The 144,179-nt window shown below is 40.8% G+C and overlaps 1 protein-coding gene across 6 annotated transcripts; it reads left to right on the top strand.

Moving 5' to 3' along the window:
- Positions 1-37,865: 37,865 nt before the first annotated feature.
- LOC138815532 (intracellular hyaluronan-binding protein 4-like) lies at positions 37,866-93,857 on the top strand. Of its 6 annotated transcripts, none has more exons than XR_011368348.1 (5): positions 37,866-38,067; positions 49,621-49,783; positions 50,667-50,717; positions 77,813-77,995; positions 93,676-93,857. XR_011368348.1 is itself a non-coding variant. In XM_070004980.1 (4 exons), the coding sequence occupies exons 1-4, from the start codon at positions 38,013-38,015 to the stop codon at positions 77,847-77,849; spliced, it is 306 nt and encodes a 101-aa protein (XP_069861081.1). In that variant the 5' UTR covers positions 37,866-38,012; the 3' UTR covers positions 77,850-78,180. The 6 variants fall into 6 exon arrangements, 3 of the variants coding, with proteins under 3 accessions (XP_069861081.1, XP_069861080.1, XP_069861082.1); XR_011368347.1 differs by lacking the exon at positions 93,676-93,857 and adding an exon at positions 80,010-80,889; XR_011368349.1 differs by lacking the exons at positions 77,813-77,995; positions 93,676-93,857 and adding an exon at positions 47,101-47,194 and having other exon boundaries at positions 50,663-51,203.
- The last annotated feature ends 50,322 nt before the right edge of the window (positions 93,858-144,179 follow it).

Below are 144,179 nucleotides of genomic sequence, written 5' to 3'. Positions count from 1 at the left end.
GAGAGATGGCTGGCAATCTAACAAAAATCATGCAGGCCCCTAATGAGCCATTTTCTGATTTTGTTGCCCATATGCTAGAGACAGCCGAGCGGGTGTTAGGAAATCTGGAAACAGCCATGCCATTTGTACAGCAAATCATTTTTGAACAAAGCACCAAGGAATGTCAGAGGGCAATTACCCCAGTAAGAACTCAAAGCCTAGAAGCTTGGTTAAAAGCCTGCAGAGAAGTAGGTGGCCCCCTGACCAATGCGGGGCTGGCGGCTGCTGTCTTGTCGGCTGCCGGGGCCGCAAAAGATAGTAAAGGAAAAGGGTGTTTCCGGTGTGGTCAGTTGGGACATTTTAGACAATAGTGCCCACAAAATGGTGGTCCTGCGCAAAACATAACCAGGCTGCCAAGGACTCCAGGAGTGTGTCCTCGTTGTAAAAAGGGAAAGCATTGGGTCAACGAGTGCAGGTCAGTTAGAGACATCAATGGACATTTTATCCCCCAAATTACTCCAAACGCTGATTCGGAACCAGAGCCAAAAAACGGGAAGGAGGGCCCTCATCCCCAGGGCCCGAAAATTTACGGGGCATTTCAGACTCTGGCTCCCGGACAGCACCCACAACAACCCCCCAGCCAAAGAGAGCAACCTCAGGCTCCGCAGGGTTGGACCTCTGTGCCACCTCCGGACGGGTATTAACACAGCAGATGGGTGTCCAGATTGTGGAGACAGACATGACAGGACCCCTAGATGAAGGCACTGTAGGAATAGTTTTAGGACGCTCCTCCTCCACAATGAGAGGATTAATAATTTTCCCGGGAGTGATTGACCCTGACTATACGGGGACTATCAAGGTCCTCTGCCATGTCCCCCATGGAGTGGTGTCCATTTCTCCCGGGGATAGAATCGCACAGCTCCTGCTTTTGCCTTCTCTTCATGGCAACTTCCCTGCTAAGGAGATAGAGGAGATAAAGGGCTAGGCTCCACTGGAGTCGACCTTACATGCCTGTTCATAACTTTAGACCAAAGACCCATGCTAACTCTCCAAGTGGAAGGGAGAAGATTTGAGGGACTGGTGGATACAGGGGCAGATCGAAGCATCATCCAAAGAGGGGAGTGGCCAAAGCAATGGCCAACTCAGAAATCCTCCCAGACCTTACAAGGGCTGGGCTATGCCGATGCCCCACAGTTAAGTGCAAAAGAATTGACTTGGAGAACAGACGAAGGCCAAGTTCGAAAAATGCAGCCATTTGTGGTAGACATCCCTGTCAATCTTTGGGGAAGAGATGTGCAGCAACAGCTAAAGCTAACTTTAACCAATGATTATTCTGAGGCCAATCAGAATATGATGAAACAGCAAGGATTTGTGCCAGCCTTGGGGCTTGGTCGGCGTCTCCAAGGACGCAAGGAGACGATAGAGCCACTTCATAAACAGGACAGGAAGGGTTTGGGTTTTTCTTAGGGGCCTCTGAAAACAAAGCTTCCACTGAAGGTGTGGTACCCATACCTTGGTTACCACAAAAGGCGGTGTGGGTTCCTCAGTGGCCCCTCTCTCGAGAAAAATTGGAAGTGGCTCAAACTCTTGTCCAGGAACAGCTGCAGCTGGGGCATGTTGAGCTTTCAGTGTCATCTTGGAATACCCCAATTTTTGTGATTAGAAAGGCCTCCGGAAAATGGAGATTATTACATGACCTTAGAGCAGTAAATGCCCAGATGCAAATTATGGGACCCATCCAAAGGGGACTTCCATGGCTCTCTGCGTTACCTCGAGAGTGGCCTATTTTAGCTTTAGATATTAAGGATTGCTTTTTTTCCATACCTCTTTATGAAAAGGATAGGGAGCGCTTTGCCTTTACTTTGCCCTCTGTTAATCATGAAACCCCAGATGCTCGCTATCAGTGGAAAGTTCTCCCCCAAGGGATGGCTAATAGCCCAACAATTTGTCAATTGTTCGTAGGGGATGCATTAACCCCTGTCAGGAAAAAATTTCCAAAAGTACGGATTGTCCATTATATGGATGATATCTAGTTGGCTGCTCCCTCGGTAGTGACTCTTCATAAAGTGTTTGGGCAGGTAACGGAGACCTTAGCTGATAAAGGACTGATTATTTCCCCTGAAAAGTTTCAACAGACTAGTGTTGTTCAATTTCTGGGAACCATAGTTTCTCCTACTGAGATTAAACCACAAGAACTTTCCATTCGAACTGGTCATCTCAAAACACTTAATGATTTTCAGCAATTGGCAGGAGATATTAATTGGATAAGGGGGTTTCTTAATCTCCCTCGGTCAGAGTTGTTACCTTTATTTGCCATTTTGGAGGGTGACCCTGAAGTCACCTCCTCTAGATCCCTGACACCTTTAGCACTAAATTCCCTACAAAAGGTTGAGGCAGCTTTGTCTAGGGCTCAACTTTCACGGGTTGATTTAAAATTACCTATCGATTTATGTATATTAAAAACAAAAAATTATCCCACGGGGGTTCTTTGGCAAAATGGCCCCTTATGGTGGCTCCACGGCAATTCTGTGGGAGCAAAAACTGTTCAATATTTTCCTGAATTAGTGTCTAAGCAGGCAATTTTGGGTATAAAGTATTGTTTGATGCATTTTGCAAAAATTCCAGATAAATTAATTATTCCATAAACCCGTGAGCAAGTTGAAATTTTAGCAGCCACAGTGGATATGTGGGCAATTCTTGTTTGCTCATTTCCAAATGTAATTGATAACCATTATCCTAAGCATCATCTGCTTGCCATAGTTAACAAAAATTTAGTGTATTTTCCTGTTGTCACTTCAAAGAGCCCTTGGTTGATGCTCTGACCATCTTTACGGATGGATCAAAAGCTGGACAAGGTGCCCTTTTTGTTCAAGGAAACAAACAGCCGGTAGTCTTTAATTTTCAGCCGAATGTCCCACAGGCTGTTGAATGTGTAATTGTGCTTGAAGTTTTTAAAAGATTTGATCAACCTTTTAATTTATTTTCTGATTCATTATATGTTGTAAATGCCGTTGCTTCTCTTGAAGTTGCTGCTTCAATTAAGCAGGCCAGTACAATTTCTAATGTTTTGTTACAGATTCAGTCCCTTATCTTAAACAGAAAACACTCTTTTTATATTGGACATATTCGCGCCCACTCTATGTTGCCGGGCCCGATGGCAAGCTGTAATGATTTGGTGGACCAGGCAACTCGGGCTGTGGCTCTGGTCGCTGCTGATCCTGTAGAATTGGCAAAAGACTTTCATAGATTGTATCATGTACCAACTAATACCCTTAGGAAAAGATATAATTTGTCCAGGCATGTGGCAAGAGATATTGTTAAAGCCTTCATCCTCCCCATGTGGGGGTAAACCCCAGGGGGTTGAGACCAAACGCCCTATGGCAAATGGATGTTACTCATCTGACAGAATTTGGTAAGTTAAAATATTTACATGTGTCTGTGGACACCTTTTCTGGTGTCATTCATGCCACACCTTTGGCAGGAGAAAAGGTGTCTCACGTCAAAATACACTGCTTAGAAGCTTGGGCAGCTTGGGGAAAGCCCCTTAGACTTAAGACGGATAATGGCCCTGCTTATACTTCCCATGGTTTTCGCGCCTTTTGTGCACAAATGCAGGTTGACCACACCACCGGACTGCCCTACAATCCTCAAGGACAAGGTATAGTGGAAAGAGCTAATAGAAGCATAAAAGAGATGCTTCAAAAACAAAAAGGGGGAATTGCTGAGTCAGCGTCCCCCAGGGAAAGACTTTCTCTTGCGCTCTTTTGTAGGGAGCCGAGGCGAGACTCCGCCCACTCCCTTGCAGTTTTGAGGATTACCACTCCAGACGGTGCTTGGCGGGACGCCTGGGCTGTGCGCGTGCGCGAGCCCGGTAGTGTCCCCAGCCAATCCCATGACACCTGGTGACGGTAAAAGGCAGGCGACCAACAATAGAAAAGACCCGTGTTCGAATTCCCTATATAAGCGGCTGTGTTTCGGGTGCACGCTCTCTCGCGCCCAAGCTCTCCTACAACTAAAAGGCTCTCCAATAAAGCGTGATCTGAGAAGACTCCTGGAGTGGTGGTCGTTTTTCCTTGCTGGTCGAGTAGACGGTCACTACAACTGGTGCTGAAACCCGGGAACGAACCTGGGACTGGACCCGCGCGAGAGGCCGAATTGGAGCCAGAACTCAACACGCGGAGAGGAGACGTCGGTAAATATCCCCCGGTATGCTGTTCACTGTAGATTTAGATATTTATTGGTTGCTTGCATTGCTTCTTCCCTTGTGGCTTGTCTTTTTGATGGTGCGCAGTTGCCTCGTGGAGGGAGGGTTTGATTTAATCCAGGAAGGACGCAAAGTACTAACGCAGCATCAGGATAGTCTATCAGAGTCAGTATACAGTAATGGGGAGGAAAAGAGGCCTAAAAGAAAAAGGGAAAAAAGACAGAAGGATCCTAAAGAATTAAAGCGAGAGGGGCTGCAGCCCTCACAAAAGGAGAAGGGTTTCAGAGAGGAGGGGGTCTCAAGGAGACTCCCTTGCCCTTCTTTAAAAGCAAACCGGTTCTCAGCCCTACATGTGGAAGGGCGGGACCAAGAATATAGTAATCTTGTGAGTGACTCAGAGGAAGAAATGTTAGAGGAGGAGGGAGAACAGCTCGATCCAGCTGATAGTGAAGACTTAGAAGAGGCTGCGGCGGAGCACGTGGCAGACAGATATGGAGGGTGGCGCCCCCTAGGGGTGGGAGTACCGCAGCAGCCAGGGAGAGGAAACGGAGCTGCCCCTCACCCGTCAGCCCCCCCGCCGTGCCCGCCGGCAGGGAAGAGTCACTTTATAAAAGGCAGCACCTGGTCGCCATTAGCGGCCGCTTTTCCAGTTTTTGAGAATCCCATTACTGCTGAAAGAAATTTTGAGCCGGTTTCCTACTCCCAGTTAAAAGATTTAGTTGAGGCAGTCAGGACTTATGGAGTGACGGCCAATTATACTACTGCCTTGCTTCAAAGGCTAACTATTAATGCTTCAAAAGAGCAATGTGAATACAGCCAGAAGCTTCGGACAGGCCTGTAAAACAGCAGGTCCCGAACTTACCACTAACTAGCAAAACTGACAGAAAACTCATAGAAAAAGTTAAGAAGCCTTCCTGCTGGTGTGCACTCCTTACAATAGCAGACTTTTGCAAATGGAATTTTACAGTCTATATTTAAAGAATTGTATGTTTGTAACAAATAAAGTATGCGGAAAAGTGAAAAAAAAAAGAATTCTCCTTGGGGCAACAGCTCCCTATTAGGACTACCTTAGCCTGTCATGAGGAATTTCTGGTCAATAGGGACTGTCACCCAACTCTACTGCTAGCCCCTATATCCCATGCCCATCGAGGGCCCAACTACCCACCCTGCCTGCGTGAGCAGGTGACCTGGTTCCTACCTGCCAGAGGAGCCAAAGCCAAAGGAAGTAAGAAGGTCATGGCCACACAAAGGCCACCCATGCGTGTGAGCACATGGGCTGCAGCCAAACCTATCCAAGGAGCTCTCATCTCAAGGTGCATTTCTGAACCCATACAGGTGAGACACCTTACCTTACCACTGTGACTGGGATGGCTTTGGGTAGAAGTTTGCCCACTCTGATGAACTGAACAGGCAACAATAGTCGTGCTGCCATTCCTGTGCCACAAGTTCAACAGCCTTGTCCAGGTTGGTCTCCTGGCTTGACCCATAGAGAGAGTCTTATCCAGATAGGTCCCCTGGCCTGAAACATAGAGACTGCCTTGTCCAGGTGAGTCTCCTGGCTTGACTCACAGAGACGGCCTTGTCCAGGTGGGCTCACCTGGACTGACACATAGACGGCCTTGTCCAGGTGGGTCTCATCGCCTGGTGCATACAGATTGCCTTGTCTAGATGAGTCTCCTGTCCTGATGCATAGAGACAGCCTTGTCCAGGTGGGTCCCCTGGCCCGATGCACAGAGACACTGTTAAATCCCTGACTGTGGATACAGAGTCACATACTGCCAGTAGAAAATCCTTCATACTGTCTTCCCATGTGAGAGAGCTCATGTTGGCAAAGCACTACAACCATGGGAAAGTTTCCAATATCTCTTGGGAATGGATAATCAAGAGAAAGGAGGAATCCAAAGGCAAAATTAAAAAAACAAAATTGAACAGATGGGTCTGAGCTTGTATCAGCTATCATTCCAATTCTAAATCAACTTGAGTATTCCTGGATTTACAAGACACCACCATGGGATTACTGGAAGCTGTGGATAACAGGGTGCAAATTAGATCCATCAGTTGGGGTGGGGTGAGGGAGAGGGAAGACCAGAATTCCCTTGAATTTGTAATGATCTCAGAGGAGGGAAAATCCATGGCCAAAGGTGACAAAGGAGTTTTACTAGCTGGTCTATAACTGCCTTGTCCTGGGCTACCTCAGAACTAAGAGCAGCTGCAGCCTCCAGGTGGCAGGTTTCTCTCTTTTTCCAGCAGGCCTCTCTATACCACAGGGCTCTCCTCTCCACAGGCCTGGCCTCTGCTCTGCTCCAGGAGGCCTGCCTCTTGTGGCATTGTGGTGGTGTTAGTCTCACTCTACACCCCTCCCCAACTCTGCTTCTCACAGATTGTCTCAGATGCAATATAAATATAAAGAACACCTTGTATTCCCTTTGCCTTCTAAAAGCTATTATTTAGTTAGAAGAAGAGGAAGAGATTTCACAGAATATGTGTTCTAATAGCCTAAATGATGGTGCTTGATGAGTCTTGGTTCTAAAGGTACAAAAGAGGAAGCCAAAGTTCTCAAACTGCTGTATGCTTTGACAAGGACTATATATATATATATATATATGTTTGGGGGGGGGTCTGGTCATGGGGCCTGAACTCTGGGTTGGGGCACTGTTCCTCAGCTTTTCAACTCAAGGCTTGCATTCTACCACTTGAGCCACAGTGCCACTTCCAGCTTTTTTCTTTTTGCTTATATGGTGCTGAGGAATCGAACCCAGGGCCTCAGGCATGCAAGGCAAACGCTCTACCACTGAGCCACCTTCCCAGCCCTGACAAGGACTATATATTTGTCTTCTGATCTATATGTATGACTAAGTTATACTTGGTTTACTTCTTTAACATTTTTTACGGAGACAGTCTGTTATGCAATGTGGTTTCAAAGGCACAATAATTTGTACAATCGTTTATTCCTAAGTATGCCTTAAGCAGAGCTAACATGTTACATAGTTCTTCACCTTAATAAATATGTAATATAAATTTAACCAAACTTCTATTTTGTATATTTGCAAAGTACAAAGTAAAAAAATTGAACATTTTTTTGGAATTTGTATTTTGCATACTCAGGATGAGAATTAAGTTTTAAACAAGCCTATAATATTTTATGTGAATAAAATAAAATGGGCTCATTTTACATTCGATCTCCCATGACTGTGGTGCCAATTGCCCATTCCCACGGGGGATATGGAGAATCTGCCTTCCCCCTGTAGGGCAGGATTAACAAATCACTCCAGGACCCTCCTGCTGACCTGACCACAAGGGTCTCTTGGAGCACTGGAGGCAAAGAAGTCTTCCATTTCACACTGAGGCTGCAGTCCAACTAAAAGCTCACATGTAGAAGGCACCTTGACTCCAGCGTTCATTCCAGTTCTCTTCTCTTCCAATTAACTCTGAACCCACTTCAATGTTTCTAGGTCTTCCAAGGTACTGTACCCTGCTTTATTTACTGCAATCTTTTCAAGTTCTTTACACAGGACACATCAGTTAGCATCAATATTCATGAGCAAAAACTCCACTAGGAAGAGACAGTGCTATCTGAGCTGCATGAAATAGGAAGGTGTAGGTAGAAAGGTCTAGGTTTTGTGCCATGCCACCTCCTTCAGAGTCTGCGTGAGAGATCACGCCAGATAAAGCATAATCTTCAAGGAGCATTCATGCAGGAAGGTGGTGTTGGTTCAAGGCTTCCCATACACTTGGCTGCACCTTTATAGCCTCTACTTTTATTCTTACTATATTCTTCTTGGCTGTACATTCATTGCCTTTATTCTCGTTTTGGCTATTTTTCTATTGATCCATGAATAGAGCATGTTGTTTCTTTCCAATCCAATGGAGACGGCTTCTCTGAATAATAAAGACAAAAGATTAAATGTGGGCAATGCCACAATCAATCTATCATTTGATGTGACACTGCCTCCAGGAACTCCTACAATTTCACAAGCAGTTTTGTGGCTCATTCATAGTAAATATAGAAATTTAAAATCTCTAGATATGTTACAACAGGCAGAATTAATGAATTAAACTAAGCCAGAAGGAGTTATCCCAAAAGCACAGAGAGTTCTAAAAAAAGGGACCCCTGATAATTAAAGGAAAAGAAAAATTCCCCAACAGTTATGACTACTTTTAGTCCATCTTACATTATAGGGAATAGATGGTGATTTCCCACAAAATATAAAGTTAGTGACATCACATTTCCTGAGCTGACCCATGAACCATTGCCTTATACAGGAGTTTACAAAGATGAAAATAGATGGATTAATGTAAAAGGAAAAAGGGTGTTTTGGAACTCATTAGATTTTATGCAAAGATTAAGTAGATCTGGACCATTATGGTGTTTATTATCAAAACAACAAGATAGTTTAAAATAATAATTAGAAATTTATGTGAACAAACATTGGGATTAAAATTATAGAAAACGGAGAATGCCTGATTCAACCTGAAAGTGGTTTTTAGGATGGTTTCAAAGGGGCTTGAAAATATATGAAAAAAATAAAAAGAGTACAATATAAGTACAGCCCTATCTTGGGTTTGTTCATTATTAAACATAAAAAGGCTGACTAGATGACGCATTGTTTCGCACCACTTAGCTTAAACAGTTGGTGGGATAGTCATCAATTTTTATGTAATCCATCAATGTTTTTCTTTTCCTAAAAATTGATTACTTGCTTAAATAACAAAAGAATCTATGTCACAATCACACACTGTATGAAAATGTTAATTCTCCTCCATAAAGATACACTCAGATGCAACTCTTTTGAGTCTGTGTCTGTCATTTCGCCTATTCCTTGCCCACCTATCCCCAGATCCCTGTCCCATCGGTCCCAGTGCTCCGGCGGAGCTGGTCCGTTGCAGTTTTGTAAGCTGAAGTCAGAAGTTTCCTATAACTACTGCAGTGTAGCTAGCAGTATTGTCAAGTTTTAATTAAATAAACTGAAATCAAATTGGACCCATGTATAATATCAAGGTGCCACAAGCTCATATTTTAGTTCCTTCAGTAGGATTCAAGACATCTGCTACCAACTTCCACAGCCACTATATTAAATGGACTAAATAAAATCTGTGCATGATCGCTCAAACCTCACCAGGAACAGGCCAGGGAATTTCTCCCAGCCATGTCTCTAGTTTTTACTCCCCTTGCTCTGCTTTCCCACATTAGAGCTGATAGAGAAAGTTAAACAGGGAGAAGAGATGACACTGGGAGACAGCAGGAATTCCAATCAGCTGCAGCCTATACCTACCCAGCCATGAGGATGCTCTTCTTCCCCCTGCACACAAACTCTCAGGAGAATTCTGCCTACCTGAGAAGGGAAAGGAAAAGAACTTGAGGTTAAGGGTAGTGGAGAGAGGACAGAGGAAAGCAATCCAGAGACAAGAAGGGAAAACAGAGAGAAAGAAGACTAGAAATAACAAATAGCTTAATACAGGAAGTGGGGGGAGCTATCTACAATTCTGCAAACACCCCAAGTCCCACTGGCAAGCAGTGTTCATCCTTCCACTATTGCTCCAGAATCCTCCTTTGAGACCAGAATTGAAGGACACTCAGTCAGTCATGTAAGGGCCACAAAAATCACTTGACATATGACAGGTCAGCACACATGTTTTTCACTGGCTGCTCACAGCTGTCTGTTCAGCCCCAGAAAAATATTATAAAAATCCAGATGGCCCTTGGCTGAGAAAAAGGTTCTTGGCCCTTGTGTAGACCATAATAAAAGTGGAGAGGAGTATATGCTATTGATGACAGAGGCCAGTGCACTTTCACACCCTGCATGGTGGACCGTCTACCCAACTCCACTCACCTCACCACACTGGGCACCTCTGTTGCACAGCAGGAGCTGCTGGAACCTGGATGACGCTTCCATCATGGTCACAAGAAATGCTTCCCATGGATGGGAAGCACAAAAGGACCTTGAAAAATGCTGTGTGTTACTGTCTTAATAAAAGATAATCTGGCAAACATCATAAAGTAGCTTTTACAGATCTCCAAGTGTGCATAGTTAAGGGAACATCTGATCGGTGAAATATTACTCTTAAATAAGCATTAGAAAACCCATTGTGAAACCCTGTGGAGGCACACTCTTCTGCACCCCATGCTCCACCATGGCTGGATGCTGGCCTGCATGGAAGGCACTAGATCAGAGCCCTTGGAATGTTTCTCCCTGGAGAAGATCTCAACACCTAGCATCGAGACCCCAGCCAGAGCAGGGGTTCCTCACAAACTGCAGCAGACACACTGCTGGCTTTCTTCTCAGTCAGAAGTACACCCCACTAGATAAAGGGGGATCACAGCTGCAAAAAAGAAAGCAAGGCTTTGCTCTGGCTTAAACCACATGGGCAGCCCTGTACTCTACTGTTATGTTCTGGCCCTCGAGCCAAACAGATTCATCTGTTTTGGAAAAACCCAAGGTGGTTTATTTCCAATAGTGGGGATGAAATCCAGATCCTCCCACATTCCAGATAGTATGCATCCCCAACCCACAGACACAACCCTTTCCACTCACTCCCACATGGTTATCCCACTGGCATAACCATGGTCCTGTTTTGCACCCAGCTGCCTGGTTTTAGGGTAGACAGTCTCCTCAGCTCCACTCTGCACTACTGTGACATAAACTTGAAAGCCCACACAGACTTGAAATGTTACTTCCTGGCCAGCCACAACCCTAAATGCACTCATGACAACATTGATATTCCAATGCTTGCTTACAAAAATGCAAAAAGAAACTGAACTGACTAAATGGATGAAACAAGCAAGACAAAGTACATTTCAAGTCTCAGCATCCAAAACACCAAGCTTCCATTACTTGTAGATGACTTAGTATCAACTCCTACTGGAATATCTACAGAAATGCAGCTAGACTGCAGAAAATACAAATGTCCAAACTACAGAAACACAGCGCAGTGAGTGACTCTCTTGTTTGTTTCTTTTTTTTTTTTTTTTTGGTCGGTCGTGGGGCCTGAACTCTGGGCCTGGGCGCTGTCCCTCAGCTCTTCAGCTCAAGGCGAGCGCTCTACCACTTGAGCTACAGCGCCACTTCCGGTTTTCTGGTGGTTTATTGGAGATAGGAGTCTCACGGTCTTTCCTGCCCGGGCTGGCTTTGAACCGCGATCCTCAGATCTCAGCCTCCTGAGTAGCTAGGATTACAGGCGTGAGCCACCAGCGCCCGGAGTGAGTGACTCTCTTAACTTCAATTTTTAATAAGTCAAAAAATACATAAAATCTGATTTAAATGAAACTAATACTAAAATTAACATTACTAAACTTGTCTAGTCTAAAAGATGACTGGGGCATGATACTCCAAAATTGAACAGCTAGCAAGATGGAAAAAAAACTAAAAGCCAGAGGGAGCAAATGGGAATACAGAGAACTTTACATCTGAATGTCTTCCACAAAGACTTAAACAATTCCTGTCAGTTAAAAAGCAGATGAACAGCAGTGCACTGACAACCAAGGTGGTAGCCTGATCCTCCTCCCTCACTCTGGGAGGGCTATTTGGTACCCAGAACTGAAAAGGAGTTTGCACATGTCAAAAATTTATTGCTAATCTTCCTCAGCCATCTCCACAGTGAGACAGTATTGTGTTGCCACCTCAGAAGTTAAATTCTTCCTCTCCAAGCGATGACTGCCTCTTGCTCTACCTTGATGCCTCTGGTGCCAAGGAGCAAACCCAGATGCAGGTCAGCTGACAGTGTTGGGCACATCTCAAAAGCCTAAGAGGTTCAGGTTCCTCAAGGCCTTTGACAACTCAAGGGATGAGCTCCTCCCCCAAGTATTCTGGCTTAACCCTATCTCTCCCTAAACCAATCCAAGTCACTGCAGTGGTCTTTCTGTTCTTTCTGGGTAACGTCTCTTTTGGAGGTATACTTCACCCTTGATAAAAACACTTTTCAATGAAGCCCGTTTTAAAGCTGTACCTCATGCCTCTACTGACAGCAGTACCAACAACCCAGAAGATTCCCAGCATGGACTCAAGGAACTTTGATTTCCTGTCACTCTAGGTTGGTGTGACCTTTTATAACACTTCAGGTTTATGGAATCACAACCCTTTTGAATTCAAGCTAGACTATTCAGCACAAGTTGCTTTTCACTGCTCTGTATGTTACCCCATAGTGTAGATGTACCATCCACTCATTTCCTGTCGCCTGCAGGCACACATCTGAGTATTCCATGCTTTGGCTGATTCTACAAATAAAGCTCCTATAAACATCTTCAAACAAGTCCTCATGAGGCCACACTGTAGTGTGGACAAATAGTTAGGAGCAAAATAGCTGTTACATTCTACGTGCACAAAAAGCTGTCCATTTCCAGAGTGACTGTCTGTACCATTTTCTATTGCTCAACAGCAATCTGCATGTTGAGCATGGTGTCAGTCTGTGTCAGTTGGCACCTCTCCTCTGGGGCCTGTGACTACACATTACAACCTGGCAGAAGTGAGATGGCTCAATTCCCAGAAGCTGCATGGTAAAGACAGAGAGGAGAGCCTCAGTATCCCCTACATGGGCACACCCCAATAATGTAACATCCATTCACCAAGCCCTACATCTCAATGATCCCACCCCTTCCACTACCACCATGAGTCTTTGAGGGACACTCATCCCAGTTGAGCACCCTGTGATGTTAACACGTGACTTCTCTAATGAATACTGCTGTTATAGCTTTTTGTGTCCTCGTTTAACATTCATATACCACATCTCATATAGAAACTGTTTAAAAAAAGCTTTTGTCCTTTATTGGCAGTGATAGGGCTCAAAATCCAGACCATGTACACTCTAGGCAGGTGCTCCACCACTGAGCCCCATCTTCTGCATTTTCTAATCTGGCCTCAGAAAGTGCTGAGGACTTGAGTTCAATCCTCAATACTAGGAAAAAGAAATTATTATATGGTTTTTGTATACTTCTTCAGGCAGATAAATATGTAGATATAGACACATTGACAACAGGTTCTCTATAGTCTGTCCTTTTGCTAGCTCTCTGAAAGCAAACTAAAGTCCAATGCATCTTATTTTTTCCGAAGTATTATTAATTCATGTTCTGTATGTCCTTCTTGTCAAACATTAGTTTTCAGAGTTCTGGCTTCCCTCCATAGTCTCACTTGCCACGTGGAGTTATATTTGGTGTAGAGGCCACAGTTCAGGCACTTCTCCTTCCACACAAGTTGTGATTTGGATTAACCATCTCTCTCATCAAGACATTTTCATTTTTAAAAAAATCAATGAACATTATATTCTTCAATTACTTCTCAATTTTCCATTCTGTTCTATTCATTTACCTGTCTGTCAATGTCCCAAACTTTCATTGTCCTAAGCACTTTGTAACATTTTTTGAACTTGATCCTTTTCAAAATTATCCTGCCCATTCCAGATCCTATGCACATCTATAGAAACTTTAGAAATTGGTTTGTTCATTTCTATTCCAAAAAGCCATCTAGGAAATAGTTTAATAAACTGCCACTCTGGCAGCTCTGAACATCCACTACATAAACATAGACTCTTATGATACGATAAGGCAGAGCCGTTCTCTGATCAGCTGCTACAACCCTTGAGATCCCAGTGATGACACTTGCTGTGTTTTGCTAAGCTGGCTGATGGTTGATAGTTCATGAAGACTCAGATTGGGGCTGGTCCCCAGACAGCAAAAGGCGGCATCAAAAGGCTGGGGCTTTTCACCAGGAGAAACAGAGGCCAAGGCAGAGTTGATCATCAGTGGCTCACATCACTGCTCATGCCTACATGATGAAGCCACCATGAAAACCAAAAATCCGGGGTTCCGCCTGACTCTGAATTTAGCTAGCTAGAAATTCCTTGTGGGAAAGAGATGAGGCTGAGGAAGGCTTGTAAGAGGCAATCCCAGTCTTCCTAAGAAAGCTGCATTGGCCAGGAACTGGTGGCTGAAACCTGTAATCCTAACTAGCTACTCAGGAGACTGAGATCTGAGGATCAGGATTCAATGCCAGCCTGGGCCAGTAGTCTGTGAGACTCATGTCTCCAAATAACCACTCAAAACCTGAAGTGGTGTTTTAGTTAAAATGGTAGCTCTTGAGCAAAAGAGCTCAGGGACAGAGTTCAGGCCCCACAACCAACAGTAACAAAGCCAGATCACAAAGGCACCTATTGTGCCTTTGTGATCACAGGACCACCTATTGGTAGTAATACCTCAGAACCCACAATGCTGGGCAGACTACTCCAAATGAGGGAAAGACCTAAAAACACCTAATAAGAGGTGCTGTACTCAAAACGAATGGTGACCCTTGACAACTAAAAAAAAAAAAAAAAAAAAAAAATAAGTAGAATGAAAGAGAGCCAGGTGCCAGTGGCCCACGCCTGTAATCCTAACTACTCAGGAGACTAGATGTAAGAATCATGGCTCAAAGCCAGCCCAGGAAAGAAAGTCTGTGAGACTCCTATATACAATTTCCCACCACAAAAGCTAAAAGGCTCAAGTGATAGAGTGCTAACCTTGAGCAACAAATCTAAGGGAGATTGCCCAGGCCCAGAGTTCAAGACATAGTACTGGCACACATAAGCATGCACGCGCGCGCGCGCGTGCGCGCACACACACACACACACACACACACACACACACACACACACACACACACACACACACACACAAAGACACACAAACACATCACAAGGCCACATTCCCAGGCCCCTCATGAAGTTTCTCTGAGGTAGCTTTAGGAGTGGGTACCTGAACTAGCAGTCACTCATACCTGTGCGTGACTTGCAAACCTGCTAATGTGTAAGCTTTCTTGCAGGGACACAAGCCAGAGCAGAGGGACCAACTTTTCCCTGCTTCTACTCCTTCCACCCAGTCCCAGAACCATGTTCAATCTCATTAGTACAGGTTTCTCCTTGCAAGAAGGTTCTATTAGGTGTCCTCAAACTGCCAACCTTCCACCTCCAAGGAAAGGAAGAAGAAAAATCTGCTCTTTCTCCAAACTCCAAGGGATTTGTTTGTTTGGGGAGTACCTAGGACTCAATACTGTATCACCCCAGCTGGCAGGGAAGAGATGGGCTCAAGCAGTCCTCCTGACTCAGTGTCCCAAGTAGCTGGTAAATTCAGGTACGCTACCTAAAAGTGGAAATCTTTTTCATTTCCCTTCTTGGTGCTGTGAAAGAAGCACATAATTTGAACTCAGGGCCTCACACATGCTATGCACATGTCCTGGCTTCCCTCAAGCTCAAAGTGATTCTGGTGAGACTAAAATTAGTAGATCTGCCTCCACCATGAGAAGAGTATAACATGGGAGTGGAGCCCAATTCTACTGAGTTCAAAGCTGACCTATAACAAGTATGACATGGTGGGGTTACACAAGGAGATGAGCACACAGCACGGAAGCTTCCAAGATACTAGCTCCCCACAGTGAGCCGGAATGCTTCAGTACAACAGGTGAAGCACAGGAGAATCTTCCCTACATAGAATCCTCTCCCCAAGGAGCTTCCAGAGACAAGGACCACCTCAGATTTACTCCTTCTGCCTCCCTGAAAGACCAGTCAACCAGGAGAAACTTCCTTAGTACAGGGTGTAATCCTGCCAGGTCATCACAGCAGAATCAATACTGTGCTCTCGTGTTCATCCTGCCACTGAAGCAGGTAAGCCATCCAAGGAGGGGGTGTCTCATCTCATCTGAGGGAACCTGATTAAGTGGGAGAGGTCTCATCGCCCGGGGAGGGTCTTGACACCTGGGAGTCTCCATTTGAGGATGAAACCTTTGTCTTGTTTTTGATGCCAGTACCAAAAGATTTGATAGTTCATTGGAGACAGGGCTTCCCTGACTTTTCTGTCCTGATTGGCTTTAAAACACAATCATAAAAACATAAAAACATATCTCAGTCTCCTGGGATTACAGGGAGGTGTTACCAGAACATAAAAGACACCCTTTTCTTAATGAAGACAAGAAGTGCAGTACAAAATCCAGCTCCTCTTTCCTGCTCAGTCCTGGAGGACACACAGGCAATTCCACTCAGAGCCTAGAACAGGACTGAGGGGAGAACATAAGACTTGATGCTACACATGGCCACCTAAGGACCAGCTATGCTTATAACAGGGTTCTTGGGCATAGAAATAGTTGCAAAGGACTCAAGAAGAAAGTGGAAATTCCAGCTAGTTTTGGAAGCCTATGTTACTTTGGCCAGAGCGGCAGCTCGAACTGCCTGCTGCACATTGCCATGTGGCAGACACTGGGCACACTAGCATGCCATTTATTCAACATGGCTGGTCCAGATGGGCACAAAGGGTCTGTGCTCTTCCTAACAGGAAACAAGACTCAGAGGTTTCTCACCAGACCAGAGTGGCCCCAGGAGCAGAAGGAACACCTGTGGGTAGTTGACTTTCACAGAGAAGAAGAGGAAGCCCCCAGCAACAGCCTGCTGGGACAGCATCCACGAGCCTGTTCCACAGGTGGAGTTCAAAGGGAATGCTGGCCCAGCCTGTATCCTTTGAGCTCTCAAGGCAAAAAGAAAATCAAGAGGTATAGCTATGAGACAGAGAACTGAAGGAAGCTCTGCCATGGGGCAGAGGCAGATATCTGAGCCAGTGGTGAACACCATAAATAAAGACTGCACATCTCTATAAGAATCTCAATTTCCCAGAACAGCAGGAAAGAGAGCCAGGAATCTGGGGATTCTATAACCGTGAACACAGACAAACTCATTGGGCCTGGGCCCTGCTCAAGGGCTCATCTGGAATGGTGAGTCCTCCACCTCGCTGAGACCAGGGTAGTCATGATGGGAGGTGACCTGTCTGCAGAGCACAACAGAAGGGAAAGCAGAACTTAAGCTGGAGAACATAAACTGTGTCCCCCAAAAGGATGCAAATGCAGGCAGAAAGGATGGGTAATGAGAACAGCCCTGTGCTGTATCACAATACCAGCACTTAGGGGCAAGCCACCCAACAGTTCCAGCCTACATCCCACTGTACATCCCTCTACCTACCTGCTGTCAATCAGCAACAGTCTGCTACAGGGGCCAACGTGGGTCAAGAATCTTCACTGTGATAAGATTCTTTCATCCTAAATCATAGTTCTATCCACAGTGATTATCATTGCTAAAAGGAACGACTGTCTCCCAGAGTGGTAGCTTCCTCAGCAAACACAGTCCTGAGCAGCACAGGCCAGACACTGCTCACCACTGTGGGAGTTTTCAACAAAGTTGCTAAGACTTGAAAAAATTTCATACCTCAGCTCTACTTCCCTCCCGCTGTCAGAAGAAACCTGGGCAGTGTGGAACAAAAGCCCCTGCCTCATTCAGAGAGAGAAAAATCCTCTAGATGAGGTGCTGAGGCTCTCTGCCAGGGCAGAACTACGGTGGATGCTGGTTGCCAAAAGGCAGAGGTGAGGGCAGCAGCCCACCCACCTGAGGGGAGAGGAGACAAGGGCTGAGGCCCACCCACCTGAGGCCCAACCTCAGGGTCTATTCCAGTGTCTCCCTTATCCACAGCTTCACCAGCAGCTTCTGAAAAGACAACAACTATAGACCCCTCACCACAGGCCAAACAAATACCATGTAAAACTGATGGTGACAATGACCAAGCCAAATATCTTGACTTTTGAAGTGGTTCTGTTCCTGCCAAAGCAGCACAGCCACACCAAGCTCCTCGACACAGGCAAACATTCTACTGGAGTGGGTTCAGCTTCCCATACACCCTGTGCTGCCACAGTATCTCAGTCTTCATGTTTCTCATGACAACTGCATCCTGCTCCTTCTAACAGGCATGGCTTCTGCTTCAGGTCCCGTGCAAGGCATGGAAAAAAGGACAGGGACAGTGAGCTCTAGGAGACAGGAAAACCACCTCTACAAATGGAGAAGTCAATAGGCTGAGATCTGAGCATTGCAACTTGCATAAAGTCAAGGGAAGGTATGGCTCAAGTAATAGAGCACTAGCCTTGAGCAACAAAGTTAAGCAAGAGCAAGAGGCCTTTAGTTGAAGAATCAGTATTAGTCTGTGCACATGCACACAAGACACACACACACACACACACACACACACACACACACACACACACACACACACACTCACTGACTTGCAGACACAATCACTTTATATTGGGCCTGCAATGGGCACATCATACAGACCTAAGAGCCACAACCCACCATTGAGCTTGGAGAAGCTGGGGAGGAGGGGACAGAACTGTAATCTCTGCTCTCATTCCATGATCTACAGGGACCGGACAGAGTCTATGTCAGCCACAGAGAAGGAAGGGAGCAAAGGGCAGGTCCTGGATTCCAGGAGAACAAGAGTGGTTGCTGGTCAGCCAAACCCAGTATTGCTGCTCTCTCCCTGAAAGTCTTCATGAAAATTGCCCATTGAAGGTATCCTAGAGTCAGTACTGTTAGAAATGGCTCTGGATATTGGGCTGTCCTGTAGGAATAAGAACATCAACTCCAAAGGAACTCAGCAAGACAAAATTTACTCCTGCAGAAGGGTGTGCCATCAACCAAAAATTTGGCCAGTAAGCACACACAGCAGGCACTGCTCACTCTTATTCCCTAAGCCAAGAGACCTTGCCCATGTGCTCACACTGGCTGAGTTCAGATACAGAATATGCAAAAGGATGTGAATTAACAGGATTTCACAAACATTCAAGGAGCTTTGAATAGGATTCTTCAAGTGCAGCAGGCAAAAATATAACCAAAATGTAATCAATAAAGGCCAAGCCACCTGGACAACAAGGAAATTTTCCAGAAAAACTATTCTCACAAGATTGACAGAAAATAATAAACGTACATTTGATAGAAAAGAAGCTTTTATCACACTAGGAAACATGTTCAAGTCTGACTCAGAGTAAGACGTTATGTCATATCCAAGATGCTCCAGACCCAGACCAATGAAGGTTAATAAGAGCACCCATAGGACTGCAGCCCCATGGAGGATGAATCAGACTTGAAGGTAGTCAAGGTAACAGAGCTGCAAAAGAAGTTACATCCAGTCATTCTCCATTCCCCTCCCACCAAACCACCTCTTGCTTTTTTTAAAAAAAGATAAGCTCTGGGCTTGGAAGTTGGCTCAGTGGTAAAATGCTTGCCTTGCATGCATGAGGCCCTGGGTTCGATTCCTCAGCAACACATAAGCAGAAAAAAGCCAGAAGTGGTGCTATGACTCAAGTGATAGAGTGCTAGCCTTGAGCTGAAGAGCTGAGTGACAGTGCCCAGGCCCAGAGTTCAGGCCGATGACTGACAAAAAAGAAAAAAAGACAAGCTCTTATTACAAAGTCCAGACTGCATCTTACAGACCCTGCTCGGTCCCAAATGTGAAGATTACAGGTATGCATCACCATACTTAGCTGGACCACAGTTTTTTGGTAATACTAAGATTTTTTAAAACTCAGCCTATTAAGCTTGCTAGGCTTTCACTGCATCAATTGAACAATACACCTAACCCAGGGCCACAATTTTTGAAAGGACTCTGGGGTTCGTTCAGTGTCACCCAGGTACATACACTCCTGGGAAGGCAAACTCACAGAATTTGGACTCTATCACACTTGCTCACTTAACTCAGGACCTCCTAGAGACATTACCAGAAGACTTAGGAGAGCCACTGGGCTACTGTAGCAATTCCCCATAAGAAAGGACACTGGGCACTCTTTAGAGGCACTTCTGTTTGCCACAGAGGAGCAGTAGCCTTTGCCTGTCACTGACACATGGTGGGTAGAAGCTAGGGGTGTTGCTGCACACCCCAGAGTTCACAAGCCAATTCACAGAAGCCCCAGACCAATATAATGGTGGGAGTTGAGGCCTCTGAGGGCCAGCAGCCAACATCTCCTCTATCCCACCACCTATGCATGATCTTTGTTTCTTTAGTCCTCCTACATCCAACACATCTCAGCCTCCCTCACTGTTATCCAGGGGATCTTAAGTTTACCCTTAACCTTCATCAGCCTTCAGCTGCCACTCCATGGCAAGTTTAAGCCTCTGACAGAGTAAGGTAGACGCTACCCCACAGTGATGACAGATGTGTCAGGAGCCCAGGCACACCTGCTCCATCTTTCTAGAGCACCAACTATATCCCAAAGAAATTGCACTTTCTTTCTCTTTACACACACCGAAGAATGATAGAGTATATGCGTCCATTTCCAACTCAAAGGGTCTAAAATGAGAAAGAAGGACAAGGAAGAAGGAAGTACAAGGCAAAAGGAAGAAGGCAAGACACCCATTCACACTTGGAGCTCAGCTTCCCCAGACCAGCTCTGTCCTCTGGTTCTTGCTGCCACTCAGGGAGCTCCATGGGAAAAGAAAGAATAACATCCGGGAATGGCACAGCCAAAGCCAGGCATCCAACAGGACACAGCCAAAGCCAGGAATCCAACAGGACACAGCCAAAGCCAGGCACCGACCTATGGACATGACAGCCCCTCTCTGGTACTGCACTAGGTCTCTGGTGCCAACCTGCAGAATGCTTGGCAATGAGCAGCGAGGAACACCACAGTCCAATTCAGGTTCCAGGATCCTCTGGCTCTACCAGCTAGGCCACTAATCCCCAGATATTTGCATCAACTTAAGACTTTTTTAAGATAAAGGCTACCAATTAGTTCAGTGACAAGTCATCACACAACTATCAACTATCACTCATAGAAATGTTTTAACACCAAAAAAATATAGAGGACCTCTCATCAGAAGACAGTGCTTGTTGTGAAGGGTAGTATAAAATACAGAGCTCTAAGGAACATTAACTCCATCACTAAGCAGGCAGTGCAAATAAACCTCCTCTGTTCCTCATCTGCTTTAGGACACCACTGCAGAATGGCTCCATACATGAAGGGGAAGGTGATAAGAATAGGAGCTGAAGGCAAAGCCAGGGAGAGGTCTGGTACAGCAGTCAGTGCAGTGGTACCCAGGACACACAGTACCCCTTCAGTCCCAATGACCTAGTCTCAACTGGGATTGAGCCCACCCACCCCACCCCCATCCCTAGAAACAGGACTCCTCCAGGAGACCTGCCCACTTTGTAAGCATTCCCAAGAACGTGAAGTTAAACAGAACTCAAATCAGGGCCAACCTGTAGTTGGAATCACTGCACAGTACACAAATGGCCCCCACAGGCTCATGTGGTGAAATGCCCGCTTCTTGGCCCAGTTTTCTCACTGTGCTTACAACATAGCTTCCTCGTGAAAGAGGAAGAACATGCTAGTGGGGTGTTTATAAATAATGTAATTGCAAAGAGAGGGAGTGATTGGCCAGCTTCCTAGAGGTTAACTTTTCTGCTGAAGTTTTGGGCATAGAAATCCCTGCACATGTCGCAGCATCGCTGATACCACCTCATGTCTTGACACAGGTTCTTTTCTCAGATCACTCGGCAGTAAACAGGCCATTGATCTCCTAGGCACTTGAAAGTCAGAGCAGCAAGTCTAGGTGATGTTATGTTATTTACATTGATCTTCTCGTTGCAGGGCTGAAGGTGGCATGGCCTATATGCTGCAGGTTTTTCTGAAGAGAAACATTCAGTTCAATGTCTTCTTGTGATCTTATGCATGCACTGGATAACACGAGACTGCATTCCTTTGCCACAGGTAATTGAGCACTTAGACCAGTTACCCATCTGCCACACATAGCATTTTGAATAATCCTCACAATCTTCAGCCTCCCTCGGTCTGGTGGAGAGGGCACATTTCTTTCTTGGGTTTGTACATCTCACTGTCCGATGATGAACACCTTTGCCACACTTGACTGAGCACTCAGACCAGACTCCTGCCTCCCACACAGTCATGCAGTCCTGGCCCTCACAGTGCTGGGCGGAGACTGGCTTTGGTCCCACACAGTCCCTCTCCTGGGCTCTAATGAGAGTTCCATTGCTTAGTTGTTGTGTACAGGCCACTTGCCTGTTCTGCATCCCTTTACCACAAGTTCGTGAACATGTGGTCCATTCTGTCATCATCTATCTATACACAGATCAGCTGTTGAGTAAATCTTTCCTTCCGTCCTTCCTTCCTTCCTTCCTTCCTTCCTTCCTTCCTTCCTTCCTTCCTTCCTTCCTTCTTTCTTTCTTTCTTTCTTTCTTTCTTTCTTTCTTTCTTTCTTTCTTTCTTTCTTTCTTTCTTTCTTTTTTTCTTTCTTTCTTTCTTTCTGTACTTGAGTTTGAATTCAGAGCTCAGGTGCAATCTATTAGTTTTTCACTCAAGGCTCTACCACTTGAGCCACAGCTTCACTTCCAGCTTTTTGCTGGTTATTTAGAGATACATGTCTCAAAGATGTTCCTGCCCAGGCTGGCTTTGAACCATGATCCTTAGATCTCAGCCTCCAGAGTAGCAAGGGTTATAAGCATTAGCCATTGGCACCTGGCACTAAATGATTTTTTTGGTTTTTTTTTGTGTGTGACATAATTAGTGGAAGCTTTAATCAATTTAAAAATAACCACAAACAATGCAATCACTGGATATTGCTCTATTTCTGAAGAAAAAATCGGGTTATAGTAGAAATAATTCTCAATATTTCAGCAAAGGCTGTTCCACACATTTCACTCCACAGAAAAGACAAACCCCATTTATTGTTCAGAACAAAGTGAATGTGCTTAGATACCCAGGATAATGGAGTTAGTTTTGAAGGAGGAAATCATTCTGAGAAGAGCTTCATGATTCTTATGTCTCTCCTTGCTTGGTTGAAAGTCTAATGTTGGTGAATATCCACAAAGTGAATCTCCAGACTGCTTTTTTGTTTTGTTTTGTTTTTATATTATTAAATTTTTTGGGCATCAGCAAATACAGAGTAATACAATTAACATATGTATACATAACACTGAACCTCCACTCAAATGAAGAAATGTTGTTCTCTGAATATAATCTTTGGTCATTCTTCTTTTTTTATTAATTTTAATTTTTATTTTTTGTGAACATATTGTACATAGGGGTTACAATTACATGGGCAAAATAATGAGTACATTTCTTATCAAGCATTGCAGCCTCCTCCTTTGTTTACCCTTCACATCCCTTCCCAGCCTCCCCCCGCCCCCCCCACCCAATCCTAACCCTCCTCCCCCCCCCGCACCAAAGTTGTAAAGTTTCTTTTTGACATGACAACTTGTACTTCTCATAGTTGCATCGGGTCTACCTGTATCCTTAACCAACTTGTTTTTCCCCATATCCTCCACAAATTATACCGACATCAAATATAGTGGAAGCAGGTGTTGTACTGTGGGGGAGGGACATACAAAGCTACAAAGAAATAATCTTATAAATGATTTAGAAACAAATGCATGAAAGAAAAAAAACATTTAAATACTTATCTAAGGGTTCATTTTCCCAACATCACATTATCTGACCTTTCCTGCTTGACTCATACATATACTAGATATTGCAAATAAGGGAAACCATGGGACCTTTGTTTCTTTGGGCTTGGCTTACTTCACTTAATATAATTTTTTCCAAGCCTTTCCATTTCCTTCAAATGGGGAAATGTCATTCTTTCTGATGGAGGCATAGAATTCCATTGTGTATATATACCACATTTTCTTGATCCATTCATCTACTGAGGGGCATCTGGGTTGGTTCCATATCTTAGCTATGGTAATTTAATCAAATTAATTTATTTTTGCTTGCCAAACATCTAATGTGATTTTTGTTTATACAAACATTTGATTTATAATATAGGGCTCTGTAAATAATTTTATGTAAGTGAATGAGCTAGGTCCAGGAAACAAATAAGAAAAGAGTTGTAAAGAGATTATTAGACTTAAATTTTTTTGTTATACTATTTATGTTAGGGTTGTTTCTAAGGTGCTATTCTTTCTTCAATACTTTTGAATTATATGCACATATACAGCACAATAGCACATATATTAGCACAATAGTTTAGTTACATATGGAAAAAAATGATGCTTTCTTTCTTTCTTTTTTTTTTGTGGTGTCCTGCTACAGAATTAACCTATTTTCTCTCATACGCAGGAGATATACAAACATAACAAACCTCAAGTTGTTGAATAGGATTTTAGAGAACGTATTATGAATTTGGTTCACATTTTGTCAAATTCTACTGGTGCTATAATAATATTTTAACAAAGACTTTGGTCATGTTCATTAACATCCACTTGTGTTATAAGGTATCTCAGATGCAAATCCAGATAAGCCACATTTTGAAAGCTCAAATCAGGAATCTTTATTTAAAGGCCCGTGTCTACATGGTAGACTCCTGTCTCATAGACCAGCAGCCTAGACTAGAGCTTACACCAAACTTTTAAAGACCAAAACCTCATGCTTGGGTCGTGACAAAACCCCAACATAAAACAAAAGGCACCAAGAGAGGCAGGATTTCCCAGGGGCTTAATCACAGTATATCTGCATATCCTATCTGTGTTTAACAACAAGGTGAATCTGCAATTCAAAGGGTGGCTTGACTTACCTCTAGGCCTCCTAAGCTGGGCTGACAGCACATCACCTGGTCAGGCTCCATTATGGCTGTGAAAACAGGTGAGGACTGACTTAGACCTAGTCTTTCCCTTATTTGACTTGAACTCAAGTTCTGTAACAATGAAACACTGTAAGGATTTACACTGAATCATGTATGCACTGTTCATAGAGTGTAGAGAAACTGTTATAGAAATAGGAACATCATACAAATATATGTATTGTAACATGTCATTAGACTTTAATGTTTAAAATATTTTGAACAAAGAAAAGATAGATTCATCCACTTTTGTATATCCTTTTAGCAGAAAAATCATGAGAAAATATATTAAATGTTTTTAGCCTTTTTCCTAAGAAGAAAAATGAAGAAAACACATATAACACTGTGGTAGTTTCACTGTTTTGTCATCTTTTTAAAAATACAAACTTTTGCCGGGCACCGATGTCTCACACCTGTAATACTAGCTACTCAGGAAGCTGAGATCTGAGGATCAGGGTTCAAAGCCAGCTCAATCCGGGCAGAGAAGTTTGTGAGACTCTTACCTCCAATTAATTATAGAAAAAGCCAGAAGTAGTGCTGTGGCTCAAGTGCTAGCTGTGAGCAAAAGGAGCTCAGGGACAGTGCCAAGGCCCAATGTTCAAGCCCCAAAACTGGCAAAAGAAAAAAAAGTAAAAATAAAAATGTTTACAGTTCTGTGAAATTTTCAAAAATCAAGTTAAAATTTTTCTTATGGGAAAGTATCATATATGATACACAGAATTTATTAGTTTTTTTCAATAAATTATTTGAAACATCTGTTGAGGAGGCAGTTCTTCACATAGCTCTCAATGTCCATGTTTTGCCACAAAAGGCAATGACTGCTTTAGTCCGGAACTAACTTCTAAAATATTTTTGTATTGTGAACCACTATAGAAGACACTGTCTCTCCTTGGATAAAGAACACCTATACTATTTTGTATTATAAAGTGTTCAGGTTTCCTAAAGTTGATGTTCCGTTCTCACCATACAACTTACTGCATGAGCAGTGATCACTCAGCTGTCTTCATGTTACCCTGCTGCGTGAATTGGGTCTCAGAGAACCAGGACAAGAAGATGGGGGTTCTTGGGCCACTGCTATTACTGTGACTAATAAAGTCCTTTGTTTCTAAAAAAAAGAAGAGGAAGACACACTGATGCTCCTCCTCCCAGGCTCTCCAAGAATGTCATCAGCATCCACTAGTCCACGAGTGGGAGTAAAATGGTGAACACTCAACCAGAAGGAGAGCACTCACTAGGAGAACATATACACCAGGAGGAGAGCACATACTCACCAGGAAAAGAGCACTCATGAGGAAAAGAGCACTCATCAGGGTGAGGAAGCCTTTATAACAATTGTTTACATCATTCCCTGGCCTCCTACAATCACCCAAAATATGTCAGTATACCAGGATGAGATCTGGAGGACAGATAGCTGCCTCAATGACATAGTATGGGAACAAGCCCTACTTAGGCCCAAGTTTCTCCCTAAACATTACCCTTACCAGCCTATCCCTCTGGGCTGCTTACCTGAGCTATTCAGGACTTGCCAGGCCTCTCTATGCCCATGTATCTACCCAGACATCTCACAGGGCATACACAGTTCACCTGCCTGCTCTGCTGCTACTGCATCTGTAGAGAACCTGGAACAGAAGTGGAAAAGTTGTTCCAATGTCTAAGAAATGAAGTTCCAAGTCCTCGTGCTGGAAAAGATGGTAGTGTTTCCCCCCTAAGTCTTCCATGGCTAACATCATTCTGGAAGGCAAAGAAAGGTCAGAGCCAACCTTCCACACCCCATCAACTGTTGCAGACATCAGAGTTTTGGATAACCTCTTCCCCTAAACCCCCTTTGAGCCCACAGGTACAATCTTCACAGTTATTTGAGCCAAAACTGTCTGTTTCCAAAGAGAAATTAGGAAAACAAGCGTGCCACCAAGTCGAAGCACAGAATGGGGCACAGAAGAGGTGGTCAGCAACCCGGTGGCACAACCCCTACAGGAATACCCACTAAATGTATGGCCTCTGGGAGTCAGAATCAATGCCTGCAAAGGCAGGACAAGGGCAGTGGTTAAATGTGAACAACAGCCAGTCCACCACTCCTTCTGATTTAAAACTACACATCCATGATCAACAAGCCTCACAAAAACTAAACCTCAGGTGTAGATTAAGGAAATTCTAGAACACAGGGAAGACTTCAAGACTCAACAATATGAACACCGAAATGTTCCAAATCCAATATAGACAATTAGAACAATGATCAAAGCAAAGGAATCGCTGCTGCTGACACACTGAACGGTATTAACACTTAAGTGATATTACATCCTAAAAATTGCCACAACAAGGAAAAATTGACACAAGTAATCTTTGCAAGAAAAGTGATTTTTGTTATTGCTACTGAAGTCAAAGCAAAACTTGTATGCCTAATTTATAGCTCTGTGTTAACAGAAGTGGAAAAAGCCAATCTGGAACATAATTCAAGCTCAAAGCAGGCTAACTAGAGGTAGAAGTAGAGAAGAAAGAGCAGAGGTAAGGTCAGATGTATAAGATCTTGTAGCCATTGTAGGATCTGGTTATTCGTTCCTGCTATCTCTGATAAATTAATGAAAACAATCAGAAGGCAAAAGAAGCTAGGCTAATCAGCAAGCTTAGAGTAAAATACAAAGAATCGTATCCTAAAATCTTCTCTCACCAGGATACTTCAAAAGATTTTAAAAATTAGACTCCTTTGAGTATGACAGTTCATTTCTGTAATCTCAGCTCCCTGGGAGACATAGGTAGAAGGAAGGGGGAAGTGAGAACCTATAAGAAAAATAATGGAAAAAGGGCCAAGGTGGGAAGTGTGGTGCTAAGGTTGAAATGCCTATATACCAAAGGCAATGCCCTGGGTTCAAACCCCAGTACTGCCAAAAAATTAAAATAAATGAGCCAGGCACCCCATAATCCAAGCACTTGGGAAAAAGAGGCATGAGGAAAGCTACACCAAAGTCCAGCCTAAGGCACAGAGCAAGACCTGTTCTCAAGATAGTTAAGAGAAGAATGATTGTTTACCTCTGAATTCCACATTTAACAAGAGCTTTAGCATCAGTTCCCCATACACAGCACAAAGAAAAAATGGGGTGGGCAGAGAGGATAGACACATGAGCACATGTATGTGGTCAGAGGCAACTGAACTCTGTCATCCCTCCCCCCTTCTAATCCTAAATCCATTCAGTTGTCAAGACCGGATGAAAACCACATTTAAAGTCCTCCTATCCTACACATCACTGACACCTGCCTGGGCTAACTTACCAGAACAAAACACTGTGCATGTTCAACTTCCAGGAATCTGATCCCTCTAGTCTTGCAACAAGGTGCCAGGCCAGGCTGCACATCCACTTCATCAATTCAGAGACCTTGTGGCTTCTCCTGCCCACTGCCAACTGCCCAAGGCATTTCCTCAGCAGCACACTGGGAGTTAGGCACACTGCCCCTATAATGTGGCAAAGAAATGAGCACAGTGTGGTGGTTTCCTCAGGAGGAATGTAAGTTCAAGGATGGCCTGGGCTTGATTGAGACACTGTCTCATTTCTCACAAAATAAAACAAAATGTCTTTCATAGAAAACATCTACACATGGCCAGGAAGCCTGCCAGCCACAGCCTGGCCACACCAGTACCTTCATGAGTCTACATACTTGAGAGAAGCTCCCAGTGGGCTACCCTGAGCCCCAAGGTAACCCTTTCAATGTGGAGTGCACAGCTCAGAGCATGCTGAGCCTCTAATAGGAGGAATGCAAATGGCAGGGTGTCTGGGCAGACCAGGTCTAGGGGCTGAGGGCTGGACATGTTCTTGGCAAGAGGCCAAGAGCCAGCTGGCTGAGACTGGGAAAACTCCAGGGCAAGGGGTCAAAGGTCTTCCAGCTCTGGTGTTAGGGAGGTCATGGGCTAAGGGCCAGACAGCATCTCAAGACAACCTGGGCAGAGGATCTGGGGTCCAGATAGGGTGTTGGGCCACCCAGGGAAAGTGGCCCAAGGCTGGCCAGTGGGATCTGCAGGTACCATGAGATGAGTGACCAGGGCCAACAGGGGTCCCCTGGCAGCTGGGATGAGGGGCTGAGGGCCAGAATGAGGTTTCAGGCAGCCGGATTGAGGAGACAGGATTTCCGAGAAGTCCAGGAGGTCCTCAGTGCCAACCATTCTCAGGAACGGCCATTGTAGGCCCAACAGTCAGCCTCTTACCTTTCTTCCCAGAATCAATACTCCACTGCATGTATGTATTGTGTTCTCCACGTAGTCCACTATGTGTGAATACTCCACTGCAATCACACGTCATGTTCTGTGGGTATAGTCCACTGTTTGTAAATACTCCACTGCATGCACAAATCATGTTCCCTGTGTATAGTCCATTGTATGTAAATACTCCACTATATGTATATGTAATGTTCTCCGTGTACAGTCCACTGTGTGTCAATACTCCCCTGGGTGTACATGCTGTGTTCTCTGTGTGCAGTTCACTGTGTGTCAGTATTCCCCTGTGTGCCCACACTGTGTCCTCCATGTACAGCCCACTGTGTGTCAGTACTCCACTGCATGGACACACCATGCTCTCCGTGTACAGTGCACTGTGTGTAAATACTCCACTGCATGCACAGGCCGTGTTCTACATGTACACCCCATGGTGTATCAATACCCCTCTGTGTGTACACACCCTGTTCTCTGTGTATAGTCCACAGTTTGTAATTCCACTGTGTGAACAGGTCATGTCTCCATGTACAGTCCACTGTGTATAAGTTCTCCGCTGTGGGCACATGCTGTGTTCTCCATGTACAGTCCACTGTGTGTCAATATTCCACTTGTGCACACTCTGTGCTCTCTGTGTGCAGCCCACTGTGTGTCAATACTCCATTGTGTGCACATGCCATGTCTCTGTGTACAGCCCACTGTTTGTCAATACTCCACTGTGTGCATATACCATGTTCTCCGAGTCTCATTATGTGTAAATAATCCACTGTGTGTGCATGTCATGTTCTCTGTATAGCCCACTATGTGTCAATACTCCAGTGTGGGCACATATTCTGTGTACAGCCCATGGCGTTTAAATACTCCACTGTTCATACATGTGATGTTCTCTGTGCACAGTCACCTGCCAAGGGGTCCTTAGGGTGCTTCTGGCTTCTTTGACTATGGTGAGCAATGTAGTATGCACATAGGTGTGTGTCACTGCCTTCTGCTGTTGTCATGCACTTGGGAGCTAGAGGTGCATACCATCTCCCTGCACCGCCATTTGGAAAACAAGCCTCTGCTCTGTAAACCTCCAGGAAACTCTAAGCACATCACCTCTTAGAATCTAGCACAATCAGTCCTCTCTGATTTTGTCACTTTAATGAATTTAATGTTAATTTGGATCCACATTTCCCTAATCACTGGTGTTGGGCATGTTCTCCCTGTACCTCTCATAATATCCACAGGGTCTTTTTTGACCTGTTGGATGAATTTTGCCTAATTTTTACCATGTTTCTTATTGCTACCTTCAAATAGTTTTACAGAAGAGTTTTGATTTATGTGCATAGCGCTTCTTCAACAATCATTCTCCCTCCATCAGTTTCTGTTCCTGCACCTATCCCAAACCCAAACTCACCTATCTCATTCAGTTTCCAAGTTCCATTTTCACATACATCTATTGAGACTGATATGTACATTCTCCCACCATTCTTCTTTATATTCATTTCCACTCCCATTAGCATCCACCTGCTCTAGTCAAGACACATTTCAGTTTCTTGATAGTCATTTTTGTTAAACTATTAGCTTTTTGATGGGGTTATGGTATGGAATCTCACTACAGCTTGTACCATACTCTAGTCAATTTGGTATGACATATATATATATATATATATATATATATATATATATATATATATAGATAGATAGATAGATAGATAGATAGATAGATAGATAGATAGATAGATAGATAGATAGATAGATAGATAGATACATATATATCTACATATATATGTTTATGTTTTAGATATATGTCATGCCAGCTTATACCATAGTAAGTTTGGTAAGACCTGTATGTATTTATATATATTTGTTTTAGGTGTAAGACCCACATGTGTTCCAGGCACTAGTGGCTTATGGCCATAATTCTAGTCACTTGGGAGGCTGAGGTCTGATTGTAGTTCAAAGCCAGTCAGGCAAGAAAGTCTGTGATATTATTATCTCCAATTAACCAGCCAAAACCTAAGAATGGAGTTGTAGCTCAAGTGGTAGAGGGCTAGCATTGAGTGAAAAAAATTAGGGACAGCACCCTGAATTCAAGGTCCTGTATTGGCAACAAAAAAGAAGTTTAAAAAGATTTGCATATGAGAGAAGACATGAGCTCCTTATCTTTCTGAGCCTGGTTGCTGCACATCAGATCCATCCATTGCCCAGCCAAAAACAAAAATTCTTCTGTATGTGTGTGTGTGTGAGTATGTGTGTGTGTGTGTGTGTGTGTGTGTGTGTGTGTGTGTGTATGCATGTACGTAATGGTCCTGGGGTTTGAACTCAGGGCTTGGGTACTATCCCTGAGCTTTTATACTCAAGGTTATCATTCTACCACTTGACTCATCTCTGCTTCTGGCTTTTTGGCGGTTAATTGAAGAGAAGAGTCTCACTGACTTTCCTGCTCAGGCTACCTTTGAACCACAAGCAGCATCAGATCTCAGCCTTCTGAGTAGCTAAGATTACAGATGTGAGCACCAGAATCCAGAAGAAGTATTTATGATTTTACTGTTTTTTTTTACAGGAGTCTAAAGTTCCCTGAGCCTTATAAAAGACTTTATATTTAGACTCTTGACCATTGTTGGAACTGTTAAGACTTTGGAGAGTCTTGGAGAATTTGCCTTGTGAGAGGAACATGAGCCTGCAGGGCCCAGGGTCAGAATGTTATACCTTAATATGAAATGTCCCCCACCAGCTCATATTTTCAAGGCATACTGCTCAACTAGTGCTGCTGTTTTGTGAGACCATGGAATCTTTGGGAGGGAGGACTGCCTGGAGGAAGTAGGTTACAGGGGAAGTTGGGCAGCGCGGAGGCTTTGAGGTTATACAGGGTCTCCAGTTTCCTCTCCTTTCTCTGCATCGTGGCCTTCGTGATGTGGGCTGCTCTACTCTATCCCACCCTCAACCATGATGAACTAACATCTCTAATACCATGGATATAACTACACAAAAATGACCAACGCAAATATCTCAGCCGTACATGATGATTGGGCTCCCAAAAGATGGTTCTGAGAGATCCAAATGCTGACTTTGTATTTTTTTGCTCTAGCTAAAAGCTTCTCAAGTTTTACAGAGCACTGGAATTTCCTAGGGATGTTATAAAGTATAAATTCATATTTGGCAGCTCTTAAGGTAGGCCTGAAATTCTGCCGGTCAACAAATCATCCTTGGAGGAGAAAGGTATTAGCTTACTTCTGAACACAAATTTGAAATAGATGTAGAATGGCAGCTATATTTCAGCATCTTAGACAATCCAGCATTAGCAGTGACCTGGTATAGTTTTCAGATAGCAAAACAGTATTTTGGAGGATCTAAGTATCTTGTCTGTACCCACTAGCTCCTTTATATAATTTGGATTAATGATAGAATTATGGATCTATACAGAAGTCTGCTTTTAAGGTGTTTCTGAAAAACAGTACCTCCAGCTAACAATATTGTTTGTTCCTTGCTTACATAGGCCTTCCTCCTCCTCCTCCTGCTCTTGCCCCTCCTTCTCCTCCTCCTCCTCCTCCTTCATTTCTATTTTTATTTTTGGTTGGTTGTGAGGCTTTAGCTTTTTTGTTCAAGGCAGTGTTCTACCACTTGAGCCATACTTCTTTTTCTGGTTAATTGGAGATAAGAGTTTCATGGACTTGTCTGCACAAGCAATCCTCAGATCTCAGCCTCCTAAGTAGCTAGGATTACAGGCTTGAGCACTGGTTCCCATTATTATTGTAAATAGGTCTTTAAGAAGAGCTTGCCCTACTAAAACCCCAACTTTTAGCTCAGTGCTTATCACTAAAACACCAGGTCAGGAGAGAAGACTCAGTACACTCTCCCTGGACTGACAAACCTAGCTCTTCTTCTTAGAACACTCATGCCATAGAACATGGGGAAATGAAGGCATCCATGTCATTAAGGAGATACATGGATTCCACGAGCAGGTCAGAAGTATGACTGGCACTTAGTAGGCACTGTATAAGATTCAGCTGCAATTACCAGCAAAAATAAACAGTATCACATCCACTTGATCCTGTGATGTATCTTGTTTGTCATATATTAATTTGTTGAATTTTTATGCTTTTTTTCTTTTTGCCTGTCCTGGGGCTTCAACTCAGGATCTGGGTGCTGTCCCTGAGATTTTGTGCTCAAGACTAGTGCTCTACCACTTGAGCCACAACTCCACTTTGGGCTTTTGGTGGTTAATCGAAGATAAGAATCTCATGGCCATTCCTACCTGGGCTAGCTTTGAACCTTAAACTTCAGATCTCAGCCTCCTGAGTAACTAGGATACAGGAATACGTCACAGGCACCTAGCCTTTTATATAATTTTAACACATTAAAAATATTTGCCTTGAGCAAAGACACACAAACAAGAAATTCATTCATCCAGAGAATAAATAATTACAGAAAGAAAGGTGACTTTCAAGGCGCTTGAAGCTGCTCTTCGTTGGCTTCACCAAAATGTAATTGCAAGGAGTAACTATTGAGAGTTGAACTCTCAATTGAATTAAATTCTAAGTCTATCTGAAGATTTTGGCACCAAGGCTTTCATGTAAGGCTTGGGCACTGCCTCTAAGCTTTTCAGCTTAAGATTTGAGCCATGGCTCCTCTTGGGGCCTTTTTTGTGGTTGATTGGAAATGAAAGTCTCATAGACTTTCTGCCATGGGCTGGCTTTGAACTACAATCCTTAGATCTCAGCCTCCTGATTAGCTACGACTATAGGCATGATCCACTGGTACTTGGCAATTTTATATTATATTTAATGAAACTTTTGAAACTCAAAGCATTTTACATTTTGTGTACAGTTTACCTTAACTGTGTATCCATTGGTTGTAATAACCACTGGGATATATATAATATTATATATATATTTTCTACTTCATGGGGATGTGTGTATTTATTTATAATTACTACAGATCATTTTCACATCTTGAGTTATTTGATGTTTGCAAAATTGATCACATCAAACACAGTGTTGTAAGTAACTCATGCTAATGCAGTCTGATTGTATTTCATGAATGTATTTAAGATTGCAATCTCCCAGCAGAAAAATGATCAGTAAAATAGGTGAGACCTATTATTATAAGGTCTACAGTAAATTCAGAAACCAGTGACCAGATAATATCAGCAAGAGACAACTTATCTCCATTTCAGCCATCTTAAAGCAGTTCTTAGTTCTGAAGCAAATAGGATTGGTTTACTTACAGTTATTATGGTCCTTTGTGATTTGGACATTAAGATTCAATGCTCATAGGACAAGCCCTAAGAACTTGTATGCTAACCTTGCTGGAAGGAAAATAGGAATAACTGGGGGACGTTGTCTGATTCCAGAAGTCCAATAATAAAACAATAACTCCTTCTCTCAAGTGGATGGTTTTATGGTAGTATAGTGACAGCTTAAAGGTACCAGAGACAACATTGGCTTGCTACCGTTCTTCACAAAGTATGGTCTCTTGTACAGGTATTAATGTTGTTGCATAAAGAATCTTCAGGATGGGATGTAGCTCAGTGGCAAAGTGATTGTCTAGCAAGCACAGTGTCCTGGGTTCAATTCCCACAACCAAAAAAGAACAGACCAAAAAAATAATCTTCTGGTAGTTCACACCTGTGTTCACACCTGTGGTCCTAGCTACTTAGGAGGCTGAGATCGGAGATCAAGGTTAGAAGCCAGCCTCTGTAGAAAATCGTGAGACTATTATATCTAATTAACCAGGAAAAAGCCAAAAGTAGAGCTGTGGTTCAAGTGGTAGAATGTCAAACTTCACAAAAAAAAGCAAAGCAAGAATGAGAGGACCTGAATTCAAGACCCAGTATCAGCACAATTCAAAAAAGAAAACTTCAGAATTTGGGTGCTGGTGGCTCACACCTCTAATCTTAGCTACTCATGAGGCTGACGTCTGAGGATTGAGATTTGACGCTGGATGGGCAGAAAAGTCCCCATGAGATTTTTATCTCCAATTAGACACTCAAAAACTGGGAATAGAGTTGTGTCTCAAGTGGTAGAACACTAATCTTGAGCACAAAGAGGTCCAGCGACAGTGCTCGGGCTCTATGATCAAGCCCCAAAACAGAAACAAAAACAAATCTTAAGAAAATTTAAGATGACTCTATCTGCTATTAAGTCTGACTGAAAATTATGTGATCGATGATGAATGACACTAATAACATTTAATAACAAGACTTCTCATGATGAGTTATTATGTGATGGCACTGTGCTGATCACTGTATATGAATGATCTCATTCCAACTTCAAAGTAGCCCTTGGAGGTAGGGACTGTGATGTCTCCATTTTATGGATGAGAAAACAAGGCCAAGAAATACGTGTCCAAAATCACAGAGTTAATGGGTGGCAGGACAGAGTTCAAATCTTGATCTGGGTACAAAGTACATTTTCTCCTTAAGTTGTGGTTAAAAATTATTATTTTCACAATGTGAAATGTGTAAATCAGTGACATTTAGCAATTCACAATTTTGTGTTACTGTTGCATTATTTCTGGAGTATTTTTATTACCTTACAGAAGACCTATTAAGGAGTAATTCTCCAACATTACATTGCTCCTAATTCCTGTTAGCACCAATCTACTCTGTCTCTATGGATTTGCCTGTTCTACACATATTTTATATCAGTGGAATCATACAATAAATGGCCTTTTACCTCTGGCTTCTTTTAGTTAATACAGTGTTTGGGAGGTTAACTATGTCACTGCATTTATCAAAACCTTTTGTCCAACCAGAAGGCAGTGGCTCACTTCTGTAATACTAATCATAAGGCTGAGATATGAGATTCTTTTTTTTTTTTTGGTGCGGTCATGGGGCCTGAACTCTGGGCCTGGGCACTGTCCCTCAGCTCTTCAGCTCAAGGCTAGTGCTCTACCACTTAAGCCACAGTGCCACTTCCTGCTTTTGTCTTTTTGCTTATGTGGTGCTGACGAATTGAACCCAGGGCCTCATGCATGCAAGGCAAGTGCTCTACCACTGAGCCACCTTCCCAACCCCAGTCTATGAGATTCTTATCTCCGATTAACCACCAGAAAGCTAGGAGTGCCAGTATGGCTCAAACTGGTAGAGCACTAACCATGAGAGAAAAAAGCTCAGGGCAGCAAGCAGGCCCTGCATTCAAGCCCCATGACCACAAAAAAGTAAAAAATGAAACACGCCTTCTGTCCATATTATCTTTTTCCCACTTTATTTTATTGGTGAACTTATTTAATGACAAGTAGGGAGGTAGGGAGGTTCCCAAGTGGGTTAAGTTGGAAGTACCAAAAAATTCAGGATCTAGGCTTTCTCCATATGTGTAGTTGCAATGAAGGGTTAGTTGGAGAGAAGAGTTTTTTCCAGACTTGTCTGCCCAGGATGGTTTTGAACCACGATCCTGACATATTAGTCTTCTCAGTAGTTAGGATGCTAGGCATACCACCCGTACCCAGCTTCAATTTCTTTTTACGTATAAGAAAAGCTTGCCCTGAATTTTCCCCCTCCAATCTGCTCTGCCAGATATTCAAGGCAACCTATTCCTCAGCAGTTGCTGGCAAAGAAATGGAATTACAATGAATGATGTAAGATTAATGAAGGTTGAGGCTGGAAGGGGCCCTGTTTCCCCTGTGGTCCACAGTTACCTGATACCTGAACAAAATCCAAAATGTAAGAGAAAGTGATGTCTGTAAGATGGGGCAGCCACTAGTATGTGGGAAAGATTTCCTGAAAGAAACCCATCTGTTCTGAGCTCCAGGCCTTAACTGAATGTCTGAAATGACAAACAAAACTATCCAATCACCAACCTCAACTTGCCCAAGATGAAACTCATGGTCCCTTCCCAGTGTTGTATTTAGTTGTGACAAGCATTCCCATTTCAGATGCCCATGCCAGCAAAAGAATCGTCACATCAGCTTTATCATCCATACCAAACACAGTCCCAAGTCCTGCTGATCTAGTCACTCTTACTTATATCCACTGCTACCATCCTAAGTCCAAGTGACCTCATCAGTTCTTCCCTGGATAATCCACTGTAGTTTCTTCACAGCACAGTTAGAATGGTCCTTTCAAATATAAATTGGTTGTGTTTAAGGCACTGCTCCTGGAAGAAAGACTAAAATTAGGTCTTTGTCTAATCCTTCTAGTCCCAGTCACACTGCTTTCCTTTGAGCTTAATAAGGTTTGCACTCCATCCCACCTCAAGACGTCTTCATCTGCCCCTTATCACTTTTCCCTTTCACCTTAACCTTCATTTCCAAAGGAAAGCTTTCCCACGCATCCTCATGGTAAGACCCTTGCACTAGGAATCACATCTTGATGGTCAGATTCTTGTACTAGAAGTCATGTCCTCATGCTCAGACCCTTGCACTAGGAGTCACATCGTCATGGCTAGACACTAGCACTTGGAGTCACATCCTCATGGTCACATTCGTGCATTAGGAGTCACATTCTCATGGTCAGACCCTTTCACTAGAAGTCACATCCTCATGGTCAGACACTTGCACTGGGAATAACATCCTCATGGTCAAATCCTTGCACTGGGAGTCACGACCTCATGATTAGATCCTTGCACTTGTGCTGGGAGTCATGTCCTCATGGCTATTTCCTTGCACTAGGAATCACATCTTCAAGGTAGAACCTTGGACTGGAAGTTAGAAAGGATTCCTTCTTTTTTCTCAGTATGCAGACTAAGGTCTAAGGTCCATAACAAGAAGCAGCTGGTGCTTCTTCAACAACACACTAAATGCTAAGTACATGGCTGTTGAATGGCTATGTTAATGTGTAACCTTAACAGAAGTGTGGCAGACATGGAAAGTACCCCAATTCCATGCGGTTAAAGGATAGCCAAGACTGACCCCCTGGTTGGCAGTGCAAGTCACTTGCGTCCATCTGTTGTGGTTTCACCTCTGGCCCCATCTCTCCGGAATGGGCCGGGGGTGGGGTGCAGAGGTCAAGTGAAGTAACAGCCACCGGCCTGTGATTGGGCTCTCTGGCTCGCCGGTTGGGAAAGGGGAATGTCTCTGGGTGCTGATTGGCTGTCTCACTGCGGTTGGGTAGGCAGCGGTAGCAGCAGTGGCAGGGGCAGGTGCTTGGAGGGACTGGACAGAGCCCAGCAGAGAGGGAGGAGGCAGGCGGAATGGGTCCTTGCCACAGGATGTGCTGAGTGTTGCTTGTGTGGGCTGCCAGCCTAGACCTGCAGTGACCAAAGCTGGATAAGGGTGTTCTGGTGCCCTGTGACAACCACCAGCGATTCTATGCAGGAGAGCTTTTGCTGGGTCGTGGCCAACCGCTTCTACCAGCTGCTGGAAGGTGAGTAGGACCAGTTCCACATCCTGTGCGATGCCAATCGCTCTCGCCAGCAGCAGCAGCTGCATAGCCGCAAGCAAGACAAGACCGCCATGGTGGCTGCAGCTCCGGTGGAGCTACACAGGAACTTAGGTTCCCAGGCCGGACGCTGGCGGCAGCCACAGGGAGTCTCAGAAGGAGCTCAAGAGCCTCCCGGTGCCCGGTGAGCCTTGGCAGGACAGCCCAGGCCCTCAGCCACCAGGTACATGGGTAGGAGAGGAGAGGAAGGGCACCGGGTGCAGGACAACCAGGCCAGCTGCCTAGATCCTCGGCATGAGACCAAGGCACTGTGTGCAGCGAGGATGAGCGCCCTGGAGGCATTTCATGTGCCAAGAGTGCTCTTGGCCAGGAAGGTGGGAGCCTATGAAACGGGGAGCCTGGCTGGCGCCCCAGGTGGTCCTGGGGTGCCACCGAGCCAGCAAGCAAGTCTGGAGCGGGCTGGTGCTACCAGCATGAAGGGAAGGGGGTGGCCGGTGGGGGGCCACAGAGGACAGGGGGTGGGGTTGCCTTTCTCTAACTGGCGCTGGCCTGGCTGCACTTGCATTCCTGAATCACCCCTGACTGCTCTAAGACAGGCGTTCCTAACCCTGGCACCTCCAAGCTTCTAGATGTCTCCTGCCTCATCAGACCATGGCCTGGTGCAGGAAGAGGAAGGGCACCTCAGAAAACACTTCCACCTGACCCGCCCTGGCCTGAGGCATCTGCACCTGCCTCCCACTTCTTCCCTGAGTGCTGAGTGAGGCGAGTGGTTTTCATGAGGTGAGGTGTGTGGTTGTCACTCTTCTGATTGTTGAGGTTAGCTGTGTGGTTGTCACTGTTCTAGGTGTTGAGGTTAGATGTGCAATTGTAACTGTTCTGAGTATTGAGGTTAGGTATGTGGTTGTCACTTTTCTGAGAAATGAAGTTAGGTGTGTAGTTGTCACTGTTCTGAGTACTGAGGTTAAATGTGTAGTTGTCACTATTCTGAGTGTTGAGGTTAGGTGTGTAGTTGTTACTGTTCTGACTGAGATTAGGTGGGTAGTTATCTCTGGTCTGAGTCGAGGTTAGGTGTGCGGTTGTCACTGTTCTGAGTACTGAGGTTATGTGGTAGTTGTCACTGTTCAGAAAACTGAGGTTAGGTGTGTATTTGTCACTGTTCTGAGTATTGAGTTTAGGTATGTAGTTGTCACTATTCTGATGACTGAAGTTAGATGTACAGTTGTTGCTTTTGTGTGTATTTAAGTTAGGTGTGTGGTTGTCACAGTTCTGAGTGCTGAGGTTAGGTATATAGCTGTCACTGTTCTGAGTAGTGAGGTTAGGTGTGCAGTTGTCATTGTTCTGACTGTTCTGATATTGATGTTAGGTGTGCAGTTGTCACTGTTCTGAGTTTTGAAGTTAGGTGTGTGGATGTCACTTTTCTGAGTGTTTGAGATATGCAGTTGTCACTGATCTGAGTACTGAGGTTAGGTGTGCTATTGTCATTGTTCTGAGTATTGATGTTAGGTGTGTGGTTGTCACTGTTCAGAGTACTGGGGTTAGGAGTGTAGTTGTCACTGCTCTGAGTGTTGAGGTTAGATGTGTAGTTGTCACCATTCTGAGTGTTGAGTTTAGGTGTTCTGTTGTCACTGTTCTGAGTATTCAAGTTAGGTGTGCAGTTGTCACTAGTCTGAGTATTGAGATTAGATGTGCATTTGTTACTGTTTTGACTGTTCTGAGTATTGATGTTAGGTGTGCAGGTGTCACTGTTCTGAGTACTGAGGTTATGTGTTTGGTTGTCACTGTTTTTAGTGTTGAAATGAGGTGTGTAATTGCCACTGTTTTGAGTAGTGAGTTCATGTGTATATTTGTCACTTCTGAGTATTGAGGTTTGGTGTGCTGTTGTCAGTGTTCTGAGTATTGAAGTTAGTAGTGTGGTTGTCACGATTCTGAGTATTGAGTATAGCTATGTAGTTTTCACTGTTCTGAGTATTGAGGTTGGGTGTGTATTTTTCACTGTTCTGAGTACTGGGGTTAGCTGTGAAATTATCACTTTTCTGAGTATTGAGATTAGGTGTGTAGCTGTGTCTGTTCTGAGTTGAGATTAGGTGTACAATTGTCACTGTTCTGAGTGTTGAGGTTAGGTGTGTAGTTGTCACTGTTCTGAGTGTTGGGGTTAGGTGTGCTGTCATCACTGTTCTGAGTATTGAGGTTAGGTGTGTGGTTGTCACTTTTCTGAGTAGTGAGATTAGGTGTGCATTTGTCACTGTTGACTGTTCTAATTATTGATGTTAGCTGTACAGTTGTCACTGTTCTGATTACTGAGATTAGATTTGTAGTTGTCACTTTTCTGAATGTTGAATTTAGGTGTGCAGTTGTCAATGTTGTGAGTACTGAGCTTATGTGTGTAGTTTTCACTGTTCTGAGTATTGAGGTTTGGTCTTCTGTATTCAGTTTTCTGAGTATTGTAGTTTTGAGTGTGGTTGTCACTGTTCTGAGTATTGAGATTAGGTGTGCAGTTGTCACTGTTCTGAGTACTGCAGTTAGGTGTGTAGTTGTCAATGTTCTGAGTAGTGATCTTAGGTGTGTAGTTGTTATCGTTAGCAGAGCTTGTTTGCCTATTCCTGGCTTGGTCAAGACTCATCCACTGCTTTCTAGGCAGCAGAAGCTCACGCCTGTTCTCCTAGGTCTTCAGGATGCTAAAACGGAATCAAGGTTCAAAGACAGCCTGGCAGGAAAGTTCAGGAGACACTTACCTCCTGTTAACCATGGTGGGGCTGCAGTTCATTGGTGGAGTGACAACCCTGAGCCAGAAATCTTGAGGGACAGTGCTCAGGCCTGAGCATGGACATGCGTGCACACTCACATATACATGTGTGCACATACACACACAAAGTGTGAGTTCATGCCCTGTCAGAAAATTTTAAGTGCTAGCACCTTGACTTGTGCAAATCGCGACTCTACCTTTATCTGTGTGGAGAAGATTTGTTGCTTGAGAATCAGAAGTCTGTAAAATAAAGTCTGTAAAATAAAGATGCTGAAAACCAAATGCTATTCGGTATGTCAGTAAGTGTATGACCTTACTTAATCAAATGAGATAATGCACTTTTACCTTACTTTTTTTCTCAAATTAGAGAAATATAAAATTAAATGAGGCAAGGATTCTCCATTTATTTACTGATCTACGTAGTTTTTGCTGTAATAGTTTGAACTGATGGCCTCACTAATTTTTAGATATAGCTGTCTCCCTATGCTTCCTACAAAGCTGAGATTAGAAGTGCATGCCATCATGACTTCATGTCTAGCTTCATTTTTTTAAACAAATGAAAATGTTGTGTCCTTTAGAAGAGTGTGACACTGCAGCTAGTATTGCTAATAAGCTGACTTTTCACAGTTTTCAATTTTAAAATAAATTTTTGTCATTTTTTTCTTATAGTATTGAGGATCAAACTTGGGGCCTCAAGCAAGCCAGGCCAAAGGACATTATCAATGAACTATAGTCCTACCCTGTGGTGGAAATTTTAAACATGTATGACATTGAATGAACACCCTTTATTTTTCCTGACATCAGCACTGTGAATTTATATACACAAATTTAATTACATAAATGCACAGTGCTTTTTCTTTTTTCAAAACTTAAGTGATATAATCTGGGATGCAGTCCACTTCCTGCCTGACAGTGCACTACCAACTTTTCTGTCCATTTAGAGTCTAGGCAATCTGGCTTTTGAGACATATATTTACAAATCTTGAGGTAATTTTATAGGTAGAATAACATTGTAGTTTTTTTCAAGGTGCATAATAGAAGAAAGCACCTCATTAATTTCCATTTATGTAGTTACTGTACTAAATTTATCTGTAATGAGTGTTAAAGTTCTACACAAATTTCTGTAAGCCCTGTTATGAAGGTCTGTGATTTTCTCTACTTAAATATTTTATTTATTTATTTTATTGTGAAAAAACCATACAGAGGGGTTACAATTACATGGGCAAGATAATGAGTATATTTCTTATGAAGCCTTGTTGCCTCCTCCATTGTTTCCCATTCCCGTCCTTTCCCCTTTCCACCCCACCCCCACCCCTGCCAAAGTTGTAAAGTACATTTTTCAACATAATGTATTGTAAATCTCATTGTTGCAATGGGTCCACCTGTATCCCTATTTAAACGATGTGTTTTTTTCCTTCCCCTTTAAAATTATACATGTTATGCCAAGGTCACAGGACCCCCACCAAGAAGAACTCTACAGTTGTTTTATTTAAACAGGCTGTAGCTTGGGCCTCATCTTACACTCTGACACAGTGGCGCTCAGGAGGAGAGCACTGAGCTAAGGATGTGCAGGTCTTATAAAGGTACACACCCAGGTGGTTTATCACCACCTATTGCTCTGCTACAAACAAGCAACAAGTGGTCACTGCCTCCAAATTTTAACCCTTCATTTCCCCCCCATTGACTTATAGTCCTGAGACACAATCTTGTAGCTCTGGGCCAAAACTAAATTCCAATACCTCTCGAACTTGAACGGGTATAGTCCCTCTCTGACCTTAGCCATAATATTAAACAATAATATCAATAACAATCAGTTTATTTTTCTTTTCTTGAGGTGTATGCGGAGTGGTTGGGTAGGATGCTTGCAGACTTCTCATGTTTCCCCACGGTCATCCAGGGCAAAGGGTTCAGCTGGTCTGGCATGGGAGCAGTGGATCCAAGCAGCAAGGGCAGGAGGAGTAGTCAGTAGCACCATGTAAGGTCCCTTCCACCGTGGTTCCAGAGATCTCAAGTTGTGCCTTCGAACAAACACCCAGTCCCCTGGTTTAAACAAATGGGGGGTAGGAATAGAAGCAGAATCATAATGCTCTAAGCTGGGGCCACATACTCTTATGCAACAGCTGTAAATAGTCAAGCTTACACAGAAATTCAGTATCATCCAAATCAGCAAGCAATTCAGTCTGAAGACTAGGGATAATGGGTGGAGGGGGTCCATGCATTATTTCAAAAGGAGTAAAGCCAAACTGATAGGGTGAAGTTCTTATTCTAAACAGGGGCAAAAGGAAGGAGTGATACCCAATCTGCGCCAGTCTCCAAGGCCAATTTATTTAAGGTCTCCTTTCTGATTCATTCTTTCTACCTGCACTGAACTCTGGGGTCTATAAGCACAGTGCACATTCTAATCCATCCCAGGTGCTGTGGCTATTCCCTGACTTACTTTTGAGATGAAGGCCCATCCATTATCTGTCCCAACAGTGGATGGGAAGACATACCTGGGTAGGATTTCTTCCAGGATCTTCTTAGCCATGATTTTCACAGTCTCATGTTTGTTGGGTAGGCTTCAACCCATCCTGAAAAAGTGTCTACAAAAACTAGCAAATATTTATATCCAAATTTTCCAGTTTTAATTTCTGTGAAGTCTACTTCCCAATACACACCTGGCCTATCTCCACGGAGGCAAGCTCCTTTTGTAACCAGTTGATTGGGGGCATTGGTGAGCTGACAGGCTTCACAATTTTTTTTAAATTTAATTTTATTTTATTTGTTAACATACTGTACAGAGGAGTTACAATTACATGGGCAGGATAATGCATACATTTCTTACCAAACATTGCAGCCTCCTCCTTTGTTTACCCTTCACATCCCTTCCCAGCCTCCCCCCTCCCCCCCATCCCAATCCTATTCCTTCCCCCCCACACACCGACGTTGTAAAGCTCGTTTTGGACATGACAACTTGTACTTCTCATTGTTGCAACAGGTCCACCTGTATCCTTAAACAACTGGTTTTTCCCCATCTTCTCCACAAGTTATACTGACATCAAATATAGTGAAAGCAGGGGTTATACTGTGGGGGAGGGACATACAAAGCAACAAAGAGATAATCTTATAAATGCGTAAGAAACACATGCATGGAAGAAAAAAAACATTAAAATACACATCTAAGGGTTCATTTTCCTGACATCACATTATCTGACCTTTTCCGCTTGACTCATATATATACTAGATATTACAAATAAGGGAAACCATGGGACCTATGTTTCTTGGGCCTGGCTTACTTCACTTAATATAATTTTTGCCAAGTTTTTCCATTTTCTAACAAATGGGGCAATGTCATTCTTTCTGATGGAGGCATAGAATTCCATTGTGTATATATACCACATTTTCTTGATCCAATCATCTACTGAGGGGCATCAGGGTAGGTTCCATATCTTAGCTATGGTAAATAATGCTGCAATAAACATAGTTGTGCTGGTAGCTTTAGTGTGGTCTTGTTTGTATACATTTGGGTAAATGCCCAAAAGTGGGATTGCTGGGTCATAGGGGAGTTCTATGTGAAGTCTTTTGAGGAACCTCCATACTGCTTTCCAAAGTGGTTGAACAAGTTTACATTCCCACCAACAATGAAGTAAAGTTCCTTTCTGTCCACATCCCCTCCAGCATCTGTTGTTGTTAGAGTTCTTGATTTTTGCCGTTCTAACTGGAGTGAGGTCATATCTCCATGTTGTTTTGATTTGCATTTCTTTTATGGCTAGGGATGTTGAACATTTCTTCATGTGTCTATTGGCCATCCTTCTTTCTTCTTCAGAGAAGTTTCTCTTTAAATCTTTTGCCCACTTATTTATTGGGCAGTTGTTTCTTTGAGGATTTGTTGTTGGGGGGTTTAATTTTTTGAGTTCCAAGTATATTTTAGATATGAGACCCTTGTCAGTTGTATGGCTAGTAAAGATCTTCTCCCAATCCGTGGGTTTTCTATTGATCTTGCTAGCTATGAGGCTTCACAATTTTTAACAATGTCCTTGATGAGTTGATTTTTACTTTGGAGTGTTAGAGCATGTCCTGCAGTCTTCGTGTTCCCATGTGAGGGACGCAATGGATTCTCTTTAGAATCCCCTTCCCCAATCTTTTTAGCAAGATAACTTTCCCCTCACCAGTTTTCCTTCTCTGTCCAGAGGTTTATAGGCCATGGGAATTTTCTTTATCCACTGCAAGTCTTCTTGGGGATACTGAGGCTCAGGAGGCAAAGCTCGTGGCCCTGGGTCTACTAGAGTCAGCTCTGGGCTGGAGGGCCAACTCCTCAGCTGCCTGATTGGCCAAGTTATTTCCTTTGGTTATAGAATCAGTTCCGTTTTGATAGCCAGGGCAGTGCATAATGGCAATATTTGCTGGTTCCCATCTAGCCGAGGCTTAAAATTTCTTGTTTGTTTTTAATATATTTTCCCTCAGCTGTCAGCAGCCCCCTCTCTTGGGAAATGGCTCCATGGCCATGCACGTTGGCAAAAGCATACCGACTGTCTGTGTAAATGTTTAGTCTCTTCCATTTTCCCATTTGTAGGGCTTTTGTTAGTGCCACTAGCTCTGCTCTTTGTGCAGACATTCCCTGGGGGAGTGCTTCTGCCCACACTATCTCAGTGTCCGTGATGATTGCTGCGCCTGCGTATCTTGTTCCATCTCAAATGAAACTGCTGCCCTCTGTGAACCATGTATGCTCAGCATGTGATAGTGGCGATTCCAACAAGTCTGGCCTCTTTTCCTTTACCCAGTCTCTCTTTTCACGCTCAATTTCATGTTTTCTGTCCTTCCTTTCCTGTTTTTGCCACGGCTACTAGATCCCTAATAGACCTCTCACCGAGAGTCAGATTCTACAGCTGTTTTATTTAAACAGGCTGCAGCTTGGGCCTCGTCTTCAACTCCGACACAGCGGAGCCCAGGAGGAGAGCCCTGAGCTAAGGATTTTCAGGTCTTATAAAGGCACACAACAGTGCAGTTTAGCCCCATTTGTTGCTTTGCTACAAACAAGCAACAAGTGGTCACTGCCTCAAAACTTTAACCTTTCAATACCAACATCAAATACAGTGAAAGCAGGGATTATACCATAGGGGAGGGACATAAAAAGCAACAAAAAATCATCTTACAAATATGTTCGAAACAACCGCAGGAGAGAAAAAAAAAACATTTCTTCATGTATCTATTGACTATCCTTTCCTCTTCAGAGAAGTTTCTCTTTAAGTCGTTAGCCCACTTATTTATTGGGCAGTTGTTTCTTTGAAGATTTGGTTTTGGGGGATTTAATTTTTTAAGTTCTAGGTATATTCTAGATATGAGTCCCTTGTCTGTATAACCCATGCTTTCACTGTATTTGATGTTGGTATAATTTGTGGAGGGGAAGGGAAAAAACAAATCGTTTAACTAAGGATACAGGTAGACTCATTGCAATAATGAGATGTATTAATCGTTATGTCAAAAAACGAACTTTACAACTTTGGTGAGGGGTGGGGGGAGTGTCGGGTGGGGAGAGGGGGGAGTATGGAAAGGGATGGGAAGTGGAAACAAAGAGGAGGCTACAATGCTTGATAAGAAATGTACTCGTTATCTTGCCCATGTTATTGTAATTCCTCTGTACGGTATTCTCATAATAAAAAAGAAAAGAAGAAACATTTGAATCCTTATCTTGGGGTTCCAATCCAGATGCCCCTCAATAGATGAATGGATCAAGAAAATGTGGTATGTATACACAATGGAAGTCTATGCCTCCATCAGAAACAATGACATTGCCCCATTAGTTAGGAAATAGAAATGCTTGGCAAAACTCATATTAAGTGAAGTAAGCCAGGCCCAAAGAAACATAGATCCTATGGTTTCCTTTATTTGCAACAACTAGTATATGTCTGAGACAAACAGAAACTGTCAGATAAGTTGATGTTAGGCAAAATGAAACATTTTAAATTTAGTCTGAAGATTGAGTGAATGCTTAGCATAGAGAAATGTCAAGCATTTGGGAATACACTTTTTGACATACACCAGAAACATTAATCCTCCAGAATGTGGGAATTAGATGCTTGCCCCGTGGAATTGGAAGTTTTACTGTACTAAACTATCCAAAGCTGTACAGAAACCTATGAGAGGCCCTTTGCTCAGTATATTCTCTAACCATCAGAGACTGTTTCAGCTCGCTTTCCTCAGCTTTCTTCAGAGCCTAGAAACCCTTTGAGCCAAAATGCAACTATTTTATGGGAACTCTTGCTGGAAATTTTACTGTATTCTTTTCCTTTTCTAAGCTTGTGTTTAGATCAGTGATCCAATGCTAATGCAAGCCTTTTATTGGAAAAGGCTGGTGAAATGCAAGCTGCTGTTCTAGTGTGGAAAAGCAAGGTGGGTTCAATTGCAGTTTTGACCTCTTACAACTGATTTGGGGGGAAAATGTCTGTCACTATTAGCTTTGGTCTTTGGAGATTTAGAGGGAGAATATAGTATTTGCAGGATATTGGTAAATATCCTAGTAAGTAGCCAATTCTATTTAACACTTCAATTTACATACAGAAATGATGGAAATGACTTTACTATAAAGCAAGTTTAATTGATATAGTTAAAAATGAGATAGCAGAAAGAAGGTAGAATAATCAATGAAGTAATTCTGTAGTTGAATGGAGATACTATAATGGTAAAACACAAATGTTTATGGGTTGCAAATAGAAAATCTACAGCAAATCTTTTAATTTTTCACTTTGCTAACTTTATTTATGTAGGTGCTAATTCTAGGAATTGAACTTAAGGCCTGGGCTCTGTCCCTTAGCTTTTTCTTTTGCTTATGGTTAGTGCTCTACCACTTGAAGCCACAGCTCCACTTCTGGCTTTCTTAGAGATCACATAACTTTTGTGCCTAAGTTGGCTTCCAACTCTGCTCCTCAAATTCCATTCTTACATGTAGCTAGGACTACAGGAATAAGCCACCAGTACTCACCTTCAACTTGTTTTTTTTGTTGTTTTGTTTTGTTTTGTTTTGTTGTTGTGGAGCTTGAGCTCTGTATCTGGATTTTGTCCCTCAGATCTTCTGTTCAAGCCTAGCACTCTACCGCTTTGAACCACAGTGCTAATTTCAGTTTTTCTGGTGCTCAATTGGAGATAAGAGCCTCATGGATTTTCTGCCAGGCTGGCTTTGAACCATGATCCTCAGCTTTTGACCTTCTGAGTAGCTTGGGTTTCAGGTGTGACCCACCAGTGCCTGGCTCAACTTATTAACAACTTAGTGACATTTTCCCCCTGATTTCAACTACCCCTTCTATTTTGGTTGATCTGATTTGTTTCTACAGTAGAAGTATAATCCTCTATGAAAATATCATAAAGTGATGTAAGTTAGATTTAAATAGTTATTGATATTATAGGATATTAGAGCCATAGAGTGAACTTAAATCCCTTGTGCAATATTTGACACTCAAAAACATTTTATATTCAAGGTAATTACATAATTTTATATTCGTGATGTACAAACAGGATTTTTATTTTAAGACTTGATAGTACTTACTTATTTGTGTTAGAGTATAAAGTTTAGTTAGGAAATAATAATGAGAAAACTGAAAAAAAATCCCTGTATTTTTAAAGTTTGTAATTTTTGCCAGTCCTGGGGCTTGAACTCAGGATCTGGGCACTGTCTCTGAACTGCTTTTGCTCAAGAGTAGTGTTCTACCACTGAGCCACAGTGCCACTTCTGCCTTGTTCTGTTTATGTGGTACAGGGCATCTTGCATGGTAGGCAACCACTAAGCCACATTCCCAGCTCTATGCCTGTATTTTTATTGTGGATACATGAGAGGAATTTAATGAGATGTACATCCATTATTTGAATAAATTTTAATATTTTTCTATATGTACTATCAGCGTGGTGTAATTACTCCTAAGGAAAATCAAAGAAGTATAGCAAAAGCTATAAATAATATTTGAGGACCCTTCTAAATCTAAGGGGAAAAAGACAATTTTGGAAGACAGTTTAAGAAATGACAAAGTTCAAAAGTTATTTACTAACTTATTAGATGGCTTAAAATACAGGATTTGATTGCATATTCTAAAGCAGCAGAAGAGAAAAGACAAAAGAGGGTTAGCACTTTGTCCTTGTTTCACCTGGATGCTGGATTCTCAAATGGACAAAAAAAAGATACCTTCTTGAGTGAGTTGAAAACTGAGTTGAGGCCCACACTAGAGACATATAGCAAATATATAAATCCCATTCAAGGGAAGGAAAATCTTTTTAAAATACAATGTTAAGTACAATCTAATATTGTACTTTAAACTACAATCAAAGGTACTGGTATGTACTACTTTCCTGGATGAGGTTTAGAACTATGGTTTCATAAAGCTGCTTTTGAAATGTGAAATGTAGTTAGTTTATTAAATTGTGTTAATAGAGGTCATCTATAATTAACCAGGTGTGGTGCATGCCTATGATTTTAACCCTCAGGAGTCTTGATACAGAATGATTGTGAGTTCCAGGCTAATCTCAAACATATGTAATGACCTTATTTCAAAACACAGCAACAACAAAAAGAAAGAAAAAGATACCTATAATTATATGGTTTATTGTATACTCTCTAAAACATAAGTGAAGTCATAATAGTAATAAGGTTTTATTAAAATGAATAAATTCTAGAAAATAACATCAGCAACTTTTTCCCCTGAAATTCCCATTTATCCAGTGGTATTCCAACTGGTTTTTGGAAAAATGAAATCTTAAGGAACCTATAGAATTGTACCTAGTGTTTCATGGATGTTGTGTTTTAGCCCTCTGCTTTGGTTTTCTGCTGGCAGGCCAGAAATGGACTCCTAGAAAAGGGGAGCAACAATGCTGGAATGACAGCTGGAGAAAAGAGGTGATACTTAATAGAGCTGAGCAGAGATCCTACAGGGAATATGGACCATTTGAGGCCAAGAGGCAGGCCGACTTTACAGCTGAGAAGTTTTCAGCTGAAATGTATGTACAGTCCTCAACTGGGTTGGTTGGGGAACCAGAGGACTTTTCAGAACAGCCATAACCCTTTGTGACCTTTCCATATTACAGATCTTAGGAACATTTTGATAGTTTAGGCAACAAGTCATTATTATTTTAGATGACACCTGAAAGATCTTCATGTATTTCAGAGATGACCTTATATCAAGATTCAGGGCCAGTTGTATAATTAAAACTAAATGTGGAGCTGGGTTCTGTTGGCTCATGCCTGTAATTCTAGCTACTCAGGAGGCTGAGATATGAGGATCGTGGTTCAAAGGCAACCCCAAGCACGAAAATCCTTGAGACTCTTATCTCTAATTAACCACCAGAAAACAGGAAGTGGTGCTATGGTTTAAATGGTAGAGTGCTAGCCTTGAGATGAAGAGCTGAAAGATATCACCCAGGCCCAGAGTTCAAACCCCATGAACAACAAAAATAAATAAATAATAAATTAACCATGGGCTTGGAATGTACTTTATCAGTAGAGCATTGGGAGAGCTCTTTAGAATATACAAGGCCCTAGTATCAATGTCTAATTCCACTGCAAAGGAAAAAAATATTTTCCATAATATGAGAAGCACACAGTGCAGTGTTTCACACGAGTTAACATAGCTGTTTTGCGAGACACCACCTTAACTTATAAAAAGCTGAGTGTCCTGGTACATGCCTTTCACCTATGTGGGAAGCATAAATATGCGGTCCAGGCTGGCCTAATCAAAAGCAAGTATACAAAAGTAACAAAATAGCTGGACTCTAGTGGCTCACATCTGTAGTACTAGCTACTCAGAAGGCTAAGATCTGAGGATCACAGTTTGAAGTCAGCCCAGGCAGTAAAATCCATAATATTTTCTCTCCAATTAGCCAGATTAGAACTGAGGCCTAATACAGCAGCAGCTGTAAACAACAACAAAAAAAGGTAAGTAAAAGCTCAAGGTCCTGAGTGTAAGGACCAATACTGACACCAGAAAAAAATAAACAAGTAAATAATCAAAAGGAACTGGAGGCATGGTTCAAGTAGAGTGCCTTTGTAGCAAGCATACAGTCCTTAACTCAAGCCCCAGCACAGCAAAACAAAACAAAACCAAAACAGGTGAGTATATTGGATTCTTTAAAATTTTACTTTGAAGTTTTACACTAAGGAGCTAATTTTAGAGTAGGGATATAATTAGGGTTTTGATTTAGCATTATGAATTCTGTCTCTTAAATAGATTGAAACAGATTCTTAATTCTATGATCAGCTAAGTAGGCTATCATGAGACATGTGAAGAAAAGTCTAATATGATACATGATACCAAACTCTGGAAAGTTCTCTGGTGTGAAGTAATGCATAGGACTGGTGCATTCTACCATGTCTCCTGAGTCAGAGCAAAGCCTTCTACAAACGTAGTTATTATTTTGCTTATGCCTCGTGTTAGTAAGATAGTTCTGTATTTAGGGAGTCAAGTTTCTCAAAGTGTTTTGACTTCCTGCCATCCAAATTCATTTAGGACCCTGTCTGAAACAAAGTCTTAGTCAAAGAACATGGCTTTATAAGGCTGGAGTAAGGAACCATTTTCCACCAAGCGCTATTTGGATATTTATAACCTGTCATGTACTAAATGATTTTTCAGGCCTTATAGGGCCCATGGGTCAAGTGTACCTCATCCCTGCTAGAGTCAATTAGAAATAAGTAAATAAAGGACCTGTAGCAGAGAGCAGCACATCTGAAGTGGTGTGCATATGGTGACTAACTAGAAGGGACACATAAAACAGCAATGCACAACCTGGTGGATCTCTCACAAGGTTAGAGAAAGTTCTGGAAAAGCTCACTTTATTTTTTATTTTTGGTGATTATTTCAAATTTTCTCTGTAATGGCCACTTTTATATGTAAAGCTTCTTGGAGCAGAACTAAATTTTTGAAAGTTTTATGTATTTTTTCTCTACTCAGACTTTTATTCTATGGAAAAAATGAAATTTTTGTTCAAATGCAGAAACCGTCGTTGCCATCATTTTTAAAAAGTATGGAACTTTAAAAAGTATAATTGAACATGTCAGTTTTTCTTTTTTTAATAAGTATGGTAGGCTTAAAAAGATAGATTTTTGTGACATGAAAATCTGTCTGTGAAGTGAAATAACATATGTAATGGTAGGGGCACAGGGATATGAGACAATGAAGTGACTTTTCTTTATTTCTTTTAAAGTAATTTGATTTATAAAAACATGGCAAGAATTACATAAAGTATTCTCTTATACCCTTCATTTGGATTCCCTGAATATCAACTTCTTAACATATTTGCTTTACCATTCTCTCCTTTTCTACAGTTTTCTCTTTGTCATTTAGAAATAAGATTTGTGAGTGTTCCTTTATCCCTAAATACTTTATGTATTTGCCAAAAACCATGAGAGAATTATTAAAGTAATTAATATTGATATAGCACTATTATCTGATTCTTTAAATTATTTAATTTGCATTCAAATTTCACGAAGTGTTCTATCTTCTTTAATCTGGAATAAAGTGTAGACCAGTTATTTTTGTAGCATACGTATTTCTCACATGACCCATTGAGAGGACACAACTTCTGATACTCCTACCAAATGTAAATGGCAGTGTTCTCTGGTTTTCTGGTGGTTAATTGGAGATAAGGGTCTCACGAACTTTCCTGCATAGGTTGTCTTTGAACCACAATTCTCAGATCTCAGCCTCCTGAGTAGCTCGATTACATGTGTGAGCCACTGACACCCAGCTCAGGTTTCATGATCCATATGTTAATCTTCTGCATTTTGTGTTGGAGTTTGTCAAGAATTAAACTTCTTGAGTACAAGATTATTTAATTTTCATCAAGTTTTAAAATACAGAAGACCTGGTGTGCTGCTTCACACCTGTTGTTCTAGTAATTATGAGGCTGAAGCAGGATAATTGCAAGTTTGTATCCTGGGTTAGATTAGGAAGACTACGATTCAAAAAATGCAAACTCAAAACAACAACAACAACAACAACAACAACAACAACAACAACAACAACAAAGGAAATGGGAAAAAAGTATATGGAATATATACTGTTTTCAAGGATTACAATATACACAGGGATGATTTTAGGCTTGGTTTCTATCATTAATATATTTGAGAAGACTTTGGTGTTTTGTTGTTATCTGATCTAGATTTCTATAAATGTAGGACTGATTTTCACTGATGTTGTTTCCCATGTATGTGTTTGCTGTTCAAGTATTGTGTAGACTTTTTTTTAAAGATTTGTGTTACAAACAACCGAGAATAGCCAAAGCAATTATAGGCAAAAGAAACAATGAAGGACAAATCACGATACCAGATTTCAAGCTCTTCTACAGAGCCATAATAACAAAGACAGCTTAGTATTGGCACAAAAACAGACCCGAAGAGCAATGGAACAGACTAGAAGATCCAGAAGTAAAATCACATACCTATATTCATCTGACACTTGACAAAGGAGCCAAAGACATACAGTGGAAGAACTAGTGGTGCTGGGAAAACAAGGTGGCCACATGCACAAAACTAAAAGAGGACCCCAACCTGTCTCCATGCACTAGCATCAACTCAAAATGAATTGAAGACCTTCCCATCAAACCTGAACCTGTGAAACTATTGCAGGACAGAGTAGGAGAGACAGTTGAACTTACAGGCACAGGCAGGAACTTCCTGAACAAAGTCCCCGGGTCACAACAAATTGGAGACTCGAAGAATGGGACTATCTTAAAACAAAATTTCAGCATCGATGAAGAAATAGAAACCAAACTAGAAAGATAACCAAGTAAATGGGAAAAAATATTCACCAGCAATAGATCAGAGAAAGGCCTAATATCCATTATATACAGGGAACGCAAGAAACTAAATCCTCCCGAATACAACCAAATATTAAATGGGAAAGCAGCTAAAGAGAAACTTCTCAGAAGAAGAGATACAAATGGCAAAGAAACACATGAAATGTTCATCATCCCTGGCCATAAAGGAAATGCAAATAAAAACACTGAGATACCACCTTACACCAGTCAGAATGGAACACATCCTAATGTCAGCCAATGACAAATGCTGGAGGGTATATGGAGAAAGAGGAACCCTTGCATTGCTAGTGGGAATGTACACTAACACAACCACTTTGGAAAGCAGTCTGAAGGGTCCTCAGAAAGCTAAATATAGACCTCCCATATGACCCAGCCATACCACTCCTAGGCATCTACCCTGAGCAACAGGAACCAGGATACAAGGACACATGCACCTCCATGTTTATTGCAGCACTGTTCACAATAGCTAAGATATGGAAACAACCCAGATGCCTCATTACAGATGAATGTATCAAAAATTTGTAGTACATACATACAGTGAAATATGCAGGCATTAGAAAGGATAAAATAATGGTATTCACCAGAAATTGATAGAATTAGAATAAATCATTTCAAGCAAGGTAAGCCAAGATCAGAGAGACAATTGGCACATGGCTTCCTGATATGTGAATGTTAAATCCAAAATGCAAAGAGATATGACAAAATAAACAGGATTCAAGAAACAAAGGACCTCTACTTAATTTGTCATATCATTCCTAAATGACTCCATGTTCTCGACCTTATATATGGTAGATAGATAGATAGATAGATAGATAGATAGATAGATAGATAGATAGATAGATAGATAGATAGATAGATAGATACCATATATATGTACCATATATATGTACCATATATATTTACCATATATATGTGCACATCTGAGGGGAGCTAGGAGCAGGACACAGAATCAGAGGAAAATAGGACACTATATAACAGAGGGGCACATCAGCTACATTGGACATTGAATGAAAATGAACTAAGGAATTCAAGGGCAGCAATGGAAGGGAGAGAATTAGAGGGAAAGAGGGAGCAGCTTACACTAAACAAAAGGAAAGAAAGGTACATATCAACCGATTTGGAAGAAATAGTTGTATTGTCAAAACTTATAGAATTCACAAACTTTATAGACCATGATAATGACAATTTGCCTTGTAAAGGTTAAAATGTGTATATGACTTTAAGTATTACTATCCCACAATACTGTGAAATTTGTGAATTTTATGTAATCGCTGAATCTCAATAAAAATTATTTTAAAAATTATTAGCCTTTGGACTATATTCTAACAATTCATAATGTGCTATGATTTTTTTCTGTATTTCTATGTCTAGTATAATTTACGTAAGGAATTTTGATAGGTTTCCCTTATTTGCAATATCTAGTATAGGTATGAGTCAAGCAGAAAAGGTCAGATAATGTGATGTTAGGAAAATGAACCCTTAAATATGTATTTTAATGTTTTCGTTTCTTTCATGCATGTGTTTCTAACGCATTTATAAGATTATTTCTTTGTTGCTTTGTATGTCCCTCCCCCACAGTGTAACCCCCGCTTTCACTATATTTGATGTCAGTATAACATGTGGAGGAGATGGGGACAAACAAGTCGTTTAAGGATTCAGATGGACCTGTTGCAACAATGAGAAGTACAAAATGTCATGTCAAAACCAGCTTTACAATGTCGGTGTGGGGGGGGGAGGGGGGTATATTTGGGTGGGGGGAGGGGGGTAAAATTGGGTGGGGGGAGGGGGGAGGCGGGGAAGGGAAGTGAAGGGTAAACAAAGGAGGAGGCTGCAATGCTTGGTAAGAAATGTATGCATTATCCTGCCCATGTAATTGTAGCCCCTCTGTACAGTATGTTCTCAAATAAAATAAAATACAATTAAAAAAAAATAATTTCTCTTTTCTCAAAATTACATTAAATGCTAATAAAGAAAATTGGAAAAGAATAGAATTTTAAATCAGAAAAAAATGTTCTATTTTAAAATTGGTTTGGGTTTTGTTAGAAGGTAGAAAAGCCAATGTAGAGAATTTATTTAGCATAATGTTTTATATGAAAAATGTAAGATTAATCTTCATTTCTGCATTTGTTTTCAAAAAAAGAAAATTGTAAATTCGATCTTTTTTTTTATTGTGGTAAGAATGGCTTTTCTTAGCCATGAGAGAATGGTAGGATAATTTACTGGTGCACGTATTGAAGCTATTAATAATCCGGATTACTTGATTTCAGGATCCGTTTTTGTTTTGGTCAGTCATGGGGCTTGAACTCAGGGTTTGGGAACTTTCTGCGAACTTCTTTGCTCAAGGCTAGTGCTCTACCATTTTAAGCCACAGCTCTACTTTCAGTTTTCTGGTGGTTCATTGGAGATAAAATGTCTCTTAAACTTTCCTGCCTGGGCTGGCTTTGAACTTTGATCCTCAGATCTCTGTCTCCTTAATAGCTAGGATTATAGGCGTGAGCCACCGGCGCCCAGCCAGGATCTCTTTTAAATAAGTAATTTGTTTTTAGGGAAAATGTTTTGGAAAGCCTATACAAATTTAAAAAAGTTAATAAACAAGGTGTTAAAATGATTAAAAAGATGTATTCATTTAGAACTACATCTTGGAGTCTAGTAGAAAAAAAGTAGGTCCTCAGAAAGCACAAGGATGGGCAGAAGGGAAAGCGGGCAGGTGATTACACCACCAGATCCTGGTAGTGTACCACACCATACAGGAGCCTGGATGAGGCAGAACACGGGCAGAGGCTTGGGCTCTCTTATCATATTGCATTGTCATCTTTGACTAGACCAGTGGACAGGTTTGATTGAGACAGGCCGCTGAAAGGATGTGGAAGCCCAAAAGGGGGCATGAGAAGCAGAGGGAGAGGCGGTCCCAGGAATAGAGGTTTTGATGCATTTGACCACACACGGAAACAAGATTTTGAAACATACAGTGGGAATGATAAAACGTAAGTCATTTTATATGTGCTATTTTCTACATAAATTTCAATAATATATGAATCTGTTCATTATGTATGAATATTTAGCCAAATTCATATCAGTATGCTATTATGCTATTACTTTTTGAAAGGCTATCTTGGGACAACTTTTATGATCGCTTTTTCTGATGTAGAAATTGACTAGAGCGTCAGTAGTAGCTTAAAGGAATACTATTCATTTCTCTAGAGCTATTAGAACTGAAGACTGCATAGGTAGATATGGAGCTTGTACCTGGGGATTAGGTAAAGAGACCAGGTAAGGGGTGAATGTGTGTCTTCTGAGAGCCTACGATGTAGTGTAAATCTATGTACCTTTATTTGCTTTTATTGAGAATTGTGATCACTGAATTATGCTTTATAATTATGTATCCTTAAGCAAAGACTGATTTGGGGCTTTGATTTACTGACATAATATTTTTGGTGAAGGACCTAGGTGATAACTTTATATTTTTGGTTGTGGGGCTTGAACTCTGGGCCTTGGTGCTATCCCTCAGCTCTTCAGCTCAAGGCTAGCACTCTAGCCACAGTGCCACTTCCAGTTTTCAGTGATTTACTAGAGATAAGAGTCTTACAGACTTCCTTGCCTGGGCTGCCTTTGAACCATAATCCTCAGATCTCAGCCTCCTGAGAAGCTAGAATTACAGGCCTGAGTCACCGGTGCCCAGCTTCTAGGTGATAACTTTTTAAAACAAGTTTGCTCTGTTGCATTTAGATTTGAAACTGCTTTTAAGGATCTTTTCGTATTTTATATTAGCTAATGATTTGTGACAGATGTCTACATACTTGTTGATGCCCAAACAAGTATATGGCCTGGCATATTTATGTATGTCTTAATAAGCTTTCTTAATTCCCACATATTATATACTTTTTGGAGACCTTTCAGAGTCCTTTTAGCTTCTTGGTATTGCTTCTTACTTTATAGTCATTTGTAGATGTGGGTTGCAGCTCCAAGAGAAGTTTCTCCTGTATCTTCCTCCTGTTAGACATTTCTTTATGGTTTAATGATACTTTCGATCTTTGCCAGTTCTGCTAGAGTAGGTATGTATTTGGTTTTACAGGGGTGTTGACCTTCATGGTGTCTGCTGACCAAGTGGTAGGATTTACTGTAGGGTAAGGGATGATGTAGAGCAAGGAACTGTGCAAGACCAGCTTTCCATAAATTAGAAACTTGATGCATCTGTACTTCTATTCTTCTTCTTTTAAAGAGTCTAAGTTTTTATGCAATCTTGTTTTTATTTGTTGTTAGTATTATTCTGGATACAGACAGTTCCACGGTGACCTGGAGTTCTCTGTGTCCCAGGCTGGTCTCTAAATTGTTAGCTTACTACTGCCACCTCCTAAATGCTAGCATTACAGACATGTGCCACAATGCCAGGCAGAACTATACTTCTTTGAGTATCTGTTCTAAAAGACAAATGTATAAAATAATAATGCCAAATGTAACATTAGTTTTACTACCATTCTCTTCTATAGGACCTGAAGAGAAACTTTTTGAGTGGTTACTCAATCTGGAATTCCATATTCTCAATGATCTTTTTCTTACTTCAATTGTATGTATGTATCTAGATATACATATATACGCATATACACATAATATCTATATGTATGTATGAAGAGGTGGCTGTGTCACTTGTGGGGCTTCCAGGAGTGGTGTTGGCATTCATTTTGGGTTTCTTTGTGACAGGAATTTAGGTGTTGATAGTTAATAAATCAGTCTTAGAGTAAGACATTTTAATGTGTGAAGGATCTGGGGCTTGAACATAGGGCCTGGGTGTTCACCCTGAGCTTTTATGCTGAAAGCTAGCACTCTACCACTTGAGCCTTGTCTTCACTTCTGGATTTTTGGAGATAAGAGTCTCACTGATTTTCCTGCCCAGCCTGGCTTTGGACCACAATCCTCAGATCTCCGCCTCCTAAGTAGCTAAGATTACCAGTATAAGCCACCAGCATCAGGTAAGACTCACTTTTTGTGGTTTTGAGTTTGATTGTTGTTTAATTGTTTCTGTAGTTTTCAGAGCTGAGGTCTGAACTTAAATCCTTGCACTTGCCAGATGAGTTCTCTTACACTGAGCAAGTCCCCAGGCCCTCCTGTTGTTTTTAATCAGCTAATGTGCAGTCAGTGCTGTCATGTGAACTTTGGATCCATGCGGAAGTGAAAGCCAAGAGATGTGCAGTTCATCCCTTGTTCATGCTGAAAACACTGTAATGACAATTTGGAGTTTCCTAGGGCTGCCAGCTATTCAACAAATAAAGGATTGATATCCATCCTATATAAAGGGCTGAAATTAGACAGCAAAAAAAACCCAGAAATAATCTAATTACATAGTTTTCAGAAGAAGAAAAAGATGGCTAATAAAGTCATGAGGAAATGTTCAACAGCCTTAGCTATAATAGAGAACATGCAAATTAAAACTGCAATAAGATTAAATCTACTTCAGTTGGAATGACAGCCACCAAGAAAATGTGGTAAGATGAATTAGAAAAGGAATCTTTATACTCTTTTGGTGGGAATGCAAACTAGTGCAACCACTATGGATATCAGTCTAGAAACAGACCCTTCCAAAGACTCCATTATACCAATATGAGGCGTATGTCAGTAGAATATATCAATATACCTGAAAGATGCCAGCATAACTCATGTTTATTACAGCACTGTGCACAATAGCCAAATGATGGAATCAGACACCTGGAATCTTCTTGAACTGATAAAGAAGAAGTAATATAGATGTACCATGGAATGTTACACAGCCATGAAGGAAAATGAAATCATGTCGCTCTCAGAAAAGTGGATATAACAGAGGACATCATAATAAACCAAGCTAAAAAATAAAAATAAAAAAAAACACAAGATATGTGTTTGTTTCCGATATAGAAGCTAGGCCTAAAGAGCATATATATTCATAGACATGATTGTACCTTTGTGTATATGGGCAGATTTACAAATTGAGTCTACAGGACTGTTTAAGAGGGGAAGGGAAAGGGAAAAAGAGAGTGAATAATTTTGAGATACATTATAATTATATATGAACATAACATGAAAACTGTTGATCAATGGAAAGTTGGGGGGAGAGAGAGAGGCTGAGGCAGAGAACTAGCAAGAAGGTTGGCTAACTAAGGGGAAAGAGAATGAATATGGTTAAGTAGATTTTTGTCAAAGTAAAACTGAAACTTTTTGAAATTGTTTTAAGAAGAGGGAGAAGGATAACATTGTGTGGAAATGTCACAACAAAATCTCCCCTTGTATAACTAATATATAATAATTTTTTAAAGGAAGGGACTTGTTGCTCACATCTATACTCCTAGCTACTCAGGAGGTTGAGATCTGAGAATTAAAAGTTTGAAACCAGTTCAGGCAAATGAAACTGAGATAGATATTCGAATCTCTAGTTAAACAAGAAAAAAAAATAAAAAGCTGGACGTGAAAGTGTACCTCTAGTGATAGAGTGCCAGCCTTGAGAGAAAAAGCTGAGCGAGGGGAGAGAGAGAGAGAGAGAGAGACCCTAAATTCAAGACTCGGAACCCATACAACAAAAGAAAAACAAAACTAAAGTAGAATTTTATCAAAGTTCATGGCAAAAAGAAACTGTGAGGTTAAAAAATTGTTATTAAATTTTTTGTCAGTCATGGGGCCTGTAACCTTAGCCTAGGCACTGTCCCTCAACTCTTCAGCTCATGGGTTGTACTCTACCACTTTAGCCACAACAACACTTCCAACTTTTTCTGCTTATGTGGTGCTGAGGAATTGAACCCAGGGCCTCATGCATGCAAGGCAAGCACTCTACCACTGATCCACCTTCCCAGCAATTGTTATTAATTATTAAAGAGTTGTATAGAAGGGTTACCATTTCATAAGCATGTAATGAATTTTTTCTTTGGGGGCAATTTCACCCCTTCCTTTGTTATCTCCGTTTCCCTCTCCCATCTCTACCTACAAATTGTTTGGTTCCACAGTTCATTTTCCTGTTAGTGTCTACTGAGTACCACTGCTGCATTTTTTCACCATTGGTTCTTCCATTGCTTTGCCTCCTATTACCCACCAAAGACAGCTAAAGGAAAAACAGGCAAAAAGCAAGAAACAAAGACCAAAAAGAAAAAAGAAAAAAACACCATCTTCATCAACAAGAGGAAAAAAAATATTAAAAACTTGTTGCAATTTCCTGAAATTCCTGTTGATAAATATTATTTTATATGTTCACTGGCACAGAGGCATTCATTGCACCTTTGGGTCCCTTCCTTAAGAATACCTCTTTTAATTGTGAGTGTTTTTAAAAATTGAATGTTGTTTCTACATACTTAGAACAAAAAATATTTAAGTTGAGATGTATTTTATTAATGCAATATAATTTATATGTACTTTTAAACCTTAAAAAGCCATCACTGAAAATTTTTTTTCTGAACCAGGTTGTAAAAAATGCTGCATTCCATATGTGACTGTAAATTTTTTACAGCAGTGTTGGGAATTGAACTTGGCTTGTTATAACAAACACTCTGTCACTTAAGCCACAGCATTTTGTTGGTCTTCTACTGTAGTTCCAGGCCCAACATAGTCTTATTTTTAGGAAGTATTTTTAATACTTGTAGTTTAAGAATATTTATGGTTGAGGCTGGGAATGTGGCTTAGTGGTAGAGTGCTCACCTAGCTAGCATGAAGTCCTGTGTTGGATTCCTTAGTACCACATAAACAGAAAAGACCAGAAGTGGTGCTGTGTCTCAAGTGGCAGAGTGCTAGTAAAAGAAGCTCAGAAGCAGTGCTCTGGCCCTGAATTCAAGCTCCAGGACTGACCAAAAAAATAATATTTATGATGTCCTCTCTGTTTCCCTCTCTCTGTCTCTCTTTCTGTCTCTCATGTTGACCATGGTGCTTGAACTCAGGACCTGGATGCTTAAGACCAGTGCTTTACCTCTAGAGCCACCATTCTACTTCCTTTGTGGTGATTAACTGGAGTCTCACAAACCTTCCTGCCTGGACTAGCTTCAAATTGCAGTCCTCTGCTTCCTGAGTACTAGGATTACAGGTGTGAACACCTCAGTTTATGACTCCTTTAAGTAGCTGGAATTTTCTAAGATAAGAATTTTGATTTATTTATAGTCCATTCTCCCTCCCCCTCTCTCTCTCTTGGTTGTAGGGCTTGAACTCAGGACGTAGGCTAGTGCATTAAAGCAAGTGCTTTACCACTTTGAGCCACAGCTCCATTTCCAGTTTTCTCGTGATTAACTGGAGATAAGACTCACACATACTTTCCTGCCTGGATGGCTTTGAACTGTGATTCTCAATCTCAGCCTTATGAGTAGCTAGGAGTATAGGCATGAGCCACTGTTGCCTGGCATATAGCCCATTCTTATTTTATGGAATTTTCTAGTGATAAAATTAATTTTCATATTCTGGAAATTTATATGGATGAAAAATTCATTTTACTGTGGCAACTGTATGTGAACATAACTCCTTGAAAAGCAAACACTTAAGAAATAAGACACTAAATTTGAGCTCAGTGACCCCCACTTGTAATTTCTAGAAACTTGGGAGGATCATGGTTTGAGGTTATCTGGGGGAAAAGACTGAATATCAACAAGCCAGACATGGGGATATACATCTGTAATCTCAGCTATGCAGAAAGCATAAGTAGGAAAATTTTGCTTCAGTGCAATGCTCTTAAGTTTAAAATTTAATAAAACATTTTTTTAGAAAAAGAAGAAATGGGCCATTAAAATTTGCTTTTGCAATCTTATGGTTGTAAAAGCATTAGTGTAAACGCATTCATATGACTGCAGAGGCTTTTGCTGTTTTTCAATGGCGTGGAGTTAATGGCCTTGAAGGAAGAGGACTCAGTGGAGGAGACCCTGTGTGTCCTGGATGAAGAGTCTCCAACTAAGTAGGGTGTTTCACGTATTTTCCTCATTAGGTTGTAATCTTTTCATACATCTTAATGTATTAATAAGGAGCAATCCAGCTCAAGCTATCTAATGAGTAATTTTTTTAGCATAATCATCTTATTTGGGTTCTAAAACTTGCATTCCCATTTTTTTCTGTCTTAACAGTAGATAGCATTGTGTCTTGCATTATGACCATAGTCATTCTCAGTTTCCTTTTAAAAATATTTTTGTTATCTTTAGGTAGTTGTACAAAGCAGTTGATGAATACAATGTGTCTTGATCAATGTTACCTTTTCAGCATTCTCCCCCAATTCTCCAAGCCACCCCTTCCTTTACTTATCTTAATTCTAGGTTATGTATGGAAAGTTTTGCAATTTACCAAAGCTGTTTTTGTGTACTCTGCATCTTGATTTGTGTCACATCTTCACACACACCCTTTTGACACACCCTTTCCCTTATTATGTCTCAATTCCGTGGCTTGGATTCTTGCCTGCATTCTCCAACCTTCCCCCTTCATCAACCCCTTCCTTCTCCTCCCCTCCCCCTTCCCTTCTTACTAGCACCCATTTCCTGGTTCTTATTTTGCTGGGCTTTGACTTAAAATCTACACAATTGCTAATGAGTGGTTTTTTTAGGTACTGGGATTTGAACTGGAGCCTTGAGCTCTTGCTCAGCTTGCTGACAGCTAGTGCTGTACCTCCTGGTTTCTGGTGGTTATTTTGGAGATGGAGTCTAGTAGACTTTTTGCCTGGGCCAGCTTCAAACCGCAATCCTCTGTATCTGTCTTCTGAAGAGCTAACATGAAGCATGACCCACTTGTGTCTACTTCTAATGGGTTTTAATGAAATTAATGGGTTAAATTCAAATATTCTGTTCTTTACCCACCTCTTTCCATCAGTAGCTGTTCAACTCATTTTTTTCTGTTCCTGTTATTATCACCAAGTCCCTCTTTTCTCTCTTTACTTCTTGTTGCTTAGGTGCCTGGTCCGTATCTAGCAGGTTTATACCTTAAGTCCACTTTTCCTTTGGAGTTCGTATGGGATCTCGCTTAGCCAAACCCCAGCAGGATGACTTCTCACAGTTGTCCTACGTGCCTGTACCCACAGGCAGGCACTGTAATCATTTGAAATCTCTGCAAGGCTTGACCCCCAGTATTCTAAAATGAGTCCTCAGTTCCACATAGCAATCTGTTTCAGGGTTTCACTTTTACCACCTTACAGCTTAGTCCTTCTTATCTACTCAGAACTCTGACACTACCCTTTCCCTTTTGCCCCACACCTCCTCTTTCATTCTCCCTGTGCAGCTTTGTGTGATAAACAAGGTGGGAGTCATCAGATGGGAACTTCACAGTTTTTTCCCTGTCAAAGGTACAAACCTGTCTATAGCCACTCATCTCCTAAGTTCCTGCCTTCCTGGTAAAAGCCTATCTTCTCACAGCTCTTAGAGCTTTTGGTCTTCTCTCTCTACTTCATAGAAGCTTCATATGTCAGGTTTTTCCCTTCTGTATTCATCTCATTTCTCCCTGCTCTGGTCTTGGAATCAACAGTTTAAACACAGTCATTCTCATGCTGGTTCTGGGACTTGAACTCAGAGATGCGTGTTGTCACTTGGATTTTTGCTCATGACTGCTAGAGCCATGCCTCCAGTTTTGCTATTTTTGCTGGTTAATTGGAGATAAGAGTCTGAAGGATTTGTGTACCCAGGCTGGTTTCGAACTGTGGTTCTCAGATCTCAGCCTCCTGAGTAGCTAGGCTTACAGGTGTGAGGCACTGGTGCTTGGCACTCAGAAATCTGCTGACCCTTCTCTTGAGCCTCCATTCTCTCATGATTCCCTCTTTCTGAGTTGTGTGCACTCTTTCTTCATTTACATACCCCATCTTCATTCCTCACTTCACTCTTGCCCTCTTTGTGTTCTGGAAGCTGTCACCATGTCTCCTGATGTAATGGATGTTTCAACCTGAGTCTTCTTGGTTCTCAGAATCATTGGACTTTATTGATTTCTTAAACATGTCCTCTAACTGGCTTCTGATATCACAGTACTGGTTTTCCTTCTGTGTCTCAACATCTCCTTTAAAGGCTCATCCTTGCCTTGTAGGTCTTTTAAAATGCCATCTCTTTCAGCTTCTCTTCTTCTAGAGCCCGTTTGTGGGATCTTATGTATCCTGTGCCTTAAACTGTCATGTATATCTCCAGAATTATCTCTGAGTCCTTCCTTCTGTATAATTCTGGCCACCTCCCCTGATCCCATATATTCCTTGTACTCCACATCTCCAGGATTTAGCAAATTACTTTCATTACAAGCCTCTGAGCCTCCTCAGTTGTTTCCACAAAGTAGAAGCCTAGGAATAACCTATGGAACTCCCTTTGTGACTCCCTCTCCAAAATTCAATCCGTCCCTCTGTTCTGTGTGATTTGTACCATACCTCCAACAGCACAGTCATCTGGCTGTCACATGGCTCCCTGCATTTTCACCTTGTGTACCAAAGTGGCATTCAGACTGCTGTTCCCTCTACCTCACTGCATACCTCCCCCCAGTGATTTCCTGCTCTTTTTTAGTTTCTGACCTGACCTACACAGTCCTACATGGTCATTCCCCCATAGGACCCGCAGTTCCACCCGTGCCTTCCCTGGGTTCACCTCATGTCTCCTATTTTTAATCTCAGACATATACCTGTCCTCTCCTACTATCCTCACATCTGACATGCTTTCACAAGTATTGATTTCCTGTTCTCTATACTTCTTCCACTCATCTTCACCTTCAAACCATTAGAACTTTTAAGGAAGCGTGTCTAAAGAGCATAGACTTGGATGCAGAGTGCTGAGTACAAATTGTAGCTCCACCACTCACCAGACTGGAAAATTTATTTAATCTTTCTTCAGTAGTTCTGTTTTCTTCATCTGTAAAATGGTAATAATACAGTACTTATGCTACAGAGTTGTTATAAGGAGTGTGTGTATGTGTAAGGGAGAGAATGTACACATAATGCCTAGCATCTGGTTAGCACTATAGAAATATCACTGTGAATATATATAGATAGATAGATAGATAGATAGATAGATAGATAGATAGATAGATAGATAGATAGATATAGATATAGATATAGAAATAACAATGTTATCACTGTGACTTATAAGAATAAAAAGGCCACAATGATTGGTGATTATCAGAAGAATTAATTTGCTATTCAAAGTTGATGGGAAGCTGCTTTGTTCTCATAACTCCACATTTCTCCCATGATCACTCACCTCCCACCCCTCCCACCTCCGGGTCCTTCCTGGTTTTCAGGAGTACTTCATCCCTGACCCCATCTGAAGTGCAAGACCAAAGCCGGGCACTGATGGCTCACTCTTGTCATCCCAGTTACTTAGGAGGCTCAGATCTGAGGATCACAATTCAAAGCCAGCTCAGGCAGGAAAGTCCATGAAACACTTATCTCCAATTAACCACCAGAAAACCGGAAGTGGCACTGTGGCTCAAGTGGTAGAGAAGTAGCCTTGAGCTGAAGGGCTGAGAGACAGCACCTAGGCCCAGAGTTAAAGCCCTATGACTGACAAAAGAAAAGCAAAGGGAAGTTCACGACTAGGATGATACCTCAGTTAGAAAATCCCAAATGGAATATAAATTCCAAACAGAACAGTTTGGATAATAAATCCCCAATAGGACCAGATGAAGGATCTCCAAGAAGAGTATAACAACTCTTTCCTGATCTCTTCTTCCAGCCCAATCCTTTTATCTATCCAAAGACCTATATTAAGGACTTACTTCTCCCGTCTTGTCCCAAACTTCTTATATACCTAAGGATGGAATATGAAAGATTGACCACCCCCCTACTGTCCCAGGTGCATATGGACACCAAGCAAAACCCAGGTATGTGTGGACTTGATGTGCAGGCAGGGCAGTCTGACCCAAGCCTGGCCTCCAACATTCCACTGTGAGCTGATTGAATGTCCCCATCTCTCAGCCCTAATAGCCTTTTGATAACCTCCTTGATAACCTCTGCCCCCTGACTGAGACTCCACAAAAGTCCACCTCCAACCCCACCTCCTTGTAGCCTCCATTCCTCCAGGAAGTTTGGTTGCCCCTTATTGATTCTCAGTAAGTAGTCCTAGCCTTTCAAGATGGAGAGTCCACCACCATGCCATACCACCAGCCGACAAGGAGTGGGTGAGGCTGTAAGAGCTGTTATAAGTTTATATCAGCTTTTAAGATTTACTACATTCTTTTTTCTTTTCTATTTTAAAGATTTTATTGTGAAAATATCATACAGAGGGGTTACAATTACATGGGAAATGTAATGAGTATATTTCTTATCAAGCATTGTTGCCTCCTCCTTTGTTTCCCCTTCCTATCCCTTCCCATCTTGCCCCTCTGCCCGGCCAAAGTTGTAAAGATAGTTTTCAACATAATGGCTTGTATATATCATTGTTGCAATGGGTCCACCTGTATCCCTATTTAAATGGGTTGTTTTTGCCTTCTCCTACACAATTCATACCAACATCAAATACAATGAAAGCAAGGGTTATTCCCTGTGGGCTGGTGGTATGGCATGGTGGTAGAACTCTTGTCTAGCATGTAAAAGTCCCTGAGTGTTACAAAAAAAAAACAAACATAAGCCTCAATCCATTGTATCTGGCCAGAATATATTGAATTTTGCATGCCACTATAAGAAACAATTTTGTTTTGAGGTTGGAAATTGGTTATATTACCTAAATGATTAGCAGATATCCTTTTATTTATTACACATGATGTTCTCATTTCACTTCTTTTACTTGTATGTTTTGATATAAAATCAGAAATATGAAATATTCAGATGATGTGGGAGAGAAAGGATGTTTTAATTTGGCACTGATTGGAGTGGGAGGAGATTGAAATCAAGTGAATGCATGGCACATGTCAGTTTTCATAATAACCTAAACATCTCCCCAGTTTGTACAGAAATTTGACACTCAAGCATATCATAACTTTGCATAATACATATTTTCATTGACGACTTTCTTTCTGAGAATGACTAAACATGAAAATATAGTACTGACTTCTATCAAGGATCTTTCTGTTTTACTTCTAAATTAAACTTCTGAAAAATTTTAAAGGCTAAAACACATGAAAACCTGAGAAAAACTGAGTTCACAGTCACTGAATTATATACAAGGAAAGAAGAAACAACATTTTTAAGTATCAGACCTAAATAAATAGGATAACACAATAGATTTAAATTGTACAAAGGAAACCATTAAAAACAAAGACATCAGAGTAAGGAAAACAACTATAAAATTAATCTTTAATTCTTATTACTTTTTGTATATTAAATATTGTAAATATTTTTTGAAAAGATGGAGAGTCCAACCTGCTCCTATCTCTTTTTCTATTTTTCTTAACAAAAACTACAAAATATGTTGGAAAAATAGGATTAATATTTAATATGATGAATTAAGCCATGAGTTGTCTAAAGAGATATAAATTTATATGACTGTTGGGAAATTATGTGAACTGGATACCTCTGGGAACACATAATATTCTTTCTGAACCAATGAACATTTATATATAGTTGGGTGATATAAGGGTGAGTAACAGAATGAATTATAACATCATCCTAACCTTCATATTTATGGTGATACTGTAGCATTCATAAAAGACTAACGATTGTGTGATCTATCTGAGAGATGGCAATCTCCATGAGGTCTAGTCAACAAATCTCTGCTGACTATAGCTGTTACTAAGCATCTAGTTGAACTCCTGGTGCTGCCCTATAGAGTAGCCACGTTGGACAACCATGCTGAGAAATCCTTGTTTCTGTACTCCCTTGTCAAGCTTTTGAAAGTTGGGAAAACTATATCAAATGACAGTAACACTGGCTGATCTCAGTCTTGCCTAATACTGATTTAACATTGCTGCTTTCAATAATATATAATGTGCACTTCTCAGTTATATAAATTCTAGATGGATACTGTTTTCTTTTTACTGACAATCACAGTTGCTCTTCTTTTTTGATGTTGCTTCCTTAGAGGAAGTTGAAATGTTCCTTGTCCCATATGTTCAATAATATGTGAGGATAACTGTCACTACTTGTATTTTGTTATAAAAAATAACATTTCCTAAGTATTACTGTGTGCCAACATCTTCTCTTTATAGAACTTCTGTGTATTAATTCACTGAACTCTGGATTGCTCTGAGCAGTTAACTGTTAACTTTCTTACATGGAAGCACAGGGGTTAAACAACTTATTAGTAAGTACTCAGACAAAATTTGAGTCTAACAGTACATCAGACAGAGAATGGTAGGAATCGTTCATTGGCATTCAGATGATCATCCTGTTAGGGACTTCCCTTAGCTGGGCACAGGTTGCTCAGGCCTATAATCCTAGCTCCTCAGGAGGCTGAGATCTGAGGATTGATATTCAAAGACAAGCCCAGGCAGGAAAAGTCCATGAGATGCTTATCTTGAAGTAACCACCAGAACTGAAAGTGGCAATTTGGTTCAAATTGGTAGAGCACTAGTTTGAGCAAAAATACTCAGGGTCAGCTCCCAGCCTCTGAATTCAAGCCCACAATGGACACACACACACACACACACACACACACACACACACACACACACACACACACACACACACAGAGAGAGAGAGAGAGAGAGAGAGAGAGAGAGAGAGAGAGAGAGAGAGAGAGAGAGAGAGAGAGAGAGAGAGAGAGAGAGAGAGAGAGAGAGAGAGAGAGAGAGAGAGAGAGAGAGAGAGAAGAGAGAACTTCTCTTAAAAAGAGAAGATATCGGTTCTGTCATCTTGGGGATTGCCAGAAGGATCACTGATTATTTCCCTAGATAAGATTGATGGAACAACCACCTCATTCCTTCCCTTCATGAAAAGAAAATGTTGGGAATATGTTTCCTTCCTTGTTAGCTTGTACCAGGGTTTGAACTCAAGGATTCAGCTTGCTTGCTTGTCACTCTACCACTTAAGTCGTGCTTCCAACCTAGCTTTTTTTGTTGGTCATGGGGCTTGACCTCTGGGCCTAGGCGCTGTTCCTGAGCTCTTCAAGTCAAGGCCAGTGCTCTACCACTTGAGCCACAGTGCCACTTCCGGTTTTTTACTGGTTATTTGGAGATGAGTCTAACATACGTTCCTCCCTGGGCTGGCTTTGAACCACGATCCTCAGATCTCAGCCTCCTGAGTAAGGAGGATTACAGGTATGTATCACCAGTGCCGGTCCAGCTAATCTTTTCCTGGTTATTTGTGAAATGGAATCTTGTATACTTGTTATTCACAAAAGCTCAATTTCCCTATATAGGACTGTAGTTACGAGCCACCGTGGCCTAGCTGAGTAAGTATTAATACAAGGTATCTATCTTCTATTGCATTTTGTTTCCAAGTGTATTCATATAAACAGTGCAGATTTTGCATATTTATGTGTTAGGTTAAATTTGCTTGCCTCAGTCATATCTGGTTAGTAACTTTTGCTTAGTTCTAGGGCCCACTTTCTTTGGTTCACTGTATTTTTCCTATATTCAGGTAGAAAGGTACCTTACTGAAAATGTGGATTTGTGGACTGGTGTTTTAGGTATTCTCTTAGAATATCACAACTCTTTTTCTAAGCCCCATTACCCTCTTACTCCCTAAATCTCAGTGTAGTACAAAGGTGAAGGCTTTAGAGATACAATGCAGTATCCTTGTGGTACCCTGGAGCCCCTGCAAGGTCACCACACGGACCTCTGATGGGTCTTCGTGGGCTGGTGATGGGGACCTTCCCAGGACACACATTCAGAAGTTCCACTCCCCTTCTTGGGACCGGAAGCAACATGTGCCACATATACTTTCTATTTTCTAATATTTTCCTTCAGTGATATAAACAGAACCAGAACATAGAAATATTATGTTTTATTACAGCAATATATATTAACTATATTATTTCAACCTTTAAAACCATGGTTTACTTTGAACCATGATTTTTTAAATTATATTTCTATATATTTCCGCTAATTTCAGGAGGCTTGGGTCTCCTTTCTCTTTTATTTTCTCCTGTAACTTTTCTTGTTTGGGAACAAATGTCATGGACTGTCCATCCATTCAAAACTAAGCTTATTTCATTAATTTAATAGAAAAGGAATCCAGCTTGCCTGCATCTCAGGGAAGCTTTGCATATAATGTTCATCTGATAATTCACATCAGTGAATTTTCAAAGTCATGTTGATAATTTTTTGTAAACCATTCACTAAAAAGGTCCCAAAAAGCAAGAATAAATAATAATGTTCTGATTTCTAACAAGGTTAAAAAAACAAGTATTTCAAGAAAACACATTCTAGTCTTCCCAGATTCCATGGTGAAGAAGTCCTTAACACTACCCCCTCCTTTCAAACTTGTAGCTTTATTCAGTTTTACTAGCTTTCATTTCGGTACTAGCACCAGTAATCTCCTTGTAGTATTTGACAGTGAAATTCCATTTGTTAATAGCTCAATTCATATTGACAATGGTAGACTCATGAGTTAACTATCATAGAACATAAAATATTGAATAGCATTAATTATATGCAACTATTCCATAAATTAATATAAGTACCACATATATGCATCTTCATCAATTTTTAAAATGCAAAAGTTGCATATCTGTGTCATAAAATAAATCAGATCACTAGTATGAGACTAAACTAAACCTATTTCATCATCCCCAATATTCTTTGTAAAATTTTCTCTTCTCATTAACTTTTACCTTAAGGCCTTCTTTTCCTAGCAACCGATGATATGTTGATGACTCTACATTTTAGTCACCTCCGTATAACTTTTTTCCCTTTCCACCTGCAGTTAGTAGCTCATGTTAAATACCTGAGGAATAATTGGTCCCAATGTGCCTGAAAGATGCCAGGAGTACCAAAGTCGACTGGCTGTGCCCACTCTGCACTTTTTTACTTAGGGAATGGAGTATCAGTGTCAGGGGTGTCAGGGAATCAGGTGGCTGGAGCCATGGTACTATGAATTATGGGTAGTAGAACAGAGTAGCAGAAACTAGGATACCAGGGAAAGAAGAATTGTGACTATAATCATTGAGTTGCAATGACTGGGCGTAGGAAGCACATCTGGAGTTCACTGCTCCTGCGGCACTGAGCCCAGGACAGCCGGGGAGGTTCCAGCTCTAGATCAGGACCAGGCTTTGTGGACAAGACCAGATAGGGCATCTGGGGACCTGAGCGGTGGCCGTCTTGTGTGGGCTGGGAACTTCATTCGTGTAGTCTAGGTTTCTCCATGGAAAAGCGCATTCACTCCTGTGCCTCTCCTGTCTTTAGGATTCCTGCTATTCTCCTGCCTGCTGCCATGTCCAACTACAGGTGTCAACTTCTCCACACTGCTGAAAGGCCATCCCAGACATGCTCACAGGGCTTCCCATGCATGCATGCAGAGCTCTGGGGTGCCATCCTCCAGCCAAACTGTACCCGCTGTTCAGCTTGGCCTAGGGGTCCACGAACTACAATCTTACACAGGAAGCCAGGGGTACACAAGGCCATCCTGCAGTCTCAGGAATCCTTTCCCTCCTGCTCAGGTGTGGGGTGGCTGTGAAGCCAACCACAACATCACATTTGATTATCTAAAAGGAAGAATAAAAAAGCTTCACTGTCCCAGAAACAACTGCCCCTAGGGTTCTTTGTGTACATGAGGGGTGTGTGTGTGTGTGTGTGTGTGTGTGTGTGTGTGTGTGTGTGTGTGTGTCTGTGTCTGTGTGTGTGTGTGTCTCTGTGTGTGTCTGTGTCTGTGTGATGTGAGAGAATCAAACACAGCTGAGGTTTGGGGTAAAACACTTCTTCACTTCAGCATTGAGTTTTGGTATCTAGTGGTTGTCCCCCCCCCCCAATTCTGAGTCACCGTTCTAAAGTTGTCTTTCTTTATAAACTTTTTTTTGGGTCCGGTTGTGGGGCCTGAACTCTGGGCCTGGGCACTGTCCCACAGCTCTTCAGCTCAAGGCTAGCGCTGTACCACTTGAGCCACAGCGCCACTTCCGGCTTTTTTCTTTTTTCTTATGTGGTGCTGAGGAATCGAACCCAGGGCCTCAGGCATGCAAGGCAAGCGCTCTACCACTGAACCACCTTCTCAGCCCCCCTTCTGTATACTTTTATCCTTGGATCTTCTGGATGTTCAGATTCCTATGGTCTGCTTGTGAACTGCACCATTTGCTTGTTGAAGGTGGTGCCTTTTAAAAAATTTATGAAGCCCTTTGATCACTTGAAATGCTGTTTTTACTGTGTAAGTGCATTTTACTTAGCCCAACTCTTGGGGCCTTCCCTGTGACTGGTAATTCTGAGATTAGCTTAGGGCTAATATGAGATACTATCCTTTCAATCTATCTTTCTAGTGAAAGAAGTTGGGCGTCTTTATTGAAATAATTGTCTGGTTGTAAAAAAAACAAAACAAAAACAGTGTTATAAATGTACAATCGCTTGATTTTAGTAAATTGTGCACTGTAGTGATAATTTTTTTTTTACTAAGGTGAATAGTTGGAATGGGAAAAAAAATCACAAATTCTAAAACTTAAAAATTGATCAAATAACAAAAAAAAAAGAAAGTCACTGATTAGGAATGTATTACAAATATAAATGTTTAATAAATAAATGAAATATTTGAAATTCTTATCCACAAAGGAAATATGTATCAAAAAGTCACTGAGATTCCATATTACACATCAGAATACTTATCACAACTCAAACAAATAAAAACAAATGCTGGAGAGGTTGAAATAAATCAGGAATATTCAGTTGTGTGGCATTATAAACTAGTGCAACCCATAAGCAGCTCAGAATGGAAGTTTACACAATGCCAAAAAAGACACATATTTTAATGACCTTTACAACAACTTGGATACATATTGAAGGAATATGATTCAACATGAATATCCATGTTCATGGCAGGAGCATTCATAACAATCAATCTCTGCAGTCCACCTAGGTGTACCAGAAAGAGGGAATAAAGAAAATGTAATATTCATAGCTATAAACATATACTGGGATATAAGAGAAGTGAATGCTTCTACTATTTCATTTCAAAAATATTTTTGGATATACACAATTTTAATTTCACTTGGTTTTATGGCATTGTGTTTTTGCTTTGGTGAGGAACCTCCATAATGATTTTCAGAGCAGTTATAGCAGGTTAAAGATATCCTATAATATGTGGATGGTAGACCAAAATTTAAATATATCAGTAAACACATACAGGACAATCATATATAGTTTATAATTTGAGGCAATGTTAAGAAGGCAACAATTGGGGGAAAAGACAATTTTAGAAGCTTAATAAGAAATTATCTTGAGAAGTTGAATAAAGAGGTACAAAATGAGATTCATCAAAAGCTAGTGAATGATAGAAGATGGAAGAAGGTTAGAAAAACAGATTCATCTGCATGGTCAACTCGACTGAAGTATATGCATATTTGGTGTACATTGATGAAACTCATTCCAAAACTGTGAGCTATTCTTTTGCATCTCTTGCATTTGAGGTAGAATAGGTCCAGGCTCAGCTCATGCCAAGAGGTAGATGCATTGTGACAACAAGTTCAGGTTTGTACTGAAGATCATATATTGAAAAAAATAACTGAAATTAATGGCACCCTTCTAGACTTGCATCTATACAAACAGACAACTTCCTGGTTGCTCACTCTGTAGCTTCAATTCTTTAGTAGCAAGAACAATTCTAGGAGGTCTTTCCTTGCCATACTTTTTGAGGTTTTCACTGAAAATTGAACTTATTAGAATCTCAAACGTTTCCGTTTGGGGGTGGTGGATACTGATGGCTTATAACTACAATCCTACATATGCAAGAGATGGAGATATGAGGATGGGGGTTCTAAGCTAGCCTGAGAAGAAGGTCTATGAGATTTCTCTCTAGTTACCCAACAAAAAATCAGAAGTGGTACTCTGTACCAAAGTTGGAGAGGGCTAGCTTTGAACCAAAGAGCTGAAGGACAGTACTCAGTCCCTGAGTTCATGCGCTGTGACCAACAAAAAGTAAGTTTCATTTTTTGACTCTGGTTTCCTCTTCTAACTTACCATGTGCTTTATCAGGAAGTCTTGCTTAAGGTTCCTATGTCTCACTCAAGTAGATTTTGTCTGTCAACAATAACCAAGTCTACAAAGTCTACCTAGAGTACAATCAGCAAGTTTAAAACAAATATAATATTTTTTAAGTGTGGATGTGCAGACCTTTGACTAATTCTTACTTTAATGAAACTATGTTGGCCTTCCTTCCACTTGAACAATTGTGTGTAAAATAGATGCATCCCTGGATTTAATAGGTTCTTCCCAGAATCCATTTTTTCAAGATTGTTTTTCCATTGATGCATAAAAGTTCCAAGTTGTGGCTACTATTATTTATTGTATTGCTAGTTTTAAGCATGGGAAAATATATCAAAGGTATTTCAAACTTGATTTGTATGAAAAATGTTCATTCATTATCTAAATTCAAAAAACATAAATTACTAAATGCACTGTTTCTTTGGTGAAAAGAAGAGCATGCGGGTCAGAGATAGTCTTCCATGTAGGAGTCTTAGAGGATCTGACTATCTAGTGGTCTGGCTTTTAGTAGTAGGTTGACATGATGGGTCTTTCCAACACTTCTAGTTTGGAAGTAGAGGCCTGGTGAAACAAACACATTTGTCTCTGACTTACTCTCTTTCAGGATGTCCAAGGCTGATATTGATTGTGAACGATAATAATTGTCCTCCTACCATTTCCTTCTAAGTAATTTAACTTATATTTGGGATTTTGCAACTTGTAGCAGCTTATATGTAACAGTCTCCTGTGGAGCGATTTAAGAGCGAACCTTCAGTATCTGTGTTACAGTATAGTGGTGTCATAACAGTTCCTTATATTTTATAATATAAGATAAATAAAAATGGTTTTCTTAGGAAATCTAGCTAAATTATGTATTATTAAACATTATGATAATCGTGTGTCAAAGTTTATAGATCACTTTATTTTCAAAAGAAAATCGAAGTAATCACAATATTGATATTTTTGAAATGTATAAGGCATGTATATTTCCAAAGGCAATATTACCCATATTTCCAGTTTCCTATTTTGTCATGTAGTTTATTAATTTTGTATTTTGTCCAAATTATAGCTTACTATATATTACTTGTGCTATAAGAAATGGAATACAAATTCAATTCTTGTGTTTGTTTTCATTCATTTGTATTTATCATAAAGTTGTTGTGCAAAGAGGTTTCAATTCAATGAGTTTATTAGTATAATGCATCTTGATTAGTGTTACATTGATCTACCCCATCTTTCCCAACACTACCCATCCTCCAAGTTACCTGGTTCCATTTTTACATATGTATCATTAATATTATGATTGTATTTGCTATCCCTTCCTGTTTTCATTAATCTGCCCCATCTTAAACTTCTTCCCCAGCTGAACATGATTTCCTTTCTGCTACTTACTTTCTTGAACTCTTCGTTCTTGGTTAGTTATTCAGAGAACCACCATCACTGTAATATTTCCATAAGCATACCGAATATTGGGCTTTTAAAGTTTATTTTGATTTCAACATGTACATAGGAGTTGACATTCAATTCATGAGTACATGAGTACACTGGATCTTGATCAATGTCACCTCTTTCATAATTTTCCCCAATGCTCTCACTACCAACTTTTCCTCAATTTCTTCATTTTATGGGATATGCATTAAGTTAGATCATTGCATTTATCCCCACTTTATTGCTTCATATATCTATTTCTCCCTACCTTGATCCCAGCCCTACTTCTGAGTACTTGATTCCTGGTGTTTATTTTGTTGGAAGGTTAGTTAGCTAGTCTAAGGAATTACATTATTTAAATTCTCTGAACCAACCATATTTCAGTTCATAACTAGGTGTATACTTGGATTCCACCCCAAAGTGTGCATATTGTATTGATCCTGATCATGTCTACCTTCCTATATAAAAGAAAACATATCTCCCTGGGTTTGACTTTCTTCCCATATTTCACTTAACATGATTTCCCCCAATTTCTTTCCTTTCTTTGCAAATGATGCATTATCATTCTTTATAATGGATAAATAAAATTCCACTGTGAATGTTTATACACACATATGCATATTTATATGCATATAGCTATCATATTTTCCTGATCAACCTGTTTACTGAGTGGCATAGTCCATATCTAAATGCGATTTCTTGTACTATAAGACTTAGTATCATTTGCCTAATCTTGTGCATACAGTCTATTCTATAACAAAAATCATTCTATTAATTTCCTAATCTAGTCATTTACATTTCTATATATGTTGGCTCCTATAAATCACAGGGATTCACAATTGTGTATGATTCTGTTTTTAAGAGCAAGACTAAATGCTTGCTTTTATATAGTTGACACTTGCAAATAATTTATTATATAATTATATATACATACATATACATATATAATTTACATATTGACATACATATATACATATAGTATGTGTGTATATATATATATATATATGTATATATATATATATATTATCTATGTGCTAGAGCTAGGACTTAATTTCAGGTCCTTTTGCTTTTCTTTTTTGCTCAAGGTTGGCATTCTTCCATTTGAGCCACAGATCCACCTTTAGCTTTTTGGTTCTTAGTTGAAGGTAAGGGTACCATAGTCCATTTCACCTTCTCTGTGAGTACCATGGTCCATTTTAGCTTGTCTGTCTTGAAACTATGATCCTCAACTTTCAGCCTTCTAAATAGTAAGTCAAGCACCACTAAACCCAACCCTATTCTTTTTGAATTAAAAATTAATTTAAATAACAATAACTTGTAGTATTTTCTTTCTTTTTCATTTTTATTGTGAAAATACTGTACAGAGGGTGTTACAATTACATGGTCAAGATAATAAGTACATTTCCAATCATGCATTGTAGCCTCCTCCTTTGTTTCCCTTTCCCATCCCTTCCCATCCTCCCCTCACCCCTCCCCCAATCCTAGTCTCCCCACCCATCAAAGTTGTAAAGTTCGTTTTTCCACATAACTACTTGTACATCTCATTGTTGCAATGAATCCACCTGTATACCTATTTAAACGATTTGTTTTTTCCCTTCCACTCCACAAATTATACCAACCTCAAATACAGTGAAAGCAGGGGTTATACCATGAGGGAGGGACATACAAAGCAAGAAAGAAATAATCTTATAAATGTGTTAGAAACTATCACCTGAAAGAAAAAAAACATTTGAATACATATCTTAGGGTTCATTTTCCTAACATCAACTTATCTGAACTTTTCTACTTGACTCAGACATATACATTTTCAAATAAATGTCTTTTCATTTAAACTAAATTACACTGCTTAATTTTTTTTCTTATTCCAACTTACCTACCAAGAAAGAAAAGGAAAAATTCAAAACTAAAGAACCTCTGAATCTAACAGTTCTCAAGCCTGCCAACCACAGTTTCTTTGCTGGAAAATAGAACAGGATGATGTTTTCCACAAGCAAAGCAGCAGAAAATACTCTTTACTGAAGTAGCTGCAAATCTGATAAGGATGAGGACAAGCAAATTTATTCAGTAAGTATTACAATGTGTTTGCTGTGGTAGGCTGACTCTAGTGGATAAGTTTAGCCTATCTTAGAGGATGTTCATAATCATGTGGAGAATAATCAAAGGTGAATATGTAATTAGAGAGGTGTGATTTCTGGAAGATGAATGTTTATATTGTAGTTTGTATACTGTTGAAAATGAGACGGTTAAGATAGGGATGTTTATGTAATTTTTCTGCTTGTAAGACAAAGAATTATACTAGCAATACCTTTGAAAACTGATTTTAAAGTAAGGGTCCTTACAGTTTCTGTTGCAAAATAAAGTTTTACCCAATAAGTAGTTGTTTATTCTGAATTGGTTTAGAAATGAAATATCAAAATATTATTGAACACTCAATAATAATGACTTAAGAACATGCCACGGATAATCACAGCTACTTAGTAGGTAGAGATCTGAAGATAGCTGTTTGAAGCTAGCCCAAACAGAAAATAACTCTGAGACTCATACAGACAATTAGCCAAGAAAAAAGTATGAAGTTGTCCTGGGGTTCAAGTTGTAAACTGCTAGCACTGAGCAAAATGGTTCAAGGAAAACACCAGGCCATAGTTCAAACCTCAGTACTGGCACAAAAATAACTTATGCACCTAAAACATACAAATATGTTTATTTAAATAAAGTCATTCCTTGTATCCTTCACAGTATAATAATAAAACAAATTTTATACATATATAATTTATAGTAGTAATAGAATATCAGTAATTATACTATACATATATCATTTATATATTATAATAACATTACATATATTATACATACATTATAGTAATAACAATACTATCCATTAAATTAATACATGTTTTAGAACAGTGAATAGATTTTTTTAGTACAACAAAGTACCTATTCACAAAAAAATATTCCTTTTGGATTATATATCACTAACAAACTATTCCATGTGCATTCAAGGTACTTAATGATAAAAGCCTGTGTTCATAAGCATAGGTGTCGTTGACATGGATTTGTTACTCCTTAAACTATTACACCAATTACTTCCACAAACATTGAAAGCTGTATGATGTTCATTCAGCTATATCTCTAGAAATTAAACCGATCTTTATTTGATACAAAGATCATTTGATACAAAGTCATTACCCATACCCTTTTCATTTAAAAATATTTATATTCTGTAGCAATTTTGTTGCCATTATAACCATAATGAAGAAGATAATGTGGCTTCATCTACTCCATAGTTCTTAAAAGGTAATGAATGTGACATTTAAAAAATTGCCTCAGATATGCCTTGTGGAAAACTGGATTTGAATTATGGTCAGTCTTAGGTACTTGGGAAATTTGCTTGGCCTTGTTGGCTAGGTCTTTTTGAGTGATATATTGAATTCCTTTCCTAAATTGCAGAACTGTCATGAGGACTATAAATACTCTAGTGCAGGTGCAGTGCTTGGAATGGTGTTTTGAATAAGTCCCAGATAAATCTGCTTCTCTCACCATGGTCACAGCATCCTTTCTGAATGCCTTCAGAAATATTTACCCAATTGATGGTAATATCTGTGAAAATTTGTCTTTACTAAAAAAAATGTTCTATTCTTCACATGAAACAATGAAAGTAATGTTGGGGCTGTCCTGTGGCTTTTATTCTGAAGGAGGTTTGCCTAAATTTATTTACTATATTAGTGGTACCAGTAGCATTCTTTAGTGCTGCCCTTCATGTTTCTAGTCTGTGTTCCATCTGGAATACAATTGTAACTTAGTTTATAATCTTTGTTACCAGAATAAAAAATACAAGTGTCTTTCCAATAACAAGACAATTTAGGCAAACATTGCATATTATATGCTTAATACTTTCCTGAAGTATATTTCTAATTTCTTTTAGACCCATAAAGGATAGCTCAGAACAGGGAAAGAGCATTGTAAGGAATAATAAAAAGTACTATTATGGTGGTCTTAATGACAAAGTGTAAGGAATATATAACAAAACTGATGGTAGGTTAATTTGCTCTTTTTGCTATTCTCTCCCCCTTCTTTGTAGAAAGGTTCTCACTATGAAGTGATAAATGATCTAGACGTTTCAAGCCTTGTCTCAGTGACAGAAGAGATGGGATTAAGGATATGTGCTACTATGACTGCTTTTAAGGAAGTTCACAATAAAGCAATACTAACACATATAAAGAAACTTTTGTTAAGTGATGTGTATTCACTTCCTCAATTGCCAAAATTAAATTTATATGTCAAAACATCAAATTATTTACATTACAATATATGCAGTTCACCTGGAATCACTAACACCTCCACAAATCAAATGCAAACTAAAAGCTCGATCTCAAAAACCAACATCTAATCAGTATCTGAAATACAAGAAGATAAACAAAAAACCTAAATGAGTGAGACCTTTCACACTGGTAAGAGCATTGATAGCTGGATTTTAAACCAGGGCTTGAAATGATCAGATGTCATTAAATATGTGATTAAATTGCAGGATTGACCTTGGTCTCAACATTGGAGGTACAATTCAAAGGCAGCTAAGGTTGCTGCAGTATTGTTGCTGCATATTCAGTGTGACCCTCCCTAATAATGGTAGTGTACAGAGTCGAAGCTAAGTCAGTAAAAGTTATAGGAAGTATTCTCCACTGAGAAAAATTGCAGGGGTGATCCTCCCTCTTGCGTTGAGAATGTACAGCTCATCTCATTTTATTTTAGGCTCTAGCATATTTCTGATCTGAAGACAATTATAACACTTCTGTGTGCAATGAGTGTGAGCAGTGAGCAGGGTAGGTGTGTATTACTCTAATACACATATAAACCTTAGAGGTATGGGATGACCCGACCCTCAAACTTCATTCTATGTTGTTGAGTTTCATGGAGAAATATTAATAATTAACCAATTCAGATTAATCTAAGTCTGATTCAGGCAACTGAGATAAGACTTTAGGGTCATTCACTCCAGTCAGTTTGTGACCTATGAAATAAATCATATTATTTCACAATGTATATATTTTTGTGAAAATTTATGCAAAACCACATACCAAATGTATAAAAGGGACACTTATCCATCTCTTATATTAGCAGAAGTAACAATACTCCAGAAATGTACAGATGCTCATATAATTTTATGTATCTTCTTTGGGAAAAAGTGTATCAACAGTTTGTTTAGAGGTGTTCATATCATTACTGTTGAGGATCTTCTTTGGAAAAAGAAAAGTTGGGAAAGTGTGTTTCCACAGTTTATTTTGAGGTGTTCTGAATATCAGTACTGTCACTAACTGCAACAATAGAACAGCACAGATGATGGGATACCTGGACAAAGAACTGAGAAATCACAGAGAGGGATAGGAAAGAAGACACCTGGGGATCAGAAGGCTCATTGTTTTGGATCCCAAAATCCTTCTTAATATGCTTTATATTCATTTTATTACAGGGTTTTGGTCAGTGGTTAGAGGTATGTGCACAAACTATGGCATAATCTAGTCATTAACATGAGGTATTGTTTGTATACATAGTTGTCACTGTGTATGTAACTCCCTTACTGTTAGGGTGCAGAAGGGAGCAATAATCATATCAACCGTAACACAGACAACAATATTATCTCCAAGGCCTTAATCTTTTAGTGTCCTAACAGCTCTAACTTAAATAAATTTAAGGCAAAAAATTATGTGTCTGTCTTCACTTGACTGTTTGACCCTTCCAGGGCATAGCTTTCATTCTTCTGAGTGCTGTTTGAGATGGCTTTTCGATCTCTTATCCCTTTCCAGGTCTCATGACTCAACTGTAGAAATCCTCACATGTATTCTTACAGATGTATTATTTTGAAAATGATATTTTTATAGAATAGATTCACTTTATAAGCTTAATATTCCCTTTCTCTCCCTCTGCCTCTCTATCCCTCTCCCTCTTCCTTTCCTTCTCTCTCTCCTTCCCCCTCCCTCTATTCTCTGTAGTAAAGAGAGACTCCAAGCCTCAAATATGTGTGTGTGTGTGTGTGTGTGTGTGTGTGTGTGTGTGTGTGTGTGTGTGTAGTAATAAGATTAGACTCCAAACCTCAAACTCTTGCTTGTTTTTTTCACTCATGACTGAAGCTATACTACTTGAGCCAAGGTTTCACTCTGCCTTTGTCTGCACAAGTGAACATAAATGTTTCATGGATTGCTACTGCAAAAGGCTGTGATCCTTGATCTTTCAATCTTAGCCTCCTGTTTATATAGGAATATTGATGGGATACTGGCATCCACCTTTATTATCAAGTGTTTTTGTTTTGTTTTGTTTCTTGCTGTTGTTTTTGTTCATTCAAAATCTGTAAAGAAAGCAAATTATTCATAAACAGCACTCTTCAAATAAAATACGTATTGTTGAAAGATTACCTTAATTATGCTATTCTTCTGCATTACTTTTATTACTTGGTATGTACATTACTTAATTTGATTTCTTGAATTCTATTGTTTCACACAGTAGAGTCATATATATATATATACATATAATTTTCCTTGTCTTGGTTTATAATGTGTTAGTTTTTTCACAACAGTTTATTAAAGTTTATCTCTGTACTACTGAAGCAAGACCTTTATGATTATTCAATATCCTGTAATTCATAAGTTCATCTCTTCTTGTGGCACTATGTGGGTACCAGGTAGTTTCCTGTAATCACTCCACATGTTTTAGAAGTCACTGCCAGACACTTTTCTGACCATATATGAGTTCACTGTTCTGCCAAATATGCAAGGGCATCCTTTGTAATTCTCCTTTGATTTTCATTGTTGTAAATCCTATGATGGTCATGTTGATTTTCTCCCCTGTTGCTTTCATCACTGTATTTGGGAACTACTGATATATACTATTTTACTTCACTCCATTCTCCTTGTGACTTGGCCTGTACCCCTCTCAGAGCAGAGGGCCAGATATTGGGAATATTAAATTTAGTCTTTATTTCATAAATATATCTTTACTTTCTAGCAATACATTCATTGAGTTCATTCTGTACATTTAATATCTTGATAATGATTACTGTATTTTCGCTGCTTTGCCTGTTATTTGCCTTCAGGGAAGAACATAACTCAGTACTGTACCCTAGGTAAATGAAGGGTCTCAATCATGCCTCAGTAGATGTTGTTCATTGGATAATGTTTACATCATGGTCTGCTTGCCTGATTTCTTTACATTATTTTTCAATATAGACCTTTCTTCTGGAAAATATTTGTGGGCCTCATGAAGATCAATTCCTAGTGGAAGCAGTCATTAATTTTATTCCAAAATCATTTTATGGTGCCCTCTGAGTTTCTTCAGGGTCTGCATAGTACTGCTTTATATTCTTGGATACGTTTTAAGTATTGGTGCATCCAATGATAATTGCTCAAGTCACCATTTGGATGATTGAAAAGAAAACCATACTGCAATCTCACCATATGACAATTTTCTAGTTTTAAATTCTTTTAGATTAAAATTAATGCTGGAAGATTGAACATTCTGTATATTTTATATTTTGCTAAGTATTTAGTTTTAGTTTAGGTTCAATATAGAAGCATAAAGTTAAATCATTACTATTTAATTGATTTTAGTATTTCTAAAATATTCAGAGGAAAAATTCTATTAATTCATAATTTGAGGACAATAGAGTGTCCATTATGACTAAATGAGACAGTTTATAGTTTTTGTGTTCCAAAGGTGGTGGTGGGGAATCAAGTCCAGTGCTTCATATGTCTTAATCTACTTTGTTCCCCTGAGCCTGATGTGATCTGTGGTTTTATTAGAAAAAGTTCACTAGGAAGGAATTACTTGGTTAGTTTATCCAGTATCTCTCTCATACATAAAAGTAATTTAATTCTACACTGACAGAAAATGGTAGTCTTATGTTGCATTTATTAGTACTAACTATTTTTTTCTAGCCCTTCTCTTCACTTTCAATGCATTACCAGTTTCCTATCCTCCCCTCCCAGTAAACTTGACTTAATCCACTGGAAACGCCCTTCCAGTCATCTTCTTCCTTAGAAAGCCCACCCTTAACTAACCTACTCTCTGGTAGTCCTTCTATGAATTCTCAAAGCCCTGACTGCAACCTGACCCCTTCCTGAAAGTCCTGCTCTGCTACAGGGAAATCCCTCTTCCACTCCACCCCTTCCTAGAAGTCTGTTCGGCACTACCAGAAACCAGTCCACATCCCTATCTCCTCCCTTTATGTACTGCCTTAGTTCACCAAGAATCCCTCCCTTATCCACTGGATACAACCCCCTAACTACCCTAGCCCCTCCCAGTCTGGCCCCTCCCATATAATTGTCCCTCCAAGACCCTCTTTTCCTTTCACACCCTGTCCCCAACCAGGCTTCCCCCTGGAGTTCCTCCCAGTTTCATCAGAAACCCCCTCTATTACTAGCCTACTTCTCAAAGCCCAATAATGAACCTACCTCCTCCCACAAAGCCTACCATGCTACTCCAAAAACGTTCCATCTCCCTATACCTGCTCTTGAAACTCTGCCTTGCTAAACCTGAAGTTTCTCGCACAGCTCACCACCTCCCTGGAAAACTGCTCCACCACATGCCTCCCCACCTCCCACATCCACTCCCTCTATGCCCTGCCTTGCTCCCCAGATAAACCTGCCTTCTGGGCTCCTCCCTCGGATCCACACTCTGCTCTATCAGATGTCCTGCCTATAATTATCCTGTACCCTTGAAACCCTTCCACTCCTTCCCAAAGCTCCACCTCCAGCTTGCCCCAATGCTTCAAGCCCTGCCCTGCTCCATCAGAAAACACCCACCACTCTATCCGATCTCTCAACACCCAAATTGCTCCACCTGAAACCACTGTACCAATTGGCTTCCCTCTGGAATCCTCGTCAGGCTCAATTGGAAATCCCTGTCCCTCCCTAGTCCCTTCTTTTAAGGTTGCCTTGCCCTACTGGAAACCCAGCCACAGTAGGTTTGGTACTGCCTTGCAATACTGAAATACCCACCCAACTGTACTCCCTGTCTGCAAGTTGTGGCTGGGTTTACTGAAAACCTCATCCTCACTAGTCTAGTCCATTGGATTCTCGCCCTGTTTACACAAAGCCCTCCTAATAAGGCTTGTCAACTGCTACCACATCCTGCTCCATAGAAACATCACTTCCACCTTACCACATGCCTCAAAGTCGTACCATGCTCTAATAGAAACCCTACCCCTTACTAGCCCACTCCTTCGGAGCACCGCCCTTCCCTCTCAAAGCCACACCCCCAAAAACCTCTCACTGATAGCCCTGCCTTCCTCCACCAGAAACACTGCCTTCTTTCAGCCTCTTCCCTCAATTCCCCTCCCTGCTCCACGGGAAACCCCACCCTGCCTATCCCGTGGAGGCTCTCAGTGCTCCACCAGAAACCCTCCTCCCCTGTAGCCTTGTTCTTCCATTTCAAAGTCCTGTCTGCAAATAACAAGCTCCCCTTTTGCCCTGCCTTCTTACACTGAAAAACAGGCCACCTGTCGGCCTTCTTCCTAAAGCCATGCCCTGTTCCCCTGGAAACTCCACCCCGAACAAGTCTAGTCTTTCCGGTCCCCTCCCTACTGTCTCATAGCCCTACCCATACTGACCTCTCCCCTCAAAGCCCTGCCCAGTTACACCACAGAACCTTTGTAAGTACCAGCTTCTCGCTTGAACCTGACAGGGCCCCACCAGGATCCCCACACAACCTTATCCAGGAAGGTCTCACCTAGTAACTGTTTTATTCCAAATGTGATTTTATATTGGTCATAGAATTCACACTAATCAATAGGATAAAATAGCAGTGTTGCAAACAGGAAACATAAAAATGAGATAGCTATTAGATGTCTAAGTCCAGTTTGGGGTTTATGTAGGCTTCACACAAAATGTTTCTGCCAAATAAATAAATGATGGCATAATAGCTAAAAAGATTTAGTGTCATTATTAACATCTAACACATGCTGAGATTTTTATTTATACCTCTCTTTCTCCCTTTCTTTTTTCCCTCCCTCTTATTTTCCTCCCTCCCTCCTTTCTTTTCTCTTTCTTCGTTCTTTTTCCTTTCCTTCTTTAGCACATGACTATGAATTTATTTTGTTTGCTAAACAACATTCCTTTTTTGATTTACTTTGCTCATAGGTTATCAGTTTTGCTGAGGGCCAAACAGAGTCTGAATTCTTCACCTCTGTCAGCGAATTTGAGGGATCAAAAGTGCATTCCAACATGCCTGGTTTTCGATGTGCAGATCTTATTAATTTCCTTGCTGACTGATGCTGAACAGTGATCATCTCAAATTCTATCTCTTCAGTTAATGATGTGAACTCCAGTAGCCTGCCCTACTACAGATTGTCTAAATGAGTGATTGAAGGCAATTTGATTTTAATCTCTTTTTTGACATTCCTATGGCTTGAACTTTGGCTTGAACTAGGATGCTTTGGCTCAAGGCACTTGAGCGACAGTGACATTTTTGTTTTTTTCTGTGATGATTTGGTGACAAAAGACTCACAGACTTTCCTGCTCAGGCTGGGTTTGAACCACTATGCTCAGGTCTCAGCATTCAAATAACTACGATTACAGATGTCAGGCACTGTTGCATGCCTACAATTTGAGTTTAATCACTGGCATAAATATTAAAATAGGTTTGTTCCTGTTAAAATATAGGGTAAGTAAGTGTGAAAATATAGTTTCACTAATCAGATAATGTAAGGAGTTATTTTGCTGTTTGTCATTTTGAATGTAATTTTTGAAAACATACTTTATTTCTTGAAAATGAGATTAAAGACTTTGAATTGCCTGATATGCTATCTCACATCTATGATCAATATTTGTTAGAAGTCAGAAATCTACGGCATCACAATGTGAACATATCCTCGCCAAAAAGGTATGCATACCAATCTCAAAAACAAGTGAAGCATGAATACTCATACCATTAATCTCAGCAACATAAGAGGGATAGGTACCAGTGACATGGTCCATGCATTGCCTACATAAAAGAGATTGAAAGATGACCTAAAAGTACAAAAAGCAAGAGGCATGTAAAGATTAGTTATAAAACTAAATGCATGTATAATTAAATGCATTTTAAAATGACATATTCATTCATTTTAATTATGAATTTGATTTTATAACTGTATTTCTCCACCCTTCATGTGCTCATTAATGTGCCTTTCAGCACTTGATTCAACTCCCACATATGAATACTCAATTCTGGGTGCTTATTTTGTTGGGCTGTGAGTTAGCTTTTCTAAAAAAATACAGTGTAGTTCTTAAAGAGAAACTTCTCTGAAGAGGAAAGAAGGATGGCCAGTAGACACATGAAGAAATGCTCAACCTCCCTAGCCATAAAAGAAATGCAAGTCAAAACAACATTGAGATACCACCTCACTCCAGATAGAATGGCTATAATCAAGAACTCTAATAACAACAGAGCTGGAGGGGATGTGGACAGAAGGGAACCTTACTGCATTATTGGTGGGAGTGTAAACTTGTTCAACCACCTTGCAAAGTAGTATGGAGGTTCCTCAAAAGACTCCACATAGAGCTCCCCTAAGACCCAGCAATCCCACTTTTAGTCACTTAACGAAATGACCACAAACAAGACCATACTAAAACTACCAACACAACTATGTTTATTGCAACATTATTTACCATAGCTAAGAAATGGAACCAACCAAGATGCCCACAGTAGATGAATGGTCAAGAAAATATGGTATATATACACAATAGAATTCTATGCCTCCTTCAGAAAGAAAGGCATTGCCCCATTTGTTAGGAAATGAAACGACTTGAACAAAATTATATTAAGTGAAATAAGCCAGGCCCAAAGAAACCTAGATCCCATGGTTTCCCTTATTTGCAATAACTAGTATATTTCTGAGACAAGCACAAAAGCTCAGATAAGTTGATGTTAGGTGAAATGAACCCCAAGATAAGTGTTTAAATGGTTTTTCTTTCTTGCTATTGTTTCTACCATATTTATAACATGATTTATTTGTTGTTTCGTATGTTCCTCCCTCACGTTTGAACCCCTGCTTTCATTCTATTTGATGTTGGTATAATTTGAGGAAGGGAAGGGAAAAAAACCAAATCATTTAAATAGGGATACAGGTGGATACATTACAACAATGAGATGTAGAATTAGTTATGTTGAAATGAGAACTTTACAACTTTGGCTGGGGGGAGGGGCAGTGAGTGGGAGATGGGAAGGGATGGCAAGGGGAATTAAAGGAGGAGGCTACCGTGCTTGATAAGAAATATACTCATTACATTGCCCATGTAATTGTAACCCCTCTGTACGGTATTTTCACACACAAAAAAAGAATTATTGGTATAATTTGAAAATATATTTGAGTAATAAATAGAATAGAAAAAATATTAATTCACTTTTTTATCACTACATATCTTTTTGTCTAAATATAAATCCCAGACTTAAACTAAGGGCCTAGAATAAGCAAAATGGCTTCTAGATCATTTCTTTCCACAGAAGATGACAGCAGCAGAAGGAAAACCTATCCACAACCTGCAGAAGGAAGAAAGAGTTTAATGTCTCCTTAATTCTTAGGTTTCCATGCTCAATGAGGAATCCTCAGTACAGAGGACAGTTTAAGGAACTAACAGTTCCTGTGCTGTTCCTCATAGGAAGCAGACACCAGTCTCCCATCATGCTTGAATGATTATCTTGGCTGTGTTCTGAGAGGGTCCAGGAGGACTCTGTCATGGTCACTGGAGACTCAGAATTGCTCTCTAAGACAATGACATAGAGGAAAGTGGTCACAAGACCTCAGTCTGGGTTTTGTCAGGTTTAGATGATTCGTAACAGGCTCTGATGACTTCTGACTAAGAATGTGAATGTATCATGAGGTTCCAGTACAAGAATTTATCATGACATGTGTTAGCTTGCACCATTTCCTAATGAAAGCCAACAAAATATAATGCCCTCTGGGCATATTCTCATCAATATTTATTAGTTTAAAAGTTATAAAATCAAGTTGATGATGAGGAAAAAACCCAGATAAAAACAAAATTTCAGGGGCATTTACAAAAATGTTGTTCTGTACATATCAAATATGACAAATTATTAAAACTTAATGAAGCTGCGTAAGTTATATTGATTTCTTTTGTTCTACTATTGCAAATTTCTTTTACATTTCAACTCCTTAATAAAAAGAAGCTAGGCCAAGCACTACCAGTGACTCACATCTAGCTGTAACTCTAGCTATTTAGAAGGATTTGACCTGAGGAAAGTGGATTTAAGTTTACCCCAGGTAGGAAAATCTGTGAAACTTTAATCTCCAATTAACAGTTCAAATTCCAGAAGTGGAAGTTTGGTTCAAGTTGTAGAGTGTCAGCCTTGACTAAAAAAAGCTAAAGGTCAGCTCCTTGAGTTCAAGTCCCAGTATACACACACACACACACACACACACACACACACACACACACACACACACACACACACACACACACACACACAAACACACACACACACACACACACACAATCTACCTCAAAAATAACCAGTGACCAGGAAACAGAAACAAGATAATAATTTTCTTTATTTTCTTTCGTTTTTGCCCCCTCCTTTGTTTCCTCTTCCCACCCCTTCCCACCAGCCCCCCCTCTCCGTAAGACCCCCCCACTGGCCAAAGTTGTAAATTTCATTTTTCGACATAACGATTTGTACATCTCATTGTTGGAATGGGCCCACCTGTACACCTATTAAACAATTGTTTTTTCCCTTCCCCTCCACAAATTATACCTACATCATATACAGTGAAAGCAGGGTTTATACCATGAGGGAGGCACATACAAAGCAACAAAGAAATCATCTTATAAGTATGTTAGAATCAATTGCATGAAAGCAAAAACATTTGAATCCTTATCTTCAGGTTCATTTCACCTAACATCAACTTATCTCACCTTTTTGCTTGTCTTAGACATATTTGTCATTTTTTTTCATTTATTTCTCTTTGGGAAGGTAAAGGGGGCAGAGAAATGGAGGCACAAAAGATGAACATATGGAGCAGTGGTACTCAGTTGAGACTATGTTGAAAGTGCACTATGCAACTTGTTGGTGGGGAAGTGTGAAGACTCAGGGTCTATGTTGAAGGGGCAGAATGATGCAGGCTTCAGCCTCAGGATTATCTGAGGACTGTGTTTGGGATTAGGAAAGCTCTTGGTATGCCGGGCTAGAGAAGGAAAATGTTTTCTCTCCCTATCTCAAAACACATGTCATAGACTCCTGGGAGCTGAGGAAGTAGATGTTCTGGCTGCTTAAGCATAGATGAACAGCTGGTCAAGCATTTTCCTGAGATTGGAGAAGTGGTTTGAGCTTGTTCTAAAATAGTTTAGATAATAATATATCAAGATATTGTCTCATAGGTCAAATAAAAATGTATCTGTTGAAATTTTTTGTATGAATGACTTCTGACCAAATCTTGGCAAAGATCATGCTTGCTTGTCTTTAAATACCCACTAATAATAAATCACAGCATGCAGTGGCAATTGTTCTTTGCACTCTGCATCCCCTATGTCCTTTTGATTTCACGACCCTTATCCAGGGACCCCAACGCACTAGATGTTGACAGGGAAGTAGAGGAAAACTGGAAGAGACGAAAGGAAAGGGTGATATTGTCCACAAAGAAATGCACTCATGGAAATAGATCTGTGGCTCAAGATGAGTGCGATTCTTCAGCGAAAGGGCTCAGGGACAGTGCCCATGCCCTGGGTTCAAGCCTCATGACTGACTATAACAAAAATAAAGACAAAAGAAATGTAGTCATTACCTCACTTATGTAACAAAGCTCTCTACATCACAATATTAATAAAATAATAATAATAAGGAAGTTAATTAAAAAAACAAATCAGTGGGAGAGAAAAACTGAGAGAGCAAGGGATGGGCTGATATTTCCAAAAAGAAATATACTCATACCTAAATTATATGACTATAACCTCTGTTTAAATCATCTTTATAATAACAATATAAAAGAAAAAAAACAGAAATAGTGCTGGAGGCATAACTCACATGGAATAAGTTCAGACTAATATGTAATAGCAAGTTCAAATCCCATTATCAATTTCCTCTTCAAAAATGGTTCTTCTCATCACTTTTATTTCCCTAGCTTATGAGAGGGGGTGTAAACAGTTAAAGAGTGAGGAATAAGTCATACATACAGGAGAAATTTAATCTATCAGGCAGAGAACAGTACCTGTAAAGAGCAGTACAAGCTAGAATACATGTTGACTAGAACACATGCTGACGCCATGATTTCTGAAATTTAAAAAAAAAACCATAGTTGAATTTGAATACAGGCTGCACTGTATACTAGCTGGGGATGGAAAGTTAACTAAAGTCTCTGGACTTCAAATTCTTCATAGGTAAAGTGAGCATAACAATACTTATCTCACAGGATTATGAGACCTGGATGTCATCAAACATGGAGCAGGTTGTGTGTTAGTTGTGTGTGCAACACTCAAACCCTGCTGGGGGGGGTATAAAATGGCATGATGTTTACCATATTACTTAACAGTTATACAACAACTACTACAGGCTCACACCTGTAATCCTACTTAAAAAAGAGGCTGACACCTGAGGATCTTGTTTCTAAGTCAGCCTGGACAGAAAGTGGATGAGACTCATCTCCAATGACTTCTAAAAAGGCTGGAGGTGGATCTTTGGTTCAAGTGGTAGAGTGCTAGACTTGAGCATAAACCTCAGGAACAGTGCCCAGGCCCTGAGTTCAAGCCCTAGGGCCCGCACACACACACACACACACACACACACACACACACACACACACACACACACACACACACACACACAAATTGTTGGCTTTGTGGACAAGGACTTGCTGGGTAGCTCAGGCTGCTCTTTAACTTAAATCCTCCTGGGTACTGGGATTACAGGTATGTCTAACATACTTGAATTCACTCAGAATAAAATTCATTCAAATTCATGATGATACTATGGCTTAAAGCTGTTCACACTAATTTTCAAGTATACAAAATATAAATAATATAGGTGGATATGGTACTATGCTACCACATGGTAATTCCAGCCATTACTCAGGAACCTGAAACAGAGAAGAATAAAGATTTGAGGTAAGTCTGGTCTACACTGTAGGACTTAGTCTCGCAAAAAAAGAAAATTTTATAAATATTAATCTCCTGTGAAATATACAATATGTTAAATTTATATAATGGAACAAATAGATCATTATAATGGAAATAAAATCTTGGCACAAATTTTAAATACATACATATGTGTGTATATGTATTATATATTATATATTTAAATTTAGAGAAGAAAATTTTCAAGTGGTATTATCTGCATCTGTCAATCTGTCACCCACCTATTTACCAACAACAGTGATTTCTATTTAGTGTTCAAAAAATGCTGTTTTCTCACATAAGTACAAAAAAAGTTCAAAACCAAAAATTCAAAAGTTGCATTATCATATGTACAAAAGTACTTTATTCCCTACCATAAGGATTTGGAGAAAATATGCATTAAGTTAATGGCATGGAATACTGCTCAAGAATGGAAGTCTAAGAGAATGTAGATTGTGTGTGTGTGTGTGTGTGTGTGTGTGTGTGTGTGTGTGTGTGTGTGTGTGTGTGTGTGTGTTCCATGAGTAAATAATGGAGTCTGAATTACACATATTACTCTTACTTAGTCTTTTTGCTCAAAGCTGCCATTCTACTACTTAAGCCACATTTCCACTTCTGGATTTTGATTTCTTTCTTTTTATTTGTGGGTCATGGGCTTGAACTCTGGTCTTGGGTGCTATCTCTCAGCTCTTCAGCTCAAGGGCGAGCACTCTACTGCTTGAGCCACAGTGCCACTTCCAGTTTTGTAGTGGTTTATTGGATAGTCTCGCAGACTTTCCTGTTCAGGCTAGCTTTAATTGTGATCCTCAGATCTCAGCCTCCTGAGTAGCAAGGGTTACAGGATTGAGTCACCGGCACCAGCTTAGATTTTGGTTTCTTTCTTTCTTTCTTTCTTTCTTTCTTTCTTTCTTTCTTTCTTTCTTTCTTTCTTTCTTTCTTTCTTTCTTTCTTTCTTTCTTTCTTTCTTTCTTTCTTTCTTTTTTGGGGGGTCCGGTAGTGGGGCCTGAATTCTGGGCCTGGACACTCTCACCTCTTCAGCTCAAGACTAGCTCTCTACAACGTGTGCCACAGCACCACTTCTGGCTTCTTTCTTTTTGCTTATGTGGTGCTGAGGAATCGAACCCAGGGCCTCATGCATGCAAGGAAAGTGCTCTACCACTGAGCCACCTTCCCAACCCAGATTTTAGTTTCTTAATTGGAGAAATATTGCAGATTATTTTGCATAGGCCGCTTTAAACCAGGATCCTCCATTTTTGGCCTCTACAGTAGCTAAGAGTTAAAACATGAACCAATGGTGTACAGCAACTATGTTAACGTTTTTGTCATGTTTGAATGAATTTTAAATTAAGACATATATGTTACTTTTGAAAGTGGCAGGAAATAGTAATTAATGTTTAACAGAATTTAAAATATACATAGCTCAGAATGGCAAGTAGCTGGGAAGAGGATGGAATAAATAAAAAAATACTTATGACTGTTTTCAGACTGTGCATAGAAATGATTGAATTGTTGGAGAACAAAGATATCAGATAGTTGAGGTCCAGCTGGCTGCCATACACATGATGCCAGCTGCTACTTTTCACAAGATTGTGATGTTGCTGGTGACACAGCTCCGTTTCCAGTTGGGAGCCTGAAATATTTCTATTGATCTAGCAGGAGAAACACACCAGTACAAGAAATGTGATTACCAGTGCCGAATGCAAAAAGACATCCAGTCCAAGGAAGACAGAATAACTTTATTTCTGAAAGAATTCTCTTACAAAGAATCCTGAGCTGAATATGTTGGTGAATGTCTGATATCTCTGAAATTGAGAGGCTGATTTTTTTTATTGTGAAAATACAATATAGAGGAGTTACAATTAAATGGACAAGATAATTTGTATATTTCTTATCAAGCATTGTTGCCGCTTCCTTTGTTTCCCCTTCCCATCCCTTCCCATTTCCCATCCCTCCCATTGCTCCCCGCCCCCTGCCACCACCCCCCGGCCAAAGTTATAACCGCTGTTTTCACTGTATTTGATGTTGATATAGTTTGTGGAGGGGATGGGAAACAATAAATCATTTAAATAGAGAGGCTAATTTAGAAGTTAGCTTGAGACCACCCCAAGTTTTAGGTCAACAGAAGGACACATAGAAAAACCCTATCTTAAAACAACAACAACAAAATAATTCCCAATGACTGGGAATGTGGTTAATTTTAGAATGGTTGCCTAGCCTGCATGAAGCACTTGATTTGATTCCTCAGTATGACATAAACAGAAAAACTGGAAGTGGTGCTGTGGCTCAATTGGTAGTGTGCTAGCCTTGAGCAAAAGAAGCTCAGAGAGATTGCCCAGGCCATGATTTCAAGCCCTAGGACTGGCAAAGTTTTTTTTTTTAAAGAACAAGTGCAAAATGCTGTTTGTTGGAATAAATATGCTGAAGAGTTCTTTGTGCTCAATAGCAAATTGTGTTGTTGGACATTCATAATGAACTTTGTTAGGAAAAAGTAAAATAAATTAATGAAATAATATCTAGCATTGGACAGGACATGGTGAGATCTACAACTGATTGCTGCCTATGGTTACTTCATACAACTATCGTTACAGATACAATTGTCAGATTGTGATATTGTAAAGGTACAATCATGGGTTTTTGTCTTTTTCCAAATAATCTTACTGTTAGGAGCCAGTGGCTCACACTTGTAATCCTAGCTATTTGGGACGCTGAGAACTATGGGTCCATGAGACTCTTATCTCCAATTAAACGTTCAGAAAATGTGAAGTGTAATCTTGTTCAAGTGGTAGAGCACTAGCCATGAGCTCAAGAGCTCAGGGACAACGTGCAGACCCACAGTTCAAGCCCCACAACTAACAAAAACTAATAATATTAATAATAATAGTAATGATAATTTTAAAGTTACTATTAAGGTGTTATATATAAAGACTATCATTTCATAAGTTTGTTTCTTTGATAATAGAAACACAAATCCATTTCCATTGCCAAGAGCCAGGATTTGGCCATCTGCTTTCCACCTGATCTTTGGGTGTAGAAGCAATCTATAATACAAAGGAAACCAAACCAATTCTGACTATAAATATTTTTTCTCTGCATATCTTAAAAAACCATGCTGTCAACATGAAATAAAAAATCCCAAAGTTTAAAACATTCTTCTAGACAAGTTAAATAATTACTAAGAACAAGTTATTTTAAGAATAATTTCAGAGATCTTGAACTCAGGGCCTGGGTTCAAATTCTGAGATTTATTACTCAAGAATAGTGCTGCCATGTTGAGCCACAGTGACACTTGTAATTTTCTCCTGGTTAATTGAAGAGAAGTGTCTCACTGACTTTCTTGTCCAACCTGGCTTTGAACTAGGATCTGGAGATCTCAGCCCTCTGAATAGGTAGAATTATAGGCATGAGCTACTGGCGCCTGGCTAGACTAATTGCTTAACTGAGAGATCAGTTAAAATTAAATGTTAATCATGTTTAACTTTGTAAAATAAAGTTAACTGAAATGCCTTCTACTAGAAATAAGGAATCAAATGTGCTCACTTTGTAGGTGGGTTACAAAGTTCTTACCAAAAGCTACATACTTTCCTTGTGTTCTATCCTTCCAAAATTGTTTGCTTTCCGGAATCATGCCTTGTCTTTCCTTTCTGGTTTCTTTAGCTTATTTCATACATGCTCACAGCTTCTTCAGCTATCATTTACTCATGTGAAGAGCTTGTAAATATCTATTTTCAATCCAAACTCCTTGTATGCCCCTCTCATCCATATATTCAAGTGCCATAAATACTTGTGAAACAGTAATCATGTCTTTCCATTACTGGATATTAATGTGTAAGTAAAATTTAGGAAAATAATGGAATAACATCAATAAATATAACTGATGTTTGTAATAGTAGTGCTAAACATTACTACAATGCTGATTATTTTCTGAGCAATTTAATATCAAGCTCAAGGAAAACAACGTTGTTGAATGCTGATATTGGGGTTTAAACTCGGGACCTTACCTTCTCACTCACGTGTTTTCCCTCAAGGGCGGTGTTTTGCCCTTGAACCACAGATTCCCTTCCAAATTCATTTGGGAGATTACTTAGAGATTAAAAAAACTCATCTTTCCTTCTTGGGCTGGATTAAAACCTGGATTCACAGATATCAGCTCTCTGAGTAGCTAGGATAATTATGTGTGCTAACAATGTCCAGTTTCAAGGAGAGGGCAAGGTACTGATTTCAAGCTCCAGGAACAGCACAAAATCAAAACCAAAAGTTATGACATATAAATATACTGATAAACTAGGAACCCAAACAAACCAAATGTGGGTATCTAGATGGGTGAAGGACTTAATAGCATTATCACTATTACCTTCTCTGGCATTTGGAAAAATCTGAAATTATGAGTTACACGCATAGCTTAGTTGATATAGTACTAGCTGAAGAGCAACAGCATCAAACACCAAATACAAGTCCCAGTCTCAGACTTTAAATAAAATCTGAAATAATTTGTTTCTAAATGAGAAATGACCATATGAAAACTGAAAAATTCGGGAAGACCGAATTTTAAATTTCAGTGATTACCATACAGACTTATCAGAGCATGTGTAACTTTATACTACATGAAGTGGGTTATATTAAGGGCTTAAAAACTGTACACATTTATACTGCTAAAAAAAGCACAATTTACCAGGACACTGGGAATTCACATCAATAATTCTAGCCTAGGGCTCTGCTACTTGAGCCACAAACTCCATTTCCAGCATTTTGGGTTTTTACTTGGAGATAGGAGTCTCACAGGTTTTGCTCCCATGGCTGGCTTTGAAACAAAATCCTCAGCTCTTTGCCTACTGAGTAGCTAGGATTTCAAGCTTAAACTGATACTCTTTTATTCCTCTATTCTCTTCTATTCTTCTTTTGCTCCTCTATGGATATTTAAGAATCATTTTGTTAAGTGGCTTAAAAACCCTGCTTTTGAACACAGCAGAGACAAATCAATGAAAATAGAAGCTGTGTCTGAATAGATCAATAAATGGACATATATTTAAAAAGACTGATCAAAATACATAATAACAAAGCAGAGAAGAAACCAGTTGCCAATAACCAAAACAAATGAGTACTTTATCAGAAATCCTACAGTTGTAAAATTAAAAAGTGAAGTAATCAATAACTTCAGATGATTTATTCAAAGATGAAACTTATCAAGCCTACTTAAGGAATAAAGAGACAAATGGAATCTATGCATATTTCATTATTTTACATTTAAATGCATTCCAATCAAGAAAACTCTAGGAATTAATAAATTTATTATTGATTTTTCCTAAAACTTTGAAGAGATCATTTTGATTCTACAAAATACTTCTTTAGAAAGTGAAGAAAGAGTAGTTGCCCTATTAAAGGTTCTTTAAAAATATACCTGGCTGAATTTTGTCTGGAATTATATTCCATGTCCTGAGCAATGAAGGGCAATTTTTTTCAGGACATTGAGTTGTCTAATCATTAAGTACTTGATTCTTCATTTACTCAGTCTTTGTTTTTTGTATAACAGTTGGAAGCTTCCATAAAATCCATTTGGAGGGTTTTTACTCAAAGCAGAATGACATACTGTAGACATCTCAGGATTTAGAGCAGTGAGTATGAAAGCCATGAACAGTTAACTTGTCTTTGAATAAGTTTTTAATACATAGAGCATAAGTAAGAAAGAACATTTTAGGTGACGAGTAAGGGAGGCCAGGAGGTGGTTGAGCACCTCCATAGGAAGACAAAAGCTTGGGATACACCCTGAGGTAGAATTGTCCTATTCTGTCCTGTCCTGTCAAGGTACTTGTCATGAATTGGGTGCCTGCATAGGGAGGGCTGGCACTGCTAGCACAACAACATGAATATGGTCAGTTTGCCACCATCCATGGTCAGCAGCAGAAACCAGATGAAGTGGAGCAGGGATTATACAGAGGCTGACCCGTGCTTGATGGATGATGCTTCTGTGCATACATGATGAAGACCACAGTCCAGCTTTTGTTTTTCCAATAGAGAAACTGCAGCGCTGCCTGGGCCATAAGCATGTCCACTTGCCTTGGAAGCTGTGGGCTTCCTCCACCAGGAGTCCTCCACCAGGATGTTGGTGCAGCTCACACCGTCTGTGGAGGGTAGGAAGTAAAATCAAGATTCCCAGGAGTTCTCTCTTTCCATAGGGTCAGTGCCCAAAGCGGATGGAGCCAGGAGTGTAACTGTTTCCAGGAACCCAAACGGGAACACTTCAGGGCTGTGGAGAAGTGGGGTCCATCAAACAAAACCCTAGCCAGACATCACATACACTTCTGCCTTCTTTGGGGACTCAAACACCAGCATGTACAGTGCTGCTGTGCTGTTGTGCTGGCTGGCCATGAGGGAAGAATAGCAGTATGCTTATGAGCACATGAGCTCCTGGGCCTCAGAGGGACATTTATCTGAAGAAGAGGGTCCAGTACTTCTGGTGTGCTGTGTCCTGTCCGCCCTTCTCCATACACCTTACCTTGCATGTGATTGTGGGCTTCATTGTGGGAGCTTTCCTGCTGCACCATCACTGCTGCCAATGTTGCCCAAATTCTATAACCTTTAGAAAGACTAGGTCAAAGCCTGAGAATATTAGCAGAAATTGGCTACCTCAAAGAAGAGGGTAGGGAAAAGGTAGATAAATGAAGGGAGGAAGGGGCAGAATGTAGTTGAGCTCATTGGGAGAGAGTGAGTAAACAGAAGATGCTTCATGAAAGGAAATGTTCTCTTCTGACTCATGCAATTGTATTCCCTCTACACTACCTCTTTATCATAACTATAAACTAAATTAATTTTCTAAAAAGGAATTCATTTCATATACTACAAAACTACGAAAAATAAGGGAAGGGGTGTGTCAGAGGGGGGTGGGAATGTTATAGGGGTGGCATGGATTAATAGACACTGTATTCATAAACTGCTTTGTCACATGGCACCTCTTTTCTACAACTACTTAAAGATAATTAACAAATAAAAATAATAAAGGAATAGATGTAAATTAAGGTGAACACAGGAGAAAGAAATGGTTGATATATACTTCTGATATAGAATAGGGCTTCCTATTAGGTTAGGAAGGGTCCGAAAACTCTACTATTTTTGTAGTATTTCAGAATAAGATGAGATTCATAAAGCATGGTTCATTATATTTGTCAAAAATAATTTAAATAGTTGTTAATAAGCCAACAACATTAAATTCCTATATTATCTACATGAATACATTTAATTTATGACCATGGTTTGACAGAAAAATCTAAGGAATTGTTTTATTTATCTTTTTGGTCGGTCATGGGGTTTCAATTGTGGGCCTGGGCACTACCCACCATCTCTTCAGCTCATGGCAAGGACTCTTCCACTTGAGCCACAAAGCTATTTCTGCTTTTCTGGTGATTAATTAGAAATGAGAGTCTCATGGAATTGCCTGTCTGGGCTGGCTTTGAAGCCGGATCCTTAGATCTCAGCAAATTGAGTAGCTAGTATTACGTTCAAGAGCCACCGATGCCTGGCTAAAAATCTTAATTCCAATTAACCAGGAGAAAGCTAGAACTTGAGGCTTTGTTTAAAAGGTGGAATGAAGGCAAAAAGTGAAAAGCAAATACTAGCAGAGAGGCAGACAGAGAATGAGAGAGAAAGAGAGGGAGGGGAGAGACGTAGAGAGGGAGGGTAAGAGATGGAGGGAGAGAGAGGGAAAATGTAAAAACCTGGGAAGAGACAGGCAAAAGAGGGTAATGAAAGTGAATATTATCAAAATATGTAGTATAAAAACATGAAAATATAATGGAGTCCATTATTTGTCTAATAATAAGACAATATGTCTAATAGAAATTCAAGTTTGAAAGCCAATTTCTCAATTTATAAATTTTATTTAGACAGTGATGAGAACGGATGTTAGCTACTGGGGAAGGTATTACTTACATTCAATTCTAAGGCCGCGACCACAATCCCTGAAGATGCTCCTACCCTAACCAGGCCAATGAAGTGCCAACTGCCAGTTTTAACAGCAAAAAATAGAGAAGTGTCATTCTGAGAACCAGAGGATTATAATGACCAGCCATCTGTGGCTCAAGCTTGTAATCCTAATTACTCAGGAGCCTGAGTTGTGAGGATCCATGTCAGAACAAGCAGAAAAGTCTCTGAGACACTAATCTCAAATGAAACACCACAAATAGGAAATGGAGCTGTGGTTCAAGTACAAAGTCTCCAGGACAGCACTCAGGCTCTGAATTCACTCTCAGGTTCAGAAAACACACACACACACACACACACACACACACACACACACACACAAAGTTAATTATGTATTAGAAAACTCAGTCATGTGTCAACATTTAATGTTCACAAATGTTAAGTCCCACTGAATTTCACATTTTCTTAAAGGGGACTATTTCCTTGGCAGAATGTCCTACATTTTTAAAAAGAATTTATAGCCATACTTCTTTGGCAGTCTCTATCACAAATTAGAATGGTGGGGAAGGGTAGGGAATGGGAAACTATAGCCACTTTCCTTATGCTCTAATGATATTCTTACACTTCACTAGTGGAAAGACATTAGCAGTAATGAGATGTGTCTAAAATAATTTAAAACCATTGAAATTTCCACTGATCATGTACAGGCTGATTAATTAAGTACAATGTTTCATATATAGTGAACACCGCAGGTTGCTCGGTCAAGTGAGAAGAAACCTATATATGATATAATCGGTAAAATCTTATGTGAGTATGTTATACTCATGGACACTTGATGTTTGTATATGCATGGGAAAGGTTCTGGCAATATATATCTGGCAATGGTATTCTTTTGGGAACGGCATATATGATTGTGCAGATAGAGTGGGGAGAATAATTTAAACCCTAGATTTCAATTATGACAGTTATATACAACTAAAGTCTGTTACTTTAAAAATTAAAAAAGACTTACTAGCGTATGAGATAAGAAAAATAGCACATATATCTGTAGTAATTTTTTCTCACTTTTTCCAAGGGATTTGATTATGACATTTTTGTATATTCAAACAATGTATCTTTATGAGACTCATCTCTCCATCACTCTCACACATCTTCAGCCTTTCTCAAGTCAATGTCAACATGCCGTGTTGTTTATTTTTCACACCTATTTAAAAACTATATATTTTGAACATGTTTGCCTACTTTTGTATTCTGTTTGTCCTTCTCACTTCCATTAAAACACGCACCTATGATAGTAGCTGTTTTGCATTCCTATCTCTCATTTTATTTAAATTGCATGAAAATAGTATTTAAGAGATTTCACCATAAAAGTTTACAAACTCTTATTGAGTAATCTTAATGATATTGATGACCTCAGTCTCCCTTTCCCCAACTAGCCTACTCATCAATATTCAATAGATTTCGGTGAGTTTCCTTTTGTCAACATTGCCATGCACAGATGACAAATAAATTTATTTATCCTTCCCCAATCCTACTAATCCTCTTAAAAATTCCTAAACGTACAGACAGATTCTATACATGTATTTATATATGATTCTCTATGTGTTTACACATGCTTATATTTTAGATTGTGCATTTACATATTATAGAAAACATGTGACCTTTATCCTTCTTAACCTGTTTACTTCACTCAGCCTGATAGTCTCCATTTCTATCCATTTACTTGCAAATGAAAACATTTCACCCATCTTAATGTATGGTGTGAATTAGAAGGGAAAGACCTGGCAGGGAATACACAATGGGAATCTGGCAACCTGCAATTATCATTTAATGCCACGTGGCCAGAAAGATTGCTGGTGTGAGTGCAGATGGAGGGAAGTGAGAAATCAAGGAAGCCTCCAACATGTCCAAATGTGCCAGAAGACCTCTTAACCAGGACAAAGAATCTGGGGTGATAAGGGAAGAAATAGCCAAAAAGTTTGAGCAGGGAAAGGAGATGAGATAACTGGGAGCCACCTGCCACAGCAAAGTCAGGTAACATGAAGAATGGAGCTGACACAGACTTGGCAAAGATTAAGGTACTGGGGTCTTTGACAAAGCCATTGAAGGCTATCAGATAATTGTTGATTGAATATAAGATAGTGAAAGAATACAATTATAAAGTAGGGAGTGGAAAATTATTATTGTATTTCAAGTTCCTTGGGTACCATTGTTATACACTTGCTTACTAAGAAATTATCATAACATTGAAAAAAGAAGCCAAAATAGAAACTGGTAAATCAACTGGCTGCGAAAGTTAGTATTTCAAACATATTTTTGTCTTCTAAAATCACATACAAGTGTAACAGTCTTACAAGGGAACATGGGAAACAGATTCTGCTTTTGTAAGTACAGAAAACAATTCTCCAAGCCCACCAAGCTTGTCACATCAAAGACTGGGTTCTCAAAACCCATGAGGAGATATTGTCATTAGAATCTTCTATATAGGAGGCTCAATGCAAATTATTTATTTTTGTATTGATCTTTTGCTAACGGACCTTAAAAAAAGAAAAGTAAAGCCTAATTCTGTTACAAAGAACAAGATCTCCCAGCCAAGAGAGCCAGGCTCATATTCTTTCTAACTGCCTGCTGATTAGTCATTGGTGGTACTTTTGTCCTGACATAACACTTCTCTCTATGAGGTGTCATCCTGCTTTGAGAACGCAAATCCTTGGTAGAATCATGATTAACTTGAGGACAAGGAGACATTCATTAAACTTTTCTTTAGTGGTATTGTAAAGACACAATGAGAGTATTATGGTGCAAGACCATTCAAGGAAATACTTTTTAACCAAGTAACCATCTCAATCAGTATTGGCTAGGTGTAATGGCATGAATCTGTCATTCCAGTTTATATGGGAGGCATAACTAGCAGAGCTAGTTTTCTGGGCTGTTGCCCAGGAAAAACCTACAAGAACCTATGCACAACATAAGTATTATTAAAAGGGCTGTCAGTTCAGTTCTTCCCTAACAAGTTTAATTTCATATGTGACAAATCTAGGTACACTCTTCCACAGTGAATTTATAGAATGACCCAGGCTCAAGTGTGGACTGAGTTTCCACATCTTCCTCCCTCAGTAGCCTCACACACTCCAGCACACACATGGGATTGAGCTGGGCAGCTTCCTCTGCTGCTGGCAGGGGTTAAGGCTTTGTGCCATCAACAAATTAGTACACATACAAACACCCAAAGAGTATTCTGTTTTCCACTCTGCTTCTATCCATCCAGTACTCTTCTGCTATGCCCCCCAAGGTTCAGAAAATTCTGGTCCCTCCTCTTGGACATCCTCACATTTGATCTACCTAGAAAACACCTGTTCCACTTCCAGAATCCTCACAGGACTCTACCTGTATAAGTCCTCTTCTGTATCACTGTACTCAAAGCCCAAGATAATATTTCACACTATTCTTTACCTGTGTACTTCCTAACAGTCTTCTTGTCCTGCCCTGGAAAATGGTGTAATTAGTTTACTATGCATCTCACTGCGCTTCTAAATAACTCACTTATCTAGAGCAGGATATTTTTTCTACAGATATCTTCCAATATAGAACAATACTTTGTAAACACTGGGCATGGCATCAAACTACTGGCAGTTGAGTAGAAGTGTGTACTAATTACAGAGCATCCATGCTATGTGTGATGCTACTCATTTGGAATCCTACCACTCAAGAAGTTGAACTAGAACATCATGGGTTCAAGATCAGCCTGGGCTAAAATATGTCTCAAAAATAAAAGGACAATCTTGCTATAGTAAAGGAATTACTTTGAGGAATAACACATCTAAATGAAAATCTAAAAGGACAAAACAAGTAACACACATCACCCCATCAATGCTCCACAGCTTACTCACTACCCACCATGAGAGATTTCTACCATCCAGGAATAAATCTTTCATTACAGCACAAAACAGAAACAAAAATACCCCAGAATAATTCTTGAAACCAATTTTCCCTTAAACACAGTTCTTATATATGGGATGAACCACTTTTAGGCACAGAACTACCAATAAAAAGGGGGAAAATGAAATATATAAAAATTTAAAAATTAAAATTAGTGTAGTGTCTCAAACATATAAAATAGTTACTTGGAAAGCAGAGTTCAAGGTTGCATAGGGAACAATTATCAAGATCCCCTTCTCAGCTGGAATTTTAGCTTAGTGGTAGAATGCTTGCCTAGCATGCATGAAGCCCTGGGTTTGATTCATCAGTACCACCTAAACAGAAAAGGCGGCAAAAGCGGTAGAACACTAAACTTGAGCAAAAAAAAAAAAAAAAAGAAATTAAGGGACAGTGCTCAACTGTGAGTTCAATCCCCACAACGGGCAAAAAAAGTCCCATTCACAATCAAGAAGGAAGTACTAGTTCTTCCAGGTATGTAGGTATGTATGAGAGGCATTCTAACACTGCATTCTTTTTTTTATGTGTGTGATAATGAGTACATTTCTTATCAAGCATTGTAGCCTCCTCCTTTGTTTCCCTTTCACATCCTTTCCCATCCTTCCCCATGCCCCCCACCCAATCCTCCCCGCCACCTCCCGCCCACCAAATTTGTAAGTTTCGTTTTCGACATAATGACTTGTACATCTCATTGCTGCAATGGGTCCACCTGTATCCCTATTAAAACGATTTGTTTTTCCCCTTCCCCTCCACAAAATATACCGACATGAAATACAGTGAAAGCAGGGTTTATACTGTGGGGGAAGGACATATAAAGCAACAAAGAAATAATCTTATAAATGTATTAGAAACAATCACATGAAAAAGAAAAAAAACATTTGAATACATATCTTAGGGTTCATTTCCCTAACATCACCTTATCTGAACTTTTCTGCTTGACTCAGTCATATAATAGATATTGCAAAGAATGGAAACCATGGGACCTATGTTCCTTTGGGCTTGGCTTACTTCACTTAATATAATTTGTCCAAGCCTTTCCATTTCCTAACAAATGCGGCAATGCCATTCTTTCTAACGGAGACAGAGAATTCCACTGTGTATATATACCACATTTTCTTGATCCACTCATCTACTGACAGGCAGCTGGGTTGGTTGCATATCTTACCCATAGTAAATAATGCTGCAATAAACATAGTCGTGCTGGTAGCTTTAGTGTGGTCTTGTGTGTCAGCATTTGGGTAAATGCCCAAAAGTGGGATTGCTGGGAAATAGGGGAGCTCTATGTGGCGGAACCCCCATACTGCTTTCCAAAGTGGTTGAACAAGTTTACACTCCCACCAACAATGTAGTAAGGTTCCCTTCTGTCGACATCTACTCCAGCATCTGTTGTTATTAAAGTTCTTGGTTTTAGCCATTCTAACTGGAGTGAGGTGGTATCTCAATGTTGTTTGGATTTGCATTTCTTTTATGGCTAGGGAGGTTGAGCATTTCTTCATGTGTCTATTGGCCATCTTTCTATCCTCTTCAGAGAAGTTTCTGTTTAAGTCTTTATCCCACTTGTTTATTGGGCAGTTGTTTCTTTGAAGATTTCTTGTTGTGATATTTAATTTTTTTGAGTTCAAGATATATTTTAGATATGAGACCATTGTCCGTTGTACAGCTAGTGAAGATATTCTCCCAATCCGTGGGCTTTATCTTGCTCTTTCTAGCTATGTCCTTTGCCATGCAGAAGCTCTGCAATTTCATGCAATCCCATTTGTCCAACCTTTCTTTGCTTTGTTGTGTTTCTGGGTCTTTATTAAGAAACTTTCGGAGATGCTGGAGGGGATGTGGACAGAAGGGAACCTTACTTCATTGTTGGTGGGAGTGTAAACTTGTTCACTTTGGAAAGCAGTATGGAGGTTCCTCAAAAGACTTCACATAGAACTCCCCTATGACCCAGCAATCCCACTTTTGGGCCTTTACCCAAATATTTACAAACAAGACCACACTAAAGCTACCAGCACAACTATGTTTATTGCAGCATTATTTACCATAGCTAAGATATGGAACCAACCCAGATGCCTCTCAGTAAATGAATGGATCAAGATAATGTGGTATATATACACAATGGAATTCTCTGCCTCCATCAGAAAGAATAACATTGCCCCATTTGTTAGGAAATGAAACGACTTGAACAAAATTATATTAAGTGAAGTAAGCCAAGCCCAAAGAAATATAGGTCCCATGGTTTTCCTCATTTGCAATATTTAGTATATGTATTAGTCAAGCAGAAAAGGTTCAGATAATGTGATGTTAGGAAAATGAACCCTTAGATATGTAATTAAATGTTTTTTTCTTTCATGCATTTGTTTCTAATGCATTTATAAGATTATTTCTTTGGTGCTTTGTATGTCCCTCCCCCACAGTATAACCCCTGCTTTCACTATATTTGATGATGGTATAATTTGTGGAGGAGAAGGGGAAAAACAAGTCATTTAAGGATACAGGTGGATCCGTTGCAACAATAAGTACAAGTTGTCATATAGAAAACGAGCTTTACAACTTTGCTGGGGGGGGAACGATTGCGTGGGAGGGACGGGGGAAGCAGGGAAGGGATGTGAAGGGTAAACAAAGGAGGAGGCTGCAATGCTTGATGAGAAATGTACTCATTTTCTTGCCCATATAATTGTAACCCCTCTGTACAATATGTTCACAATAAAATAATAAAACTGAATAGCTTATATTCAAAGAATTAACGTGAATACTTTTAAAACAAATTTAAAATGAATAAATCTGTCAAAGTGAAAAAAAATGAAAAGAAAATTTCAGCTTATGCCAAGGTGACCTAGGGTTTCTCCTATTCCATCCTTAATGTTTTCAGAGTCTAGCACTGCATTCTAACACAACTTAGGGAACCCATGATATTCGTTCAAAGTAACTGCTAAAAACAGGGCCAGCTGTCTAACACTTGTCAAACAGTGCAAGTAAATGAGTTTAATATATGTACACAGTGCATGTGTGCACACCTAGAGTCCTACAACAAGAAAGATATTCTGATAATTATGTGGTACATATGCTGCCTCTTTCTACTATTTCGTCTTTCTAGAGTAATACCATATGCACAGCAATGGGTGCAAGATGAACTCACCACCTTCTAGGAGATGTGTGGACTGATCATAGAAACAAAAACATGTATATTTTCTCTTGATGTACATATTATGAAAATATATGCATGCTCATATGTGTCTAAAGGTTGAGTATATTTTGTAGCTATATGACTCCGTATGTTACATAAGCACTGAGAAATGTAAGGAAGGACTGACTAAAGGTTACCTCAGAAAAATTACTGAGACAGGCCTCTGGACTCATTATTTTTTCTGTTTAATTGGAGATAGAATCTTACAGACTTTTCTACTTTATGGAGCTTGAAACTACAATCTCCCATGTCTCAGACTCTTAAGTAGCTAGAGTTACAGGCATGCCAGATTGGAGATGTAGCTTTAGTGGGGAAGCATCATCCTTGAGAGAAAAAGCTAATGAAGTGAATAAGGGCTTGAATTCAAGCACTAGTATGGGGTATATGAGCTCACACATGCATACAAACACACATTAACAAGAATGAAACTCTGGTGTCCTAGCTATATATGTATACTTTAAATCACCTGTAGATTGTGGCTTAATAATCTAATAATACAAAAATTAATCCTCAAGCTCTCTCCTCTTTATCACATTAGGTGTCTTAATTACCTTATTAGGGTTTTTTTTCCTTTTCTTTTTTTCTTTGTTTGTGTGTGTGTGTGTGTGTGTGTGTGTGTCTGTGTGTGTCTGTGTGTGTCTGTGTGTGTGTATGTGTGTTATACACACACTCTGGTGCACATATAACAATACTTAGACTTGAACACTGTGAATTGGCAAGATGCTTTTGCTTCTTCTCTCAAGGCTGTTGATCTACCCCTTGAAGTACAGAACCACTTCCATCTCTTTTCGGGAGAGAAGTGTCCCATTCATTTTCTAGGCCAAGCAGGGCTCAATCAGAGGTCTTTATATCTCACCTTCATGAGTATATTTGTTCTTATGTGCTAAACTCATCAGGTAATAGTCTTAGTTAAAATTAAAAACAAATCTGGGACAGTATTTAGGCCTTGATTAATGCCCTAGGACCAGCACAAAAAATAAATGCAGTTTCTTGTGATAATTAGACTTCACTTATTGCTATTTCTAGGATTATCATCTATGTCAAGGGTCTCTGGAATGTGACTTCCTCCATAGGTAAGGGATCATTCTAAATCAATCAGTCAAAAGTAACCATAAATCCTCCATATATTACCTTTGTAATGCCAATTACATTTGTTAAGATTTAATTAATGCTATGACATTTTTAGACCTCAAACATCACTAAGGACTTTTTTTAGAAAATATATTTCTATCTCTATTAGTATTCTACCCACTGTGACACTGAAGAAGTGAAATCATACACTACCCAACTTAAAGGCCTACACCAAGAAACAATTAGGTGGCAGACATTGATACAGGCAAGTTGTACCCTGCATATTCTCCTAAGTCAATTAATACTAAAAACATGGACATAGGCCAGCCTGTGTTGTAGTTGAATATCTTGTCTCAAGAACAAAAAGTGAGGCCTGAGAACGTGGCTTGGTGGGAGATTGCTTGCCTAGCAGCCATGAAGCCCTGAGTTTGATTCCTCAGTAAGTTTGATTCCTCAGAAAAAGCTAGAAGTACATTGTGGCTCAAGTGGAAGAGTGCTAGCCTTAAGTAAACGAAGCTCAGGAAAATGACCAGACCCTGAGTTCAATACCCAAGACTGGTTAAAAATAGGTGAATACAGGAAGCAGGGAGAAGAGGTGCAGAGCTATTTATTGGAGCCTACATTTTCCCAGCCTTCATGACCTTTCATCTTCTGATTTGTTTTCATTCTATTCAGTGGTCAACAAACTAGTTTCCACTGAGTCTCTGAATCTTGTGTTATTGAATGTTAGGAATCTTAATTTTGGTATTGGGGATTTTGCTAAATGGAAGAGCACTTGCCTGACAACTGCCAGGCCCTGAATTTGTTCTCAGGTCTGAAAATAAAAATTCTTTAATCTTATTTAATTTGTGACTTACTTCACAGAAGAAATAAATGAATTCACTCATTCATAGAATCACAAATTGATACATTTTCTAGGCTCATTTGAGAAAATTTACCATGAAAAAGCATAACATAAGTTTCACACTTATGGTTCACACTTGTAATCCAAGCCACTCAAGAGGCTGACATTGGAGGATTATGGTTTGACGCCAGATGGTGCAAAAAACTCCATGAATCTCTTATCTCAACCAGTAAAAAGCAACTGGCAAAAAAAAAAAACCGTAGCTGTGACTCAAGCCGTAGAATGCTAGCCAAGAGGTCCAAAGCTACAGGGCAGCACCCAGTCACTTAGTTCATGTCCCAGAAGAACTGGCAGGAAAAAAAAAGAACTCAAATTCAAAACCGCTTTATTAGGTTCAAAATAGTTCATAATCATTGAGAAAAATTTGCCATTTTGAGCCAAAAAAACAATCATTTTTCTACTAATGACACAGAATAAAACATTTTACTTCTTAATGAGTGTTAAATCATGGAGGATTTCACTGTGTGGAAAGGTATCTTTTCTAATGATAGCAGAAAATTTCAGCATCACTTCATGTATTATATCCCAGGACTGTAAAACATATAAAGTTAGATTTGGGAGTTCCGGAAAGATGGTGGAGGAGAAGCTGGAGGCAAAACAAGCTCTCACATAGAAAACAGTTTTAGAGTTCCAGTGAACAGTCCTAAGCCAGAGAATCATACCAAGTGTGCCATCAGAGGACAGAGAGTTAGGCCAGAGAGGGAAAATCCAGGCCAGGAGACAGATCGGAGGTCTTGAAAGCAGCTGCCACTGCGGCAGCAGCGGCGGCAGCGGCGGCAGTGGCAGTACCTCCATACCTGAAACAGAGAGAGGCTGGGACGAAAGAGCCAGATGCGGCAGGCGAGCGGATTTTACTCAACACCAGCAAGAACCGACAAGGAGCAGACATCTTCATGCTGCAGTTCGCAGACCAGAGACAACCCAGGAACCAAGACTCGGCTTGAGTAGAAGCCTAACATCCTCACTCCTTCTCAGGGAGCAGAAGAGGGAAGGCCACCCCCCCCCATCTTGTATACTGATAAAGCTCAGCAGAGCTGCTAGCTCCAACTCAGGCCTTGGAATAAAACTAGCGTCATTTAGCAGGTCACAAGAACTTAATGGCAGTGTGACCTGCCAGACTCAGCTCCACCCAGGGAAAAGTCACTCAGTTCAGGCACCAGCCCTAGTAGTGGCTTTCTTCACTGGGTAATAAGAGCCAGAGGCTGCCCCTCCCTTTAGCAGCCTCGACATCAGTAAAAAGAAACCGCGAGAGTGGCTCCAGGCTGGGCTCAACTCAACCCAGAACCTAGCCTCATCACAGCATCTCCAAACTTGAGGAAAAAGCCATCTCCCTCTTTTGTGATAATCAAAGCAGATTTCCCTACCATTGAACTAACCTGGGAGGAGGATCGCAAAATCCTGGGTTAAGCAGAGCATTTTTCTGCCTGTCCAAAAAAACTGACTTAAGAAACCAACCAAGCCACAGGACCACAAGCAGACCAGAGATTCCAACCAGAGGCTGATTACAAACACAAGGGAGATACAGGATTTTTCCCCAACCCTTCCAAAAAAATCAAATAACTTTTCTTTTCCTCTTCTTTTTTTTTAATACTTTTACAAAAATTTTTTTCTTTTCTAAAACTTTTTAATTTTTAATTTTTACCTCTTTATGAAAAAATTTTTTTTCTAGTATTTTTCCCCCTTATAATCTTTATTTTTGGGATACATGCGTGTGTGCGTTTTTCTTTCTTTTTTTTTCTTTTTTTTTTTTAATTCTTTTTGTTTTTTGCTTAGCTTCACTGAACTTCTGATCTTTTTTTTTCTTTCGTCCTCATCCTTCTCACCTTTTCCTCTCTTTTGTTCTTCTTTATGGGACTTAATTGTTGTTCTGCCCATCCTCAGATAAACCCGTAATTGATTATTAGAAGCTACCCCTCATTGTGTACACACTTAATCCACAAATTTATTACTCAATTCAAAACTTCTGAGACTTAAATTCCTTAAAAGCAGTACTACCTCTTTATACCTATATAATATTTTAAGTATTTTTTTAAGATTTCACATCTCCTTTATATCCCTCCCCTGCTCTCATTATATTCACGTTCTTTGAATAATTTGTTCTCGATTCTGCATATTATTCATTTTTATTTTTCTATTTTTTCTGGTCTTTTTTATTCTTTCTCTTTCTTCTTGTTTTCTCTCTCTCTACTTTCATCCTATCCAATCAATTTCCAGCTTTGAGACTAGGACTTAGTTAAGTTAACTCTCCCTATAGCTTCCCACATCACTCTATTCCTATTTTGTAACAACATCTCTCCCTAGCCCTAATAATTTCTGGTTTACCAAATTCTTCTTTGCGGTTCATAGCCCATTAATATATAGTTGTTTGATGTTGAATAGAGGTACCTGTTGAACTAGATTGTATCTGCAGACTATTGACTGTTCAAATTCAGACTTTGGTTGATGCTTGCCTTAAGTTACTGTTCTAGCACAAAACTGGTGTTACTTTCATCCCAAATGGGCAGAGTAAGCCGGAAAACCACAAGAAAAATGGCAAGTTCGGGTATTTCCACACCCACTCATGATAATCAGGGGACAGAACAGATAATGAATAATCCAGAGGAGAGTTCCCAAATAGCTCTACAAAAACTGCTGGCAAACATGATAAATGAAAAGATTGAGAACATACAAAGAACTCTGTATGAGCATGATAGGGAGAGAGAGGAGGCAAACAAAAGGTCAATGCGAGAAAAGATTGAAAACCTAAAAAAGGTTCTGTATGAGTGTGATAGGGAGAGAGAGGATGCAAACAATAGGTCAATGCAGAAAAAGATTGAAAACCTACAAAGGACTCTATGAGTGTGAGAGGGAGAGAGAGGAGGCAATCCAAAGGTTTATACAGGAATATCATGAGAGTGAGGAAGCTACTCAAAAACTGATACAGGATTTGCATGAGCAGCTTGAGAATACTTAAAGAGAAAAGCAGGAATGGCATGAACAGGCTGAGAACACTCAAAGAGAACTACAAGAATGGCATGAACGGGAGGAAGCTAACCAAAGAGTAAAACAGGAGTTGAGAGACCAGGATGAGAATACACAAAGATCACTAAAGGCATTCATGGGATCCATTAAGAAAGAGCTGAAGGAAATTAGGGAGACCACAAAATGAATGCTGAATGGAACCCAACAGAAGGAATGGGAGTCCAAGGAAACCATAACCAATCAACTAAGTGATTTGAGAACAAATACTGAACACCAAATTAAGGAAGTAAAGAAGTTCATATAAGATCTAAAACAAAATTCAACAAAGAATTTGAAGCGATAAAAGCTGACCAACTAGAAGGAAAAGAAATAAAAAACAAAGTAGAAAGTCTTGACAGCAGGTTAGACCATGCAGAAGATCAAATCTCGGGGATTGAAGATACCTAGATATTATAGAGAAAGAACATGCAACCATCCAAGACAAGTCCTAGAAATATGATAGATCTATCCAACACTTGGAAGACACCATCAGAAAGCCTAATCTAAGGATAATGGGTGTAGAGGAGAACGTAGAAACAGAAGTTAATGATCTAGGGAATTTCTTTAACAGGATCCTAGCAGAGAACTTCTCAAACATACAAAAAGATAGGCCTATTCAGATACAAGAAGCATTTAGAACCCCAAATAGGACAGACCACAATAGGACATCCCACCATCACATTATAATCCACACAGAATCAACTCAGAAAGAGGAAAAGATCCTTAAAGCTGTCAGGGAGAAAAGGTTAATCACCTACAAAGGGAAACCAATTAGAATCACCTCAGAATTCTCAGGATAGACAATCAAAGCAAGAAGAGCCTGGAATGACGTATGCCATGCCTAAAAACAAACAACTATCAACCAAGAATACTGTAACCAGCTAAACTCTCCTTCATAACTGAAGGCCAAATAAAAACCTTCCATAGCAAAGAAAAATTGAAACAATACATCTCCACCAAACCAGCCCTACAAAAGATTCTTAAAGAAGTCCTACACATAGAAAACCAACAAAACCACAATAAAGGCCAAGAAACCGCACCCAAACTAAGAAGCCAAGAACCATAGGAAGAACCGAGTTTTTGCAGCCCCCAAGAAGGTGGATAACATGGCAGGAACTCCCAAATACCTCTCAGTCCTATCTCTTAACGATAACGGACTGAACTCTCCAATTAAGCGACATAGACTGTCTAGTTGGTTTAAAAAACAAGACACTTCTATCTGCTGCCTTCAGGAGTCACATCTTGCCCGTAAAAACAAACACATTTTCAATGTTAAAAGCTGGAACAAAATCTACAAAGCAAACGGCTCTCATAAACAGACAGGAGTTGCAATCCTAATCAGATAAAATAGACTTCAAATTAAAACTCATGAGAAGAGATAAAGAAGGTCGCTACATACTAATTAAAGATTCTCTCCTTCAGGAGGATATTACAATTCTAAATATCTATTCCCCAAACAATGGAGCACCCAAATTTATCAAAGAAACACTACTTTCCCTCAAATCCCATATAGATCCAAAGACATTAATTGTTGGGGATTTTAACACACCATTCACCCCACTAGACAGATCAACTCGGCAAAAACTCAACAGAGAGACCGCAGATCAAAACAGCTGCAGAGATGAACTAGACTTAACAGACATCTACCGAACATTTCACCCAGCAGCATCAGAATACACGTTTTTCTCAGCAGCACATGGAACATTTTCTAAAATAGACCACATTTTAGGCCACAAAGCAAACTTGTCTAAGTTCATAAACATTGAAGTTATACCTTGCATTCTCTCTGACCACAAGGGAATAAAATTAGAACTCAAAACCAAAAACCAACAAAGAAAGTCCGGTATCATATGGAGGCTGGACAACACAATGCTGAATCATGAGTGGGTCATGGAAGAGATTAGAAAGGAAATTCAAATGTCCATGCTATTCAACAAAAGTGAACACACAAATTACCAGCTCCTCTGGGACACAGCAAAGGCAGTACTGAGAGGCAAGTTTATAGCTCTGAGCTCCTACATCAACAAATTGGAGAGATATGAAACCAAAAATTTAATGAGACATCTGAACCTCCTTGAAAAAGAGCAGCAACATAAAGCACAATCCAGTAGATGGAAAGAAATAATTAAAATTAAATCACAATTAAATGCATTAGAATCCAAAAAAACTATAGAAAGAATCAACAAAAAAAAAGAGTTGGTTCTTCGAAAAACTCAACAAAATTGACAGACCCTTAGCAAATCTTATCAGTAAAAGAAGAGAACACACTCAGAGATGAGATTGGAAACATCACCACGGAAACAACCAAGACTCAGAACATTATGAGGGAATACTTCTCAAAACTTTATGCTAATAAGTTTGAGAGCTTGACAGAAATGGACCTTTTCCTAGCAAATATTGACATGCCAAAACTAAACCAAGATGAGTTAAACCATCTTAACAGGCCCATATCAAGCATTGAAATAGAAACAGCATTAAGAGACCTCCCAGCTAAGAAAAGTCCAGATGGTTTTACAGCGGAATTTTACAAGGCCTTCAAAGCTGAGCTTACACCAATACTCCTCCAACTCATCAATGAAATTGAAATAGAAAGCTCACTACCGAACACATTCTATGAAGCCATCATATCCCTCATCCCAAAACCAGGCAGGGACTCATCAAAGAAAGAGATCTATAGACCCATTTCTTTGATGAACATTGATGCAAAACTTCTCAACAAAATTTTGGCCAATCGACTTCAACAATTCATCCAAAAAATCATACACCATGATCAAACAGGATTCATTTCAGGGATGCAAAGCTGGTTCAATATACGCAAATCAATTAATATTATTCATCACATCAACAGCAGCAAGAATAAGAACCACATGGGTATCTCAATAGATGCAGAAAAAGCATTCGACAAGATCCAACACCCCTTTATGATGAAGGTTTTGGAAAAATTAGGAATCCATGGAACATTCCTCAATACAATAAAGGCTGTATCTGACAAACCTACAGCCAGCATTATACTTAATGGTGAAAAACTAAAGCCATTTCCTCTGAACTCAGGAACAAGACAAGGATGTCCACTCTCTCCTCTTCACGTCAATCTAGTATTAGAATGCCTAGCTACAGCAATAAGTCAAGATGCAGACATAAAGGGGATCCAAATAGGGAAAGAAGAAATAAATCACTCCCTCTTTGCAGATTACATGATCTTGTATTTAAAGAATCCCATAGAATCCACTCCCAAATTATTCAAGCTGATTCAAAACTTTGGCAAAGTAGCAGGGTATAAAATTCAACCCCCAAAATCAATGAATTGTCTGTATGCCAACAATGAGAAAAGTGTTGCCGCAACTAGGAAAGTAACTCCATCTGAAATACCCCTCAAAAAATAAAATACCTTTGAATTAACTTAACCAAAGAAGTGAAGGACCTCTATGATGAACACTTTAAATTCATGAAAAGGGAAATCAAAAGAGAACTTAGAAAATGGCAAAACTTCCAAAGCTCCTGGATTGTAAAGATTAACATCATGAAAATGGCAATACTTCCCAAGGCTATCTACAAATTCAACGCAATACCTATAAAAATTCCAACCTCATTCTTCAAGGAAATGGAAGAGGCAATCCAGAAATTCATATGGAACAACAAAAGACCAGAATAGCAAAAACTCTCCTCAACAGAAAGAACACTGCTGGAGGAATATCAATATCAAATTTCAAACTCTACTATAAAGCCATAGTAATCAAAACAGCTTGGTACTGGCATTAGAACATGTAGAGAGCTGCGAGAGGCCGCACCTGGAAGATGGCGCCGGCTTCCGCCCTCCGCCTTCCTGATGGCGAGTGCTCTCTGTGGTAAACAACTCCTGATATGGCTAAGGCAAAGAATCTGGCTTGCTTCCGCGCACCTGAACCTGTTGGTGGTTCCCACGTGGCATATCAGGGTTGGCTACCCAGCAGGTACTTAAGGCTGTGGGGAATTCTCCCCGGAGTTGGGGGTCAGAAGATTACCAAAGGTCCTGAATAAACTGCAGAGAGAAGAGTTCGGTGTCGCGTCTTCCTTGCTGGTCGAGGCGGTAGTGACACGTGGTGGCCCATACAGGGACCTCAGCCATAACCCCAACGAGGACTCAGAACTCTCTGTGGTCAGGGTGGTGCACCGGTAAGTTCCCAGGTAAAAGGGGGAATCCGCGACAAGAGCGGGGGTATGTTCCCAGGTAAAGGGGGAATCCGCTACAAGAGTGGGGGGATTTTTTCTCTTCTCTGTAGATAAAGAGAGAGCAAGAACCCGGGGCTAGTCAGTAGAGTAGCCAAAAGTGAAAGTAAAAGTTTGTTTACCAGCTTTAAATGTTTAAAACATGGGCGCTTCTTCTTCGCACCCAATTTTTTTGGCTCTCAATGAGCTACTGCACTCAAAACAGTTAAAAATAAAAAAGAGTACTTTAGAGAGATTTTTGAATGAATGTGACATCGTTGCCCCGTGGTTCGCTGTCTCCGGAAGCCTCACGGTGGCCTCTTGGGAGAAACTAGGGAGGGACCTAGATTTTGCCTCTGAACAAGGAATGCTTAAGAGCGGAGTGAGACCAATATGGAAACTGATAAGAGGCTGTCTCAAGGACCAGCGTTGCAGTGAGGTGTTAGAGAATGGTCAGGCCACCCTAGAAATGCTGCAGGAAGAAAGATCGGAAAGGGCAGACAGCGAAAAGGAGGAGAGCCCATGGTTTCCCTTATTTGCAATATCTAGTATAGGTATGAGTCAAGCGGAAAAGGTCAGATAATGTGATGTTAGGAAAATTAACCCTTAAATATGTATTTTAATGTTTTCGTTTCTTTCATGCATGTGTTTCTAATGCATTTATAAGATTATTTCTTTGTTGCTTTGTATGTCCCTCCCCCACAGTGTAACCCCCGCTTTCACTATATTTGATGTCAGTATAACATGTGGAGGAGATGGGGACAAACAAGTCGTTTAAGGATTCAGGTGGACCTGTTGCAACAATGAGAAGTACAAAATGTCATGTCAAAACCAGTTTACAATGTCGGTGTGGGGGGGGAGGGGGGTATAATTGGGTGGGGGGAAGGGGCAGGCTGGGAAGGGAGGTAAAGGGTAAACAAAGGAGGAGGCTGCAATGCTTGGTAAGAAATGTATGCATTATCCTGCCCATGTAATTGTAGCCCCTCTGTACAGTATGTTCTCAAATAAAATAAAATAAAATTTAAAAAAAAAAAAGAAAGAAAAGGAGGAGAGCAGAGGGGGGTTATACCCTGATTTTGCCGAACTAGAGACCTCTGAGTCTACATACTCAGAGGAACTACAATCACTCATAGAACAAATAGAAAAAACAAAGATAAGAAAGAGGAGGAAAGGGAAGGAGAGAGAGGACCCAGATAAAGACAAATGCACGCCCTCCGTGCACCGCCCCACACCTTCGGCCCCTCCGCTCTATGCGGAGGACTCCGGAAGTGGCAGCCCCAGCTGTTCTTTCAGCCCAGGCGTGTGGAAAGCGGTCAGAACCGAGTTACATCTAGCCTGTCCAATATTTCAGGATCCACAGGGACAGCGGTATCATGAACCCTTAGATTTTAAGGTTATAATATCTTTAGCTGAGTCTGTGTGGACATACGGAATCACAGCCTCCATTACTGTAGCCCAGGTGGAGGCCCTAAACAGACATTGCATGACACCCGGTGATTGGAGTGGGCTCGCACAAGCTTGCTTGAGCCCAGGTCAGTATTTAGATTGGAAGGCCTTTTTGATTGAATTTGCTAGTGAAGAGGCTACGGCCAATCAGGCTGGGGGAAACCCAGCTTGGGACAGAGATATGCTGCTTGGACAGGGGAGATTCGCCAATCAGCAGATAGGCTACCCGGTTCAAGTTTATGAACAAATCAATAAAATTGGCATAAAGGCATGGAAGGCCTTACCAATAAAGGCGAGGTGACTGGCAATCTCACCAAAATCCTGCAGGGCTCTATGGATCCGTTTTCGGACTTTGTTGCCCGTATGGTCGAGGACGATGGCAGAATTTTTGGTGCCCAGACGCAGCCATGCCATTAATTAAACAGCTTGTTTATGAGCAGTGCACTAAGGAATGCAGAGCCGCCATAACCACATATAGGAATAGGGGAATAGAAGCATGGATGAAAGTGTGCAGAGAGCTGGGCGGACCACTAACTAATGCTGGATTAGCTGCTGCTGTGGTGCAATTAACCCAGAAGAAGCGGGGCTGGGAAGGTGGCTCAGTGGTAGAGCACTTGCCTTGCATGCATGAGGCGCTGGGTTCGATTCCTCATCACCACATAAGCAAAAAGAAAAAAGCCGGAAGTGGTGCTGTGGCTCAAGTGGTAGAGCGCTGGCCTTGAACTGAAGAGCTGAGGGACAGTGCCCAGGCCCAGAGTTCAGGCCCAGGAAAAAACCTATTTAAAAAACGCTGCAAATTTGTCTAAACAGTTGTCTAGTTATCTTCTAAGTAATTGAACTGGGGAGTTCGACAGCCTGATGGAACAGCTCAGGGTTGCCATCGTCATGGTGAACTCGACCCGAGTGGATGCCGGATTGGTGGAGGGGTTATCTTCATGGATCTCCGCTGCTATGAATCATCTTAAGGAATGGGCGGGTTTAGGAGCCCTGACAGGCCTTCTGGTGTTAGCCTCCTTGTCTGTGGTGCATTTGCCAAATTAGAGGTTCTCAGCGTCGCAGTGCAGCCATGATTATCCAAGCCTTTACAGTCATTGGAGCAGGTCAGTCCCCCCAAGCGTGGCTTGCCACCCTAAAACAATGAACACAGATTGCAAAGCCAAAGTACTGCAGTCGAGAGGCATGAGTTTTGCCCTCGAGGAGAGCATGTTTGATTGCACACGGGTTCAATTCGCCTTTTCCTGTCCTTGTGAAAAACGAATCAATGGACAGGCTGAGTCATCCCTAGAGAAGGTACCCTCTGGGAGAAGGCTTGTATGCAGTCCTTGCATTGCACAAAAGGGATCAGACCTCTGTTCTTATCTGTGTTCTTTAAACAAAAAATGGGGAACTGTAGAGAGCTACGAGAGGCCGCACCTGGAAGATGGCGCCGGCTTCCGCCCTCCGCCTTCCCGATGGTGAGTGCTCTCTGTGGTAAACAACTCCTTATATGGCTAAGGCAAAGAATCTGGCTTGCTTCCGCGCGACTGAACCTATTGGTGGTTCCCACGTGGCGTATCAGGGTTGGCTACCCAGCGGGTACTTAAGGCTGTGGGGAATTCTCCCCGGGGTTGGGGGGTCAGAAGATTACTCAAAGGTCCTGAATAAACTGCAGAGAGAAGAGTTCGGTGGCGCGTCTTCCTTGCTGGTCGAGGCGGTAGCGACAAGAACAGACCCCAGGACCAATGGAATAGAATTGAAAACCCAGAAATGAACCCACAGACCTATCGCCATTTAATCTTTGATAATGGAGCTAAAACAATAGAATGGAGGAAAGAGAGCCTCTTCAGTAAATGGTGCTGGCAAAATTGGTTAACTACATGTAGAAAACTAAAGCTAGATCCTTATATATCACCCTGCACCAGAATCAACTCCAAATGGATCAAAGCCCTTGAAGTCAAAGCAGACACTCTGAAAACATTACATGATGGAATATGAGAAACCCTAGGTCTCCTTGGCTCAGTCCGAAATTTTCTGTATAGAGACCTGGAAACACAACCAACAAAGAAAAGTTGGACAAATGGGATTGCATGAAGTTGCAGAGCTTCTGCATGGCAAATGACATAGCTAGCAAGATCAATAGAAAGCCCACAGATTGGGAGAAGATCTTTACTAGCCATACAATGGACAAGGGTCTCATATCTAACATATACGTGGAACTCAAAAAATTAAATCCCCCAACAACAAATCCTCAAAGAAACAACTGCCCAATAAATAAGTGGGCTAAAGACTTGAAGAGAAACTTCTCTGAAGAAGAAAGAAGGATGGCCAATAGACACATGAAGAAATGCTCAACGTTCCTAGCCATAAAAGAAATGCAAATCAAAACAACATTGAGATACCACCTCACGCCATTTAGAATGGCTATAATCATGCATTCTAACAACAACAGATGCTGTAGAAGATGTGAACAGAAGGGATCCTTACTTCATTGTTTGTGGGAGTGTAAACTTGTTCAACCACTTTGGAAAGTAGTATGGAGGTTCCTCAAAAGAATTCACATAGACCTCCCCTATGACCCACCATTCCCACTTTTGGGCCTTTACCCAAATCTTTACAAACAAGACCACACTAAAGCTACCAGCACAACTATGTTTATTGCGGCATTATTTATGATAGCTAAGATATTGGACCAACCCAGATGCCCATCAGTATATGAATGGATCAAGATAATGTGGTATATATACACAATGGAATTCTATGCTTCCATCAGAAAGAATGACATTTCCCCATTTGTTAGGAAATGGAAAGGCTTGGAAAAAATTATATTAAGTGAAGTAAGCCAGGCCCAAAGAAACATAGGTCCCATGGTTTCCCTTGTTTGCAATATCTAGTATATGTATTTCAAGCAGAAAAGGTTAGATAATGTGATGTTAGGAAAACGAACCCTTAGATATGTATTTAAATGTATTTTCTTTAATGCATTTGTTTCTAATGCATTTATAAGATTATTTCTTTGTAGCTTTGTATGTCTCTCCCCCCCAGTATAACCTCTGCTTTCACTGTATTTGATGTCGGTATAATTTGTGGAGGAGATGGGAAAAAACGAGTCGTTTAAGGATACAGTTTGACCATATGCAACTATGCGAAGTACAAGTTGTCATGTCAAAAACAAACTTTACAACTTTGGTGTGGAGGGGCAGGGGGGGAATGGGTGGGCGGGCGGAGGGAGGCTGGGAAGGGATGTGAAGGGTAAACAAAGGAGGAGGCTGTAATGCTTGATAAGAAATGTACTCATTATCTTGCCCATGTAATTGTAACCCCTCTGTACAGTATGTTCACAAAAAATTAAAATTCAAAATAAAAGTTAGATTTGTGCTCCATGGACCAAATTTCATGACTCATCAAAGAGTATCTTCACAGTACTTAAAGTATTTATATACTCAACATTGAACCTTTTTCCATTCTGTATTATTAATGAGCAAAACATAAATGTTCGTAAGGCTTGCCTTTTCATTGGAAAATTCACAATAATGAATTTTCTAAACTTTCCTTTCTTTTATACAGCAAATAAAACTAAGTATGGTGTGCAGAGAAGTAAGTTAATGTCACCTCTATAATGCTTGGACCTGCTTGATCATCTCACGTAGCTGCAGCTCTGTCTTCTTTCAGGCATCCTTTCAGGCCAATTGATCTTCTCCTTAATGCCCAGGTTAGGTAGCTCAGCAACTTCCCTCCAGTCTCCAAGGATACCTCATGGCTGTTTCATCATTGCAGAAAATAGATTTGTCTATTCTACAAAAAAATAAATGTGATTGGGTTAAGTCTCTACTGACATAAGATTTTATTTTACATTAGTCTATATTTCCTTCAGGGAATTCCCTAAATGTTTAATTAATGGAAGGAAGGTGCTGGGAAAGAGTGAGGGAACAGAAGACACTGTACAAACAGAAATGTATTTATTACCTGACTCATTTAATTGTAATCCCTCTGTACATGTTCTTTATAATACCAATAAAGTAAATTAATGAAAAATGTTCAATTAGACCAACCTGGTCAGAATGTAGACATGTCCAACTAGTCACCTAACAAAACTAATGCTTTACACACACTAAGAAGACAGTAAACTCCCAAATAAAGTGTACTTAAATCATTTGCAAGGCCACTCCAGCCCAGCCGCCACCACCACGCTGGGTCCTTTTTCCAAGATGGGGCACCAAGGACACTGCCTCCTGGGCTTCAATGCAGCTGCTATGAGGGTCTGTGGGGCACAGACTTTCCAGCACCGAAGCTGCAGAGTGGAGCCAAGTCAGTACAGCTTGTTGTGGTACACAATTGTGCTGCAGTTGAAAGGGTGGCAGGCTGCACCTGAGGCCTCTGGTGCCCAGCACCCATCTCAGGCTTGAGTCATTGGGAAGCCCCGCGCCGGCAGGGGCAGCTAACATGCTGTGAACCTCCAACTAGCAGTGGGTGCTCCTTGGGCTCAGGCGCCAGCAGCAGCAGAGACTGGGACGGCGAAGCCTCAGGGACCCAGGAGCCTTGGCCCACTGTCCCATGCCTCGCCCCTGCTGACGTCTCCTGTGGACTGGCCCATGGACCCTGCTCAGCATCTGTGAGCACCAGATGCTGCTCATCAGCAGCCTGAGTCCCACACTGCCAGCTGAGCTCCAGCAGCTGAGCACCCCTGGACTGGTTTCTCCACCAGGTCAAGGACCTCAGGGAGACAGCCAGTGACTGTGCTCATGCCCTACCTCCTCCACCAGGCCTACATGAATTTCAGGCAGCCGCAGGATGAGCCAGAGGCCCGGAAGCAAGTCCTGGCCGGCCAGCAGCTGCCCTATAACCCCAGGCTCAAGGCAGAGCCAATGCACCTGCTCTGCAGAGGCAATGGCAGTGATGGAAGCCACGGAGCTGCAGCAGAAGCACCGCTGCCTCCAGGCCATCCTCAGCTGCCTAGGGGCACCCACACCATCAACTCCCGGGGCTGCCCACTCAGGCTGCCCATATAAGCAGTGCTCATTTTCTTCTGTGTCCTCCCTTACTCTGCCAAATCCCCGCGGGTGCCACTGCCTCCTCTGCCAACTTTGCCCTGGACACTCAGCTGCCATAGAGTCCCCTCATAGAGTTCATAAGGGTTGACGGCACTTCTGCGGACAGCCCCCAGTAAAGAATCAAGGATCACGGTGACAGTATGCAGAAAAAGGTATTCCACACATATTTTGATAGACTATGAAATCAGAAGAAAGCAAAAATTATCAAATTTAACAAAAGAGATTAACCAGGCACCAATGGCTCACAGCTTTTATCCAAGCTCTTCAGAAGGCTGATAGCTGAGGATCAAGATTGGAAGCCAGCTTGGGCAGGAAAGTCCCTGAGATTCTTATCTCCAATTATCTACAAACAACAACAACAACAGCAACAGCAGCACCAGCAACAAAACCCCACAAGCAAAGCTGTGTCTCAAAATGATAAAGTGTTAGCCTTGAGCATAAAGCAATGCCAGGGCTCCAGCAGTATCTGCAAAGCCTGACAAGCTCGACTCCCCCAGGATAGCTCACACCCTCAGAGGAGGTTGTGAGGAGGAATCGATCTCTGGCGTACACTTCAACTACCAAAATTTACATGCTCACTAGCACCAAGCAGGTACCACTTATAGCTCAACAACTCATTTCTAGCTCTTTCTCACCACACTTGGGTGGGAAGGTGAGGGAGCTATGGAGTAGCAGGATGCACCATTTTGGTTGAGGAGGGGGATATCTGATATCAGATCCACAGATCTCACCTGAATAGACTAGAACTCTCCAGAAGAAGGCCAAGGTCGACAGATAGAGTCATTCTCTAACAAGTGTAGAAGGGGGAATATTGGGTCTGACGACTACATAGTGCCCAACTTTGGGATTGGTGGCAGCGACTACCCCCTGCTGTGGTGACTAAGTGGTAGCATCTGGTTTGCTAGCCTATGAACAGCAGACGTGAAGGGGGGATGGATTGGGGTTGGGCCTGGGCAACTCCCTTTTGCTGAGTTGTTGCTGCTACCACCATTTGGATATGCCAGGGCTTGGAGCAAGGCTGCTTGAACTGTGGGCTGACTGGCTCTGAAGAAGCAGAAGGAGAAGTGTTTTGTGCAGGCGGTGGCTCCATTACTGGTGGCTCTGGTCATCCTGCCCAATGTGGGGCTGTGGGCTCTGCACTGTAGGCTGCAGCCTGATGGAACCCTGAGGGGCCGGGAGCCAGACAGCTGAGTGCCTAGGTATGGTGCAGACAGAATGTTGCACCCCAGTCTCCCACCCTGGTGTGGGTTTATTCCAAACCTGTGACTCCTTCTCCTTCCTCCTCATCTGGTAGGTGTCCTCAGTGGCAGCACCTGAGCAGTCTGTGCTTCTTCCTACTTTTCTCCCAGGTGGGGTCAATTGAGGTTGTGAGCATAGGGATTTGTCCACTCAGTAGAGTCAGAAATAGAACCCAGGCCCCTTGGTGCCCCAGTATGGGACCCTTGTTTCTACTTTTCATACTTTACAATCAGTTCTTTCTGTTGCCCTCTCCTGTCCCCTGACCTCATCCAGCATTCTCTTTCTGGGGAGTACCCTGTCTGCACATGCCTGTGTCCCAGGATGTGATGCCTCCTGTAGGACTAGTGCCCTCATCATCTCTGCTTCCCTGCCTCACCTCCACCTACTTATCCTTGTGTCTCTACTCAGGTCAGTCCCTTTCCCATTTAACCATTTGCACAGGGACCCCAGGATTCCCCGCTCATTCTCCCAATTCACTGTTATCCATCCTATCTGTTTTTTAGGTATTGTTGATTCCTTGGGGAGTGAGTGCAAAGATCCTCTTGGAAATGTAGGTCCCTTGGATGGGGTGAAATGTGAATTTCTGGTTCTTGAGGAACTTGCCACCTTTGACTCTCCAGTAGTACAGACATATCCTGGTGGAGAGATTGCCCAAAATATCCCCTAGAGGATTTCCCTGAAGGTGAAATGACACATGCCTTCCTTCCCTGCTATGAACCGATGGCACGTGACATTTTTTTATATTCCAAACTGTGATCATATTTGTTTCTGCCTCTTTAAAACTTACTCATGTACCTGAATATGTTTATGTGCATTTGGACTAAATTATCAATATTTCTTTGTGTGTGTGTGTGTGTGTGTGTGTGTGTGTGTGTGTGTGTGTGTGTGTGTGTGTGTGTGTCTGTGTGTCTGTGTGTGTGTCTGTGTGTCTGTGTGTGTGTAGGTATGTGTTCAGATCTTTGGTCTTAAACTCAGGGCCTGTGTTCTGTCTTTTAGTTTTCACTCTTGGCCAGTGCTCTACCACGTGATCCACAGCTCTACTTCTGGCATTTTGATGATTCATCGGAGTTAAGAGTTGTAGAGTGGGCTGGGAAGGTGGCTCAGTGGTAGAGCGCTTGCCTTGCATGCCTGATGCCGTGGGTTTGATTCCTCAGCACCACATAAGCAAAAAAAAAGGAAAAAAGCCGGAAGTGGCACTGTGGCTCAAGTGGTAGAGCGCTAGCCCTGAGCTGAAGAGCTGAGGGACAGCGCCCAGACCCAGAGTTCAGGCCTCTCGACCGGACCCCCCCCCAAAAAAAAAAAATGTCGTACAGACTTTCCTGCAAGGGATGCTTTAGAAACAAGATTCTGAGATCTCTTCATCCTGAGTAGGCAGGATGGAACTCAGGACCTTGTACTTGCCAGGGAAATGCTCCTCCCTGAGCTAAATCCTTAAACCCAGCTCATATTATTGATTGGCTGGTTTTTGCTCACAATTGGTGCTCTTCTTCGTGAGCCACATCTCTCTTTGTGGATATTTTTGTTTTGTTTTTTCAGTTTTCTGTTTTTTTGGTTGGGCATGGGGCTTGAACTCTCAGCTTGGGCACTGTCCCTGTGCTCTTCAGCTCAAAGCGAGCACTTCACTGCTTGATCCACAGTGCCACTTCTGGTTTTCTCCTGATTTATTGGAGATTAGAGTTTCATGGATTTTCCTGCCCTGGCTGGCTTTGTACCGTGTTCCTTTGATCTCAGCCTCCTGAGTAGTTAGAATTACAGGCATGAGCCACTGGTGCCGGGCTCCTTCCATGATTTGTTTTTCTCTTTTTCCTTGTTAATTAATGATAAGAGACTCAGATTTGCTTACCCAGGCTGGCTTGGAAGTGCAATCCTCTCATCTCAAACCTCATGACTGAATTATAGCTGTGAGCCACCAGTACCTCCCTTGGATTTGTCATTTTTGACAAATGCCAAATGTGTCTGTTGACATGGCCTGATCATTGAACATTGCTAAGAACCCAAGGCAAATTTCAGGAGAATGACAAAGATGTAGAAACCATTTGGTGATGACTCACACATACCATTACATAAGGTAAGTTAAAGACTTTCATCCCAGAAAAACACAACTCTTACCTACATAAAAGATAAGGTGTTTAAGTGCCTCTTCATATTTATCTAAAATAGTATACACATTGAAAGGAACTCCACGATATGGATATGCTTCTCATGCATGAGAAGCAAGCACTCTATCATGGACCCACCTTCCTAGGCCAATAAACAAAAGACTTATAAGTGTCAGCTGGGCACTGTTGGCTGATATTTGTAATACTAGCTACTCAGGAGGCTAGAAGCTGGGGATTATGGTTCAAGCCAGCCTGAGCAGGTAAATATGTGAGAATGCTAACCAATTAACCGCCCAAAATACCAGAAATCGAGCTGTGGCTCAAGTGGTAAAATCCAAGCCTTGAGTAATAATAGCGAAGGGACAGGGTCCAGCCCCTGAGTTCAAGTCCCACTCTGCACTACCAGGTTAAAAATTTTAAAAAATGATAAAGGAACTTATCTTCTATGGGACTAAAACACGTGTGAGTAGTTGCTGACATACACGCCTGCCTTCCTACACCATGGGACACATGCAACATGATAGACTTAAACATTTCTGTTCATTTCAAGGTTAGGTACAATCTAGCCGGGCGCTGGTGGCTCACGCCTGTAATCCTAGCTACTCAGGAGGCTGAGGTCTGAGGATCGCGGTTCAAAGCTAGCCCGGGCAGGAGAAACCGTGAGACTCCTATCTCCAATAAACCAACAGAAAACCGGAAGTGGCACTGTAGCTCAAGTGGTAGAGCGCTCGCCTTGAGCTGAAGAGCTGAGGGACAGCGCTCAGGCCCAGAGATCAAGCCCCACAATCAACAACAACAACAAAAAAAGGTTAGGTACAATCACATGATTACAACATATGTAGAAACTACATCAGAGTGAAGCTTAAGTTGATTTCCTTTGCCAGTGATCTTAGAAGTTTGTCAGAGCAGAGTGTCCTTCACAGGAAGAAAAGAAGCTCCTACTGACTCAACTTAAACTCATGTTGTGAGTAGAAATACTGCTGGGCTGTTTGTTAATGCAGCGTTACTTGGCTGGTTTTGACTCATCCTGGTTCCTTGAAGGCAGAGCCCCATCTGGTTGCATTTTGGGGGCCTCAGAGGAGGTCACCATGAAATAGTAACTGAAGAATACCACCAACTCCCCTTCATGAAAACCTTATTATAGTTTGAAGCCAGTGGTTCATATGTGTAATCCTAGCTACTCAGGAGGCTAGCAACCTGATGGTTGTGGTTCAATGCCAGCACTCCAATTAAACATCAAAAAATCTGGAATTGGACCAGTGTCCCAAGTGGTAGTGTGCCTGCCTTGAGCAAAAAAGCTCAGGGACAGCCCTAGGAATGGTACACACACACACAGACACAGACACAGACACAGACACAGACACACACACACACACACACACACACACACACACACACACACACACAAACACACATATACCACTTATTATTAGCTCTTCTAATGCTCCGAACAACCATATCCCTCAGTTATCCTTATTTCCATATTACAGAGGAAGAAAATTCCTGGAGAATCAGTGACACCAGACCCTAAATCCAATCACCTGCCTCAGTACCTTTCATTGGAAAAAAAACCTGTGGCCCAAAAGACAGGCTACATGCATTCTGTGGTGTGTGTGTGTGTGTGTGTGTGTGTGTGTGTGTGTGTGTGTATGTGCACGTGCGTGCGTGCATGCACACACCAATCCTAGGGTTTGAACTTTGAGTCTGGGTTCTGTCCCTTAGCTTTTATTCTCAAGTTTGGCACACTATACCACTTGAGCCACAGCTCCATTTCTTGGTCGTTAGTTTTTCATTGAAGATAAGAGTCTCACAGACTTTTATGCCCAGGCTGGCTTTGAATCATGGTCCTTAGATCACAGCCTTCTCAGTATCTAGGAGTCTACATGTGAACCATTGGCATCAGGCATGGATTCTTCACCCTTATGGGTAAACCTGTCTTACCTAGTTTTCCTCAGTATGAATTAGTTTCAATAATGTTTGATCCTAGGCCAGTTGAGACATATATTGTCCTTATTACAGTGTCTGGCTGGTGTTTCAGTACAGCAATTCCTGCTCTGCCTGAGATGAAAGTTCTTGAGAAGGACAACTAAGCCAGGTGTTGGTGACTCACACCTTTAATCCTAGCTGGTGAAGAGGCTGAGATCTGAGGACTGTGGTTCAAAGTCAGCATGGGCAGGAAAGACTGTAAGACTCTAGAAGTGGGACTATGGCCCAAGTGGTAGAATTTTAGCCTTGAATGAAGAGCTCAAAAACAGTGTCCAGGTACTCAGTGCAGTCCCTAGGACAAACACAAAATGAAAGAAAGAGAAAGAAAAAAGAAAAGGAGTGGGGGCAGGAGGAGAAAGAAGGAGGGAGGGAAGAATTATGGAATTAGTGGCTCAGTTATGTAATCCTAGCAAGAAAACCAGTAGTGGAACTGTATCTCAAAATAGTAGAGAGCTAGCTTTGAGCAAAAAGCTCAGGGACAGGCCCTGTATTCAATAACAAAGACTGACAAAAAAGAGAGGGAGAGGATAGAAGGGGAAAGGGAGGAAAAAAGGGAGGGAAGGAATGAACTAGTTCAAGAGTTGAGTGAAATAAAATCTGCTAGGTATCTGGGAACCTACAGAGAACCAGGAGGCACAGTTTTTTAACAACACATCCTTGGCTGGTGCTAAAGATGAGAGTCCCCCTACAGAGCCCATCCTGCGCTTTAGTTCAGGCCTATTGAATGCTCCCTGGGCCGTGGGAAGGAAGAGCTAGCCTTTGCTTCACTTGTAAAGACTAGGAAACCAAGGACATCAAGGACCTCTCATAGCAAGAAGAAGAAGACATGGGTATCCATTCACTGGAATCTGATCCTTTGTGTGACATGCCCACTCTGATCCTTCTCCTATCCTATTATCTTCTGGTAGCCTGGAAAGATGTAAAAATCACCTAAATCACCAGGAAAAGAAAGGAAACTCCCTCAATGGCTATAGGTGGGTCTCTCTACCCCATTTGCCAGTCCTAGTCCAGCACAGACTCTGCCAGAACCGTGATTAGTAGACTAAACAACTTTGTGGACCAACCCCCCCTCTCTCTCTCGTTCTATTTTCTGGGGGAACCTTCAAAGACCGAGTATAGATAGAATGGGCTGCTATGTCCCCATTGGCACCAATAGTATTTAGCCATTTTCCTTAAAATCACAGCCAGAGCACCAATGATTAAAGTCAAAATCAAATCTGGGAGCAACTCATAACATGTAGAGCTAGAACATTTTTCATTGCTGGGGGCCTCTGGTGACCTCAAAGGGAGCCAGTGAGATAGGGGCAGGGATGAGGCTGCCTTGGGACTTCTCTCTGTGTCCTGTACCTTATAAGGATTCTCAAATCAAGGTCGGGCCAAATAATAATGACAAATAATAAATATTGATTACTAACAACAGTTGTATTGAGAGATGAAGGTTACATTTATTTTATTTTTACCCCATCAAATGTCCATACCCTCCCCATAGAGTATTTATTATTATTAATGTGCTTACTTAATCTTCATTTCACATATCAGAAAATGGTATTCAGAGAGATTAAGCCACTGACTAGAGCCACACAGCTCAAAATCAAAATAGTATGACGATAAGAATACTATCTGAGGCAGGTGCTGGTATCTCTTGCTTGTAATCTTAGTTACTTAGTAGGCTGAGGTCTGAGGATCACGGTTTACAGCCATGATCTCTGATTAACCACTAAAATGCCTGCAATGGAGCTGTAGGACAAGTTGTAGAGTGCTACTTTTGAGTGAAAGAGCTAAGGGATAGTGCCCAGATCTTGAGTTCAAGCTCAAGTACTGGCACCAAACAACAACAATAAAAATGGCTCATAACCATCACCTAAGACTATCTCCCACACACCAAAAAAAAACGAAGACCCGAAGGTGTGGCTCAAGAGGTACAGTACTAGTCTCAAGCAGAATAAGCTAGGGGAAAGTGTCTACACTTTAATTTCAACCCCTCCCCACTATAAACTTGTGTGTATATGTATATGTATACGTATATGTATATGTATATATAATGTGTCCACACATATATACACATGCATGAAAGTATACATACATGTGTATATGCTGATTGGGGGATATCAGGCCTGATAGCTCAAGCAAGAGAAAAATTTTGCATCATTCAGCCTGTAGATGGAGACTCAGAATTTCTATACTGCAGCTAAGTGGCAGAATTTGAGTATGCTCAAATTCTGAAATTCATCAAATCATTGGATAAAGTCCATTCTATTTAGGAAGGGTAATCATCATTTTTGCTTTGCTTTGTTTTGGTTTTGGTTTTTGGCAGTCCTGGAGGGTGAACTCAGGGCCTGGTCACTGTCAATGAGCTTCTTTGGCTCCAGGACAGTGCTCTACCACTTGAGCCACAGCGTCACTTCTAGCTTTTTGTTCATGTGGTTGTGAGGAATCAAACCCAGGGCTTCATGCATGCTAGGCAAGCACTCTAACACTAAGCCACATTCCCAGCCCGTAATAAATCTTCTTTACTCAACGTTAAAAATTATTTAAATCTATCTGTTTATATTTACCCATGTGATTAAAATGGTAATCACCTTCAAAAATATTTTCATAGCAATATTTACACTAATGTTTTACTAAAAAATGAAGCACTACATGCTAGCAGAAATAATGTGTTAAAATAGACCGTCTCTAGCCATGTGTTGTTGGCTCAAGGCTGTAATTCTAGCTATTCAAGAAGTTTAGAGCTGAGGATTGAAGTTTTATGAGACACATTTCCAATTAACTACCTTAGAAAACTAATGAGAATTTATGGTAGAAATGGCAAAAGATGCCAGGGATATTGCCCAGGACCTGAGTACAAGCAATAACACTGGGGTGTGCATGAGCATGAACACACACACACACACACACACACACACACACACACACACACACACACACACACACACACACACGCACATAGACATACACACCATGACCATCACTGTCATTAGAATATCATGACTCCACTCACAGGAGATCTGCAACAGTCAAATTGTGAGAAAGGAAGTAGAATGGTAGGTTTCCTGAGACTGGGGAAATGGATTGATGGATGGTGCTGTTTAATAAGTGCTTAATTTCAGGTTGGATTCTGAGAAAGTTCTAGAGGTTGGTATCAGTGAGGCTGCATGAAAATGTGAATAAACTTAAAGCTACTGAAGTGTACAATTATAACTGGTTCATATGACACATTTTATGCTCTGGTTATTTTCCCAGGATGAGAGAACAGATAACAGTGCAGCCAGAGGGGGCCTGGACATGAAAAGATGGGAGGAGGCGAGGCCTCTTTTAGTGTTCACTCATTCTGTTTCTCACCAACAAACATCTGCTGTTGGGCCATTTGTGCTGGACTTATGCCAGGTTGAAGAAAAAGCAGTGAGTGGCTGTCTGTCACTGGTGCTCTATCATTTCAGCCACATCTGTACTTCTGGCTTTTGTACGTTAATTGGAGATAAAACTCTCAGATTTAGCTGCCTAGGCTGGCTTTGAACTTCAATCCTCAGATTTCAGCCTCAATGTACTATGTTAAACAAATGATTGGAACTTGCTCTTTGTTGTTGTTGGTTTTGGTTGTCAGGCTAGAACTTAGGGCCCAAGCACTGTACCTCAGTTCTTCTGCTTAAGGCTAGCATTCTACCAGTTTGAATTACTACACTACTTTTGGTTTTCTGGTGATTAATTGGAAATAAAGTTTCACAGACTTTACTGCTCAGACTGCTTGAACCTTGATCCTCTGATCTCAGCCTCTTTAGTACTTAGGATTGCAGCTGAGCCAATTACACATTGCTGTGAATTGCTCCTTCATGAATGAAGGGGTTCTGATTATCTCCATTTTCCAGATACAGAAACACAGGAAACAATTTGAAATTACTTGTATGTGATGTCAAACGTTAGTAAATGCTGGAGCTGGGACTTTTCTCCTGGACTTTCCAATTGCAAAACTCACCTTCAAATAATACTCCATTAGTGTGTGGCTTTTGTTATCCCCTACCCTCACATTCCTGTAACAAGGAATCAAGAATGCCCAGAGGTGTGACTAAGTACATGGCTGTCTAGTGAGGAGAGTGCCTGGGTCTGAGTCTGATCTTCACTACTGAAATTGGATTGAAATGTTTGTTTGACCAGGATTTAAGTTTTGTGATGCTGGCCCTGGCAAATCATTAGTTCTCTTCCAGTGTCCTGGTTTGTAAGACTAAGATAATGATTACCTATCTCATAGGTTTATTACCAAGTTCACAAAGAAAAAGGTGGGTTGGTGCCTAGCATACAGTCAGCAACCCATTGACGTCAACTCTTTATTTCATTGAGTAAAGATGGCAGCCTATGTCTGGTTGTCCAGTTCAGTGGTAAAGCCTATACTTATTTAGCATGGTGTAGAGGAGGAAGGTTGTGAGGGGAGAGGAGGAAGAACCAAGAAGAAGGAAGAAGGGGTGGAATGTGGTCAGGCACAAGCAGCTCAAGCCTGTAATCCTAGCTACTTAGGAGGCTAAGGTTTGTGGATGGTGGATTAACCCAGTCTGGCCAGGAAAGTGTATGAGACTCTTAAGTCTGATAAAGTACTTAGAAAAAGCTAGAAATGGCATTGTTCCTCAAGGGGTAGAGCACTACCCTTGACTGAGCAAATTAGGCTCAGGGACAGTGCTTACAACTGAGCTCCAGTTCTAGGCAGGGCTCAATCAATCAATCAATCAATCAAGAAGTAGAAGTGGAAAATTCGGTTGTGTGTTAATCATGAATTTTTTTTTGCTATGACAAAATACTTGACAGAAATATCTTAGGAATTTATTTTGCTCAGTGTCATAGATTTCAGGCAGTCATGGCAGAGCAGAATATGGTGGACATGGAGAAGGGGAAGGAGTAAGAGAGGGAGAAGGAGTGCTTCCATGGGAGGATTCTCTTTTCTCCTCTTTAATTCCATATGGAAAGCCAGCTTATGGGACTGTGCCACCCATGTGCAGGAGGTGTATCTGCTTCAGTTAGTCTGCTTGGAAACCCCCCAAACACACCCAGAGTTAGGTGGGTGCATCTAAACACAATCAAATCAATCTCAATTAAGTTTATCCTCAAGATTAACCATCACAGTTGCTAACTTCATTTACCTCCAAATTTACCTTCCTTGTTCTCTCACAACCCACGTATCATTTATCATTCTTGTTTTTTTTTTCACTTTTAGACTATTGTGTGTGTGTGTGTACTTTAATTGGAAAAAAATTGAATATAAAACAGAATATTCCATTGGGACCTTAGAAAACCATTGTATCAGTCCTATCTCCATTTCCACTAGACCCTGTAAGTTTCCACTTAAGCAATATCATTTCAAATATTTTCTCATCCAATATGAAGAAATCTTCCATTCAGTGTCATGTAGTATTGTAGGATTAGAGGACCGAAAATACATTTAAGAAATAGGCCATGGAGCTTATCTCACAATAGCAAAAGTTAAGGGACCATTATACGTTCTCTGGCATATGAAATTCCAAAATCAGACATGTTCTACTCAGACTTGTTGTCCCTGGAGTGACTCAAACCTGCACATCTGAGTTAGGGTAGAAAGAAAGAGTGCAGCAGTGGTTTAGTAGTGGTGATTGTGATAAAATGCATGCAGCATACCCCAATGTTTAAAAAATACAACAACTACCAATTATAGTCTGGAAGTAACCTAAGGATAGACAGCAAATGAAGAAAATACTAAAGGTTAGTAAGATATCTGAGTTTTTAGAGAGCTTTTATGTTTATGTTTAAAGAACATAATTTTTAAAAACACAACACGTATATCCTCCCTCTTCAAAGGACAGAAATTCCACAGAGCAGTTGGAGAGAGGCACAGAGGCCTCTCGTCCGTTTAGTTATAATTGTACATATTTGTGCCTTCCAAGGTTGGGAACAAATATCTCTCATCTTAGGCTCCCATATTTCTCTCATAAACAAGACAACAATAAGCTAATATTAGTGGAAATTCTCAGTGTGCTGAAGGCCAAAGAAGCAGCACCTTGCTAGGCAAACCCTGAAAAGCCTGTGGGCATACTCATGTTTGGTCCTTGGAACAGCTCTGTAGAAAAGTAAACTTTTCTATAATAGTCTAACTTAGTGGAACCAGAGAAATAAATGAGTTCTGTCCACAGTTGTTATTCTTTGTTACTTTACAGGTTCTATTTTATTAACAATGATGAGATATGCAAATAGTCAGTAAGTGTGACCACAATGGAAAAGTATATCTATTGGGAGAGAAGCCCGATTTCAGATTTAATAGACAGATTTTAAGGACTATACTACTACTAGTAGTACTACTACTAGTACTACTACTACTACTTCTACTACTGCTACTACTACTAAACAGGAAATAGAGCTATTGGAAGATAACCCCAGTGGCAGAGGGAGAGAAAATGGTTTAAAATGTACATTTATAAAGTTCATGTAGACTCATATGCTGGTGGCTCATGCTTGTAATACTAGCTTGTCAGTAGGATAGGATCTGAAGACCAGGGATTAAAATCAAGCTGGATAGTAAAATCCAAAATAATCTCTAATAAAGTGATCAAAATAATGGAATTAAGTGGTAGAGAGCAACTCCAGAGGGGGGGAAAAAAAGGTAAAAGACACTTCAAACAGGAACAAAAGAAAGTGTTAACAATTATATATGTAGGATTTCGTATATGACATTTTCATATATGCTTATAATGTATTCTATTTGGTACATCTCCCTCCCTTCATCATGATGTAAAATAGTTTGGACATGTTTCATTGTTTTATTCTCATACAAGTAACAATGTTGACCATGTTTATTCTCTTCATTCAAAATTCTTTAAAAGCATTTACAAAAACAATATAATGAAGTAGGTTAAAATTATATTAGGAAGGAGAGTGGATGAGGAAGTATGATTGAGTGAGGTCAATGAAATAAATTATATTCTTGCATTAAACTGTGACCACGAGGCTACCCTGTGTACTGAAAATATGTTAATGAAAATATCTGTTTTTCAAAAAGAACAGTTGATAACCAATATCCTACCTAATGGTGAAAATTCCTATACTAATCTCCTAAAATCAGCAACAAGATATCCTTATCTACTGTTACCACTTGTAAGTTGAAGGAAATGGAGTTGCAAGGAAAATCAATTTGACAATAGAAATGTCCATTTCTGTGTCAATAGGAAAGAGTGTAATTATCTTTTGTGAAGATAACATTATCTTTTATTTATGTCATCCTGGACCTAGAACCCAGGGATTGTGTTCTGTCCCTGAGCTTTTTACTCAAAGCTAGATTTCTACCCCTTGAACTGCAGCTCCACCCCTGGTTTTTTTATGGTTAACGGGAGTAAGAGTCTCAGGAGTCTCATATACTTCTTTGCAGGGACTGGCTTCCAACTGCAATCCTCAGAAATCAGCCTCCTGAGCAGTGAAGATTACAGGCAGCAACCACTGGCTCCCAAACCTCACCTTATTTTTTATTTAGAAAATTACAAGAATTAACTACAATTATTATGTTCAATAACTGAGTTCAATATATATATATATATATATATATATATATATATATATATATATATATATATATATTAGAACAGGTGAAATTGGTCAAGGAATCAGTTTAGTGTCAGTAAACCTTTTGAAGATGCGATGGAAGATATTCTAAATTTTAAGGAAAAAAAAAACAGAGCAATTTACAGTCAGCAAATCATACCTGGTAAGCAAAAACAGAAGCAAAAGCAATGTAATCTCATAACCACAATTACATTATCATAACTAAGAATTAAAATGTGAAATTATGTAATTCTCCCCAATATATTTCCATTATCTGATTGGTCTCACAATGTTTCAAGAGGCAAATGGTGATTTTAAAGTAGAAACTCACGTTAGCTGACACAGTTAGGAGATAAATTTCCCTATGCATCAAGGAACTCCTCAGACTTAGAGTCTGACACTGGTCCAACCTATGTAAGACCAACTTCCTCTAGGGTAGCCTATCACATTGTGGGAATTGTAGTGTCCATTGAAGCACAGATGCTTTGAAAGGGTTGGGATTTTTTTTTGGAAGTATGGGGTGGCAGAACCTACTTAATGTGCGCCTCTTCACCCACCATTGTTTTCACTCTGTAAATTCGTTTCTTTCCCTCGTTGCTGCTGGAAATGCTATGAAGTACAGTTTTGCACTTCATAGTTGGAGTAGCGAGGCAGGTGCCCAGCCAGTCTTCAGGGGACCTTGACAACTGTAACTTGAAGGAATCTCAGGCTCTGGAAATAATGTGAGGTGAGAACCCTAAGATGGGTGTAGGACCTGAGTCTACACTCCATGTGTTACTCCTTTCTGGGGTTAATGATTTGCAGTTCATGAGTTTGCATTGCCAGTAGACTATGTGCATGCAGACAACTGAAAAGAATGGTTCTCCAGACTAAGAGAGCCAAGAGCTTTGTTTAAACTCCATGACCAAGGGATTCTGTTGTTAACCCATGTGAATTTATTCACTTTGCCCAGCTGTAACATGAGCATGGTAACAATTCTAGTGATGTTGTGAATTGTGTGTCTGCCTGGAGTCTTCTTATATTGCAATTTTATTTTGGTATTCTGTGTTGTTTCTCCTACAGGTGTGTCTTTTCTGCTCCTGCCTTGTTAGCCTTCTTAGTGCTCCTTGATTGAGTACATACATGATTGTACACGACCTTGTGACTACAGACAGTTGTACATATTATGGTAGTGTGTGCTTTTTCTGTATTTGTAGAAATGAAGCCTACCAGTGTTGGAAGGGGGGCACCCCATGAAAAGGAATTAACCTCCTCAAAGGACAGACCTCGTCAACTCTGACAAGTCCTAATGAGAAGATGCAGAAAGTCACAGGAAGGGGGAAATATTTTTAGCTTTTCTTACCTTAAGCAAAAATTGGTTCTACTTCCCAAACACAAGATTCCTCTAACATTCTCAATCATTTCGTGTTGCTGGAAGGTTTAGACCAACTTTTAGGAGTGGAGGAGAACTGGGTTTAAGAATAAGCCAGAGACTATCAGCGGTAACATGAGGCTGTGGTTTGGTGTACAGGAGTAACGGTCACAAATGATAGTATCTGCCTATTTACTAATCCTTAATCCTATTCTCACTATCATTTCTGGCATGTGATCTCTCAAACTAATCCTGATCGTGCCATATTTACAATTACTAATTGTAGAGCACATGGGCAGCAAAGATGGCACTGAGAGGGAGTTGGTGGGCAGAGCCCAATTTGCTTTATGTTCTGTGCGTAACCAGCCTGTGGAAGCTTAGGTGCATGATAGGGTATGACCTTGACAGTGATTGGTTCCTCTTCCTCCCCTCCCATGCCACCTGGTCTTTTTTGCTTTAAAAACTGCTTGCTCTGTGTTAATAAACGAGGTTTCCTCACTTGAGTTGACTCCTTGCTGTGTCTGATTGTCTCCCGAGCTAAGGGGGGCTGGAGAACCAGCTAGTGGGGGACTTACCATTCCTTGGACCCCGTCCGTCTTTTGTGGGACAGAGGAATATCCGACATCTGGCGCCACAAGTAGGGCACAAAAGGAAAAGACACCGGTCAAGGCAAAACAGTCTCTCAGGGTAAGTGAAACCCTTACTATGGGTAATGCTATCTCACAGAAGAAGGAGGAGGAGGCAACATTAGGCCTAGAAGGAGTAAAGTAGGACTTGGGAATTGAGAAGGAAAAGGAATGGGTCAAATTGGAGGGAGAATGCACTGAGACATGCACAGTGGAAGTCAAAACGAGGGTGAAAGTTACCCCCTCTGACTCAGGTCCCCTTGATAGTCGTAGGCTCCCTCCCTATTCCCCCGATTGGGTGGGGGGGAATAGGGTAAGACACCCTACAGGACATGCGAGAGGGACCTGCAAGACTTGGACTCCTACCAACGATCCATGTAGGAGCTGAGGGCTGGGGAAGTAACCTACTCAGAGGCCTACCCTGGAAAGGAAGGGCCACCTGGGGGCCTGGAGCCTAGGCCACAGGATTTACATCCCCAAGTGTATCTGGTCAATCTGGCACCAGGAGCAAACAGGCCCTTGGAATGATATCCATGGGAAGCTAAGGATCTTAAAGAGCTCTACAAGGCAGTGGTGGAGGATGACCCGAACTCTCCTTGGGCCCAGACCCTATTACAGGACATTGCTTATCACCCATGTGTCCATAAGGACGCTGGATGTAGCCAAAGCTGTTCTCACCAGTTCTCAGTTGATTTAATGGTGTGCTTTCTTTAAGGAGGAATGTAGAGTGAGAGTGGAGAATAACTGGCAGCCTCAACCCGCAATACCTTTTACTTATGCCATGTTAACAGGGACTGGAGAAGGGTACTCCACTGGTGTCCAACAGGCCACAATACCTGGCCCATACTGTGACCAGGTGAGGCAGGCAGGACTTGCCAGATGGTACAAACTGGATGATGGGCCCACTGAGACCCCCATAGCAGGAGTGAGGCAAAAACCTGGTGAGCCTCTAGCTGAGTTTATAGAATGAGTCCAACAGAGCATTCACTGCAAGCTACCAGCAGGGAACCTCTGAGATCAGTTTGTAAAGCTGCTGGTCTGGGAAGGGATGAATGCAGACCACCGCATGTCCTGTGCAGGATTGAGAAAGAGTTCCCTGAGCAGATGGGTGGTGGCCTCACAGAATGTGGACAGCAACAGCACCAGTCCCAATCATTAGCTTTAGCTTTACATGCTCAGACATCTGAAATGACTGAGGCTATTACCCAGGCGCTGGCAGCCCAGGGCCAAGGGACCCAAAGACCATCTGGGAGGGGTCTCTTATGGGCAGGAGGGGCAATTTAAGAGGGACTGTTTACAACAATCCCCCTCCAACCGGCCGGGGGGGGGACCAAACCGCCCCCTACACCCTGCCCCAGGTGCAGGAAGGGATACCTTTTTAAAAGGATTGTTGATCCAAGTTTGATTTAGATGAGAAGCCTTTAAACTAGGGGAGGGGCATCCTCCAGCCCTGTTTACTCAAGGAGTAACCCCCTCTGCTGCGAGGCACAGACAGCAGGACGACCCAAGCCCATTGGACCGTCCCCCTAGTGGAAGGACTAAGCCCTAAAATAAGTATTCTCATAGGAGGAAAGAGGTTTCACTGCTTAATTGACACGGGGGGAAATCAAACCATACTCAGGGAGGAGGAAGTGCCCTTGGATTGGAAGCTTGTACCTGGGCCCCCTATTTTGGGGGTAGGGGGCAACTCCCAGTCCAAAGAGATGGTTGCCCTTATGAAATGGACTAACCCAGATGTAGAACAGGGAAAGATATGCCCTTTAGTAGCAAACAGCCTCACTGCCAATTTACTAGGGCAAGACATGCTAAGACAAATGGATGCTGTGGTCATTATGGACCATCAAGCTTCCTATGATGATATCCTGGATGGGGAAGAAGCACAAAGGCTTAAACAGGACCTAGAGGGAGTTAAGAAAAAGGATTTTTTAAATTTCATAATTACAGAGAAGAACATAGGGGAACCGCTTGGGTGCACCCCCAATCCTAAAGGCCACTGTTCCCCGAGTACCTCCCATCAGTTGGAAGCCTGGAAGCCCTGTCTGGGTGGAACAGTGGCCATTGACCAAACCTAAACTTGTAGCCATCCACCCTTTGGTGGAGGAACAAGTAAACTTTGGACATATAGCCCCTTCTATGAGTCCTTGGAACACACCTGTATTTGTTATTCAAAAAGTCTCCGGGGCTTGCCATATGCTCCAATATCTACTTAAGGTAAATGAAAGGATGGAGCTAGGAGGAACGCTCCCAAGAGGCATGCCCTGGACTCCTGCTATACCTTCAGAATAGACCTTGGTTGTGATTGATATTAAAGATTGCTTTTTTTTTCTGTCCCCGTGCATCCAGATGACTGCAAGAAGTTTTCTTTTTCCATCCCTTCCCTTAAATTTTTCCAGCCTGATCGGAGGTTCAAATAAACGGTGCTGCCACAGGGAATGTCCAATAGCCCAGCCTTTTGCCAACAATACTTGGCCACACTTTTAGGGCCTGTTCTGGGTTCAGATACCTCCCTTGCCTATGCCTACATGGATGATATAATTCTTGGACACCAAGACCTGAGCCGCCTGGAGGGCCTTCTGGCCCAGGTTCTTGCCATATTTAAAAGGGGAGGGAGTTTACCATAGCCCTCACTGAAATTCAAAAGGTACCTCCTGTTAAGGTGCTTGGAACCCACTTTACCTTGACTCAGGCCAGACCCCTTAAGCCTTTGCTGGATATTCTAGCCTCTCTAACCTTAACACAACTTCAGAGTCTTTTAGGGGAAATCAATTGGCTGTTACCATGGGTTCCTGTCCCTAAAGATAGTCTTGTGCCCTTATTTGCTCTACTAAAAGACAGGACGCCCCAAGAAGTTATTACAATTACAGATATCCATTGGGCAATATTTTTGCAGTTCCAAAAAGCCCTGGATAAATGTTCCCTAATGAGGTATTTTATTTTTGAGCCCATTTTCCCTTTGGTTGTTTGCAGGTGTTACATTGATTTCTGCAGTTTTAACTCAAACAGGGGAGCCATTAGAGTGGGTTCACACTCCCTTTGGGGGCACACCTCAGGTGTACTCTCAGGCAGACCAACTTGCAGATGCTATTGTCAAGGGAAGGACCCAAGCCCAACGGCATTATGGCCTTGACCCTCACTTCATTGTTTTTCCTTTTCAGATGGCAGATGTTGAGTGGCTCGCTCGAGCCAATGCTCGTCTTGCTCTCTCCTTGGAGGGGTTTCTAGGCCAAATTGACTGCCATTATGGGCCATCCAAATGGACTGTCATGTTATGTCGACTTCCCCTCAAAATACCATCTCTATTTTCTCCTACGTCTATTCGTGGCACCCTCCATGTTTTAACTGATGAAGGAAAAGCAGGCTCTGTGTATGCAGACTTTGAGGAACAACAAAAGACCCCAAGCCAAGATTTCAGCCTTCTTAAGGGTCAGCACAATATAAAGAAATGCTAGCCATAATTATGGCCCTTCAGGACATTCAAAAGCCCTTTAATTTGTATTCTGATAGCCTATATATGATTAACTTGCTCCCTCGTATTCCCCAGGCACACATTAAGCTGGATGAAAACCCTATTTCCCCTCTTATGGTTACCCTTATGAGCCAATTAGAAGAGCGGGGAGCCCCTATTCATATTCAACATTTGAGAGAGCATTCAAAATTTCCTGGGTTTTTATCCCTAGGCAATAATTTGGTAGACCAGTTAGCTACTGGCCCACAACCATTAAAGTTACAAGAGGCTACCTGTTTGCATGATTTAACCCATATTAATTGGAGAGGTTTTCAGCATAGATTTCCTCAGATTCCTGTAAAGGACATAAAACGGATAGTACATACCTGTACAACATGCCAGCCCTTCTTAAAAGTATCCCCATTACAACCACCAGGGTTAAATCCCAGAGGCCTTAAACCTAATGTCCTCTGGCAAAGGGATGTTACTAATTTCCTAGCCTTTGGTAAGTTTAAATATACATTTGTCTCTATAGATACCTACTTAGGAGCATGCTGGGCCACAGCACATACAGGAGAAATAACTAAATATTCATAAGCACATTTTCTTCAATGCTTTGCCACCTTGGGTCTACCAGCACAAGTTAAAACCGATAATGGACACTGTTTTGTTAGTAAAGCAATGTCAGATTTTTTGACAAATGGCATAGTAATCATACTACAGGTATTTCCTATATTCCCCAAGGCCAAGCAATTATAGAAAGAAATCACCAGTGTCTTAAGGATCAATTATTAAAACAAATAAGGGGAGTTAGCCCCCATATACAGATACAGATAGATTTGTTTACCATTAATATTTTCAATTTTTCAAAAGGGGCAACTGAATCCAGATTTCAGAAGCACTGGGAACAACTAAACCCTAAGCCCCATCTGAAAGTCAGGTGGAAGGACCCCCTGACACAACAATGGAGAGGTCCTGACCACGCCATGGGCAGGAGATTTGGATGTGTTTTTCCCAAAGGGGAGACAGTCCCCATTTGGATCCCTGCCAGGAAACTTAAGTTTTTACCCATTTCCTCTGTACAGGAGGATACCCAAGGATAAACTAACTAACAAGGAAAGAAAAAGGGCTATGGTCACCAAGGCTTGTATTTAAAAGAGGAAAGCCAGAAAGATAATTACTAACCATCCCCAAGGGCAACCAGACCTTGAGAATCTCTTGTGTTCTCTAACAATTGCAGATGGTGATACTCCAGCTGTTGGCTCTCCTGACCCTCCCAGTCTGGGATATGGCCCTACGGAATCTGCATCAACCTCAACGGGTGACCTGGGCAGTGATTAGTGGTGGCAATGCAGAAATCATCAAATATCTTGTCTTTAGATCTTTTTCAACCCCACAGGCAAATAGCCAGATTAGAACAGGCCCCACCTCTGGATTCTGAAGAGGCAGACTGCTATTCCATCCTTGACTAATGTTAAAGGACTGCTAATGACATTGCTTGGCCTGGTAATGCATTTGCTGATGGTTTTTCTATGCTTTCCTTGCATGATACGTGCACTGCAAAACTCTTATGAGCTTAGCCAAACATTTACATAAGATCAAGCTCCAAGTGAATGAATTTCCCCCGAGAGGAATCACGGCCAGAGATGGGTAGGAGGGAGTGTCAGTCTGACCAACGTAAGACAGGGCCTTCCGCTTCACTCTGAAGAAGTTCCCGAAGACGGGTAAGGCAGACAATGTGATCCACCCAACCTAATACAGGAGGGTTCGCTTCTTTAAACAAAGACAGGGGAAATGTTGGGAGCCATTGGGAGCTGACAGGAAAGCTCAAAGGACATCTTGACCCTGTGCTCGGTTAAAGGCATGTACAAGGACCTGGCTCATTTTAAAGACACCATGTGCCCAGGATTGGTTTGCTATGTCTTCAGTTTGTTTTAAATGTTCCGTGTTTTTCTGGAATATAGTAGAATGGCCTGAGTGTGGGAGCCCACGAGGATTCACCATGCTGCATGTGTGGAACTCCCAATACCCAGGCTGCTCCTATGTTCTGAAGAGAACAACCTTACAAGATACTGACTTTTATATGTGCCCAGGAATTAATTGAACTGCTTCAGGCATTTCTAATGGTGGTGAGACTGATGTTTATTATTGTTCTAGGTAAGGATGTGAGATAACTAGGACGGGCTCTTGGATCATGAACAAGGGCGCTCCCTATCCTTGTCTGGCAAACCTCGACCTCCAGACTTGCCTTGAACCTCCTGAGTGGCCAATGCTATCCTTATCAATGTAATCCTGTTAAAATAACCTTGACAAAGGAGGGCAAAAGATAACTAACTGGGAGGTGGGTCTGCCATTAAAACAAAAAAGGCAGAATCTGTAGAGCACATGGGTAGCAAAGATGGTGCTGAGAAGGAATTGAGTGAGCAGAGCCCAATTTGCTGTATGTTCTGTGCGTAACCAGCCCATGGAAGCTTAGGTGCATGATAGGGTATGACCTTGACAGTGATTGGTTCCTCTTCCTCCCCTCCAATGCCAGCTGCTCATTTTTGCTTTAAAAACTACTTGTACTGTGATAATAAATGAGTTTTCCTGCTTGAGTTGACTCCCCGCTGCTAAGGGAGGCTGGGGAATGGGCTAGCGGCCACAGTTACCTTTCCTTGGACTCCGTCCATCTTTTGTGGGCCAGATGAAGACCCGAGAATTAATGCTAGATCTATTATGTTGGTTTTTCCTGCCTGTTCTGGAGGTGTTGGTCAGGGATCTCTGGTCTTATAAAAAGTTACTGAAGAAAATTTGAAGTAATGTATTTTGCTCAAGGTTGTATGTGTTTTACATATTCTGAAGTTTTACCTAATGTTATCCTTCTTGTCACAATCTGCTCAAAGAAGTATTTCACTTTGGAAATTCCTTTTGGGAATTGAAGTCAGTGAAGCATAAGCACTCCTTTCAAATATCTTATAGAAACATGTTCAACCAATTTTTATCTTCTGCACTTCCTTTTGTGTTTGCAACTTTTAAATTGTTACTAACAGGGTTACACTCCACTTGGTTTATTTGTTATGGACAAATGCCAATTTCTCCAGTATAATAATGAGCCTGCTTTACACCATTTAAAATGAGACTTCCTAAACACGTATTCTGAAACAATTGGTAAAATATATTTTAATACAATCCAATGCCACTTTTTCTGTGCTAGTCCTCCTTC

This window comes from Dipodomys merriami, unplaced genomic scaffold (assembly GCF_024711535.1).
Source record: "Dipodomys merriami isolate MVZ:Mamm:240054 unplaced genomic scaffold, mDipMer1.0.p SCAF_648, whole genome shotgun sequence".
In the NCBI taxonomy this organism is placed as follows: domain Eukaryota; kingdom Metazoa; phylum Chordata; class Mammalia; order Rodentia; family Heteromyidae; genus Dipodomys; species Dipodomys merriami.
The sequence above is the reverse complement of the archived record's forward strand: the minus strand, read 5'-3'. Positions and strand labels throughout refer to the sequence as shown.

What these genes read in the sequence shown, in the direction of transcription:
- LOC138815532 (XM_070004979.1), top strand. Translation starts at nt 38,013, where the DNA reads ATGCAGGAGAGCTTTTGCTGGGTCGTGGCCAACCGCTTCTACCAGCTG. An exon ending in CTTCTACCAGCTGCTGGAAG is followed by an intron (nt 38,068 to 49,620) that starts GTGAGTAGGACC and finishes TTCTGCTGGCAG; the next exon opens with GCCAGAAATGGACTCCTAGA. An exon ending in GTAAACAACAACAAAAAAAG is followed by an intron (nt 50,718 to 55,174) that starts GTAAGTAAAAGC and finishes CCTCCCCCACAG; the next exon opens with TGTAACCCCCGCTTTCACTA.